This window comes from Chenopodium album, chromosome 19 (assembly GCF_948465745.1).
Source record: "Chenopodium album chromosome 19, dcCheAlbu1.1, whole genome shotgun sequence".
Taxonomy (NCBI): Eukaryota; Viridiplantae; Streptophyta; class Magnoliopsida; order Caryophyllales; family Amaranthaceae; genus Chenopodium; species Chenopodium album.
Window position 1 is genome coordinate 3,715,736 of NC_137852.1, and position 144,179 is coordinate 3,859,914.

General features: G+C 33.0%; 8 protein-coding genes, 2 long non-coding RNA genes and 2 pseudogenes across 18 annotated transcripts; 7 read left to right on the top strand and 5 right to left on the bottom strand.

Annotated features, from left to right (window-relative positions):
- Positions 1–5,880: 5,880 nt before the first annotated feature.
- On the top strand, positions 5,881–7,863 carry LOC145595512 (putative E3 ubiquitin-protein ligase RHC2A pseudogene; annotated as a pseudogene).
- An 18,176-nt stretch (positions 7,864–26,039) lies between these two features.
- LOC145594584 (aspartic proteinase PCS1 pseudogene) lies at positions 26,040–27,804 on the top strand (annotated as a pseudogene).
- A 4,059-nt stretch (positions 27,805–31,863) lies between these two features.
- LOC145595120 (E3 ubiquitin-protein ligase SDIR1-like) lies at positions 31,864–36,992 on the top strand. 2 transcript variants are annotated; one of them, XM_081651481.1, is made up of 9 exons: positions 31,864–32,118; positions 32,669–32,810; positions 32,973–33,027; positions 33,221–33,273; positions 33,366–33,594; positions 33,777–33,891; positions 34,522–34,567; positions 35,890–36,015; positions 36,417–36,992. In XM_081651481.1, exons 2-9 carry the CDS (start codon positions 32,736–32,738, stop codon positions 36,534–36,536), a joined length of 819 nt encoding a protein of 272 aa, XP_081507607.1. In that variant the 5' UTR covers positions 31,864–32,118; positions 32,669–32,735; the 3' UTR covers positions 36,537–36,992. The 2 variants fall into 2 exon arrangements, with proteins under 2 accessions (XP_081507607.1, XP_081507608.1); XM_081651482.1 differs by having other exon boundaries at positions 35,893–36,015.
- A 1,782-nt stretch (positions 36,993–38,774) lies between these two features.
- On the top strand, positions 38,775–41,249 carry LOC145595121 (laccase-17-like). The gene is made up of 6 exons (XM_081651483.1): positions 38,775–38,932; positions 39,055–39,206; positions 39,287–39,531; positions 39,628–39,756; positions 39,840–40,802; positions 40,902–41,249. Exons 1-6 carry the CDS (start codon positions 38,819–38,821, stop codon positions 41,030–41,032), a joined length of 1,734 nt encoding a protein of 577 aa, XP_081507609.1. The 5' UTR covers positions 38,775–38,818; the 3' UTR covers positions 41,033–41,249.
- An 8,468-nt stretch (positions 41,250–49,717) lies between these two features.
- On the top strand, positions 49,718–52,888 carry LOC145595122 (laccase-17-like). Of its 2 annotated transcripts, XM_081651486.1 has the most exons (6): positions 49,720–49,906; positions 50,023–50,174; positions 50,259–50,503; positions 50,614–50,742; positions 50,818–51,780; positions 51,907–52,888. In XM_081651486.1, the coding sequence occupies exons 1-6, from the start codon at positions 49,790–49,792 to the stop codon at positions 52,035–52,037; spliced, it is 1,737 nt and encodes a 578-aa protein (XP_081507612.1). In that variant the 5' UTR covers positions 49,720–49,789; the 3' UTR covers positions 52,038–52,888. The 2 variants fall into 2 exon arrangements, with proteins under 2 accessions (XP_081507611.1, XP_081507612.1); XM_081651485.1 differs by having other exon boundaries at positions 49,718–49,906; positions 50,614–51,780.
- Positions 52,889–54,032: 1,144 nt separating this feature from the next.
- On the bottom strand, positions 54,033–60,246 carry LOC145595124 (peptidyl-prolyl cis-trans isomerase FKBP20-1-like). Its single transcript, XM_081651488.1, has 7 exons — positions 60,002–60,246; positions 59,560–59,689; positions 58,271–58,404; positions 58,102–58,181; positions 57,719–57,811; positions 57,483–57,633; positions 54,033–54,267 (listed from the first exon to the last, which is right to left on the bottom strand). The coding sequence occupies exons 2-6, from the start codon at positions 59,666–59,668 to the stop codon at positions 57,483–57,485; spliced, it is 567 nt and encodes a 188-aa protein (XP_081507614.1). The 5' UTR covers positions 59,669–59,689; positions 60,002–60,246; the 3' UTR covers positions 54,033–54,267.
- LOC145595123 (laccase-17-like) lies at positions 54,741–57,484 on the top strand. The gene is made up of 6 exons (XM_081651487.1): positions 54,741–54,898; positions 55,017–55,168; positions 55,262–55,506; positions 55,606–55,734; positions 55,807–56,769; positions 56,873–57,484. The coding sequence occupies exons 1-6, from the start codon at positions 54,785–54,787 to the stop codon at positions 57,001–57,003; spliced, it is 1,734 nt and encodes a 577-aa protein (XP_081507613.1). The 5' UTR covers positions 54,741–54,784; the 3' UTR covers positions 57,004–57,484.
- Positions 60,247–61,740: 1,494 nt separating the features above from the next.
- On the bottom strand, positions 61,741–66,051 carry LOC145595126 (protein CHLOROPLAST IMPORT APPARATUS 2-like). 5 transcript variants are annotated; one of them, XM_081651491.1, is made up of 3 exons: positions 63,835–66,051; positions 63,021–63,197; positions 61,741–62,228 (listed from the first exon to the last, which is right to left on the bottom strand). In XM_081651491.1, exons 1-3 carry the CDS (start codon positions 64,909–64,911, stop codon positions 62,166–62,168), a joined length of 1,317 nt encoding a protein of 438 aa, XP_081507617.1. In that variant the 5' UTR covers positions 64,912–66,051; the 3' UTR covers positions 61,741–62,165. The 5 variants fall into 5 exon arrangements, with proteins under 5 accessions (XP_081507617.1, XP_081507620.1, XP_081507616.1 ...); XM_081651494.1 differs by having other exon boundaries at positions 61,741–62,247; positions 63,042–63,200; positions 63,835–66,050; XM_081651490.1 differs by having other exon boundaries at positions 63,021–63,200; positions 63,835–66,050.
- Positions 66,052–68,062: 2,011 nt separating this feature from the next.
- LOC145596060 (uncharacterized) lies at positions 68,063–73,667 on the bottom strand. Its single transcript, XR_014103069.1, has 3 exons — positions 73,502–73,667; positions 73,282–73,379; positions 68,063–69,124 (listed from the first exon to the last, which is right to left on the bottom strand). It is a non-coding gene; the product is annotated as an uncharacterized LOC145596060 (long non-coding RNA).
- Positions 73,668–95,651: 21,984 nt separating this feature from the next.
- Positions 95,652–98,738, top strand: LOC145595509 (thymidylate kinase-like). The gene is made up of 5 exons (XM_081651927.1): positions 95,652–96,146; positions 96,991–97,102; positions 97,539–97,598; positions 98,050–98,154; positions 98,411–98,738. Exons 1-5 carry the CDS (start codon positions 95,881–95,883, stop codon positions 98,525–98,527), a joined length of 660 nt encoding a protein of 219 aa, XP_081508053.1. The 5' UTR covers positions 95,652–95,880; the 3' UTR covers positions 98,528–98,738.
- A 22,733-nt stretch (positions 98,739–121,471) lies between these two features.
- LOC145595402 (uncharacterized) lies at positions 121,472–124,520 on the bottom strand. Of its 2 annotated transcripts, XR_014102945.1 has the most exons (4): positions 123,104–124,520; positions 122,854–122,991; positions 122,224–122,321; positions 121,472–121,517 (listed from the first exon to the last, which is right to left on the bottom strand). It is a non-coding gene; the product is annotated as an uncharacterized LOC145595402 (long non-coding RNA). The 2 variants fall into 2 exon arrangements; XR_014102944.1 differs by having other exon boundaries at positions 122,854–124,520.
- A 10,577-nt stretch (positions 124,521–135,097) lies between these two features.
- Positions 135,098–137,766, bottom strand: LOC145595244 (uncharacterized). Of its 2 annotated transcripts, XM_081651625.1 has the most exons (4): positions 137,309–137,766; positions 136,768–136,954; positions 136,558–136,674; positions 135,098–135,738 (listed from the first exon to the last, which is right to left on the bottom strand). In XM_081651625.1, exons 2-4 carry the CDS (start codon positions 136,915–136,917, stop codon positions 135,238–135,240), a joined length of 768 nt encoding a protein of 255 aa, XP_081507751.1. In that variant the 5' UTR covers positions 136,918–136,954; positions 137,309–137,766; the 3' UTR covers positions 135,098–135,237. The 2 variants fall into 2 exon arrangements, with proteins under 2 accessions (XP_081507751.1, XP_081507752.1); XM_081651626.1 differs by lacking the exon at positions 137,309–137,766 and having other exon boundaries at positions 136,768–137,200.
- Between the last annotated feature and the right edge of the window lie 6,413 nt (positions 137,767–144,179).

Here is a 144,179-nt window from a genome sequence, read left to right on the forward strand (position 1 = left end):
CACGTATAGCATGACATTAGCAATGTTATGACCTAATTAAGTGTAACAAATAAAGACAGCAATAATGTCACATAACTTCTATATAGAAAACATTACACGCTGCCAAAATACTGCCATTCTATTCTACTACTAGTATCGAGTACATAATATGGAGATATATAATCCGTATGTGGAATAGCTTAATTGACTTACACGATACGTAAATCTTTAATCTTCTTCTACAATTAGTTTTCGCTCACTCCTTAAATTACATTGCCACATATAAGGGTTTTTTTTAAAAAAAAAAAAATTATTTTTTATTTTTATATAATTTGTCTTGAGAAAAGACTTTTCAGTATAACTTGATGTATCTCTCTATTTAAAAAAAGAAAAAAAAATAAATAAAAAAATAAAAAAAGATAGTTAGTTTTTTTTTTTTCAATGTAAAGGTCGATACTCGATAACATTCTTTGTTAGATGTTGAAACCCATTGTTGCCCACTTGTGAGTGTCCCACATTGGAGAAAGAGGAGAGATGATTTTACTTTATAAGGTAGAGGAGTACCTCCTACTAATGCCAATCATAAAGTCTTATATGTGGCTGGCCACACCGTGTGGCCACCCACTATAAGGGTTACTTCGCTAGTGTAATGGGGGTTACTTGGTCGGGGGTTACTTTGTCATTGTTATAGAGTGACTCGGGCAATGTTATAAGGGTTACCCGGTCGGTATTACAAGGGTTACTTAATTAATGTTATAGGGGTTACTTTAAGTTATCACACGGTGTGGCTGGCCGCACACAAGACGAGCTGAATGCCAATTGATTTTAGTGTGGAAACTCCAAACCCTTGTTTGTGGACCAAACTCTCTTCCTCCTTGTTCGGGTTGTCCAGGCCCATTTCATATTGTTTCAAAATTTATCATTAGATTAATATGAACTTTCAATGTGAGGTTAAATTGGCACTCAAAGCCTTTAAAGTCTTACCTTCTTCAATTTTTCTCTTAATACTGTGTATAGAGAATTATAAAGGATCTTATTAACAAATGCCCCTGGGGTGTTAGATAATCATTTAAAATATTTCCTAAATAGTAAGAATACATGCTAAAATTACGAGTCGATCGGTGTAATTAATGTATATTTTATTTTAATTTTTCTACTTTTAGTTATCTTATCCAACGTCTCAGGGCATTCATTAACTTTTGCCAATTATAAATAATGACCTGAGATTCAATACTTTTGGATATCACTCGCAAATTCCTATGTATAAATTCCTTCAGATGTAAATTGGAAACTCAGTACGGAGTAAAAGATAATTTATATAAAATGTCCAGCAAGTACAGGCGCATCTTGTGCAAGCTAAGCCCAAGAGATAAGGTGGGGCGGACTGGGTAGTGTAAATAAATGTTGGCAGTTGATGGACTCTTGCCAAAGCAATTTATACCTGGGCCTTTTTAACTCGTATTGGCTAATTTTGGCTTATTCCAACACGGTGGAGGTGGAGTATTGTTGAAATGTTGGGAAAAAAAAAAAAAAAAAAGTTCATATACTCATAGTATTATGATTATACTCCCCTCAATCCTCATTCATAGTTGCAATAAGTTGAATTTTATAATATTAATATTAACTTTGTTTATACTATGATACATTCGGGTGTATATAACAATCTCTCCTATTTTTGATTTTATTATTTGTAATAAAATGTTTTTTTTTTTTTTTTTTTTTTTTTTTTTTTTGTCTCACCAATAATACCTCTTTATTGTAAATAATAATAAATAAAGGTAATAACTGAATAAAAAATACGAGTAAATATTATTATGCTACATATATGTAGATTAAAAATATGCACTACCTTAAGAATGTATGAGACTGAGTTTTCGTACTTTCATGTAAGCAACAAGTAATGATGTATAGATTATTATGATGCGTATAAATTAAGGGCCTGTTCACTTTAGCTTAATTTCAGTTCAGTTCAGTTTAGCTCCAAATCAGTTCAATTCAGTTCCTAATTTCCTTCTCTCATAAAATTTTCATTTCAGCTCTATTCAGTTAAGTTCAGTTCAGCTCCAATCAGTTCAGTTTAGCTCAATTTAGTAAATGTGAATAGGTCCTAAAGGTGGAAATATTCAAATGGTTCATATCGAAAACAAAAGGATTGCACCACTTATATGATTTTTTTTTTATTAGAGATTTACAACTTTTGTATAAGTGTTTTCCATATTTTTCATTTTTACAAGTTTTTCCTTGTTTAAGAAAACTAGAAAAACTTTTGTAACCTTTCACAATTGTGCACAGAATGCAATAAATTTGAATTTTGAAGTGTATCCAACTCCATTGGTATTTAGTGCATTAAATTAATATTAAACTACAAAAGTAATCACCAAAATTAAAAAAGCAAAAGCTGGAAAAAGTATGTTAATTGTCAAAAATAGTGTATATAAAAAGGAAGCATATTTTCCTAGATGCTCCCTCCCTCTTGCGCAGAGGGGACACATCACATTGTTAGAGTATCAACAAAAATCATATAAATATACACAAAAATCATAATTTTATTTTTTGTGTCAGCAACTTAAGATAATATAGTTAGAACTTTCTAAGAGGGTCATGCAAATTCATGAAATTCCAAAGAGAAAAGACACCAAAAATTGTTGGGAAAATGAAAGATTCATTCAAAAAAAATAAGGGTTGAATGATGATGTGTTAATGTGTTATGGACCACGGTCCTGTTCCCCCGTTAATGGGTGTGTGCTTCTTCTACGTTGTTGTCCGTTTGAAGAAGTATGATTATGATGATCCCTCAGCTCTATACACATCTCAACAAAGCAAACCCGAAAAAGAGGGGGTCGGACCACGTAAGGTTAAAAGCATCCTTACCTCTTTAGAAAAAGTTTATCGGAACAAATTATTTAAGGTGTGATTTGATATGCTATCATGTACGAAGTATAAATGAATATAAAAAAAAATGAGTTTGAATTATTAGTATGCTCCAATTATTTTCATATACTGTACATGAGCAAAGTTTAGTTTAGTTGGTTTAGAGATTTAATTAATAAACTAATGGCTAGTGATTTGTGCAAATTCTTTTATATATACTCGAAATGGACGAAATCTGATTTTACCTAATTATTCGTATTGGTTTGTGTTATTTGTAGTTTGGAATCATAAGAACAGCTCATTCTATCGATAGTAATCCTATTAGAGGTCAGAGTAATAATAATACATATCCTTTTTTGTTTCAAAATTCTAAGTAGTGTTTATGCTCTTGCTATTTTGTCCCTTTGTGTGCACAAGCTAAGGGCATATTGCAAGAAGCCAAGAATAATTTCTTTTGATGGCATATCGAAATATAAAAACATCTACTGTGCTAGCCTATGTTTTAAAATTAATTAAGGTTGAGGAGTGATGAAATTCGAAGGCGAAATCTACATATGTAGATAGGCAACATTAGAGATAGGCATAAGATAATGTGTAAATGTGTGTTCAATTCACTTAATTATCACTTATCTGAAACTTCCTGGCAAGGATCTTATCTTTCTAACTCCCAATTCTAGACACATTTCTTACATTCTATTTTTACAAATTTGATATATATTGTGCATTCACATGACACATCATCCACAATTTTCACCTAAACCCATCAAATCCCTGTCATCATACTAATAATTCTAGGCAATTTTTCTTATAAACATATATTTAAAGAAAAACCATCCTGAAAAAGAAACTTCTCGAACATCGTATTCATCCACGTTTATACAAAGAGAAATCAAAATAACATTAGATAACTTATTTTTTTTATGTCAACATTGTTCAGTTCATTAGCAGATACTCCGTATATCTTCTAGTTCAAAATCAAGGAAGTACTCATATACGGAGTAAATTATACTCCATACAAATTGCTGTATTACTACGTATTATTTATTTTTTTGTTAATGCAAAATTAATACCTAGTTCGTACATCCTAAGAATTGACTAAAGAAATACGGAGTAACTCCATTACACCAAAGTAGGCCCCAACATTAAACGCATGCAATATATGAAAAATTGAATATAATGACTTGCTTCCAGTATTCAAACTTTATTTAATTTCTCAAATTAAAGCATTTGCATTGTGCCAAAATTCAACAGTGACTACTTGACTAATACGGGCATATCTTCCCGGTTTTCTTTTCACACGCTTTGATTTTACCCGGTCCGACCGTTTTTCTACTTAATACAAAGTATTTTTTGTCTTTACTATCATGTTTTAGGGTTTAAATTCTCTTGTAAATTTCATGTAACTTTCGTCAAATCTTCCATAGTCTTTGTCATGTAGATTCCTAAAAGGCTAATATGGATTGTTTAACAAGAAACCGGATTAATTAATTAGTAAAACCTATAGAAAAAAATTAAGGATAAACTTAATACATAGGAATTTGACTCATCATGTATCATAACTTAGATTATTTTAATTAACCATTAATAGTCAAACTTTTAAAATAATAGTTGCATGATGGCCGTCTCTTCTATTTTTACCCACGCTAATTTGATGTCTTATTTTATGGTGCAATTATTTTTGGTTGAATTGGAATACCACAAGCAAAGAAAACATACTTCTTTGACAATCTCTTAAAATAGTCTTTTTATCACAAAAAAGATAGTTAAGGGCCGGCCTAGGTGAGATTCTACTAATCTTTATTACAAATCTTGTAATGACATTTAGCAATAGAGAGACAATCTTTTGATGAAATCATTCTCTGTTTCAAGTCCATTTTACATTCGAACATGTTTTTTTTTAAAAAAAAAAAAAATTTAAATTTTTTTTAATATATAGGTGGATAAGGCTAATCATTCTGTTATAGGTGTTTTAAATAATTTCATTTACTTTATATTTAGGTGTATTTATTCGGATATATATACATTCATGTCGATAAAAATTGAAGTTGACCATAAGTAACCTTCAACTCATATAGCTAATAACTACCCTCTTTCTATGAAGCAACTAATTATGTTCCATATCTTAGCTACCTTAGCTTGCTTTATGTAGTGTGTTATCCTTTGTTTAGTTTGTGTGATAGGCATCCTTCTAAAGGACAGTATAAGTGGATTAGTGAAACACTAAAACTTACAGTACATAGTTACATACCTAATCATTTGAACCTATAGAATGCTAGAAGGCCTAGAACGACCAAGGCACATGTATGTATGTATGTCTAGCTAGCCCAATTATTGATGATATGTCCTAAGGAAGATCAAACTAATTAGTTTGGCATGAATGGAATTAATTGATGATGTGCATATCTTTAGCAGCCACATATAAAAGATTGTTATTATTTAAATAAAAATTAATCTATAATTCGTATCAAGTTTTCTAAACGACAAAAATCAATACGACATACACATACTCAAAACAAAATAAGTACTATATTTTAAATTTTCAAGAATACACAAACCTCTTTCAATCCTCACTCAACTAAACACTCTCGTACCAATCCCGCAAACTTCTCTCAACCAAAGAAGCAAACACCCCATATAGATGAAGGTCGATGTTAGATTTATAAGTTTGTTGGGCAAATTTAGGTATTTGGGGTCCCATTGGAGCGCCAAACAGTCCTCATTCATAAAATCATAAACATACTCACATAATTACTACACTAAGCACACAAATACACAACTTATAATAATACACCCTTACCTCTACTACACGCGCCTTTTTCAAACTCTTTTTCCCTTCTTTCGGCTCACACTAATAATCACTAATCAGACTATTACTCACCCGTTAATTTAACCATTTCTCACTCCTCCAATCACACCTCACCACGTGTCCTTCACTGCGTGGTCCCACGCGCTTATTCCGTCAAACTCTCCTCCTCAACATCTTCTTCTTCCTCCTTTTTCTTCCTTTATTTTTTATTCTCACATTTCTCTATTTTCTCTCTCCTCCATTTTCCCCAACTTTCTCTCTCTTCATTTTCTCTCTCCTCCGCCGGGATCTTCTTCCTTTTCCCGGCGTCCCCCAATTTCTAGGGTTTTCCCCCAATTCAATTTTCCTCTTAATATTAGAGATTCATAATTTTATTGATTTAAATTAGGTTTTTCCTTGATTTACATTTTTCTGGATCTGCAGTTGTAGAAGAACAATTCAATTGGGAATTAAATTTGGTAGAAATTCAAAGTTAACTCCGATTTCGATGTCATCGGCAATAATTACATCATCATCACCTTCATCTCTTACATCATACTGGTGTTACAGATGCAATCGATTTGTTAGGGTTTCGCCGAATCCAATTTCTCTCACCTCCGCGATTTCTTGCCCTGATTGTCACGGCGGTTTTCTCGAAGAAATCGACTCGCCGCCTGCACCTCCGCCGCCGCTTCCGTCGCAGCTTTCCTCATCCCCCCTCGCCGACTCCCGACGACGTCGTTTTCCGGCAGCAGCGATGTACATGGTCGGAGGAAACCCTAATTCAAACTCGAACTCTGCTTCATCCCGTGAATCTCTCTCCTCTAGCCCTAGACTTCGCCGGAGTCGGAGAAATGGCGGTGACCGGTCACCATTTAATCCGGTAATTGTTTTGCGGGCCCCATCGGAATCAGACGCCGCTGCTGCTGTTGGTGGAGGGAGTTACGAGCTTTACTATGATGATGGTGGAGGATCTGGTCTTCGGCCTTTACCTGCTAGTGTATCGGAGTTTTTGCTGGGTTCGGGTTTTGATCGGTTGTTGGATCAGCTAGCTCAAATTGAGATCAATGGGATTGGTAGAGCAGAACAACCACCGGCTTCGAAAGCGGCTATCGAATCAATGCCTACGATTGAGATCGTTGATGAGCATATTGAAGGAGAGTGTTATTGCGCGGTTTGTAAGGATGCATTTGAGCTGGGTTCAGAAGCAAGAGAGATGCCCTGTAAGCATATCTATCACCATGATTGTATATTGCCATGGTTGTCTTTGAGAAATTCATGTCCTGTATGTAGGCACGAGTTGCCCTCTGATAATAGGGTTGATTCGCATTCGCACTCGCCCGAGTTGAACCCGGGCCAAACTGTGAGTAATAATACTGGTAATAATAACAATAACAGTAATGCTCAAGGTGGTTTGGTTGAGGGGAATGAGGATGAGACTGTTGGGCTAACGATTTGGAGGTTGCCCGGTGGCGGGTTCGCTGTGGGGAGGTTTGCAGGTGGGAGGAGAGGTGAGAGGGAGTTGCCTGTGGTTTATACAGAAATGGATGGTGGGTTTAATCAAGGAGGTGTGCCAAGGAGGATTTCTTGGGGTTCTAGAGGTGGGAGGTCAAGGGAAAGTGGTGGAATTCGAAGGGTTTTCAGGAATTTGTTCTCTTGTTTTGGTGGAGGGGACAGGAATCAATCACCATTGGAAGATTCTACTAGCTCGAGCTCTGATTCAAGGATTAATAGCCAGAGGAGTCGAGCAACTTCGTTTTTTAGCGCCTCTTCGAGGACACGAAGCAGGGGTTTCGATATGGGGAGCCGGATACGAAGATGGTGATGTCCAAAAGGTTGGAATTTGGCAAAGGAATGAAGATGGGATTAGATTGGGGGGTTGGATTTTGTACATAAAACATGGGAGGGATGAAGGAGAGTTGGAAGATTGATTAGTAGATAAAGTTTATATAGGAAAAGGGGGAAAAGAAATGAGAGGTTTAGAAGAAGAACAAGAAAGTGGAAACCTTGGAGAAGTGTATGCAATGGCAATATGAATTGCATACTTGGTTGAAATGTATTGTAGTGTAATCCAATATAATCTGTTTATTTTCATCAATTCTAAGGTACCCTTTTTTGATAATTTGTATTTAGTTGTTTGAAACTTATTAATCATTGTTTTATCTTGAATCAATTTTTTGTTTAGAAAGAATCAAAATTAGTTCAATAATATGTGTTCATTGTTGAGATACTACTATCTTCTCTCTATTTTTATCTGTTTGGTTCAATTGATCTTCAGGTTGCTAGGAGAGAAAGAATTGAATTATTGGTAATTTGGCTTTTCTGTTGGAACATGCCAGGAAGAAATTTTGACATTGTTAAGTTAGATCACTGTATTTGAAGATCAATTATAGCTTTTCTTGTTTTTATTTTGAAGTTGTTGTCAGATCATGTCTGTTTCATTGGCATTCCGTTGTAGAATTTTGAAATTTTGTAGTTTTTGACATTAGCCAACAACTGTCATAGTGTCATCTATCATATGCTATTATTGCTATATACTGACAATCTTGTACATGTGCAATGACCTTTTATAATCTACTTGAGCTTGATTATGATCCTTTCCCATGCAGTTTTTCTTTTCTTTTTATGGCTAGTTAATGTTTAGTAAATAGTTGCTTGAAGTATGTCTGATATGCTGGGAAGGTTCATTCAACTAAAAGCCATTTCCCTTGGTGATTACCATTGAATCTGTGACATAAGCTTGTTTTGGTATCTGTTTTGATGGTATTAGCTTGCTTATTTGAGCAGTCGGTCTTAGCTTTGCTGTATACTCATATGTGGATTAGCTTGCTAATTTCAATTGTCAATAGTAGCTCTACTACATGTGTGTTATACCGGTATTAGCTTGCTAATTTGAGCAGTCTATGGTAACACTGCTATGTGTGTAGTATTAGCTTGCTAATTTGAGCATTCGATAGCAGCTGTACTATATGTGTTTGTGTTCTGCTGTTGTTTCCAAGGTTGTTGAGTTTTGAAGAATTACTGTCGGAGATGCAGCTCATTGAGCTCTGTTTTTGCTGAGAATGTATGCTCATAATTCTGAATCACTAGGCAACCATACCTTTGTTCAATTATTCCTATCGTGATCCTTCTTGCCCAGATGGCCTGATGCATCGGGCAATTGAATCTTTCAGCAGCATGTTTCGTTTTTGGCCATTATATTGATGTGTGCTTTGTAGAATGAGTGGTTCTATGTTATTTGTTCATCAAATAATTGAACCTACATAAAATTTTGGCTGTCTTCAATTTGTTTTCTCATGTTATTAAAATGATAGTGATTTTGTGGTTAAGACAGTTATAGAGAGCTGGTTGGAACCAGATAAGCAGCTCCTTTTGTGATTTCTCTTTCGAGAGTGTTTAATTTGTCATTCCTTCGGTGTCTTAATTTTCTAATGACTTGTTCTTTATGTTTTTTTTTTGGTAAGAAAGAGCTAAGTGATTACCAGATCAGCCACCTTTCTTATCTTTAATTATCTTGTTGCATAAAAACCATTCTCCGTATAAACATTCTCTGTAATACGTTTTACTTTTCGAAATACGGAGTATCTCTATTTTAAGACGATGGTGAGACAGAGCTAGGTGAATGCTCTTCAAGCTAACTAGTTCATCTCAACTCCAGCATGGGAAGTGGAGCCCCTTTTCAAGTATGGGAAAGAATCATAAAAATGTGCATTGTTACATTCAAATTCGTAATACCCTTAATACGAGTCAATGTTTTGATCTAGGGAATAGTCGTTTAATGTTTTGAATACGTTTAATACGAGTAACTCGTAAAATCACAAATTCGCAGGGGAGGTGATTAAGAGTACAAGTACAAGTAGGTAAGTTGCAAGTTGAAATAAAAAATGAGTTTAGTTGCCGAACTAGTTGATTCAACCACAATTTAGGTGCGATACTATTGATAACTGAAAATGGCCTGGCTGATAAGGTACATTATCTTAGACCTGGCAAATGGTCTAGTTCATGTCGGGTCAAGTTTAGGTCGGGTCAATTTTCGGGTCTAACTTTCAATCTTTTTACGAATTTTTAATAACTTATAGAGATTTAAGGCCGAAGAAATCGAGAAAAGTAATGCTCAAAATATGTAAATTACTTACAATGTTACACATTACAAATTAATTAAAAAAAAAAAACTAGTTAAAGGTCGGGTCAGGTCTACATTATGAGGATCAAACCTTCATGAAATGCAAACATTTGCACAAAACTTAAGGCTGTGAATCTGTGATACTCCACATACATTTTCTATCGAATTGAAGAAATTTCCAACTTGAAATTCACGCTTTTATATGATGCATCATGTGTCGTCTTTTTTATGATGCATCATGTGTCTTTTAACGAGTTAATGAAATTGAATTAGGGTGCATGATCTTTTTTTTTTTTTGACAAGAGGGTGCATGATCAAAACAAAGTCAAGTTGGGATGATTTAATTTTATAATTCATATGAGACCAACCAAAACACAAGTACACAGCCATGCGCAATGTGCTCTAGCTAGCGGGAGTAATAATTTATATGAATTAATGGGATGATCCGAATTAATGAATATATTTAGCTATCTACACTTTTAATAAAACTTACTATTGAGGTGTTATGAGTAAAATTACACAATTACAAATTACCATCACAAGCTTTTGTCATTGCAAATTTTAATTCAAATTTAACATTTTATCACACTAACATTGTACCATCACTCCGATAAAATTGAGAAAATCAGTCATTATACATATCAAGCATTCTATAAACTTTTAGCCAAATCATGTTATTTAACCACCTAATAAATCGATCAATTAACATATAAAATCAAAGAAATAACGAACCAACCAACAAAATACGAAGAATATTGCAAATACGAGACAAAGTAATACATTCAATACGAGACAAAGTAATATAATACGAGACAAAGTAATACTAACTATACTAAAAGCAATTTTATTGACTTATTTTGTATATAACAATTGCAGACTCCCTAATACAATCTCAACTACATAAAATGTGAATTAATATTCAAAACATATTCAACTATATGTATGTATGTGCGTACGTATGCTATATGTATGTACGTATGAATGTATTATATACCAATATACCATCTATCTATCATTAACAGAACAAAATCATCTCAATTCTCCCTCTCTTCTCTTTAAATCAACTCAAAAATTCCTAAATCACACTCAATATACCATCTATCTATCATTAACAGAACAAAATCATCTCAATTCTTCCTCTCTTCTCTCTAAATCAATTCTAGGAGAACAATTTAATCAAGTTTAACAAATCGAAGGAATAATAAAGAAATTAAAGAAAGAAATCGGTTATAGAATTCCATTTGAAGAACTAATCAACATTCAAAGTTAAATAATCGATTAAGATTAAAGATTATCGTGATATTCAACAATTACCAAAAAACAGAGCAAATATCTTAAAATTGAATGAAATTAAACAAATCCAAGAAGTAAAAAGAAATTAAACAAATCACTCAAAGATTAGATTTAAAATAAAATTTATCTTATTAAAATTCAAAGCATCATATCTTACAATAAGCTTTCATAACTGCATTTTGTGCAATAAAATGTTTATATAGTAAATTTTAGTTGTAGCCAATTAAATACGAGATTATTAATTGTTTTTTTTAGAATTTAATAATTTAAATGACACGTAAGCAAAATTGGCGAATGAGATTTCTTAGTTTAAATTGGCGAATGAGATTTCTTAGTTTAAATTAATGAGTATAAAATATTATCTTTTGATATTAGGACTTTTATCTAAATATATAACAAATTTCAACACATAAATATATGTATAAAATGATTTTCTACCCCATGATATTGGTTCGACCAATGACAAAATTAATTTTTTGTTTTTTTGGAATTAAAAAATTCATTTGACACCTAACCAAAATTAACAAATGATATTCAACAATTTAAATTCAACTTATACGTATTTATACATTAAAAAAATTCATGGTAATAAATCTATTTTATTTAAAATCTAAAAAATAATGATTGATGCAAAAGTGCAATAAAATGTTATTAGAATTCTATTTAACTTATACATTAAAAAAAAAAGTATACATTTTTAATAAAAATTTAATCATAATAATAATATTAATAAAAAAGCAAAATAAAAATTACATTCAATAAAAATTATTAAATTGTAAAGTACGAAAATCAAGTTCTTTCAAATAGATCGAAAAAAGACAATAACATATAAAATAGTTATAATGAAGTATAAACATTAAAAATAAAATATTTATATAACATATTAAAAATCACGTTCAATTAAACTTAAACCATGTTTATGATAAAAAAAAAAATTAACGATGAAGTATGAAAAGCTAAGTTATTATAATAACATATATATATATATATATATATATATATATATATATATATATATATATATATATATATATATATATATATATATATATATATATATATACACACTATAAAAAAAATAAAAAAGAAAAAATAGAAAACTGATAATAAACTGCATTCAATCAAAACATAAAGAATTATATTTAAAAATTCAAAACAAAAATAAAAGTTAAATTTGGATTAGACAAAAAAAACATATAAATAAATCTTTAGAATAAAAAAACAAAATATTCTTTTTCATTATCTTGCACAAACAAAAAATCGTTCATCATTTATCATTTATTCGACTAAAAAGATTAAGTACTACGGTACAAAGTTTATCATATTCATGATAATAGTTTATCACCACTTTAAATTCAACAGTTTTTTTCATAATTAGGAGCCAAAATGTTAATTTTGGAAGAGGGGTGGATTAGAGTATGCGACTCAACGTCAAGCATAATCAACGATCCATGAGATAAATAGATATGTTAGATATAAGGAAGGTCATTAATTTTTCACCGTGTACACGATATGAATATTTAATGTTATATTTACTTCATTGGTGTTATAAGGGTTGTCAAAACAAAATAATCTTTATTTCTTTTATTTATCTAATAGAAATTAGAATAGAAAAAAAAAATATTATTTAAAAAAACCGTGCATCGCACGGGTTTACATCTAGTTTTATTCAAGTTACGGTTACAACAAACGATCTTGAACAATTTTTATTAGATTGTTTTTGTTCTCAATCTTCCGTATTTTTTTTCGACGGGTCGTGTCAGTCATATCGAAGGGAATGAATTTCTTCATCAATTAGATAAGTTGAGCAACAAGGTTTGAGCTTGTAAAACTATGTATTGTGATATTAATTCCTATTCACTACACCCCCCTTTAGCCTTTAATACCTACTCCCCCCCTGAAATTACCGTAAAACCCTTACCCCCACTAACCACACCCCACTAACCGCATCCCACTAACCGCACTAGTTAGAACTTGCATTTAATTCTCCATTTCTCTTCAACACCATATTCTCTGTTTTCAAATACTCAAAATCGCTACAATTCAAGAAAAAAATCTTCAAAATTACTGCAAATTGCATCAAAACATCTAAAAATGTCTTACATTCGAGATGAAGTTCGTCAATCGCAACTAAATTCCGAAAAAGAAGAGTAAGAATTTGTTCATTTAAGTAGAATTTTGAATGTAAAACCTAGATTTTATATTTTTTTGCGTTTTGATATTCTAAAACAAACTCTACTATAATTACACTTATTTTTGGGCATCATAGACTATAATCTACTATATTTGGTGGGATTTTTAATTAGTAGAAATGAAACAGAGAAGAACACTTCGAAGGTTCCGTCGGAGAAGACGATTGCTGAACAAATGTTCATTTTCAGTAAATGTTCATTTTCAATTTGATAGATGTTCATTATGATACCAGTATATGATCATTTACATTCTTACCTTACATCTACTAGGGTTCATTCTTGAGAGAATATTACCCTAATTTTGTTTATAATCCTTACATATTAATGAATGTTTACTAGTATTTAAACATATGATTATTTGAATGTAAATACGTACATGTTCATTCTCATATTGAAATGCTTAACTTCATATTAAATTATATGCTCATGAACATCATGTGAATATTATACTAGATACATATTCGCTCTAATATTGATAGATGCTTATTCGAATTTGATACATAGATGTTCATTTGGATACGTGTATATTATTCACACATATGTTAATGTATGTTCATTCACATGTCTAAAAATGTTCAAAAATAAATCACATATTGCTCATTCCTCATAAACCTTTGATGGTTCTATTTTAAAATATGATTCTATTTTAAAAAATGTTCAAAAATAAATCACATATTGTCACTTACATTATTTGTGATATATATATGCCTCATGTTATTTGTGATAATGTGTTCATTTATATAAAACATAATGTACGTTTTTGTATTGCCAACTGAACATTTATTAAATTTGTAATATCAATATAATGTTTATGCATATATATTGATTTACAAACACAATATATATTGTAGTTATGTTCTATATAGAGTGAAACACACATTGCAATAATTTAGAGATGGAAACTCTGAGCCTATATTTATAAGGGGATAATGCCATCAATTATATTGAAAGATAATAATGAACAACATAGTAATTGGTGGGAATCATATTTTGATAGAAGCATGTTGAACCACAAGTAAGTTAATTTGACATATAGCATAATGTTCATTTTCGTAACAATGAATACATACATTGACATTGTAATTTGTTTGACTTACAGATACACCAAATCTAGAAGCTGAGAATACAATACATTGCTCAATTGATGCTGTTTGGATTAAAAAGAAGCTAGAGACAATAGAAAAGGAGCAAGAAGATTTATGGAAGCTTATATTACTACAAATATTATTCTTTCGGTTATTTGATCATTTATGAACTTCTAAATGATCAAGTACATTAATATTCATATATTTTTTTTAATTCATTAGTGCTTGTTATATATATATATATATATATATATATATATATATATATATATATATATATATATATATATATATATATATATATATATATATTACTGGAATGGAAATTTTCATTATCAAGAAGTTATATGTTCAATTACGTAACAATTATAACGAAATACAATAAAATGTTCATAACAAAAAAGACAAATGTACAGTGTCAAAACAAAACATGTTCAATTACATATCACTTATCAGAAGAAAAAAAATTAGGCTGGAACAAATATATGTCGTTTCAATCCAAATTCTTACTTATTATTATTTGCCAACCTATTCGCTACATTAGTGTAAAAAAGAAAAGCTAACAACCTATCATACTTAGAAGAATAGCTACCACGTTGAACACTTTGAACATCTCTTGGAACACTTGGAGGAACTTGAAAATTTATTTACTAGAACACTTAGACGTAATTGAACCTTTTTTCTTGGCACACTTAAAGAAACTTGGACATCACTTGGAGCACTTGAAGGAACTTGGCCTTTTCTTGGAGCACGCACTTGGACAATACTAAATTCTTTCTTAAAAGCATATTCATTGTACCTTCCATAAGCTTCTTGTTCAGAATTAAAATCTATAAAAAATAACTCTGATTTAGTTGCTTCTTCATTTTATCATCACTAGCACCCACTGCACAAGTTTTTAAAAATGAACATAATCAATAATAGATATGTACAAATACAAAGCAGTTCTATATAAATGATCATTTAGCATCATCAATTTGATCAAAATAATAAAATAAAATAAAGTACTAAATATTTAAAATATAATTAAAACATCTATAACTGAACATTAGTTTGAATCATAATGATCATTTAGAATTATGAAATTGATCAAAATTGTAAAAATACTAAAAAAAACACGAAACGTATATAAAAAATATAATCAATCACAGAAAACAAATCACAATCAGCAATCATTAAACTAAAAACAACAAACAAACTTGAATCATAAAGCATACTGATCAAAATAAGAGACAAAATTTATTAAAATAAAACTTCAATTCACTTGAAGTATAATACCAAACCAAATTGAACTAAAACAAAGGCTAAATTGATTAAAAAAAACTTGATAAATCGAATAAAATCAGCAAACAATTTAAAGCAAAACAGCTAACAAAATTGAATCAAACAATTGACTAGCAAGCGTTAATCGAAATCAGAGACAAAATTGATCAAAATTGAACTTAAATTAAATTGAATAGTAACAACAAACATTAATCGAAATTATAAAACAACTCACACTAATCAACGGATGAATCAAACAATCGACTAGAAGTAGGAAAAATAAATTCACAATCACGATCAAATTCGGCAATCGAAGAATGCAACACTTCATTATCACAATCAACAACTTCAATCAATGATTCATCCATGAATAAGAGGGAAAAAACATGATCGAAAGAGAAATAATGTTGAAGAAGAGAGAGAAAATGCCAAAAAAAAAACCGACGTAAAATAGAAAAATTGGTTTTGAATCATATATATAAATGCCTTGAGAGATAAGAAAAGAAAAATAATAAGAAAAAGGAAACAGGAAAAAAAAAAGAAAAGAAAAAGTAACAAGAGTAAAACGATGTAGTATCATGGGGGAAGTAGGCAGAATTGGCTAAAGGGGGTTGTAGGTAAAAATTTTCATTGTGTTATTGGGCATGTCTATTCTGTTGGGCCAAGTAACACATTTATAATCCTCTTATCACTATGATAGTATTTAAACTAAAAAAGCCTTTTTATCACTCTTAGTAAATAGAAGAAGACAAATGTTTGTTCTATTGAGCTAAATCACATAATTCTATGTGCTATATAATCCTCTTATCACTATGATAGTAGTAAAACTAAAAAAAGGCTTTTAATTACTCGTAGTAAATACAAGTAAAAGAAGACAAATTATAGTTGTGAAGGTGGTTGTTAGTTGTGAAGGTAGCTGTTAGCTATAGAGCTGTCAATTCGGGTAAACGGGTCGGGTTTGGGTTGGGTAAGAGTAGGTTGGGTCAACTCAGGTCGGGTCAATTCGAGTTAATGCCGTAACCTAAGCGGTTCGGGTTGGGTCATACTTGAATCGGGTCACGTCGGGTCATACATCTTATCGGTTTAGGGTCGGGTTTAGATCGGGTTAATAACAGGTCAGGTTACATTTGAGTTGGGTGAACAATAGGTCGGGTTTAATTCGTGTTTTCACGGGTTAAAACGGGTAAGTGTAATTCTCGGGTTCTAGTCGGGTTCGGTTCAAGTCAATAATTTGCGGGTTAGAATCAGGTCGGGTCATTCTCGGGTTTGAGTCGGGTTCGGTTCAAGTTAATTTGCGGGTTATAATCAAGTCAGGTCATTTTCAGGTCGGGTCATTCTTGGGTTCAAGTCGGTTTCGGTTCAAGTCAATAATTTGCGGGTTATAATCAGGTTGGGTTATTTCCAAGTCGGGTCATTCTGGGTTCAAGTCGGGTTATGTCCAAGTCAATAATTTGCAGGTTACAATCAAGTCAGGTCATTTCCAAGTCGGGTCATATTCGGGTTCAACTAACTATAAATAGATAATTATCATTTTTATCAAGCTAATTATTTCCTTTGACTGCAATATATATGGCAACATACGAGAAAACAATAGTCTAAAATTAGGAATATAATTATCTCCTTTTACCATACAACAAATATAAACTATATTTAACTCTTAAATTTGGGGATGACGCTTCTTTCTTTTGCTGGCCTTGACCGCCTTGGTCTCCCTAGACAAAATTAAATGCTTTGATCAACAATAATAAGGTGGTTTAAATTGCATTTAAGGTGATTTGAAATCCGGTCAGGAACAATTTGGGTTGAATTTTGGTCGGGTCAATAACAAGTCGTGTTGATTTTGAGTCGGGTTAGTAACAGATTGGGTTAAATTTTTGGGTCGGGTTAGTAATAGGTCGGGTAAATTTAGGTCGGTTCAATAAAAAGTTGGGTTGAATTTGGGTCGGGTCAATAACAAGTCGGGTTGATTTCGGGTCGGGTTTGTAACAGGTAGGGTTAAATTCGGGTCAGGTTAGGAACGAGTCGGGTTGAATTCAGGTCGGGTTAGTAACAAGTCGGGTTAAATTCGGGTTTTGACGGGTTAAAACAGGTTTGGGTCAATTTCGATTCAAGTTGGGTTCGATTTAGGTCAATAATTTACGGGTTACATTCGGATCGAGTTATCTCCGGATCGGTCCATGTTCAGGTTCGGGGACAACCACGGCCCAAACCATATAAAACGGTAGTAGTACTCCTCGTAAGCTGATATTAATCACCATGGTATAAATGTAGGTCCATCGCAAATTACCGAATATAAAGAGGCTTTCGGCTTTCCGCGTTTTTTGGTTACTTGTATTGCCCACATACCTTGCTACTTTGAGACTTTGAGGTACTTACAAATTATATACATATACAACAATTTTAAAGCCTTATTCCTCATTTGATTAGAGAACGACTAATATGAAACGTCATTATACGGAACCAACGCTCCCCACAATAAAATGTAAAGAACAAAGATAATACTACCGTTGTTACCTTATATTTATAGTAAAGGAATTTTTTATAACTCACAAAAATACCCCTTCGTTGCATCTAAAAAGTAACGTAGGTAGTATTTAATAAAATGTCTATTACAACTCAGGTTTCAATGTTCCAGAGCTTCAAATGAGTGAATCGCTCTACAAAGTATAAACCAATAAATCAAAATCTTGACGGTGTAAAGTTATCCCAACTCTTACGAAAACCTACTAAACACGTAGAACCAATAAAAAGGGATGACAGCAAAAAGGTGAGAGTAATTAAGTAATCAAATCAAGCTAACCACCATCATTAATGTCCAAAGCTCTAAAACGCGGTTTTATCGAAGAAGATATTAACATACGTAATACTACTAATAAATCTTCGACTTTCGGCCACTTTTTTAGTGCAAAAATAGGGCTATTTCCTTCTTTCCTTTAGTAAGTTAGAACTACTACGTAGCACTTGGGCAAACCAACACTTTTTGTTTGCTTAAAACTTAGCATATTAACTTTTCAACTCATTGAATTGACTACTTTGGACTATGATTTACTGATTTCAACGGGATTAGCATTATTACTTATGCTACGTGTTGAAAATTAATACATAATGATTTATTGTATGTTAGTTAGTTGGAGGTCCATTATTAGCATTTAGCAAGACTATGTATAATATACTACTCAGTAGGTAATAAGATCATTAAGATTCAAGTAATCAGCTTTATGTTAGGCTTTTTATGCTCCAGTATGTCTTACTAAATGGAAAAGTAGGGGAATGATTCATTTTAATAATACTAGGATTCTATTTTATTCAAGCTACTGTATTTTCTATGAATTCACTTTTCTTGTAATTTGGTGAAATTGTAAGTATATCACAACTTAAAAAATTCACAAGTACTTACTATATTTTGTTTGTTTCTTTTTTATTTTTTATTTTTAAATTAAATGGATACATTTTGTGGCCTCCTCTATCGGTTATTATGAGTTCATTATAGCTAAATAGCTAATTAATTTAGATAGGTAAGTTTGATCTTATACGTACCGATTACAATGTACAAAAATTAATTGGTCAAGGAAATAAAGGTAGTCCATTAAACGTGTATAGAACGAGTAGTCATTTTCTTGTACTTGTTTCACTTAAGATGTGTGTATGGTTGTACAACCTATGTGTTTAGCCTTCTTAAACCGAGTAATTATTTTCATAAAGGTATGTAAATCCTAATACTTATAGACATCTAAATAATTGAACTATAACTTCAAACCTTAAAAAGATTACATGTTCAAATATGGACTTAATGATCCGAACTCTATCCTTAACAATCATCATAAAGACAGTACATAAACTATACATATTACATAACCATCAAATTAAATGTTGTCACATTGAATATAACCACACAACTAATCCACAAAACCTGAGTTTTTTTTTTTTAAAAAGTAATATTTAATTCACTGGAGATTCTGCAAGCATCAAATGTCAATATTGCGAAGAATGATGAGGAATCGCAATCATAGAGTGTGTGTAATGTTCAACTAACACAGACACAGATATAGACATGATCGAATTTGATAGACTAAATAAAAAAGCGTCAAAATACTATACTTAATTTGATCCACAATATTATATAGTACGTGTTAGGCAGGCCGCCATTTAGGAATTTAAACAATTTCTCTCCTTCTATGTGTTGTATGTTTGCCAATTTAGCTTTTGTTATTTTTTATAATTTGTTGATCGAAAGTAACTCTGATGTTGAGACCACAACCGACACCATTGTACTGTGTCCTTTTATTCTTGTTTGTCGCTTTACAAATTTACTCCCTCCGTCCCTTGTTAAGGGTCTTTTAAGATTATGCACAAATTTTTAGCGATGTTAAAAAAATATGTATTGTATGCTAAGTCACACGATTGCTTACAAGAACGAATAATAGATTAATGGTGCATCATACAAAGTTGATTACAGTATGGGATGAAATAAGTAAATTAATGGTCAAATTACCTGAATGGAACATGTATTAAGAAATGCACCCCGTGGTTCATATAACTACTTGAAATTATTGTGTTTAATTAATACTCGTTATTATATTATCTAAAGTATAATTATAGATATTTATGGTTAAAGTTGCGCATTGAACATTGTGAAAAATCAAACTTAAAAACTGTTGTAGAATGGAGGAAGCAACCTTAGCTTGTCGCCTTGTCATGATCTCTTGTATCATGGATACTTCTAGTGTAGAGTTGCTTTGGTGGTTTACTGGTTCTATGCATACGGCGGGGCCAACGATAAGGGGGTGATCGAGGGATGCTAGAAGGTTAAGCACTAGAAGCTTAGAAAGGCTGGCTAGGTCACCTAAATGTGGTAAATTATTAGGATAGTGAAGTCTTTAATTTGAAATTAGCTAGGTCACAACGGCCCACAAGGATGTTAACAGTGTGTGCAGATAAGCTTCAATACTTTCAATTCTTTCGCTCATTGTAATAATTGTGAATTCTTGCATGCTTAATTTGAAAATGAAGTCCTATAGTATAATAATGTGCTTTTTTGCTTCACTTATTTTTACTTATATTAGACCAAATAAGTATTAAGTTCATTCCAATAAGATAATACAATGAATAAAGTTCAAAAATTGAATTACATTTGATGATAAAGTTTGATGAACTAGATATGATATAATAAGCATTTATAAAGAGATCAAATTAGAACTTATAAGTTTAGACAAGATAAGATGATAAGTTCAGCTAATATGAGATACCTATGTAAGATATATATAAGTGATGAGAGCACTACATTAAAGTGAGATTTCGATTAGTACATCACTACATCCTCATGATAATTGGCCTTATCAAGTTGATTTGAGAGCACCTTAGTTAATACAATGGGACCTTTTTCTAATTCCCTAGTAACGTTTTAAAATTAGCATAGTTAGCCTATAGTCATAATCCAAAGTGCATAACCTAAACATGTTTACAAGTGTCAAAATTTAGATAAATAGGCAAGTCACTTTCTATAATTTTAATTAATGAATTATATAGATGACCAATGAAAAACAGGATAGGATAGTGATAAAATATGTAAGCTAAGCGTAAACATTACTTTGGATGATTAAGATGATATGATCATACAGTTGGTTGGCATAAAACACTTTGAAGACTTGGTAAGCTAAGACAAGAGAAATGTTTGCATCAACGTAATTAAAACTGGAAGTTTTTGTACTAAATTGACGGCTAAGACGGTTTCCTAAGTTCCCATCTTGATGCGTTACTAAATGGGTGGATTTTTGAGTAGTAGCACGTACTAGCAGACAGAAGTGTATGTCTGTAATGCATATCTCGTGGCCCAGCCTAAAGGTCATTACTGGATTCATCGCTTATTCGTTTAAAGTCTCAATTATCAACGTAATGGTTTGAAAGTGATACTAATTATTCTTTATTATATTTTAATTATAGAGTTAATTATGTTAAAATATGAAGATAGTACTATACCACTTTCAAATCGACTTCTCACTATGCACTTTGGTTTTTTATCATCTTTTTTTTTTTTTTTTTTTTTTTTTTTGAAACATGGTTTTTTATCATCTTGATACGAAGTATTTGACTTGTATTAGTTGTATAGTACTTCCTCCGTCCCAAAAAGAACGACCCATTTGGGTTGATTACGCGGGTATTAAGGAAGTTAAGTAAAAAGAAGTAAAAGTATATTGAAAAGATAAATTTACATGGGGTTTGTAAAAAAATAGAGAGAAAAAGTAATAAAATAACATGGAAAATCAAATTTTTATATGGGGAAGCTAATTTTGCACAAATATTGTAGCAAATTGGTGGGTGTTTTAATGCAAATAGGTCATTCTTTTTGGGACAAAGTTTTGGCCAAATGGGTCGTTGTTTTTGAGACGGAGAGAGTAGTAGTTCCATTGAAAAAAAATATAAGAGAGGAAAAAAAATAAATAAATAAAAAATAAAAAAGGCTTCCTCATCCTTCCAAGAGAACTTGATAGGTTTTCTTACTTTTCGACGAGGCAACCTTTAGAAAGCTTTAACTTTCCTAGCATAAAGCCTTGTTTGGCTGCTAAAAGTGATTAGTCCTCTGTTCACACCAATCAAATTATAATGTATAATTATGACTCAATAACAGTGTTTATACTTGTTTTAAACAACGAAGTAAAAGTAAAACCTATGCTAGCATTATTACCTTGAGTATCCAACATAATTAGTTTTTAAAAGTTTGTAAAGCTTGACCCATATTGATCAATCTTGATTCTTGATGATAAAAGACTAAAATTGAATTCAACATCGATCCAATATATTTGTTAGAACACCAAATCAAGAAATAACTAAAATGACAGGTAATAAGTAAAAGACGCTTGCATTGTTGAGTTTATTAGTTCTTGATGATACTTGTATAATTTTCAATTAAGTAATCAAGTATTCGAGTTTTTCCTCTTTCCTTTAATATGTCCCACATTCATTTTTTTTTTTCTTTTTTTATTCGAGTTTGATGATTACGTAGATTCACTAGAGTTTGATAACAAACAAGTTAGTACGGAGTAATAATTTTTTTTTTCTTTTTCTATTCGAGTTTGATGATTACGTAGATTCACTAGGGTTTGATAACAAACAAGTTAGTACGGAGTAATAATTTTATTTTTATTTTTTTTTTATTTTTTTTAAAAAAAATATATCATAGATCCCTCACTTCATCATGTTGAGTTTAACCAACTCTTGGTAAGAATAATAATAATGGTTCGAGAATAACGAAATGATTAAGGGTGGAGCAAAGAATTGATTCAAGAAAAGTCTTGTCAAGTAAAGATTGGCTTTCACTTTTCACTTTCAAAGAAGAATTGAATGTGTTTTAATTACTCATTGATATATTTGGCATATCCATGCATGAAAAAGACACTATAGACGATGATTTGGACTATTCATCATCTTTTGATTTGAGAGTTACACGTTTACACAAATCCTAAGGCAATTAACAAATTATCTTACAAAAAGCAACGATTAAGCTAGACAACATTCTAAGCTTTTCGATTATTAGTAAATCTTTTTGCGAGTAACGTTTTGACACCACTCTTCTTTACGCTTTGGCTAACTACTTTCCTTTTCTTAGCGATGAATCGATGATAAACAAACAATGTTTTTTCAAATTTAATTAAGAATGTGTAATATGTCAATTATGTATGTCGGTCTAAATAAAAAAAAAAAAAAAAGATGAGTAACTTCTTGTTAAATACATCGAAATTAAAGTGTATGTAATTTAAAATTACTACCATTTCAATTGTAAAGAGCAAAATGGAATAGAGAGGGTTGTAATACAAATTTTTCTTCAATGAAGTTATGTACTTAATTAATTTGATGGAAACTCAGCTCGCTACTAAAAACTAAAGATCACACACGCACTTTTTCTTGATGACTAAAAATACACGTATCTATATATAAGTAAAAAGATCAGCCACGAAATTCCTTTTCTAGTAATTCTAGAAAATAGATTAAATGCATAAAATTACATTGTCCTAATTCAGATCAACTTATATCGTAAACTACAAATTATATTGATACACGATGTGACATTATGCATGTACGCATGCAACACCTTCTCCAAACAATAAATATATTTGAGGTATAAAATCCCTAATCTCTCCTAGTAATTAACTCTAGTTGAATAAGTGTTGTTTCTAGGCTGTTAGTTGAACGGTTGAACCCCTCCCCTCTCAAAAGAAAACAATTCCAAGTAAAATTCCAAAAAGACTCTCAATTGCAATTTTGTCAAGCACAATAAATGGAGTTCTTAGCTAAATTCCTAAATCATTTTTTAGTCTCCTCAAATTTTATTAGGGCTCAATTATTGAGTTGCCTTTGTCAATTGCGATTTTTCTTGTGACAAGGAGAAGTATAAAATAAATGAGGCAAACTTCCAAAAATTAGGTAAAATAATGTCCGTAAACTATACACACCTCATGAAGAAAGTGCATAATTTGAAACATTTCCCAAAAATTAATAAAAGAAAAAATAATGCATTAATTATTAGGGCACAATTATTGAGTTGCCTTTTACTTTTAGAAATTAATTTGTATAATTAGGATATTATTAAGCTGACTAGTGTAGTATTGTAGCTATCTCATTTGTTCCTAGTCAACTAATTAAAATTAATTAATTAGGAATCATGATAGTTTAAGACAGGATATTGACAAGACTATTAGTATAAATGTATAATCCTTAGTTTGATCACTGCTCACTTAATTAATTAATTTCATTATTCAAATTAGGAGTGCCAATAAACAATAATTTCAACTTCTTGGCATCCAGGCATCCAGCCATATCATTTGTAGTCCATGGCCAAATTGGCAACTTCCATCTTACATTTATGTCACAATGACTTTGTGTAACATTTTGTGGAACTTTTGCGTTATAATATCTTCATTTCATGAAATTCTATAAACTAATAAAGCTCAAACTTCATATTTATGAAAATGTCATAATTTGCATGCTATATGCCTATAGTCGTGTTTTAATTTTTTTTTCAATATCTATTTTCGCATTGTATCAGTAATATGTAATTAGACATTTAGACATATCAATAATTAAAGTCGTGCCTAAAACCCTAGTTTGAGTATATTAAATATGTAAGTATACATGTAGGGCCTGTTATGATTTATTAAACTGAACTGGGAACAGAACTGAACTGAACTAATTGAAGCTGAACCGAACTGAGCTGAAATGAATTGTTTATGAAAGAAGGAAATTAAGAACTGAACTGATTGGAGTTGAATTGAACTAATCTGAAATTAAGCTGAAGATAACAGACCCGTAATCTTCGTTAGAAGAAATGTATGTTTAAAAGGTATATTTTAATTTTGTTTGATCTTGAAGCTCCTAAGTATATTATTAAATTAAACCAATCAAAGAAAAAAGATAACAAGTGTCAAATGTTGGTAGAGTAGAAAATACTTGTCAGGCAGCTTCTTTGACATACGATTGACGAGGTCGATCATTGCACACGGCTCAACAAAAAAACTTGCTACTAACATTACTATCATTATACTTGTACTATCTATCTAACTTCTAAATTATACTTAATTTACACGTTTGGAATGTTCTAATCAAATTAGGTGTTTTTTGCACTATACCAATTTTACTATCACTGTCACATAATCTTCACGTTTTCACCAAATTTACCTTACCTTAAATTGAGTTATTAGTTAAATACTAAAGTACTTAATTTATTCTCATGATCTCAAAGTATTTTTTATTTAAATATAAATAAATAATGCAAGTTACATTCTACTCCATACTTTGTACAATATATGTACATGATACAACCGTATAATTAATTTAATTATGCCATAAATACATTGAAAAGGATGTATCCGAAAATCCAGAATATTTCTCTCAATTTTTTTTTTAGAAAAATATGAGTAATAATTCCTCGACCGTGAGAACTTATACCGATATTTATCTTATAAGGACATAACGATTTTGGAATTTCTTACCAAAACCACCGATTTATAATTTGTCCTATTTATTCTCTATCTTTTCTTATCCTTTCCCCCACTATGAGTAACACAAAATCCTTCCCTAAATTTTTTACAGTCTCTAGCATTTGGAAACATCTGCATCATAGGAGGCAAATTCACCCACTTTCCAAGAACAAAACTTTGAAAAATCAAAATTAGACCCTTTTATTGTTTAATTATTGGTACCCAAAATTTTAAATTTAAACCCACAAAAATCAAATTGAATCAAAATTAAAAAAATCCCCTGTTTCTTTGCTTCCAGATCCCTAACTTTTCCTTTTTCCATCCTTGGGAAAACCAAGTTCTTTTTCATTCATCACCAGCTGTTTTGTACCTTTCTTTCCTCCCTGGACCATCCTATATATACCATCACCAAACCCAACCCCCTTCTTTCCTTTTCTATAAATAACTTCATTGCGTCATTTCATCAAACACCTTTCATACACTCTATAAAACCCAATCAATTTTCTAAATTTCTCCCTTTTTCCCCCAAATTACAACACGAAAATAACTTCAAATCCCTTAATTAATAATACCCTTTAATGGGTAATCCGAATTTTCATCAAAAATATTTAATTTCTATAATTTTTCATTTGTTTCAGATATGCTCTGTTTTCGTCCAATCAAAACAGAGCAATCACAGCTCAACTATTTCTAACACTGTTATGTTTGCGCTTAAAGCTGAGCAAATCCCACCTGGGTCAATCCGACGGTCAGCAAGTAAGCTTCCTTTTCATCACAACGTTAGTCTTACAGTCTCTCTCCTAGTTGGCACTCCGCCGCAACCTGTAACAATGGTGTTGGATACAGGGAGTGAGCTCTCTTGGCTTCACTGTAAAAAAAATCCGGGTTTAAATTCATTATTTGATCCTGTTCATTCGACTTCTTATTCTCGAATCCCGTGTAGTTCACCCACTTGTAGGGCCCGAACGCGGGATTTTACTATTCCCGCGTCGTGTGACCCGGAAAAATTGTGCCACGTGTCAGTCTCTTATGCGGACTTCTCCTCGATGGAGGGAACGCTTGCAATGGATAATTTTAAAATGGGCGAGTCGTCGATGCCGGGTGTTTTTTTCGGGTGTATGGATCAGGGTTTTAGTAGTAGTTCCGAGACGGATTCGAGGACTACCGGGTTATTGGGTATGAACCGTGGGTCGTTATCGTTTGTGACACAAATGAATTACCCAAAGTTTTCGTATTGTATTTCGGGTCAGGATGCTTCGGGTGTGTTGTTATTTGGAGAGGCTAATTTCGCTTGGCTTAAGCCAAGAAGTTACACTCCTATGGTAAAAGTTACTAGTCCTTTACCGTATTTTGACCGTGTGGCATACTCGGTACAATTTGAAGGGATTAAAGTTGGGGGTAAATTACTTACTTTACCCAAATCTATCCTTCAACCCGACCATACGGGTGCGGGTCAAACTATGGTTGACTCGGGTACTCAATTTACTTTCTTACTTGGACCGGTCTATACCGCGTTGAAGAATGAATTCTTGGCCCAAACTAGGACCACGTTAAAAGAGTTAGGTGACCCAAGTTATGTGTTTCAAGGCGCGATGGATCTATGTTATCGAGTACCCTTAACTCAAAAGGGTTATCCGGTTTTACCTACCGTGACACTAATGTTTCAAGGAGCCGAAATGAGTGTATCAGCAGAGCGATTATTATACCGAGTTCCGGGTGAGGTTAGAGGACCCGATGGGGTGCATTGCTTCACATTTGGTAATTCGGATCTACTTGGTGTAGAAGCTTATATAATTGGGCATCATCATCAACAAAATATGTGGATGGAATTTGATTTGGTACAATCTAGGGTAGGGTTAGCAGAGGTTAGGTGTGATTTGGCCAGTCAGAGACTAGGATTGGGCCTCTAAATACAGTGGATTTTTTGTCTTCTTTTTTTCTTTCCTCTGAAATATACTTTTATATGTAATTGTGAAAATAATGTGTTTAAAGCTTAAAGATATGGTGTTGGTAGGAGCTTGGTTAAGAGTTTGACCAAACAAGGGTAGCTAAATATCTAAAGATAGGTCCACTTCCTTGAAGGTGAGCCGTGTGAAGTGGTTTTTTGTTGGATGGTACATAACTCTCCCTAGGTTTGGCATTTGCCAACTACATGTACATGTGCTATTTTTATGTACATTTCAAGTTTTTACTTGTATATAACAGATTTGGATGGTTAAAATTTGCTCTTCATATCGTTATACTTTCTAAGTTTCTATGTAGCGATAGGCCGATAACTGCAATTGTGTAGATTATTGTGTTATAAACAAAAGGAAAGCTGAAAACAAGGACTTGGTAGCATTAAACTCAACTCTAAAGAAAGAAGGAAATAAAAACTTTAAGTCATAGATCATGTATACTTCCTTTAGGTATATATATTTACGTAAAAGAGAGTGTGTTTAATTGGTCAACCTACTTAACTAGTAAAGCCAGTCAATGCATATAAGTAATGTTAATGTCTACAATCTAGTTTAGGTTAGGGATGATAAAAGTAAAAACTTAAAAATAGTATCAAGTTGGTGTCTTGGTGATTCTAACGTTATTATAAACACATAGGTGTAATTAAACGTTCGTTATTATTCATATTCTACTTATAGAAAACATTAATTCCGTAATTGCTTATACAAACCCTCAATAGCCATTTACAAGCACCATTTTTTTACATTTCAATCCTACATACGAGTGCTTCTCCGTATTTAATCCCTAAACATTTTAAATCGTCAACATCTCATTAGCATGAAAAACATATTTATTGTGTAACTTGACAATAAACTAGAGATTTATTTGCAAAATCTGCATCCATAAACAGCGAGGTAATTTGCATAGCATCATCAATTTTTATCACTGAGAAAGATAAGAGCAATAATAAATTTAGAGCCAGATGTATGTTTTTGGTCCTTGTCACGTGTGCCCAACCATTAAATTTCTAGATTCATCATCACCTTTTTATGCACCTCCAATTTAATTAATTAATTGTCAGGTTCATTAGCAAAAAGATAGTGTTGCTTGTAATCGTGACATGTAAACAAAGCAACAGTACGTTTACTAATTATTCAAGTTGTTCATCACATATATCTTGTGATTTTCTGACTCAATAAAGTCCCTCTTTTTACTCAACAATCTCCTAAGATTAATGAACAAGTTAAATTCATTTATTTCATGTTGTTTCTTTTTTGTCCTATTTAATGTTGAGAGAATTGTTTGATCGTGAATTCGTGAGTTGTTGTTGCGGTAGTGAGTAGTGACCGTTGTGTGTATACAACGCCTATTTCAAGCAACGCACCGTTTTAAATTACTTTACCATGCCCCTATAAACATCGTGGCAATTAATGTTAATAGCTTCTAAGATGGAAATTGATCATACTTTATTAATCTCTAGGATTGGATAATTAAAATATATAGTTTAATTTTTACATTATTCGTACATTAATTTTTGACCTATATATATATGGTATTATTTACTAATATACAAATATTAAATGTTACTGTGTAATATATTGTTAGATTAATTTTAATTTATATTTTTAAATATTAATTTTTATTTTACTAATACAAAATAACATTGTCAAATTATACATTGACAAAATGAGCCAATACAATTTTGGCAAGTATTTGAAAACCATGGGAGTGCGCATTCTCGGTAGTTAGTCCACCATTATCAAGCTTTTAACAAATAGTGTAGCAACAAATTTGTTTTTTTAAACTACTTTGTATATGTTTTTCCAATAACATGCTATAAAACAAAAAAAATTACACGGACTAGATATATCTATAAGCAAATCCGTGCATTACACGGGCCAAAAAACTAATTTTATATTAAATGAAATTATTTTCTATTCTTCGTCTTTCCCTTTCTTAAGCTCTTTTTCTAATCCCTTAACGAACCAAGCGTCACCCTAAAAAAGAGTAGTGTGGTACTATGGTCTAGTTGTTGATGGGTTGAAGCTAGTCAACCATAAAGAGAAGTTGGTCAAGAATGGGTTGTACACTGTACAGTCAATACTAATAGACCTCGTGCTGCCCATCCTTGTTGACTGGGTTGGATCCACTTTGGTCGTGGGCCCGTGGATCCCCCATCCATTTTTTTCCTTCTTTTTGCTGGTTTTCGATTTTTGGCTAGTAAAGGAGGAGTATTTTTTTTTTTTTAAAGTTAAAAAAAAAAAAAAAAAAGAAAAGGCGTAAAATTGTACGAGGTGTATTTTGATAAAAAAATAATAAAAAAAACTTCGTATTAGTTTATAAGTAGTAGAATATTTGGTTAGAAATCATTTTTAGATTTTTTTTTTGAAATTAAATTTAAATGTTGACTTTATTGTTCTTTTGAATTTTATTGTTGAACAATATTCTTGCATCTTGATAAGGAGTAGTTATCCTCATGTAAAGAATTTTCAGATTGGAATGGAATCTTCTATTAAAGCTAAGTAATTTGTAGTAAGAGCAAGTAAAAAAAGACAAATATTAAAAGGCGAGACATGTAATGATTAGTCAAATATAATTTTGAGGTAAATTAAGATACTCTGTAGTCTGTATCAAAGGATATATAGTTGCCAATTTTATGACATCCTTAACACTCAATTTGTAGTCTAATTTTTTCAACAAAAAAAATAATATTGCAGTCCAATTTTTACTCAAACTTAAAAGTTTAATCTTTGCTGTAATTTCCTTATTAAAAATGAAGTAAAGAATAATCTTGAATGTATATAGATATATATATAGTTTCTCCAAAAAAAAAAAAAAAAAAAAAAGATGTATAGTTGTTTAACCTTTTCTTATTCTCTACTAACGCAAATCCGCAATCTCACTGCAATCATATCTTCGTTGCGACATCGCTTATTTCACAAAATCTATTACTAATCTAGCATAATACCTTGCATGAGGAAGACTATTTCAAATCAATCAATCATCAATCAATCAATAATCAATAACTATATACTAAAAGACACACCAGCAATGACACGTGTCATCTCCTGGTGTGTCCTTAGTATTTTTTTTTTAATTAATTAGAAAAAATTATTTAGGGAAGTTATTTAAAAGAAAAGTTTTTTTGTCAACCAAATAAACAAGTAATAATATTTACCTTTCTTATGTTATTACGCAATTAAGTACGGATTAATAAGGAAATAAATAATTTTTTTTTACTGAAGATGTAATTATGGTGGAATATAATTTATTCTACAAAGATATTAACTTTTGATTTTGTATGCCATAAATTAATTTATAAAAAGAAAATATGGAGTAATTAAAATAACCGTGCATGGCACGGGACCTAACCTAGTTAATTATATGTATGTAATGTTGACTATGGTTAATAAGGAATACTACTGCGTATTTTCAATAAATCTACCATTCATAAATTGGTATAAATGATATGGTACGAGCCTACCAGGTAACTTAACTTGAAGTTGTGGTGCACTGGTGCCACCATTTTATTTTCCATCCTTAAACCCTTGCTCCTTTAAGACACATCAAGGAAAAGTGGTTGTGTTGCTTCTATACCTGTATGTAGTGGTAGCCCCTTGTAGGCAGTCAAATCCCTTAAATACGAAGTATATGCATGCTGTATGCAATCAAGATAATTATTGTAAAGATAGATTTAACTTCGTGTAGGATAAAGATATTAAAGGGTGCTTCAATGCCCGTAATGAATGACTACTCTACAGTGATATGCAATTTCTTTTATTACTCACTTAATACGTACATAAATCTTACAAGTATATTGAAGGGAAATAATATAAAATTACACATAGTTCGGTGGATATATTATTTATAAACAATCTATCATCTCTACGAGTTTAAATTGTTAACTAATTTATTTTAGATCATTAAAGTTTTTTCTCCATTTTCATCATCTAAATATTAAAAGTTAAAAAAATTATTTAAAATGAATGTTTTTATATTCTTTATATATATTCAAATGTTAGTATAGTTTTGTATGATGATTAAAAACTTAAAATAAACTCGAATAAAGAATGTAACATCTAAATTAAAGTAGACATAGTTTAAGTAGCTTACGATGAATACAATGTTTTAAAAAATAACTACAAGAACTTGTACTTCATATGATATGATATGCATAGCCCAACTTCTAACAACTAATTAATTACATCGGGAGTATCATTATTATCTAAAAAAAAAAAAGAAAAACTAGTTGGATTGACAAAATAAATGTTAGGATTGACAATGTAATTCCGTAACTTCTGTTATTATCCAATTCTAAACGCTGCGTTTTAATAAAACTTCAACAAAATTAATTTTTTTTTGGAAAATTAAAGCTGACGAGAGACCTCCCGAGTCAAAACGTTGTGCGCAACTCGGTCTCCGACTATCAACGCGTCCGAGTCACAACGCCGGCTTTCGTTGTCTACAATTCTAAACTTCTGAAAATTCTTTCAATTTTTTACTCGCATTTGTAATTTAGGATTTCGTAAACTCAAGAAAAAATTTGATCATTTTGATTTTGATCAAATTTTGAGTTCATTTTGTTCGATTTTACCCACAATTTCTGACACAAATCATCGTAAGTTTCTTGTTTTTTTGGATTTTTCTTTATAATTTTGTTTGATTTGTCTTTTATTTTGATTTTTAGGGTTTGTTAGGTGAATTGGAGTTAAACTAGCTTTATGTTTTCTGTTTTTCTTCAATTGGGACATGTTTTAGTTGTTGAATCAAGAATTTGAGCTGTGTTTGGTAGTTTTATGGTTCCATTTCTAAATTGATGTGCTAATACGCTGAAATTTTGTGGCTGAATGATTTGTAGGTTATGAATTAGGCCCTAATTTCACGACATTACATTTTTTTTTACTCCTATAGCTTAATTAATTTAGGGATTTTTTTTTTTTTTGAGTAATTTAAGATCATTTGGTGTTTAATTAGTTTACTAGCATGTTTCCAAAAAAGGGTTTAAATGGTTTATAATGTGGGTTTAATTTGACAGTTAATGGATTTAAATTTTTATGTACTGCAGGCAGAATGCAAATGTTTATGAAATTGTGTATTGGGGCAACTTTATTGGATGTTTATAACTTTATATTGACATTTTTCTTGTTATTTGTTTTGAACCTTTGTAGGGAAGCTCTTCATACAACATACAGATTAATTTTTTTACTGGAGTTCGTTTTGTGAAATTATTCAATCATGAGTTTTGTGTTTCGAGGGTCTCGAGCTGATATTGAGAATGCTTTTCCAGGAATGATTCCTGAACGACGCGTGGTACATTTCTTATAGCTTGCTTTCAAGTTGGATATCCTCACTTATGGAAAATTTTAGGATTAGCAATTTAGCATGACAGTTAAAAGTCCCATACCCCTGACACTTCTTGTTTTATTGACACTAATAAGAACATTCATTTCATCTGTTGTTTTTGTTGATCAGCGTATTCATGCAGCACGGCCAGTGAATACCAATTCACTTGCTTTTCTTGTAACTGGTATATTTCTTGCTCCTATCTTTGTAATATTGCAGCTTTTGTTTTGTTTATGTATGTTTCTATTGATCAATTTTGGATTTGGTATATTTCTTGCTCCTATCTTTGTAATATTGCAGCTTTTGTTTTGTTTATATATGTTTCTACTGATCAATTTTGGATTTGGCTGATTCTTATACATTTATATTTGTTGCAGTACTTTTGATCTTCATGATACTAAATTCACATCAAATGTCACCGAATTTTTTGGTATATATGTTTGACATACGCAAGTTGATTTTCTGTTTAGTAAATCCAGTTATTTTAAGTGGTAACATGATGTGTTTTTACTCTACGTGAAGCTCTGGCTGGTATTTGGCTTCTTTTTGATGGCTACTAGCTTAAGAATGTATGCCACATGTCAACAACTTCAAGCACAGGCACAAGCACATGCTGTAGCAGCCAGTGGCCTACTTCGCCATACTGAGCTCCGTCTGCAGATGCCACCATCTATTGCATTTGCCACTAGAGGACGTCTTCATGGCCTTAGGCTGCAGCTTGCACTTCTTGATCGGGAGTTTGACGATCTAGGTATAGTGAATTGAGTTGCCTTTTGCGCTTGCCTATAATATAACTGGTGCAATGATGTTGATAATTCAAGAATGTTCAAATTTGTATTAGAATCCTGGCTACCACATTTTTGATTTTTTTGTCTGTCCATTTTCTTCTAAAATGAAATTATCATCTTATGTTGTATCAATGTATCATTGCAGACTATGAAACTTTAAGAGCGCTGGATGCGGACAATGCACCTGCCGTTCCTTCAATGAATGAGGATGAAATAAATGCTCTTCCTGTTCACAAATATAAAGTTACCGATGTGGATGGGTGAGATTTTGTTTGGTCTTGTTTTCATCAAGAAGGTTCCCTATATATACGTTTCTTTATTTAAATGTCTTCAACAAATGATATAGAAGTTTCACATCACTATCAGTTTGCGGCCTATATTTTGGATATGCAAGTATTCTTCCATGAAAAATGACATGAACGCACACACACACACATATCAACTACTAAACATGGCTATTAGGTTTCTGTGATGCGTGAACTGTGATAGGTAAGCAAAGTTATAACAAACATCATTTCATTGGAGAGATTGAAGCCCATATATGTCTTTATAATATGTCTTGGTGTACATGAATTGATAGTATTCTTAAACTTAATTTTCATGTTTGTGCATGCACTTGTCAATTTTCAGTTTGAAGCTTCTACTTAGCATTTTACTCTATTGTTTATGTAAATTTGTTTCTGTATTTTTCTTTGGAATAGGCTATCCTGCTTATCTTTTTCTTGATATCAATTGTCAATAATTAGGCCAATTTTGGCAGAGATAACCTATGTTAATGCTCAAGATGGTTTTTTTTAATGTTTTTTTGTAAATTTTGTTTTAATAAAAGCTTGTTGTTGTTAAATTTTGCTAGCATATCCATATTGACAACTTGTTTTCTTTTGAGACAGTGATATGGTATCAAAGAAGCAGGCATCATCTTCAGCGTCTTCTGAGGTATTCTACTTCTGTGTGCTTGATTTTTGCTGGCTTGAATTTCGTAAGATGGTGTATTGAAATGGGTGTTTCAGGGTTGCCAGTTGCCATATTCTGCTCATCTGTGAGCTAATTTAATTTGGTGTCCCATAGTACAAATAGTGGATCATAAGTTCAGCGAGTTTTGTAGTTTTATAGGCCATCTTATTAGTTTCTTAAGAAGGAAGAGAGACACAAGGTCAATTCTACCAAGTACTTAACTAGTTAACTAGTAATAACAGTCTCCCTTAGGCTTTATCCATCCGACAGAGCTGATAATTATATGTTTAATCAAGCATTCTGTTAGAATTAGCAAGATCCCGGTTCTCGTGCATATTCTGTGTAGTGGAACAAACAATATTTTATGCAACTCTGAATCAAATATTGCTTCTTGATTGTATTTTTAATTTTAAAATCTAGACACAGATAAGTAACTTTTTAGGTATACTAGGTTGAAATGATATTCGATGGTGTGGAGATGTGATAGATCAGTTTCTTCTCTGCTACTGAATTTACCATTTTATTTTTTCACACCATTATGAGCGAGCTATTGTAGTCCAACATTATGTGTATTTGTGGTTGCTGAGCAGTGAGCACTGAACATTCAACCTTTTCATCAGGCCTCTGTTTAGTCCTGGCTCTCTAGTTGTAATAGGATTTTTTCAAATTCATGATCCCATTGTTATGATGTGAAGCTCCCTGTGTGCTGTAGTTAAAATCAGTTTCAAAAGGGAGAAGCTGCAGTTAATATAATGTGCTACTGCCTAGGGGGATGGGCATATATCATCTGCTCAACTTGTCAAATTGTGAAGAAATTATTTCTAAAATGGGCTTTGATAGTTTTTTTTTTTAATCATCTGAAAGGTCTTCTTTGATGAATGGCCGATGAGTTGCTCTTCTCTATGAAGCAACTTGTCTTAGGGAGCATGATAATTTTGTCTGTGGTCTTGTTTTCTATTTAACGCCGGCACTTTTGTGCATTTTTCGTGATTTGTTCTTTGTTTAAGGGTGAAATCTTTCCCGTTTAGATTTAGAAACTGAATATACTCATGGTTCTTGTTTATCTGATTCATTCTGATTTATTTATATCTGCAGAGGAGGAGGTCAAATTTCTAGTTTTTGTTTTGTCCCTAGATTAGGCTCATACTAAATTTTCAGTTAATTGAATATATGGCTATTGAGCTTGAACCAATAATGGCTGATTTAGTTTTGAACTTTTTAAAAAATGTAATTGATGTCTCTCTTGTTTATTCACTACATTATATTGATATCTTTTGTTGGGTATCTTTCTCCTAAACTCAAAGCAGCAGGACATTTCTATCAATGTTGGCAGCTCAAAGGGAAGCTCAGAAGATGAACTAACTTGTACTGTATGTTTGGAGCAAGTAAATGTTGGAGAACTCATTCGCAGCTTGCCATGTTTGCACCAGGTGAGTGCTAGTGCTATTAGAGGTTTTCTTTGTTTTTCTTACTTGTGTTTGAGTGGGTTCTACGTTGATTATTTTCTTAGATGAAAAACAGAAATTTGTTTGTTGGTTTACATGACCGTGTTGTGAGAAAATGAGCTTTGATATATTGCTGCCTATTACTGATAAAACAGTTTTTCAAGGTTGGTAAGTTGATCTGTTTTTTTTTTTAGTCGGTGAAATTTGTTGTTCTATGCAACATTGGTTCAGTTTTTCCTCTTTCTGTATGGACTCACAATGGTTATGGTGCTTCAATCTATTCGAAAGCTTTTAATGATTGTGACTAAACTGATTACTGATTGCATGTTTAAAGTTTTGTCATCTCATTTAAGAATTCTTATGCTGTTATTTTCTTGCTCGCGCAGTACCATGCTAGTTGCATTGACCCATGGCTTAAACAGCAGGGAACGTGCCCTGTATGTAAGTATAAGGTTGGGACTGGCTGGCATGAAGATAGCCACGATCATGCTTCATACATGGTTTGAAAATAGCTCTGTAACAATTGCAATCAGCCTGTGTACAATTATATGTAGCTTTAGTCCTAAAGCTGGATGCCTCTACATTCTTGTGAACTTTAAGCTGATCCCGGAACATACCAGTAGTAGGAGTATTTGCTGATACCTTGTTAGAAAATTTATGAACGGCATGCTCGGTATGAGATAATAGAATAGACAGAATGGCAATGATGTTTCATGTGAACATGCACTACAGTATGGCCTATATGTGTGTACTGAAAAATACAACTGAAGATGTTCTTCGTTGGGCTATTGTATGAATATTACATGTAACATTGCCACTCTTTTTGTTTTATTATTGCTGTACCAACAAGTCGTCAAGTATAGTCTCTTGCTTTGCTTTGTAATTTTATTAGCATCATTAGGGTTAAGTCTTGGCGCATAGCGCCTATTGATTTCAACGCATATAGGATGACAATTTTGCAATTATAAAGTACTATTCAGATAACTTATACTTTAGTGGTACATTATACATGCATAATGGTACATTATAATGTACCATTAAATAGTCAACTTTTTCCAGAAGTTGAAACTTATAAGATGGTAAAAAGTACCACTACACTCGTAATAGTCCACAAAACGTACTATTCAGACAAATTATACTTTAGTGGTACATTATACATGTATAATAGTACATAATGATACATTATAATGTACCACTAGAGAGTCGACTTTTTCTAGAAGCAAAAATTGAATCAGTGGAAATTACTTCCTTACCCTCCTATACACATAACTCGCGCATAGGTGCTATGCGCCCAGATTCACTCCATTATTAGAGAACTTGCATTATTACATTTTTTTATTTTATGAGAATTCACTCTCATTTCCTCCAAAGTCTATGAAATTTGATTTAATTGCTAATACAGATTGAGATTTATTGACTTATTGTTTATGAGAGCTGGTAATATTAATATTATTGGTTTAAATGCGTGAATACCAAGTATTGTAGGAAGATTGACGCCATTACTAACTTCCAACATTAATGAACATGCAAGTATAATAGAAAAGACATTAATCAAGAGCATAATGTAAATCATGCTCTCGAGTATACAAAATATTGATCGTACTAAATTGAAATTGGTAGCTCTATAAAGCTAATTGGTATTGATATAGAGTAAAACTTATATTTTAGAGAAGAAAAAGTTGGTAAAAGAAGAATGCATGCTTAATCCATCTTTAATTATCTTTTTATTTCATATGTTCAAGTGAATCGTTGATTGCATACCAAGCTAAATAAGATGTCTAATCTCCTATCATCTGTAATTATCCAAATATATCTTCATTAATCTCTCTCAGAATATACTGTATTATTCATCGTATAATAAAATGGTTAGCAGAACTACGTATTTTGTAATGCACTCTTGTATACGGAATTGAAGTGGACTTTGCAACCATGCATGCATACGTTTATAAGGAAAGCCTATCAACATGAGTACCCTCTAAGTGACGCTTTTTTTTTTTTTTTTGCTACATGCATTTCACAACAGCTGTATATGCGTAATTTTATCGATTTCATGTCATTTACTAACGAGGCAGTCAATTAACATTTTATCACTACGAGTGTACGCTTACAATACCGATTATATTGGACTTACAAAGAGAGAGTTGGCTTGATAATTGACTTGACACTAACATAGTCGCGCTAAAATATCATGTCTTTTTTTTTGCTATTGTAGGTTGAAATCGTATTTACACTTACACATGCATTCGCTCTCAATTAGATAATGATTTGTACTACTAATACCAATACAAATTCTCATAAATGACCGTATTTGACACATGAATGTTGAATTGTTGATAAATAAGTACATCTTGCTACTGTGATGATCACCATTTTGTGATAAATATATTCACAAAATGAAGATTTAATTTAACTTTATCATCACAATAACAATAGCTAGGATCAACTAAGCAAGGCTTAGCTATTAGTAATAATCAAGAATAGAAAAAAGGAACAAGCAACAATTTACTTCAGTTAATTGTTCTTTTTGTATAATTACAATAAAAATACATAAGAGAATCTATATACTTTGGGATTACTCTAAAACCAACAATCTAACAAACATATTAGATTAGTCCATTAATACTTGCTGGAGCTTCGATTACCATAACTTTTCTTTTCCCTCCCACCTAATTTTTCAAAATACACTCTATATAAGCTCCTTAGTTTATTGCAAAATCCAAAATCATCTTCAACTTGATAATATCATTCTCTAATAATACACTCTCTTAAGCTTAATAGGTTGCAAAATATGGCAACTACCTACAGATTATTCTTTGTTCTTTTCAGCTTCGTGTGCTCGATTCTTTCCAACAATGTTGTTGATGCAGCTGACACTGGCATCACTAGGCACTACAAGTTCGATGTACATGAAACAACCTTTTTTATATTCGCCTTTAGTATTCATCATTAGTTTCGGTCTTATATTACATATATGCAACATTTTTTTTAACTCAATAAACTCTTGTTGCAATATTGTGTTTGTAGATCAAGATGCAAAATGTGACAAGACTATGTCACACTAAGAGCATTGTCACGGTTAATGGAGAGTTTCCAGGGCCTCGTATTGTTGCACGAGAGGGTGATCGACTTGTTATCAAAGTTGTTAATCATGTCCCAAACAATATAACCATTCATTGGTATCCCTTCTGCCTTCAAGTTTATTTACATTTGACAATTGACATCAAATAATGTACTGATTGTGTGACTATATATGCAGGCATGGGATTAGGCAGATACGAAGTGGATGGGCTGATGGACCGGCTTACATAGCGCAGTGCCCTATACAAACAGGACAGACTTATGTGTATAACTTCACCGTTGTTGGGCAGAGAGGCACACTTTGGTGGCATGCTCATATCTCGTGGCTCAGATCAACCCTTTACGGTCCTATGATTATACTTCCTAAGCGCGGTGTTCCATACCCTTTTCCCCAGCCTTACAAGGAAGTTCCTCTTGTATTTGGTAATGCTTCCACTTCTACTGTATGCTACACTTCAATTTCAAACAAAATTTAGAATGACTAAAAATAAACATATCAAATTGTATGTGGTCTTGCAGGGGAATGGTGGAACGCAGACACTGAGGCAGTCATTAACCAAGCTACAAAAACAGGAGGCGGTCCAAATGTATCGGATGCCTACACCATCAATGGTCTTCCTGGACTACTATACAACTGCTCAGCTAAAGGTATATGCAAACAAATTGAAAAATTATTTGAAATGAACATATAAATTATTAAATTGTGACTAATTGCGAAACTGTATGTGCAGACACATTCAGATTGAGTGTAAAACCGGCCAAAACTTATCTCCTAAGGATTGTTAATGCTGCACTCAACGACGATCTCTTCTTTAGCATTGCCAATCACACACTCACAACAGTGGATGTTGATGCTGTCTATGTTAAGCCCTTTGAGACCGATATAATCATCATAACTCCCGGTCAAACAACCAATGTCCTCCTCAAGACAAAGCCTAATTACCCTGGTGCTACCTTCCTTATGATGGCCCGGCCTTATGCTACAGGAAGTGGCACCTTCGACAACACTACAGTTGCTGGTATGCTTGAATATCAACACCCAAAACCGTCGATTTCAATCAAGAAGCTTCCTCTCTTCAAGCCCACCCTCCCAGCCCTTAATGATACTTCTTTTGTAGCCAACTTCACCAACAAACTTAGAAGCCTAGCAAATGTTAAATACCCGGCGAATGTACCAAAGAATGTTGACAAACACTTCTTCTTCACAGTGGGGTTAGGAACCAACCCATGTCCTAAAAATCATACATGTCAAGGCCCAACTAATACAACCATGTTCGCGGCTTCTATCAATAATGTCTCCTTTGTCATGCCTACAAAAGCTCTGTTGCAATCACACTACTCCCGTCAATCAAATGGTGTGTTCACCACCAATCTTCCTACCTCACCACTAATCCCCTTCAACTACACCGGTACACCACCTAACAACACGAATGTGATAGACGGGACTAAAGTGGTGTCAATTCCATTCAACACCAGCGTCGAGCTAATTATGCAGGGCACCAGTATTCTAGGAGCAGAGAGCCACCCACTTCATCTTCATGGGTTTAACTTCTTTGTGGTTGGACAAGGATTCGGAAACTTCGATTCCAAAAAAGACCCTGCTAAGTACAACCTTGTTGATCCTGTTGAGAGGAACACAGTTGGTGTGCCTGCAGGAGGTTGGGTTGCCATTCGATTTCTTGCAGACAATCCAGGTATGATAACAACCAATTTTGAGACTATATATCAATATTAACGCATTTTATTAAAGACTGTTCTAATTATTTATGAAAATTTGTATGCAATTTTTATAGGAGTATGGTTCATGCACTGTCATTTGGAAGTTCACACAAGTTGGGGCTTGAAGATGGCTTGGGTAGTCGAAGACGGGAAGTTGCCTAATCAGAAGCTGCCACCACCTCCAGCCGATTATCCCAAGTGTTGATCAAAGTGCTTCAGCTGAGAATTTTTTCCTGCAATGACTGACAGAAAATGACTGATTTTTTTTTTTCTAGGAAAGTTTTTTTCCTTAAGTTTGTTTTTGATGATTTTCAGAGCGGCTCAATTTCTAACTTGTTATTCCTTATGAAGGATAGGATGAGTGGCCAATTAGCCGTAGATATAGTTCTTCTTATAAAGTTTCTCATTTTGTGTTTTTTCGATGATCAAGTGTAAGTTGAACTTCTGTGTATGAATTTTTATACTACATACAGTAGTATATTTTCAAAATAAAAATTGCTCAAATTATACCATTACACTCACGTCGTTTTTCAATTTAGATACTTCAGTAGTTCAGTGTGCCTTTGCAATATTACTTAATTCAACTATAACAAAATAAAATATGTCAAATTCTTGGATGAACATTACAACCTGTTGTTGGAACCAGTAGGATATGAGCAACCGCGCCTCAAGCTGCAGACATCCTTCTAGGGGTATATGATGGTGTGACCGTGTGACAAAGTTACCTTCCCCTTACCAATACTTATTTTACTATATTGTATAGAATATAGGCAACCACGCTTTTAACACAATAGCAACTAACCAACAACACCGAGTCCATTAGGTATTAGGGCCTGTTCTGATTGACTGAACTAAGCTGAACTGAAATGAACTGAATTGAATATTTTATGAGAAGAGAATATTAGAAATTGAACTGAACTGAAAATAATCTAAAGAGAACAGACCCTGAGTGTATAACATGGCACTAAACTTGTCAAGGGCACGGGTAACAACATAGATATGATGACCGAGCTATGGGTATGCCACAATGGCTAACATCGAGCCAATTAGGCTACCAACCTCGTCGTGAATAATAAAACCGTTGCATACACCCTTACACAAGTACGAGTAAGAAGACCCTAAGGGCAGCTAGCCGGGAAAGTGTGAATCCTATGGCATTTCTGATTTTGTGCAACAGCAACTGTACGGCTGTACCACCTTCGCCATCACATTGATGGATACTATTAAGTATTAACACAGTTTTTAGTATCATTATAATATTTTTCAAGAGTACAAAAATGTCATAGTATTAATTAGGCTCCTAAACTGTTGCCATAGGATTTTAGACTGCAATTTAACTTGATGTGTGTGTTACTTTATTAACATAACATTAATATCCTTAACGATATCCTTAAGATATGTTAAGCAAAATCTTAACTGGAATCATTTACCTTTTGAATATTGATGTTGATGAATGAATCATTGTCATTTGGAGCTTTGAAGTTTGATAAAGTTACTCATTATTAATTAGATCATTGCTTTTTGTTTTGGTCACCTAATATATAAGGTTTGAAGTGTTTAATACTACTATATAATAATGGACTAACCTTTCTTTGACCCTAGCTAAGTAGCTATCGTGTATTCGTGTTGATCACCATTATTTTCTATTTTCTTTTAGGAAAATGAGCTAATGAATTAAAAAGTTAATAATGGTTATTCGACTTCTATTTACAACTAAAATAAATTAATTATTTTACAATAAATAGGTAAATAAGAAAAAAGAAAAAGAAAGATTAAAAATTACTAAGTACTTGTATTTATTTACCGATCAACCATGCTTTTGTAATAATAAAAACCCAAAATTTAACAGATGTCAATACTCAATATAGGCTAGCAGCAAATAGTAAAAACCTCCCTAAATCAGCATTAAAGTTGTAAATATTCCTAAAAATGGTAGAAACTTTATGGCTTAGAGATTTGAGTATATAAATGCGCGCGCACAAAACAAAACAAAACAACAACAAAAAAAAAAAAAAAAAAAAAAAAAAAAAGCGTAGTAAAATTTTAAAAAATCGAATTTTCATTCATTGTTAAATAATAACAATATTGCTAATTGAATCATAGCCTCAAAATTGAATCATAGTAAAACCTCAAAATTTCCTCAAAAAGCGTGGATTATAGCCTTCAATATTGTATTTTTTTTTGACCTTTTTTCGCCCGAAAATAAAAATTGCCGAAATGTTTACCATGATCTTTAATACCCTCTAAGATTCCAATTGGGTCGGTGGAACCATCCAATATGCCTTAAACGGTCATTTTACCCGTTCGCAACTTGCACCGATTTTTAAAACTCGAGCCTAGCACGGACGTTTATGAACATATATGATCATATATGGTTTCAAACGGCATTATATGACCCCGTGATGTATCCCTTAGGGTCTCAAGCCTTCCCCACTAGGCCCCAAAACCTCAAAATTTCAATTCCTCAAAAATCATGGATTATAGCCTAAATTTTGTAATTTTTTGACTTTTTTTGCCCGAAATTGAAAATTGTCGAGATGTTTACAATGATCCCTAATACCCTCCGAGAGTCAAATTGGGTCGGTGGAACCATCCAATACGAACTTAAACAGTCATTTTACCCGTTCACAACTTGTAGTAAATTCGTAAACTCAAACCTACCACGTACGTTTATGACAACATTTAATGATCATATATGGTTTCAAACGGCATTATATAACCCCGAGATGTATCCCTTAGGTTCTCAAAGCTTTTCGCCACCAGGCCCAAAAACCTCAAAAAGCGTAGATTATAGCCTTCAATTTTGTATATTTTTGACCATTTTCGCCCGAAAGATTGTCGAGATGTTAACCATGGTCCCTATTATCCTCTAGGAGTCCAATTGGGTCGGTGGAAGCATCCAATATGCCTTAAAACGGTCATTTTACTCGTTCACAAATTATAGTGATTTCGTAAACTCAAGCCTACCACGGACGTTTATGACAACATATAATGATCATATATGGTTTCAAACGGCATTATATGACCCCGTGATGTATCCCTTACGGTCCCAAGGATTTTCGCCACCGGGTCCCAAAACCACAAAATTTACTCAAAAAGCGTGGATTATAGCCTTCAGTTTTGTAATTTTTTAACGTTTTTCCGCCCGGAAATAAAAATTAACGAGATATTTACAACGGTCTTTAATACCCTCAAGGAGTTTAATTGGGTCGGTGGAACCATCCAATATGCCCTTAAACGGTCATTTTACCCATTCACAACTTAAAGTGATTTCGTAAACTCAAACCTACGACGGACGTTTATGACAACATATAATGATCATATATGGTTTCAAACGACATTATATGACCCCGAGATGTATCCCTTAAGGTCTCAAGGCCTTTTGCCACCGGGCTCCAAAACCTCAAAATTTCCTCAAAAAACGAGGATTATAGCCTTCAATATTGTAATCTGTTGACCTTTTTTTGCCCGAAAATAAAAATTGTTGAGATTTTTACCATGGTCCTTAATATCCACTAGGAGTCCAATTGGGTCCGTGGAATCATCCAATATGCCCTTAAACGGTCATTTTACCCGTTCGCAACTTGCACCGATTTTCCACGGACGTTTATGACAACATCTAATGCTCATATCTGGTTTCAAAAGGCATTATATGACATTAAGATATATCCCCTAGAGTCTTAACACTTTTCGCCACTAGGCCCAAAACCTCGAAATTTCCTCAAAAAACGTGGATTATAGTCTTCTATTTTGTAAATTCTTGACCTTTTTTCACCCAGAAATAAAAGTTGCCGAGATTTTTACCATGCTCTCTAACACCCATCGGGAGTCAAATTGGGTCGGTGGAACCATCCAATACGACCTTAAACAGTCATTTTACCAGTTTGCAACTTGCACCGATTCCGTAAACTCAAGCCTACCACAGACGTTTATGACAACATATAATGATCATATATGATTTCAAACGGCATTATATGACCCCGTGATATATCCCTTATGGTCCCAAGGCTTTTCGCCACGGGGCCCAAAAACCTCAAATATTTCTCAAAAAGTGTGGATTATAGCCTTCACTTTTGTAATTTTTTAACGTTTTTACACTCGGAAATAAAAATTAACGAGATTTTTACCACGGTCTTTAATACCCTCAAGGAGTCCAATTGGGTCGGTGGAACCATCCAATATGCCCTTAAACGGTCATCTTACCTGTTCACAACTTATAGTGTTTTCGTAAACTCAAGCCTACGACGGACGTTTATGACAACATATAATGATCATGTATGGTTTTAAACGACATTATATTACCCCGAGATGAAGCCCTTAAGGTCTCAAGGCCTTTTTCCACCTGGCCTCAAAACCTCTAAATTTCCTCAAAAAGCGTGGAGTATAGCCTTTAATATTGTAATTATTTGACCTTTTTTTGCCCGAAAATAAAAATTGCCGAGATATTTACCATGGTCCTTAATACCCTCTAGGAGTCCAATTGGGTCCGTAGAATCATCCAATATGCGTTTAAACTATCATTTTACCTGTTCAGAACTTGCACCGATTTTTTAAATTTAAGCCTTCCACGGACGTTTATGACAACATTTAATGATCATATATGGTTTCTAAAGGCATTATATGACATTAAGATATATCCCCTAAAGTCAAAACACTTTTCGCCACTAGGCCCAAAATCTTGAAATTTCCTCAAAAAACGTGGATTATAGTCTTCTATTTTGTAAATTTTTGACCTTTTTTTCGCCCGAAAATAAAAGTTGCCGAGATTTTTACCATGCTCGCTAATACCCATCGGGAGTCAAATTGCGTCGGTGGAACCATCCAATACGACCTTAAACGGTCATTTTACCAGTTTGCAACTTGTACCGATTTCGTAAACTCAAGCCTACTACATGACAACATTTAATGATCATATATGGATTCAAACGGCATTATATGACGTTAAGATGTATCCCCTAGAGTCTTAACACTTTTCGCCACTAGGCCCAAAACCTCGAAATTTCCTCAAAAACATGGATTATAGTCTTCTATTTTGTAAATTTTTGACCTTTTTTCGCCCAAAAATAAAAGTTGCCGAGATTTTTACCATGCTCTCTAATACTCTTCAGGAGTTAAATTGGGTCGGTAGAACCATCCAATACGACCTTAAACGGTCATTTTACCAGGTTGCAACTTGCACCGATTTCGTAAACTCAAGCTTACCACAGAAGTTTATGACAACATATGATGATCATATATGGTTTCAAACGGCATTATATGACCCCGAGATGTATCACTTAGGGTCTCAAGACTTTTCGCTAACAGGCCTCGAAACCTTAAGATTTCCTCAAAAAGCGTGGATTATAGCCTTCAATTTTGTTATTTTTTAACCTTTTTTCGCTCGGAAATAAAAATTAACGCGATTTTTACCATAGTCTTTAATACCCTCATGGAGTCCAATTGGGTCGGTGGAACCATCCAATATGCCCTTAAACGGTCATTTTACCCGTTCACAACTTATAGTGAATTCGTAAACTCAAGCCTACCACGGACATACATGACAGCATATAATGATCAGATATGATTTCAAATGGTATTATATGACCCTGAGACGTATCCCTTAGATTCTCAAGGCTTTTCGCTACCGGGCCCCAAAACCTCAAAATTTCCAAAAAAAGCGTGGATTATAGCCTTCAATTTTGTATTTTTTTTTTGATCTTTTTTGCCCGGAAATAAAAATTGTCGAGATGTTAACCATGGTCCCTAATACCCTCAGGGAGTCCAATTGGGTCGGTGGAACCATCCAATATGCCCTAAAACGGTCATTTTACCCGTTCACAACTTATAGTGATTTCGTAAACTCAAGCCTACAACGGGCGTTTACAACAACATATAATGATCATATATGGTTTCAAATAGCATTATATGACCCCGTGATATATCCCTTAGGGTCTCAAGGCTTTTCGCCACCGGGCCCCAAAACCTCAAAATTTCCTCAAAAAGCGTGGATTATAGCCTTCAATTTTGTAATTTTTTGACCTTTTTTCATACGGAATTAAAAATTGTCGAGATGTTTATCATGATCCCTAATACCCACTAAGAGTCAAATTTGGTTGATGCAACCATCCAATACGACCTTAAACATTCATTTACCCGTTCATAACTTGTAGTAATTTCGTAAACTCAAACCTACCACGGACGTTTATGACAACATATAAATATATAATGATCATATATGGTTTCAAACAGCATTATATGACCTCGTGATGTACCCTTAGGGTCTCAAGGCTTTTCTCCACCGGGCCACAAAACCTTAAAATTTTCTCTAAAAGCGTGGATTATAGCCTTCAATTTTGAAATTTTTTGACGTTTTTTCTCCCAGAATTAAAAATTGCCGAGATGTTTACCATGATCCTTAATACCCTCCGGGAGTCCAATTGGGTCAGTGGAACCATCCAATATGCCATTAAACTGTCATTTTACCTGTTCACAACTTGTAGTGATTTCGTAAACTCAAGCCTACCACGTACGTTTATGACAACATTTGATGATCATATATGGTTTCAAACGGCATTATATGACCCCGAGATATATCCCTAAGGATCTCAAGGCTTTTCGCCACCGAGCCCCATAACCTCAAAATTCCCACAAAAAGCGTGGTTATAGCTTTCAATTTTATATTTTTTTGACCTTTTTCGCCCCAAAATAAAAATTGCCGAGATGTTAACCATTGTCTCTAATATCCTTCGGGAGTCCAATTGGGTCGGTGGAACCATCCAATACGACCCTAAACAGTTAGTTTACCTGTTCACAACTTGAAGTGATTTTGTAGATTCAAGCCTACCACGTACTTTTATGACAACATATAATGATCATATATGGTTTCAAACGGCATTATATGATCCTGAGATATATATCCCCTAGAGTCTCAAAACTTTTTGTTTTTGGGCACCGAAACCTCAAATTTTCTCAAAAAGTGTGGATTATAGCTAGAGTTGTCAAAAATTGACCCCACCCGAAACCCGACCTTAACCGACAATGATATGAACTTAGCCTGTACTTGAACAATGGGTTAAACTAGTGACATGTATCCCGACCTGAATCTGACCTGATCTTAAGAGAAAACCGATTTGATTGAATACTTTATGACCTGAACCCGAACCTGCGCCCGACCCGATAGTAGCCGTCAACCAATTTAATCCGACCCGAAAACAATTCAAACTCGAAATAGTACCCGACCCAATTAAAACCTTAACCCGAGTCATGAAAGGTTTAATATAATTTTATATACCTTTTATTCAGCTTATATAATGGTATAATTTTGTAAACCCTCAATCCGAATAAATAAAATCTTTTGTTTAGCTTATATACCTTTAGTTTTATATTACTTGTATATAGGTTTAATAAAATCTTGATGATGCTTGATCAAATTATGGAAGGCGTAATTTTATAGTTCAACTTGGCCACATCAATATTTATTAGAATTGATCTTGAACCAAAACCCAACTCAACACTAACCCGAATTTGAATGTACCATCTTGTTAACCCATCCAAACCCGCCTCAACACAACCTGAATCTGAAATTAACCCTGATCTGATTTTAACTCGAATTGAAGCCGACCTATATCCGAATAGGTGAACGACCCATTAAAACTTGAACTGAAATTGACCCGACCTGAACCTGATTTGAAACTAGATTGACCCGACATAACCTGATCCTGATTTAACCCGAGACCTAATTTGACCCGATTCAAACCCGACTTGAATACTCGAATAGATAGCTCTAGTATAATGTAACTTTCATTCTTTAAAATATAATGGACATTGCAATAATCTTCATTGTAAGTGTCAATCAATATCAAGAACAATATATGTTCTTTATTGCACCAAACAACATCGTGTCAAGATTCTCAAGAACCTTTTAAGTATACATATCCTACACTTTATCACATAATATCCTAAAATTTATAATTAAATTCTTTCTAAAATGCCTTGCTCGAGAAGTAGCAGTATTTTGTAATGCACTCTTTACGGAGGTAGACCTTACAACCATGCATGCAGACGTTTACAAGAAAAGCCTTTCAACAGGAGTACCCTTTAAGTGACGCGTTTTATTTTTTAGGGTACATTTTCATAACTTAACAGTTTATGCTATGCTTATATTGTTCTATTTCCTCTAAATATTTACTTATCACTACTATGATAAAGTTGAGACATACATAACATCTATCGTATTCTCAACATCGAACCAAAACAACACTGCATTAACATTTCTATCGTATTCTTGAAATCGAACCAATTATACGTGTATTCACTGGTCGAACTTGTTAACGAAGAATAGTCTTATTGGTGTCCTTCCCTTACAGAATCAGAAAATTTATTAGAGAATTTAGTGTCAAATTTTTATTCAAATCAGAAAGTGCTTTGTTGTGCTAATCTTTGATTTTAATGCAGGAAATCAATTTTATTAATTAAGATTGAACTACATACATCTTTTAATCTTTACTACGACATTAGCTAATACCAATGTGCAACCTATTACTCAATTAAGCTAGCTAGAACTGATGAGTTTAAGCTTTTGAGATTAGCTTTGCATAGCTTGAGGCCTAATTGGCGATGGCTCTGCTAATCTTCTGATAGGTAACAAGATAAAACTTGCTTGTATTGACCAATAAGAACAATATTATAGCATAACACAGGAGAAATAGCATTACTTTCACTTAGCTTAGATAACATTAAATCTTAATTTTCATAACATCACTAATAATAAACAAAAATCTCAAAGATTATGCATTGACTTTAGGATCACTCTAAAACCAACAATGTAACAAACAATTTGGTCCATTGTGCTGGAACTTCAATATTCAATATTTGCACTACCTAATCATAGGAGATACACTCTATATAAGCTCAAATCTTGTAGACTCCAATCATCATTCTCATTCTCGTAATACTTTTTCTTAAGCTTCTTAGTTCGACAGATATGGCAACTTTCCACAGTTTGCTCATCATTGCCCTTTTTAGCATCACTTGCTCGATGCTTTCCTGCAATGTCTCGGCTGCAACTTCTACTGGCATCACCAGACACTACAAATTCGATGTACATGAAATAACTTATTAAGTTGCCTCTGATATTCAATATAGTTTTGACCTTATTACATGCAGGCTGCAGCATTATCTTATGCTAATCATTTTATTACAACATTTTGTTTGTAGATCAGGATGCAAAATGTGACAAGATTATGCCACACCAAGAGCATTGTGACAGTAAATGGGCAGTTTCCAGGGCCTCGTATTGTTGCCAGAGAGGGTGATCGACTTGTTATCAAAGTTGTCAACCATGTCCAAAACAACATTACACTCCATTGGTTATCTTCCGTCTTCAAGTTTCATTATTTAATTTGCTAATGACATCAAAACAATATCATACTGACTTATGTGACTATGAGCAGGCATGGGATCAGGCAAATACGAAGTGGATGGGCAGACGGACCAGCTTACATAACACAGTGCCCCATACAAACTGGACAGACTTATGTATACAACTTCACCATTGTTGGGCAGAGAGGAACACTTTGGTGGCATGCACACATTTCTTGGCTAAGAGCAACCCTTTACGGACCAATCATTATTCTCCCCAAGCGCGGTGTTCCATACCCATTTCCCCAGCCCTATAAGGATGTTCCCCTTATCTTTGGTAATGCTAACTTCCATCTCTACTGTATGCTACACTTCAATTTCAAAATTGTTTAGAATTCTAAAATTAAACATATTGTGAAATTAATCAAATCGTATATGGGCTTGCAGGAGAATGGTGGAATGCAGACACTGAGGCAGTCATAAACCAAGCAACAAAAACAGGAGGCGGTCCAAATGTATCAGATGCCTACACCATCAACGGCCTTCCCGGTCTATTATACAACTGCTCAGCTAAAGGTATATGCAAGAAATATTTAAAAAAAATCCGACTGAATATACAAACTGTGACTAATTGCAGAATTCTATGTGCAGACACCTTCAGACTGAGGGTAAAACCAGGCAAAACTTATCTCTTAAGGCTGATTAATGCTGCGCTTAATGATGATCTCTTCTTTAGCATTGCCAATCACACTCTCACAACAGTGGATGTTGATGCTGTCTATGTTAAGCCCTTTGAGACCGATACAATAATCATAACTCCCGGTCAAACTACCAACGTCCTCCTCAAGACAAAGCCTAGTTACCCTAGTGCTACCTTCCTCATGATGGCTCGGCCTTATGCTACAGGAAGCGGCACCTTTGACAACTCTACTGTTTCCGGTATGCTTGAATACCAACACCCAAAACCATCGACTTCAATCAAGAAGCTTCCTCGCTTCAAGCCCACCCTTCCAGCCCTTAATGACACTTCTTTTGTAGCCAACTTCACCAACAAACTCAGAAGCCTAGCCAATGTCAAATTTCCGGCCAATGTACCAAAGAATGTCGACAAACACTTCTTCTTCACAGTGGGGTTAGGAACCAATCCATGTCCCAAAAACCATACCTGTCAAGGCCCAATCAATACCACCATGTTCGCGGCTTCTATTAACAATGTCTCCTTTGTCATGCCTACAAAAGCCCTTTTGCAATCACACTTCCAACGTCAATCAAACGGGGTTTTCACCACCAATCTTCCTACCTCACCCCTAATCCCCTTCAACTACACCGGTACACCACCTAACAACACCAATGTGATAGATGGGACTAAAGTGGTGTCAATTCCATTCAACACCAGCGTCGAGCTGGTGATGCAGGGCACCAGCATTCTAGGGGCAGAGAGCCACCCACTTCACCTTCATGGATTTAACTTCTTTGTAGTTGGACAAGGATTCGGAAACTTCGATTCCAAAAAAGACCCTGCAAAATACAACCTTGTTGATCCTGTTGAGAGGAACACAGTCGGTGTTCCTGCAGGAGGGTGGGTTGCCATTCGATTCCTTGCAGACAATCCAGGTATGATAACTAAGAATTATAACATCCACTTTTGAGATTGTGCTTAATACTTTGCTTAAATATTGAAGGTAAATAAGACTATATATAAACATGTTTTTTTAATTATTTTGGATGTAATTTTTATAGGAGTATGGTTCATGCACTGCCATTTGGAAGTTCACACAAGTTGGGGGTTGAAGATGGCTTGGGTAGTCGAAGACGGAAAGCTGCCTAATCAGAAGCTGCCACCACCCCCAGCCGATTATCCTAAGTGTTAAAAGTGCTTCACTGAGAAAATTTTCTGCACTAACAGAGATTGATTCTAAGTTTTTCCTAGGAAATCTTTTGTTATATTTGCAAATATCTGTTTCATTAATTTCATAATATGTCACAATCTTCCTTAGTTTGTTAACCCTTATGAAGGAAGATCGGCCTGGTAGATGTAGAAGGATTTTATTGGAACATTTTTTTTCCACTTTAAATTGTATCTCGATCTTATAAATGTCTTTGTTTGACAACCAAGTGAAAAGAAAACTTCTGTATGTATTTCATACTTTGCTTACAACAACAAACTTCAAGTATGAAATGAATATTGAGTATTTCACACTCAGTTTACGATTATCTTTCTAATAGGTTTCAATCAATAAGAACATCGCATATTATCGTATCAAACACCCTCTTATAAAGTTAAAGGAGCCAAAACACTTCAGAATCCAACAGCTATATTGTGATGAAGACTTTGACACTTCGTTTCACACCTAGCTTAAAACCTTCTGAAGGAAGTTTATCTAGACATTTATGAACGATAAATGCAGTATAATGCTTACCAAACGTATGCAGAAACTTTGTCATTTTTAGGTGTGACTGAGCAATACAAAGATCAAACTCAAGGTAAAATTTTATATACTTTGCTCATACAATCAAAGCACTTAAATTACAAAATGATGAGAGCCAGATAATATGAAATTTGAATCGAATAATAATAATGGTACAAATGCCAATATATCAGCATCAACATCCTCTTCCTTTGAAGGTCTACAGATAATTAAAATAGTAGGTCAAAATTTTCTTAATTATGAATGCCCCTATTCAGTTATTTGATCATGTAGCCGTTAGTATAATTAGACTGGTTAAGATACAACGTACTCCATGCAGAGAGAATTAATATGAAGCCCGGTGTTCTTGCACTTTCTATTTAACCTCAATGAAAAGTCGAAAATATTGAAATATAGAATTCACACAATATTCCTTATTATCCCATTGCTAATGTTTACAGAACTACAGTACAAGCTTTTCGTGTCCTTAGATATGCAAGTCACAAGGCATTGAAATATGGCTAAGTCAATAAAAAAAAATAATCCCAACCTCTGTGTCACACAGTCAATCCTCAACAAATCAATAGTGATCTTTTAGGCCTAAGTGCCCCTATGCCCAGATGTTCTGATGACTCGACTCATGTCTCCTATTGCGTTTGGTGGTAGCTTATCTTAAACCCTCCCTACCAATCCCTTTCCTCTCTTCGCATTGCTGTAAGCCTGTAACCCAGTCCTTAATGCTTTCAGGGGGGGATGGGGGTTATTCAGGGTGGAGTTTTTATGGAGATGGTGGTGGTTGCGACAAGGATTAGAATTAACATGAGAATTAAATGAAAAATGGGGCTGCAAAGTAGTGGTCAGGGCAGTGTGTAGGCGGTCCGGGGGAAGGTAGTGGAAGGGGAGGGAAGAAGGGGTTTAAGATTTTTTTTTATATATATATATGATGTTAACATAATAATATGATAAGATCGCCATGTAGAATTTCCCCAAAAATGTGATGTGACGAGGGAGTATTGATTGATCAACTCGGTCTCAACATTAATTCCTATGAAACAAAATTAGAAGCCTATTGTCTTAACAGACAATATATTCTATACTTTTTGCCCTAAAAATACTTAAACTTATCCTGGCTTATTAAAAGGCCTTGCTCAAGAAGTATTAGTATTTTGTAATGCACTCTTTTGTGGAGATTGACCTTGCAACTGTGTATGCATACTTTTACAAGAAAGGCCTTTGAACAGGAGTACCCTTCAAGTGAAGCTTATTAGGGTACATTCAAATACAGCTACTATTTGCTTCTAATGTCAACTCATTTTACACCATATTTCCACTAACCATTTACTAACTCAGTGCTACTAATCAAACTGTTAAGTAATGACGCGACTACATTATCATGAATTTAAACTAATATTACCAACTAAACTTGTAGAAGAAGAGTAGGCTTGGTGTCATTTTCTTTCTTAAACAGGTCTCAGTCTCTCAGACAAATTATGAAACATTGATTTCAAACTTGGAAAAACCAATATATTAATTGGAAATGGGCTACATTATATTTTTGAAAATTACTAATAGATTTAAACTAATTTACCTATCAAAGCATTAATTTCAAGAACCATTTGCAGCATATTACCCTTCATCGCGCTCTGCAGCTCTGCTAAGACTTCGTTAAGCAAATGGAACTTCATCAGAGTGCCTACAGAAGTGTTAGTAGACTATAATCAGACTACAACCCAAGCTTACGAGATTATCAAAATATGCAGAATAGTCCTAAAACGAATTCAAATGTTGGTCTGAGCAACAAGTCCGAGTATAACTTTACTAACCTCTAATATATGAAGGCAAAATTAACCACATTTTTGCTAAAATCAATAATAAAGCTGTGATGAAACAAGGAAATAAACCAAAGCGCGTAATTATCCCTAGTCTTGTTGTAGTTTTACATTCAGAACCAAGACATAATTGTCACTTAATTTAACATTACAAACATTAGCCCTAGAGTTTAAAGAGTAACAATAGACTTCAGAATCACTCTAAAACCAACAATGTAACAACCAAATTGGTCACAATGCTAAAGTTTCAATATCCAATTTTCCTACCTAATCATCTGAGATGTACCCTATATAAGCTTATCTCTCAAAAGTTTCATCATCATTCTTAATTTGGTAGTATCACTCACAAATACAATCTCTTAGCTACCAAGTTTGCCAAAAATGGCAACTTTCAACAGATTGCTTATTGCCTTTTTTAGCATTTCCTGCTACATGCTTTCCAACAATGTCACCAATGCAGCTTACACGGGCATCACTAGGCACTACACGTTTGATGTACATGAATAAACTTTTTAAAGTCGCCTAGAAAATTCAATTCATAAGCAGTTTAGACATTATATTATATATACTTATTTTACTAACCATTATCATTTCATTATTATGTAAATTGTAGATCAAGTTGCAAAATGTGACAAGATTATGCCACACCAAAAGCATTGTCACAGTAAATGGGCAGTTTCCAGGGCCTCGTATTGTTGCTCGAGAGGGTAATCGACTCAATATTAAAGTTGTCAACCATGTCCAAAACAATATTACCATCCATTGGTATCCTTTCGTCAACAAGTTTTATATTATTATTTGAAATGACATCAAAACAATTTCAAACTGATATGTGCGAGTGTGCGACTGTGTACACAGGCATGGGATCAGGCAGCTCCGAAGTGGATGGGCAGATGGACCAGCATACATAACACAATGCCCCATACAAACAGGACAGACTTATGTATACAACTTCACCATTGTTGGGCAGAGGGGCACACTATGGTGGCATGCCCACATTTCTTGGCTAAGATCAACCCTTTATGGACCTATCATTATTCTCCCCAAGCGCGGTGTTCCATACCCATTTCCCCAGCCCTATAAGGAAGTTCCTCTTATGTTCGGTAATGCTTCCATCTCTACTGTAAGCTACATTTCAATATCAAACATTATATAGAATAATAGAATGACTAAAAATAATCAAACTGTATATGGGCTTGCAGGAGAATGGTGGAATGCAGACACTGAGGCAGTCATTAACCAAGCAACAAAAACAGGAGGCGGTCCAAATGTATCAGATGCCTACACCATCAATGGCCTTCCTGGACTATTATACAACTGCTCAGCTAAAGGTATATGCAAGAAAGATCAACATTGTCTGAACTAAATATATAAACTGACTTATCACAAAATTTTGAGTGCAGACACCTTCAAATTGGGTGTAAAACCTGGCAAAACTTATCTACTAAGGATTGTTAATGCTGCCCTCAATGACGATCTCTTCTTTAGCATTGCCAATCACACTCTCACAACAGTGGATGTCGATGCTGTCTATGTTAAGCCCTTTGAGTCGGATACAATCATCATAACTCCTGGGCAAACTACCAATGTCCTCCTCAAGACAAAGCCTCATTACCCTGGAGCTACCTTCCTCATGATGGCTCGGCCTTATGTAACAGGAAGCGGCACCTTTGACAACTCTACTGTTGCCGGAATCCTTGAATACCACCAACCAAAGCCAACAACTTCAATCAAAAAGCTTCCTCTCTTCAAGCCCACCCTTCCAGCCCTTAATGACACATCTTTTGTAGCCAACTTCACCAACAAACTTAAAAGCCTAGCAAATGTCAAATACCCGGCCAATGTACCAAAGATTGTCGACAAACACTTCTTCTTCACAGTAGGGTTAGGGACCAACCCATGTCCTAAAAACCATACATGTCAAGGCCCAACTAATACCACCATGTTCGCGGCTGCTATTAACAATGTCTCTTTTGTCATGCCTACGAAAGCTCTCCTGCAATCACACTTCCTCAGACAATCAAATGGGGTTTTCACCACTAATCTTCCCACCGCACCACTAATCCCCTTCAACTACACCGGTACACCACCAAATAACACGAATGTTATAGACGGGACAAAGGTGGTGTCGGTTCCATTCAACACCAGTGTTGAGCTGGTTATGCAAGGCACCAGCATTCTCGGGGCAGAGAGCCACCCACTTCACCTTCATGGGTATAACTTCTTTGTAGTAGGACAAGGCTTTGGAAACTTTGATTCTAAAAAAGACCCAGCGAAGTACAACCTTGTGGACCCCGTAGAGAGAAACACTGTTGGTGTGCCTGCAGGAGGGTGGGTTGCCATTCGTTTCCTTGCAGACAATCCAGGTATGCTACATCCTATTTAGGGATTATTATCAAACATAGTCTGCAAAAATTTGAAGGTAACTAAAACTAAAAGTATTTTTTGTGATTTGACTACTCTATATAGGAGTATGGTTCATGCATTGCCATTTGGAAGTTCACACAAGCTGGGGCTTGAAGATGGCCTGGGTAGTTGAAGATGGAAAGCTGCCAAACCAGAAGCTGCCACCACCCCCATCTGATCTCCCAAAATGCTGAAAGTGCTTCACCCGGAAATTTTTCTACAAACCAGAGAATGGTTTCCCAGCCCCCTCTTCAGATTCCAAACAACCCCCCTTCTCCAAGTTTCTATTAGATTTATTACACTGCCACTCATTTTCTACTTTGTCAAACCCTAAACAGGATAGAGTGGACAGTTAGCTGAAGAAAGTTTTCTTTTCAATTTCCCCATTCTGCATTGTTTTTTCATTTAATTTCCCTTGTTAATGATCATGTAAAGGACAAGAAACACAATGAAATGCATAATTTTTTTACGAGACACAAACATCCAATTTCAATAACGAAAATGATGTTTATTACATAATCTCATACTGAATTTGTATACTTGCCAACAGAAAATGGTCTTACTGGAGCATTCATATGCTACCCATTATTGTAGTAAAGTGACACAGAAAGGCAGAGATATGTTCTACTTTCTACATGTCTGAAGGATGGCTATGAAAGGCCAGAAACAGTACCTATTTTCCTTTGCCCTTTCCCTTCCCCTGGCCTTTCTTTGCCTCCATCTTGGCCTGGATACGAGCAGCAGCAGCTGCTTTAGCTTCCTCTCGCTTCTTCTTCTCTTCTTCTTTCATTGCAGCTGCCATCTCTCGCTGCTTTTTCAACTCCCTATTTTGTTATCATACAACAGAAAGTAATGAACAATAATACACTGGCCAAAAGACTAAGTCGAGAATAGGAATAAACAACTTACTCAAGCCTAGCCCTCTCATCTGCAGCACCACCAATACTCATACCCTTGCGTGGTCGGCAGGCTACCAACTCCACCTCAAATATTAAGGTTGCACTACATAATACAAGATCAGGTCGATGAAATCAACAAAAGGAGACAACAATTACGAACTTCAGAAGAAGCATTTTTGATCCCCCAAGCACCACGTCACCACCCCCTCTTTTTTTCTCAAAAAAAACATTGTGAAGCATTAATTAGAATTAAATAACAAAACGGCTTAGCAGTTAGCAATACAATCACTTGCTAAAAAAGAAACACACACAACAACCAAAAAAAAAAAATTAAGGATTTGACAGGAATCAGTAAAGTTGAAAAGGCAGTGAGCACTCTGAGCAGTGACATACCCTGGAGGAATATCTGGAGGTGAACCCGCACTACCATATGCATACTCGGGCTTGCAAGTAATCTTAGCTATTTCACCAACCTGTTAAAAGACTGATTGTCAAATTTTAACTAGATGATACGGATAATTGGGTGGCAGAGCTTATGAATAAGCAAATCAGTGATATTCACCTTCATAGTTTTGACTGCAATATCCCATGCCTTGATCACTGCACCCTGTCCTATCTCAAATGTAAAGATTGTATTGTCTTCATGTGTACTATCAAAGACTTCATCTGTTTCAGCCAGAATGCCTTCATAATGAACTGTCACACCCCAAAAATGAAAAAGTCAGACTAAAGTAACAGCTATAGAAAATCATCGCTGTAACAACATTATAATAGCACATACATCATACAAGGAAAATTCTTCATTGCCATTACCGTATTGATACAAACTACCCATCCTTCAATTTTATAACTATAACACAGTTCTATACTAAGAGTTTGAGTAATCCATATCAAGTATCGGAAAAAAGAATAAGCAAGAGGCTCTTAATACAAGTAAAATAAAGAAAAACCAACAGGTATCCTTTCTAAAAGGCAATGAAAAATAGAGCAGTGAATCAACCACCTTGGTTGTTGTAAGAACAATGCATATAATAATATTCCATTAAAAAAGAAGTCAAACTCAAAACTTCCATAATAAAGATGTACAGTTATTATCAAGCTATTGCTGAATTTGACATCTTAAATAAACAAGTGTATAATTGTTCCATAATAGTGATGTGCATTTATTATCAAGCTACCAGAATGGATTCATGAGACACTTTTCTCCTCTATCCTCTCAAGGTATTTCTTGTAATGGTTTAATGATAGTATATATACTTCCATTAGTTCCATAGGGAGGAAAAGGAAAGGAGTAGGAGATATATCATAATATCCAGTTTTCTGTGCGTTTTGTGTCTATCCCAAATAACAATACCATTAATTCACTGACAGCAGCCTAGTCATAAACAAAAGATCATCTTACTCAAGGAGCAATTTACGAGTCTCTCCACAATCTGTCGATACAACTTACATCCTTAAATCTCTGATTATCTTCCATGGCTCAAAAAACGGTTCACCACTAGAACTATACAAGCTCTAAATTCAGTAATCTCTAGTTATCTTCTTCATTCTATATCCCATAAAATGTTTTTTCACAACAGGCTGAAGCAGCAACTTAAATCATCTCTAGTTATCTTCTATAGCTCGTAAAATGTTTCGCCACTACAACTCTACAAGCTATGAAATCATTAATCTCTAGTTATCTTCATGTCTCATAAAATGTTTTGCCACAACAGGCTGCAAAATCATCTCTAGTTATCTTCTATAGCTCGTAAAATGTTTCGCCACGACAATGCGGCTCAAAGGATTATAAAGACACAAACAAATCAAAAAGACATCATAAGTACTGATAAGTATTCTCAGTGAATATACCATCTACAAGAGGAAGTTCATCAGTTGGACCAACAGCATTATCCTTAGGCCGCCTTACAAAAGTCTTCAGAACACCACCATCACCAGTTAAATCAATTACATCTCCCATAATTTCGATTGTTTTAAACACCTGACGAACCAAACAGTAATCACAAGATCGTCAATTTTCAATTTGTAATGCAAATACATAAAATGCCCAAATATAATTCAAAACATACTCATAATATACAAACTTGTTGATTCCAATCAATCAACACCAATAATACTCAAATTCATCACAATTCAACATACGTAAACTAAAAATCCAACAATAATCGAACATAGAAAAGCCAAATTTAGGTTTAAAAATTGCAATTTCACAAAAATTAGTTTAAAACAAATTAAAATCGACGCCATTTTTTTCACAAAATTGAGTATCAGAGGAGAGAGAAAGAGAGCTAACCGATACAGTAGTGAGGATTGCGACGGAAGGAGACGGCGGAGTTAGCGACGGCGACGGCGGCGGAGAAAAATAGGAGAGAGAAATTATATAAACCGAGAAATTTGAAGGCCATAGCAGTAGAAACAACACGATTTATGTGAGGATTGTTCAATACTCTGTTTTTAAAAGAGGGAATAAATTTTTTTTTAAAGAATTTTATCTTATCTCATCATGTTATTTTAAAGTCAAAGATTTTTCTTTTTTTTTTCTAAAAAAGGAGGTGAAGATTTTTTTTTTTTTTTTCTCTTTTTTCTCAATCTTAAAAAGTTGAAGAAAAAAGAGGGGTGAAGATTTTAATTCTTTTGTGAAAATCATTAAAAAGGAGGGGGAAAATATGGAATCTTTAGTTGGGAAATGGGCTATTTATTGAGTCAAGTGTGTAGTAGTGACATTACACAAAAGGTTTGGTATGCCCCCATATTAGTAAAGTTCATATGTCATCAATCATTACTTTTATCAGTTTATCATCCTCCAATTATACATGTGTCTTTCACTCTTTCGTAACTTTAAATAATTACTAGTATCCTTCAAATCATACGAGTAATAATTACTTCGTATAATCATAACGATAAAATTCTAGTTAATTAAAATGATAAGCAGGATAAAAATGTATTTGTATATAAGAAGGAAATCAAATGGAGTTTTGGGTGAAATCATCCAAGTTTGATTTGATGGAAGAATATTTTATCCAATACTTGGTCGTGAATTATTAAAAGAAAGTAGATAGGGAAGGGAAGGAGGCTCACCTGAGGAAGCTTTCTCTATTTAAACTGCCGAACAAAGAACTACTAGGCGTGATGATGGTGTAATTTCCGACAAGAATTGGAAGTTAATCTAGTGGGTTATTACATACAAGTACATATAGTCATGTATTTTTATGGTTTTGTATGCGGAATAGGCTAATGAGAAATGTGAATCAAGTTAAAAGAAACTCGGTCGATGACCCTATATACAAGCACTGTGAGAGACATCTTTGTACTCGTTTTTTTGGATTGTGCGCAACTAGGAGGCGTGGAGAAATGTAAGTGGACTAGATAAGGGCATTTATTTCATGTTTTCATCTAGTCGGAGACTCTACAACAATGTCTAATACAAAATCATCAACTACTTCAATCAAGGTAACCCCCCATACCAAATTTGGCTAATGCATATTTTAATGTTTTAAAAAAATTAAATAGTCATCCAAAATTATTGGCGCTAAGAAGTCACAATTCGATTTTGATTTATAAAAGAAGTTACAATTCCACAATCTAGAATACAAAATCAAATTGTGACTATAAAAAGCATAGTCATCAATTATGGAATTGTGACTTCTTAGCGCAAGGCATTAGAAAATTAAGCATAGTCTTTCAAAAAAGAATTGTGACTTGTAGACGCATCAATGTTTTAGAAAATTAAGCCCATCTCTTTGATTTAAAAACTTTCACTTTCATTTAACAATTTGATTTAGTAGTTGAAATGTTACTCTCTTTAATCAAAGAAAACTAAGTTAATCAAATTTAAAAGTCACCAAAATGGATTCATTCATAAATTTAAAAACAAGCTTCATACTACAGAACACTCCGTACTTGTCAAGTTTAGCTAACATGGTGGTTAAAATATTTGCAAACAATGAAAAGATTTGATATACTATTTAAAAAATAACAAAAATTTAAAGAGAGCATCATAATTATTTGCATGGTAAAATTATAAACTCATGTACGTACTTATTAACAACTTGTGCAATTTATTTTAGGACACATGAAAGCATGTCTTAGCAACCAATACGACGATAATTTAGATGCGGAGATAAAAGGAAAGGATCCTTTCTTTCTCATTTAAATTATTGTCATACCCATTGAAAGCGCAAACTCTCGTATGCACCTTAACAGTTCTCACCAACAAATCTTCTTATTGAAAGAAGCTGCTAAGTACAGGTACAAAATAATAGAAAAGGGGGTAACCGTTGATTTAAGACTACAAAAAATTGAGGGAATAATAACACTACAGCTCTTCAATCATCCCTATTACCTAGCCTTAGCTACAGTTTAGTGTGTGAAATTTGGCAAAATTCGTACAAAAAGTGTAATGTCCTATAAGGTACTCTCCGTAACAGCTAAAAGGACCTGAGAGGCCAAAGGCAAAACTACTCATTCGCTACTTCGTTTTCTTCACTCCCAGATGAATTCGCCCTTCTAACAAATCGCCCCTGCAACATGACATGAATCCTGATTTAAGTAAAAGATACAATTATGGAAAGAAAAGCAAGATATCAAACTTAGGTTGATCACAGCATACACTGCATACAGATGCAAAATATGCAACCTAAGGAAACTCGCTTACATGAACAAATGGACTGTCTGATTAAAAGAGAAAATTAGTGATAGTGCAGGAACATTACAATTACATTTCAAGAACTAGAAAATCTTCGCAGTTGCAGCCTTGCAGGAAATAACAGTTGTATTACAAAGAACATATTGACTGAAACTTTCTAAGAATTGAGAATAGAACATGAACATCAAATAATCAATCAGCAAAAGCTACAAGTATGCCTTCAGTACAAGTCGCACCATAGGTCTCAAACAACATACTCCCTTTGTCTTTGTAAGAAAAAAGTCGCAATTCTATTTTGAATCATCCAAAATATTTGGCCTCTTACGAGATTACAAGTGAAATATTGAGCTTTATCATCTGCCTTCATCAATATCCATAACCAGGAACATAAAGCAAAAGGCTTTGAAAATGCAAATATTTTATCAATAAAACATAATAATGGCCTACTATTAAAAGGATGGATGGAGCACATATGAGCTCAGAAAAACTAACCCGTCACATAGATGAAACTAACCCAAACAAGCACATATACATCTTAACAAACATAATGTTCATATTTAAATCCACGTAAGGTAGTAGAGCCAAAAAAGGCACAAAGCACCATGAACAAATGCACAATTGCACACCCACATATGTAACTTTGACATGACTGAGATTGAGCACTAACCGAATTGGCATAGTTGCATACCTTCATTCTTGGTCGTTGATCAGCATTAACTTTTCTAACTTGATATCTAATCTTCTTTGAGAAGAAACGTGTTCGCCTTTTCTCCTTGTACCGCTGAACACTTGCTTCCCTCAAGGCTCCAGGCTCACCAAATAGATCTATTTGCGCCAATCTTGCCTGCTATAAAAAACAGTTCAATCCTTGAGTTTCTATTGTTTTATTGTTGATTCCATCATAAGTGAATACAAGCATGCAAAACGCTTCTATCTAAAAGATTAACTGTGTTAGACAAACAATGTTAGCAACAAAAGCATCTATGCAAACCCTAATTTAGGGGCCTGCACAGATTAAATAAATATTTAAGTAGAAACGGAATAATATAATATGTACTCGTATTATAATACATAAACAAATATACTTCATTTTGTCTCACTTGATTAAATTAATCATTTTGCAACTGAGGTAATGCCCAAAGAAGAAACATCAAAACTGGAAAACTCCAAAACCGGTACTTTTTAATTAGGAAAGAAAAGTTTGGTGACCGTTTAATCCAAGCGTCAAGTATCATTAGGCGCCAAACACTGTCAAACTAATTTTCTCAATCCATACAAGAGAGTCTATTTCCACTTCACTATAGTCTATATGCCCTCCATAATTGTTAAGATTTTCACCATTTAGTCAGTCTAAAAGGAGCAGAAATAGAGTTTCAGACTCGGAATAAACACTTCGTTCATAAATCTCTAATTGAATAATTCTATATTAGCAATGAAACCTTGAAGAACTTAAATGAGGCAGAGATAAATCTAGAACTTACCAAGGCATCACTTCCAGAAAGCTCGGAGCCCAGAACGTCATCGGAGAAAGGCGAGCCTCGATCTGACCAGGCATCCAAAACCTCATCATAATTCAGTTTCAAGAGCACCCCAGGGTTGGATTTAGAATTTGATGTTGAATTTTCCTTGCCTGATGATGTTGAACTGGACTTAGGACTTGAAGACGAATTTCCTTTGCTCAAGCCTGAACTGGACTTGGCAACCGACACTGAATTTTCTTTCTTTAAGGTTGAAGGAGAGGATTTAGTGTTCACTTTTTCCAATTTTTTCTTCTTTTCAGCTGGCAAAGGCTTGCTCAACCTTGGTGAAATTTCACCAACATCAACAGCAGGAAATCTCCACCAATCTCCCTCGTCATTTTGTCTAAATGCCTTGGCCACTCCACCTCTCATCAATCCGAATCCAAAATCAAATCTCCCACCTAATCCTAATCCTAATCCTAACCCCACTGGATACCCATAACAGAAACTAACCGGGCCAACACTACCATCATTGGAGCAAGCAGTGGATTCCCCTTCAACACACACATTCACATCCCCCATTATGCTGTCTATGGCACCCTCCCCAATCTCTTCATCAAGGATTGATTCCGCATCGAAATCGTCATATCCATCACACAAATCAGAGGAATTCGTTTGGCAACCAATTTCTTCCATGTCATATGAGCATGACTTACCATAGGCAGTTGAATCTAACTGAAAAACAGGTTTCTCAACTGGGAAAGGTAGGAGCAATTCACCAGAGGTTTCTTCACAGGAAAAGGATGAATACTCACGTGGTTTGATAAATTTGCCAGGCTTACACATATCCTTGGCAGGGAAAATATTTGGATATGCTGTGGAAAGCAAAGCAGCTGCCTCATTGTAGGTCTGATTTGGGCGTTTCCGAGGAGTCCGTGGTTTACGAGTTGAGATGGCTAGTGGGGAATTGCTTGATTCTGATATAGTCGAAGAAGGCGATGAAGAATGAGAGGTACGGGTTGAAGTAGAGGGAGATTTAATAATATCAAGGTCAATTGCATAGGCAGCCCGTCCACCTCCACTTAAGCAGGAGCTCATTGTTAAAATGAATCTCCTGGCTGAACTCAATCAAACAGGCCTAATTCAATTAGAACTCAACGATGAGAGACAAAACAAGATTGAATTAATCCTCATTAGCTTCAAGAAGCTTAGGAAATTTAAAGGTACAAGAATCAGAAATGGAAGAAGAAGACTCAATTTCAAAACATCAGTTATCTGACAGTGGCACAGAACAAAAAAAATAAAAGTAGAGCTTTGGACTCAGCAAAGTTGGCAGATTTAGTAAGCTTTTAAGAGGCAAATAAGGAGAATTCAAAACTTTGCCAAAGGAATGGCAAAGCAAAGAGAGTAAAAATCAAGCTTCAAGCTTTGTACTAAACTAGGCAAAAGGCCAAAACCCTGAACCCTAGAAAAGCACTTACTATCAAGGTGAAAAGCAAAAAGATGTCTACAGTACACCAAACCCAGTTTGCAAAAACAAGGAAAGTTTCTGAGTCCTAAGCTTAAACCCTGAAAAACCCCATATCTGAATTGACCACAAGAAGCAATTCTAAAAATGTGGATTGCTAAATTGGTTTATGTAGGAAGACAATGGATTCTCTTTCTAATTTATACAGGAGAAAGGAAGGAAGGCACAAAGCTCAAAAATCAAAATCTGAACAGTGGATGGGTTTTGCAGTGAAGAATCAGAAGTCAGCAAGATGAAAATATACCCGCTGAGAGTTCAAAAGAGAAATCTAGCCCCACAATGAAAACTGGGGGGGTTGGAATGGAGGGGAATGGGGGAGGAGAGAGAGTTGATGGGCGATTAGTGTATATGAGCAGGTCACGGGGGATGAGATAAGAGGTAGTAAAAAAAATCCGTTAAAGAAGCTCTGAAGATAGCAAAAGCAGAAGAGTGGGACTCTCAGAAACAGAGAGGTGGGAGTATGTGTTCTTATGAGTAATGAACTGATGGTTAAGAAAACAGGGCAAGAGCCAACCTTTTCTTTCATATGCCAACAATAGTTACAGGACCACTATTATCTCTCCCCCTCTACTGTCTACACCAAAGTATTTACAATAATTTAACCCGCGGCATTGACTACAATGCCCCTGAATTTGAAGTACATTCTCACTTCTCAAAGGTACTATTTTACCATCACAGAATTCTTTTTTCACTGCAGGATAAATTATCATCCAGAAGGAGATTGATTGCCAAGTGCCAACACTCTGAGGGGTGTATTCTCAGCTCTCCCAAACTTATTCTCGATCATGATTCATGAATTAAACTCGGGTAATCTTTATAAAATTTTATCTGAGGAAAATACGGCTTATTAATCAAGCTGCCAAAAGTATCAGACATGTTCAAAGTGTATATAATCACATTTTGGCGATCAATCACTATAAGGAATATTGGATGCCTAACTCAATTCTTGATGATATTTTATATTTCAGAGAAATTTACAGAGATTTCTGAATTAGTTGGCCCCATCAACTTTCCAGAGAGCTTGCAGATTAGTAGTAACATATGTGATGCAGCCAAATTTTCTGCACACCGATTACTGAATTCTGAAAATTGTAAAAATTCTTAGATATTTTCAAAGTAAAATTAAAATTCCAAATATTCCAGTCCAAAAAATAAATAAAGATCGGTTCTTTTTTGTTGGCCTAACAATAATCCTTATTTATTACTCCATATGCTATATTCATGATATAATAATCAAACATGTGAATTAAAATACAATTCATGGAAAACAAACTCCCTAATAAAGATTGACTATGTAAAATTCTTCTTTTTTTTTTTTTTCTCTGATGTCAGAAGTTAAATAAGTCAATCCTTCCCATGGAATAATAAAATGTCTAGGGTGCATAACCCAAATAATTCATCTTCTCTCTAATAATAATAATAATCATAACAATAATAGTTTTTTTTTTTTTTCATATAATAGCAAGAATAATACAAAATAACATTTGTAGTTAAATGAGAAGGGCAATAAAAAAAATTCAAGATTGTGGCTCTATTTGAATCTATCCTAATCATGGGCAATATGGTGGGCTAGATAGGTTTTTGCTGAATTACTGAATTAGCTACCCAACGGATCTACTAAAGTAATCAATCCACAGTCATTTATTGCCCATTTATATTGGAAGTTCTCTTATCCGATGACATGGCAATATACTATTGGGTGTCCGGATTTTTTACGGCTGACCTGGAGGATACTTTTATAGGTTGGTGGCACTTTCACGTGTATCTAGAAAGGAGAGAGAGAAAAAACATGAAATAAAAAATTAAATAAAATAACTTTTGGGAAACTAAATAAATAAAAATTTCCCTCAACGCGGCAGCGAAATGATTTGCAACTTTTTGGTGTGTTGTGTCCAAATTTATGTGTGGCAGATGACCCCTTAACGTTGCACTAAAAAGCTCCTTCAGATTTCGGATTAGAATTTAGAAAAAAGCCAAGGTTTCGTGATATTGGAATACTACTACTTGCACATCATTTTGCAATCGTTATCCTTTTAAGCTTACAGCAAAGCCAAGAGTCGTATATTTTATGAAAATGTGAGGCTTTAGTCTATACAATTTAGCATGTAACAAAATTCCACCACTCTTACAATAAGATTGAATCTGGTATGATTGAGACTCAAGATTATTCTAACCCTACACTTTAACATTATCTAAGATATTAAACCATTTGATAAATTGAGGTTCCAAGTTACAAATACTCCACGTAGTGATTTAATTAGTGACTTATTAAGAGATAATCTTGAGCATAAGTTGCAATGTGAATATGTGATCAATTGGAGAGCAACCAAAAAAAATATGCCGAGTAGGTGAGTACATCAAAATCTTTGATGTAAAATCTGGAAGATTATGATATTATGACAAGGTGAATCCATTACTATAGAAAAGATAATGGACACTGACTATATAATTAGTGACGGAAAGAAGAGAAAGGAGAATCGGATTAGAGATACACTCCTCTATACGTAGTATATCTTTAAGTACCATGGGCATATCTACATAGGAAAAAGGGTAGACACTTGGCTACCCTTTTTAAAATTATTTTGTTGTGTCAAAAACCAAGCCGTAGGGTGGTAGGTTTTTATTTTTGCATTACACGCATGTTTTATATGTTTAGGCATCAATTTGCCAGAATTTCCTAATTTTTTTTTAGTACTTAAATGTCCTATATTTTGTAAATAAATAAAATTTTATATAATGACTCAAAAATTTACATAACACTGTAATACGTTTAAAAAAAAATAAAACAAAATAATAATAATAATAATAATAATAATAATAATAATAATAATAATAATAATAATAATAATAATAATAATAATAATAATAAAACAACATTAATATACCCTATTTGGAAGTTCTAAATACACCACAGCGTCTTTAACATATAGATGATAATGAAATAATCAAATATAACTGTTCCATAAAGAAGACATATTTGAATCCCTCCTCCATATTGGTAATACTTTTCAAATGGATTATGTGATGAGTTGATATTAGCATACACGGATAAGGATCCTCTTTTATTATCAATAATTATCCCAACATTTCTTATTTTGCTTGTCAACTTTAAACACTACTCCGTCATAATTAGCATTAAGTTGATAAGTGTCCAAATCTAAAGAGGTTGGCAAACTAGACGGGACATGAACATAACATATGAAATATGAGCATATGACATGTAACCCTTATAGGAAATATTCATACAACATTCAAACTCCAATGATTTGGAAAAATCTTGGACATCTTATAAGTTGTTAACTAATATGAATATATCTTTAATGCCGCACAGCAATTAAAGCTCAAAAAATGCTCCATATGTTTGAACCATCAATAGCTGGGTTGTTTAGTTGGGCAGGGAACGGGTAGACAGAAACATAAAGATTTTGATGAAGGGGCAGTTTAGCCAACTTATTTAAAGGTAAATGAAACTAGTTGCTGAAGTCATATAAGATGTAAATACAAAGTACCTTGGACATTAATTTTAGAAGTTAAGACACCACAAGGAAAACGCAGGGGCACCATAAAGGAAAACGCTTGAATCATGAGCTTCTTTCTATCCTACCCAGAAATATAACGAAAACCAAATAAAATATTTTGGGAAAAATGAGCAGGGGTGCACCAAAGTCTAGCTTACCTCGATAAAGAATTGTGAGTTGTTGAGGTCCTTTGCTTATGAGCTCATGCTGTTGTTCCTAGTAATGGAGACAGTCTTCAACAGTGACTTCCAAGTGCTACGTTATCCTGAGGAAAGTTGCGTTAGTATCTGAAGTCACATGCTGAACGATAGAAGTAGAAAGAGTTTATTTTTTTTGCATCGACTATAATAGAATCAGTAATCACAATCACACATTTCAACTGCCATTGTCTACAACAATCATCACAAAAGAAATGAAAAAGAATCCCATTCAATGAATACAGTGGTATGATGCAAATATACAGAACTCTTTGTTCTGACAATATGCTGAATGATAAGAGAAATTGTTGAATTTACATCAACCTGGACATTCATGAAAGTGTTCCACACTAGGAATGCAATAGTAACACTTTATCAGGCAAACCCTTTTTTCCCGAAAAAGGCAGATGATAAAAATGGGTCCTCTTACTGTCAGAAACCTGACTAATGCAAAGCATATCACAAAACAAACTGATATATGTTCTGATGACAGTTAATCAACTTACCATAAAACTAACAAAATCATTCTAGAATTCCTATAACCCAGAAGACCCCTAGGCATAAATTACTTTAAAAAATAAGACTAATTTAATCAAGGCTGTCCGCAAGGTCAGTCTTGTGAAAGAAAACCGTCTGAAGCCCCTTTCCCAACTGCTCCTCACAGATACACCCTGTGTCAAGACTAAAGAGGGAGGGTGGGAAGAGGACAAATGAGACTGTCCCACTGTGGTAAGATATCACTTCAATATTGCTTCATCATTATTTCGAGCAGCTTGACTTGAACTGAGGCTAATTGATCAGTCAAGCTCAGGTAAAAACGCGTCAGTTCACTTAGAAAATATTTGATTTAAACTAACATTAAGTAGGAATTGATCAATCTTGAACAAAAAAAACTTTGGCAGCGACAAATTCAAGTTTAATTTCAGTTGACAGCTAGCAAAACCTTATTCCCCAAGCTTTATCCATGAAGATCCTCATCTTCCGTGTTTTCTGCATGTCATTCTTCAATCCTTTATCCAAATCATATTTAGACTCCCTCAGCTTATTACGAAATCTCCATTATCCTAACCTTCCACCTTCCTTACCAACAGTCCAGCACATACTTTGGTCGACATCTTACATGCCAAAACCAACGTAGCTGATTTTCCATTATCTTAAACTCCAACTACCCTTTAAATATCTAAACTTCTAATCTTATCCATCAAGGTGTTCCCATGCAAACATCTCAATGTACACAACTCTGCTACACTTATCTTCTTCATATACTCCTTCCTAAATGCCCAGCATTCTCACCTGTATAGTAACGCCAGTCAAATTATTGTCCTACAGAATTATTCTTTCAACCTTAGCACACTAAAATCATGCAATAACCAGGCATTGTTCTCCATTATTTGCCACCTACATGTAATTCGACTGAGTTACATCCTGATCGAAATCACCATTTCATTGTCATGTACCTCCTTAAGTCTATAGGACTCAATACATCCTTACTTCTCCTCCTCTTAATACTAAAATGACACTCAGTATTACTCCTCCTTAACCTCAAGATTCTAACTTTTGTCTTTATTGATCCAGCTTAGCACTCACCCTAATTTGTGTTTTCACTAACCAACATGATACCTTTCCACTGCTAATCCTCTATCGATGTATACACTGTTCATAAAGTTCAGTAACATTTTTCTTATCCCCTAACAAAAGAAAGAGAAAGGACAAAAGACAACATATAAGAGAAGGAAGGTATATATTAAATGGATGCAGGGCAAGCATCTATAAGTATCAATAAGGCAACGATATGTACCCTATTGAACAAAAATTAAGCATTTACAGCCCCAAGGGTTCAGATTCTGTGTGCTTAGATGAAATCTGAATGCTTAGAAGTTAGAAGTTAGAAAACACATGAGCTATTTAGGCAATTTAGCCTATTTTCTTTCATTCAAAAATGACACAAGTTAACAAGCTAAGAAATGCCTAGTAAACCAACAGAATCCAATAATAAAGACCACTAGTAGGCAGGATATCAATAAAGTGAAGAGTAGGGCAAGGACTTCTTGGAGGAAGTAACATAGGGCCGATAGGAGTATTGAATCCATATTCCTAAAAATCACCTGAAAATCAGAAACAGAAAATTCTTGACTTCAGAAATCTGAAGGTGTACCATAAACATATATCCCAACCGTAAGAATCATATTAACGATGTGAACACATTGCTATAGTCAGTCATATATAGCATTAATGGTAGCTAGCTGACTCTTCAAAAGACAAAGTCTTCCGATATCAAGACACATCGTGAACATAACAGCAAATTCTTAATCTTACATTTCTTAAATATATCATTAAACATAACAGAAAATTTTTATTAGCATCACAAATACCTTCTCTTCCTCTATTCATACAATTATTACATGCATGTTAACGCCTCTATCCAGGGAAATAGTATGCTAGGATCATTGATGCTAGATAAAAACATAATGTTACAGAAAAACAAAGTAAGTTTCAGGGCCGTTATACACTCTCCCTGTTACAACAAAACGAAGTTAGCTTCAAATCCAATAGAAATATAAATAAAGTCACCTTCGGTAGACCAAAACACTTCATCATCGTGCTCAATTAACATTGTGAACAATTCCTAAAGGAAAAGGGAAGCTTAGCAAATTAAACTAACAGTCCAGCAGCTAGCAGAACTAATCTAGAATGAAATATTAATTTTCTTAACTAACCAGCATATATCAGTTCATAAGCAAAAGCTTTTCCTGAATCCTGAGTTTATTCTCCGAAGTCCAAAACTTAATCAGCTAGCCAGAGCACTGCACAAAGCCACAAACACAACCTCTGTTGCTCGTGCTCCTTTAAACACCAAGCCCTTCCATGATTCACCAAATACAAGCCCAAATATAATCTCATTCATAGAGCTGAATTGATCCAATGCTCCTTACCTAATAATCTAGCCAGCCCCAAGCACTAAAAGAGTTATATAAAATAAAAAAAATAAAAAATAAAGAAAGAAAATTAGCTAAGTGGTTAAATGGATGCTCCTGCATCAACTCTCTACTAGTACTGAATGATTAGTGGATAACTACAAACTCAACTTTCTATATCCTCAAGTTGTTAGAGACAGAAATAGGACATATGTTGTAAGCATAATGTTAGCTGCTTTTACCATTGTAATGAAGCCAGTATAAATGACATATAAAACCATGAAAAAGGGCAGGGCTATTGAGAGTTAAAATTGTCATAAGATGCTTTTTCCTACAGAGATTTAGACGATTATCAAGTCATGTATGTGATTCACCGTGTCCTTTCCCTTGATCACTCCCAATTGTCCAACAACTAGTTGTTACGAGATCAAGAGGCTCCATCTATGTATGAATCTGGGGAGAAATGTCAGTTTCCCCAGTAAAAGGGCTTCCATGACTTCCGTACTCCAATTTGGAAAGTTCACTGAAAATCGAATGCTCACTTCCTTACCAAAAAAAAAAAAACAAGTACAAGCCATAAAGTAATAATTACATTACTAACATTTATCATAAATTTTCCACTATCTTCTTAAGCGCCTGTTATGACTCTTGACATTTGACCCACTCACCCCCACCCCCCAGGTCCCTCCCATGTTGTATCCCATCTCAAATCCTTATTCTTATCAAAGCATTGCCCTGGAATATCCTAGGAACAAGATCAAGGGCATGGTAAATGCCAGAATGCCAAGTGATAGATGGAAAGTCTACTTCAAACGACGTGACACAATAGAGTCTAATCTTTATGATTAGCACCAAAAGTAACAATGAAAAGTTCACCTTGGCATCAAATAATGAATAACTATAACCTTTTTTTTTTTTGGAATAACTATAACTTTGACCAATGCTTTTCATCACTAAATTTTGGTAAAAATACCCAAGTACTTGGTATATAATAATTCTAGTACTTAATATACAATCTACAAAGCTTAACCTCAAAAGGCCATCGGGAAAAGGCATATCGAAAGAAGAGGATACATTTGAACAGATTAACCACTATGTACCAAGAACTACCAACACATTTCACAGTCAAACAAGAAGAATTCTGCAACAACTATTCATCAGCATAATGAGAAGATAAATGATCGACAAACTCTCACTGCATACAACTAATTAGTAATTTCAATCGATTTCAACTTTCCAGAACTTGTTCATAAACGAAAATTTAAAAAATAAAAATTAACTAAAATTAGCGCAATAATTCAAACCATTACCAAAGTGAAATCTCAAAATAGGGCCAAATTCTGCACTCTTCTAGCTGATTTGGCAAAACAACAAGGCGTGATCGTTCAAAACCGCGAGTAAATTTGCCCTAGAAATCAAAATTTCGAATTAGTAAGCCCTAATTGCCGAAAAACAGCGTAAATTGAGATTAAAACATTATAAATAAAACAGACTTAGGAATGAGAGCGAAAAACAGTAAGTATGAGATACCTGAGAATCCGCCATTAAAGGTGAGAGAGAAAGCTCGGATCAAAATTGGTTGTTTACAGAAGGTGTATGGAGGAGAGAGAGTGGAGATTGCGGGAAATGAGAAATCCGTTGGAAGAAAGGAGGGAAGGAGGGAAAGAGATCAGGAAGAGAAATAAAAGGTAGTTGGGGTTTGCCATCTTTGCCCAATTGGATTGAGCAAAAAGATCCTACAATCTCTTATGTGGCACTAGCCAATGTGAATTTGACCTCCTAATTCACACGTGTCGTTCATTGAACAAGAGGACTCGGATCATATTCAGGTGATTGGTTAATTAGGGCCTGTTCTCATTGACTGAACTGAACATGACTTATTAGAGCTGAACTGAACTCAATTGAACTGAACTGGAATGAATATTTTATAAGAGAAGGAAATTAAAAACTGAACTAAACTGAACTAAATTGAAAATAATTGTATGAGAACAGGCCCTTAATTGAGTTAGGTCATGTACGGTTGTATTGTCAAATAGATAGTTGTGAAAGACTAAGCAACTTTAAACTTTCATACATAGCGTAATCATCTTTGGCTAGGGTCACATAAGATTGGTCATCTAATTTTAAGTGTTGAAGTGCAGTTCAGGTTTTTTTTGTTTTTTTTTTGTTTTTTTTTTTACGGGTTAATTTGTCTACTCATGCTATTGTGGGGATGTTCAATATATTCAAAGACAACCAAGCACTAGATTATTTCAAATTTAGTTTACCAAAGCCTTGCTCAATTAAAATTTGTCATGTACTCATGTCTTGTAGGTTGTGCTAACCATTAACATTGCTTTAATTCAAGCATATCCAAGTTAAATTGAATTTTCAGTGAATTATTTTAAAAATGAATTTAAACATAATGAGACTAATAAAAATGCATTTTACAAGGTCAATTGTAAGTATATTAGATGTTTTAGGCGGTTTTTGGCTCATTTTGAAAGAGTTCCCAATGAACAAAAACCGAGTGTGTGAGTATGGCCCTAGTGATGCTGGTGCAAAATGTTTACCCCATACTTAGTTGTCCATGCTCGTGACCTTACCTAGCTCTATTTAGCCTAGACTCAACAAATTTGTAGCCACACTATACAAAAAATTAGTGATTGTAGTAATGGATCAAATTGTTTTACTAGTAGTTATTGTTCTATATACTGCCAACAATTGGGCACTTCAAAATTCACAATTCACTAGTAGGCTAGTACCCTAGTAGCTATCCCCTTTGACCTTTTAGAGCCTCAATGCAAAATTTAACCATTGCAATTGATGATTGAATACCTCTTTTTGAAAGTATTAAGCTAAAGTATTACAGATTTACAGGATACTTTATAACTTTATAAGAGCAAGTTTGGAGCACTGTTGTTTGGAGTGGGTGCATTAACTAAGGCATAGTCCCATAGTACAAAGTTTTATTACCTCTCGCATCTAAATAGTGTGTTAGTTAGAGTTCACGAACACATAAGAATATAAGAGTACATGGGATTGATGTGAAATGGTGTTATGGTCCATATTCTTTAAACAACCTGTGGTTTATGGGGGTTGGAATATAACCTCAAAGAAATGTTAGAATTCAATGCACAACATAATACATGCGATGGATTAGGCACGGTACGTTGTTGTTACCCGTTTTTTTTTTTTTTTTTTTTTTTTTATCCCTTGTGCTTTGAAAGCCATAGGACTTGTAATGAGAATCGATTCCAATCCCAAAAACTCCTACAATCAGAATAGAAACTCTAACCACTTGAGTTATCCCTCACTCTCACATTGTTGTTATCGTTGGATCATGGCCACAATTTTTTAATTGCACAATATGACTCAACACGATAGATTGATATAACACATTGATAGGATATCGTGTCAGGTCAGCATGAGTGATCATTTTATAATTCTTAATACGATACTTAGGCATCAAGCCATGCGCAGGACCTAGCCATCCCCATAGCACACGAGCTCATCACGGGGACCGGCCCCATAACCATTTTCAAAGATTTAGACTACACCTGCCGTCACTTATACTAGGATAGTAGAATATGTGTGTTAGAGACTAATTAAAGAGAGAAATTGGTGATTAGTAGCTATCAAAAACAACCTATGTTTGTGTTAAGTGGGCCTACAAAACGCCTTTTTTTTGGGTCAAGGGCCTCAAGGCCATGTTGGAGAGTTGACCTGGACTTCACGTGAACAATGAGTTCATGGCAAACAAGAAAGGTAAAAAGCCCAGATCGTGGGCCTTCTTCTTAATTTTATCTTTTTGCAATTTTTTAGATCTGGCCAGTAATCAGAAACATAAGTGTAATTACGTATTTACGTATTAATGTATTTAGCTGGAGCTTTGCTGTTTAGAGAGCTGGCCCTGCTTCGGTGCTTCCCTTGAACTTTCTCTTTAGTGTCAACCTAATCAATAATACGGAGTACTACTTCATGGCTTGTCTACACTTTTACTTTTGACACTCGTTATAAACTTTATTTTGATCATCCTTGTAACTTATACATTGAAAAATAAAACATAATCTTATGAGAATATATATGAGATCATATCAGATTCGTCTAAATATGTATTTTTAAAGTATCGACCACTTATTTATTTTTACAATTACATAATCAGTGATATCAATAGCTACGAAGTTAGATTTTACATTGACAATCATGGAAAAGTAAAGTGTAGAACTTTCATAATACGAAAATAGTACTATGCTCATATATATTTACCACTTAAAAGAAATTCATTCTAAGATTTATTTCTATTATTTATTACGGAGTATAATCTTCATAAAACAAATCTACCAAATAAAAATAATGTACTCTAACACCAACCTTAGTTTTATTTTTCTTTGGCAGCACCGTGTTGAGTATGTTGAAAACAATAGTTTATAGAATGATTAAAATCGTAGCAATAATAATATAACGTTGGTTAGGTTATGACTTACCAGTTCCATGCAAATCTGATTTGTATTATTCGCATACCAATCCTCGTGCCTCATTGTGGACATGTCACATTTGTTGTATATGCTACATTTGCAACCATGGCGTGGTTGCTGCATGTGGGCCTTTTATAATTATCAACTCTCTTAAGTTTATGGGGCCCTTCATTTGGTAGCCTATCTTGTCTAACTTATGATTCTCCCTGTTTAAATAAACCTTGATTTGATCATTATAATGTATACTTATAAATGCATTAACACGGAATTTTTATAGAATTAAATCTAGAACTTTGCATCATCTATAATTATAAGAACTAAAAATTAACAATAACACCACAAAATTTTATCATAGTAATACCGAGTATGACGTACATGGTCATTGTGGAAGCCACTAAGATGTAATTGTAACCCTAATACGGATTTCTATTACAAAAAATATTGGTATGGAAACCGTGGATTAATTTATAGCCTTTAATATCTCGTCAGATCGTGAACATAATGTCGACATCCTATCTTTAAAATCTTAATTCCGCCGATATAATACATGATTGGAGAAAGTAAATAAAGTTTAAGAATGACAATAAAATAAAAGATAATCAAAATAGAATTTCCTAGAGAAAGAGATAACTTGTCTCGTAAAATAGATGTCATTATAAGAGTTTGAAAGTTATGAAACTAAGGTAGGCAGAGAGAAAATAGAATACTATATATAGTAATCAAATGAAAAAGTTTAGTATCATAACTCATAAGCTAATCACATGTCCTTTTCTATGACATGCTTTTTTCCACATAATTTTTTGGAGACTAATCTTGTATCAATGGATTGCACCATAAAGTGTCAAGCTTCACCCAAGATGAAAATAAACTTCAAATAAAAATGAGACCCACCTTTAACCATGTTTTGCCTTGCCCTGCCTCACCTTGGTTCTTGCTTGTATTGTCTTGCATTTGCGAAAATGCCCCTAATACGAGCAAATATGTTACCCTTTATTACCATAATGTTCTCGTTTTCTCTACACCCTGTCCTTTTTTACCAATGTGATCAATTAAACTATTTTTATGACAATGCAGGATTAATATTTCTCTCTCACAAACACCACAAATATAGATGGAATATGATCACAAATTCACACCACCAATACGGTAAACCATGCGGTAAAAAAGTAACGGGCGGTGGTAGGGAGTGGAGAGTGGTGGTAGGGCCAAGAATGGGGTTAGGTGGGAGCACAAATGATGTGACCGTTGACCAAACAAGGAAGGCCATGTTGATGGTGTTTGGGCTATTCGTATATCATATAGAAAAAGCTTTGATTGATTCCCTCGTGTCTATTGTTACAAGCTTTGGGGCTACACATTTGGCCCACCAACAGTTAGTAAATACGTCTTGGATAAGGATTTTGGATTCTCCTTGATTATGTTTCTTCCACTTTTCAAATTCCTTCCTTTATTTTTTGAGTATTAGGCCATATTCACTCCATCTTAAAAAAAATGTTAAATAAAAATAATTTTAATTCAGTAAAAATAAGTTTAATTCAGTAATAAGTTCAATTCAGTAAAATTAAGTTTAATTTTATTTCAAAAAAAAAAAAAAAGTTTATTTCAATAAAATTCAGTATCCCTAAAGAAGAAATATAATAGAAAATCAGTAAAAAATAATTCAGTTCAACAAAAATAATTTAAGTTCTATATAATTAATTTAAGTTCAGTAAAAATAATTTAAGTTCAGCAAAAAAAAAATTAATTCAACAAAAATAAGGTGAAATGAACGAAGGCGTACTTATTAAGTAGGGGTAAAAAACTAAAAATAATGATCTCTTCATCTATATGTTTAGTACTCCGTAATACTAAAACTTAAGATAAATAACTTGGAAGCATAATTATATTGCGGTTAGCAAATTAGTAAAACAATATCTTTAACTAGTAAGAATAATTTAAAATTAACACTAATAATTTAGTTTATTAATTATCAAGTAAGTAGAAAATTGTTCTTATAATGCATATTTAAATAACCCTCTTTTTGTGCACCAAAAAAAAATAACCCTCTTTTTATTTGGGTTACAGAGTAACTCCAATGACATGTTAATTGTCAAAATAGCTTGTCATGTCACATAAGTTTTTAAGTTAATTGTCATTTTAGTTGTTTTGAGCTCCCAGCCTCCAATACAGTTCATATAAACACAAATAAGGTGATTGGTAATATTTTCTTTCTCTATCTTACGTACCTTTCCCTATTATTATAACAAAGGAATCATAAAATACAAAGTGATGGGGATTATATAGTTCTCATTTTAGAGAAAACAACAGAAATTAAAGTGAGTGAGATTAGGGCATGTTCACTTCAGCTTAATTTCAGTTCATTTCAGTTCAGTTCAACTCAGTTCCTAATTTTCTTCTCTCATTATATATTAATTTCAGCTTTTCAGTTCAGCTCTAATAAGTTCACTTTAATTTATCTCTAATCAGTTTGGTTCAATAAATGTGAACAGACCCTTAATGAGAGGATAAAGGATGACATTAATTCCTTGTCAAGTTTATTTCTACAAAAAAAAAAATTCCTTGTCAATATTTAATTAATAAGAACAAATTAAGAAATTGCATAAAAAAAATAAGAAAAATAAAAAAAATTTGGTTGGCGAGTGTGAAATGCCTTGACTAAGCAAAACCATGTGGAATTCTCATGCTGCCTTGTCAGCATACCCCAATTTGCCATTCCCAAGAAATTCATTACTCTAATGTAATCTCCCAATTAAGTTACGTACTTTTTTTATTATTCTGTATTCAATTTTCAAAAAAAATAAATAAAGAGCAAAGCTGATGAATGTTTTAGGAGCCGACGTTAATAAGAAGGGAGTAACTAGAAGTAGAAATATTAGATTGAAAATAAACATTAATTACACTTATTATCATCGCATGCATTCTTTATGCATTTCAAACTTATTATTTTTAGATTCTCTAAAATATTTTAAGTTGTTATCTAATGTCCCGATTATTATACAATCTCCTCCATATCTCTATATGGAAAAAAGGAAAATTATCTGAGAAAGATACTGTATTTCTGGGTTTTTAATTGGAGGGTTCTGTTTAGCTGCATTATTACTTTTAGGTAACACAGAATTTATTTTATTTAAAAAAAAAAAAAAAAAAAAAAAAAAAAAAAAAAAAAAAAAAGGTAAGGGACAAAAAGTTAGCTGTAAATTCAAGAGACGATTTTAGCCCATGACTTATCTCATAATTACACCACCAACCTACCTTCAAGAACTCAGAAACGCATCTTGCAATTACTTATGTGTTGTTTGCTTGTGTGTTTCCAATTCATAAAGTAGTGATCAATTATGGATAAAATAATTCATGTTCAATCACATTTTCATAATAATTTTGTAGTTTATTCACTCTATCTTATAATCATTGGTTTTTATTTTTATTTATATTTGAACATTTTAATTGATGATGCTCTAAAAAAATACTCCGTATAACAGTTCATGCTGCAACACACTATAAATTTTATTCATTTTTACACTATATAGTAAGGGCTTGTTCTCTTACGTTGAAATTCAGTTCAGTTCAGCTCCTAAGGGCCTGTTCACATTTACTGAATTGATTGGAGCTGAACTGTATTGATTGGAGCTGTACTGAATTGATTGGAGCTGTACTAAACTGAATTGAGCTGAAATAAATATTTTATGAGAGAGGGAAATTAAGAGCTAAACTTATTGGAGCTGAACTGAACTGAACTGAAATTAAGTAAATATGAACAGTTCCTAATTTTCTTCTCTTATAAAATATTCATTTCAGTTCAGTTCAGTTCAGCTGAGTTCAGCTGCGTTCAGTTTTGAGTTCAGTCAATGAGAACAGACCCTAAGTGAGATATAACCCTTTTTATTTTTCTGAAAGTCAAACATATTTTGATTATTTTCTAATACTCACTTTAGTTATCATTTGTATTATTAATAGTTAATCAATTTCCGCTATTAACACTGAACTAGCTACTCTGCATTGATTGATACACATTTATGGCTATGGTTCATTGGTTTGTAATCCTCAATACTTGTAAAAAGTCAACTAACATGCATAATTTTCTTGACACTAATAAGGGAGTATGTCAATAAGTAAGATTTTTTTAATACCACATCAAGTTTACCAAAAATGCCATGGAATTGGAAACAGCACATATTTTGATGTCAAACTTGATATACCTCCCTGTTCTTTTGGGAGACGGAAAGAAATGGAGAAAAAACGATTGGACGATTGAAGTTTAACTGAAATGAAAAAGTAGAGAGAAAAAAAAGAGTACGGGAAGAAATAGTCAGTGAAAATATTGAGAGTACATAGCAAATCAGTAACATCCTCCCCCTAATATGTGATTAATTACCTTGTTTCGTACGAATACATAACAATGCTTGACCTTTTTTATGCCCTGTAAATCCTTTTCTTTTATGTGTGACCTAAAAGAATAGGCAATTAAGGAAGTCAATTAATTCAGCATACTGGTCAAATTTGTTAAATGATGATCATCTTTTAGCCGAAAGTTACATTTCAATTTTCAATCGATCCATTGAGAAGTGAACATTAGTAGTACATTACTAGAATTAATGTTTGACTAGGATCAGTACTTTAAAATGTTATTTGTTCATATCAAGGTGTTGATTTGACAAGTAATGTCACACAACATTGTTACTCTGAATACTTTAGGCTAGGTCTTCAAACAATTCACTCTAGTAATTTAATTTTCATGTCAATTAACCATAACTCAAAATTATTTTGTGTGATATATGAAGTTCAAATCCAAGGTTAATGATAACATTTACTGTGTTTTCGTACAAGGGCTCTCTTAATGTCTTTTTGTAAAATTGCTAGTAGGAGTCTTGTTACAGATAGCCATGTTAAAGACGAACGAAAGCTTATTGAACCATAAAAACAATTAAAATCGAAATCGTTCTATGAATGACCTATATAACCTACTCGTATAAAATAATTTAGTTAGCATTCGTAGCATACCAACTAAACATGAATTGTAATCCAAGTAGCAAGATCAACATGGTCTTTGGCGTGGAGCTAATCATTCCATGACATCCAAATTTTACATCCACAATCTAGTAATATGGCTGCCCTACTTTCCCCTAAGGCAAGGCACCATGTTTACTTGATCCACTTGGCTAAAAACCCAAAAGCCACAAAGCCAAGTTGAGCCTAGGATAAGTCAAAGTGGTCCATTAGGTGGTCAAATAACCCATAGTATGAGCCCCCAAGCTATCTTGAGTTCATTGCTCAAGCTAGGTTCTTATCTACTACGTAGATACATATACATTGCCAAATGACAAATCATTATGTGTCAAAACACATTTTCTTTTTGCTGATAATGACTTGATTAAATTATCGATCACCCCACAATGTATCATTGTATCTCTCGTTTTTTTAAATCACAAGACAAGCCTCACTTTTCAATCACAAATATGACTCAAACCTTAACTACTTTAATCCTATACAAAACTTATTTCTATCTTAAAATGCTAGATATCTGTATCTTGAATATCTTGTATTCATGACTATTAATCACGAACAAATTGAGTACTCTAAATTGACCCATAACCAATTACTTGACCCGAAAGGTACAGAATACTTGTGCTAAAACCCAAATCACTTGACTCGACCCAACCTAATTTGACACGATCATGAATGTGTCTAAGGCATAACACCAACATAAACGAAAATAACTAGAACCGATTCCAAACCCAAAATCAACCCGAACAAGCATGCATCGAACACGATTTGACCGGCCCGATAAACACATCTACTATGATCACCCAACCTAAATCCTAGCCGGGCAACCCGAGTCAACCAGGGTGAAGATCCAATTTCCTAAAAATTCACATACCACCATAATTAAAAACAAAGTTTCCTTGATTATCAAAATAATGCTCCTAGGGAGTTGGAATTAGTAACTTTTAGCAACAAAATTAAGGGCATCTCTGCCACCCTTTTAGGCATCCCTATAACTTTTCTCTCTCACTCCCACGTTGATCCATATGCTCAACCGCAAATTTCTTAATCACCATCTCATATGTATCTCTAATTTCATCCTAATTAAACTTATATCAATTAATCAACCATTAATTAAACTACTTAATCAACTGTATAGTCAGTTGTACTTGATCATCAACCAGATTTGCGGCTTCAAATAAGCTGAAAAATTATAAATCAACAAATTAATACACATTCATTCAAATATGCAAATTGCAAAACCCAGAAACAGAATTATAAACAGAGCAAAACTAATCAAGAAACAGAAGATCACAAATTGCTTAGTATAGATTATAGAAGGTTTTTTCCTTCAATCTTTAATTTTCTTGGATTTTTTTTTCCTTTTTTTGGGAAATTACATTACAAACTTGCTACTGAACCATAAAAGTCCTAATTTCTGGAAAACAAAAATAAAAAAAAATTAGATCTGTACAGTATATGATCTTAGAACCCTAATAATTCCTCTTCTTCCTCGGACGCCAACAAAAGTGTGATTAAAGTGGGAAATCAAAATCTTGAATTGGGTATTTTTAATCATCTAAAAATCTATCTCGAAGAAAGAAAGAGAAAGAAAAAAGAACCTAATTTTAAAAAGAGAGAAAAAAGATGAAAAAAAGAAAAAGTCCTTTTTGGATTCTCTTTCTAAAAAAAAGATTGATTTTTTTATGCAAAAATTCCCTAATCTTTCTCCTTAATCAAGAATCAGCATAATCTCTCCAACAAAGGAGCATAACAACACACCTCCGCATGATATAAAACCTTGCTCTCTGTTCTTTAACAAGAGTTGCACATTTTCTTGAGAACGCACACCTTCTGTTCGACGAATTGCCTGAAAGAAAAGACGATGAATTTGAAGATTTGGAACTTCCGACGCTTCTTCTACTGCCGTCTTTCTTCGATAACTTCCATTTTTCGTCGAAATATAAAGCCGGTGTTGTTGTTGTTGATGATGTCGATGTTGTATTTGTTGAAGAAAACGCGGTTTCTGATGCCATCATTATTGTCATAAGAAATTGAAGATTTTTAATGGGGGTTTTGATTAATTTGAAGATTTGGGTTTTTGATTGCAGAGTGAAAAAGAGGAGAGAGAAAGAGAGATTGAAGAAGAAGATGATTATGATGAGAGAGATTGAGGGAGGATTTTGGAGAAGAAGATGGGGTCTGCTATTTATTTACAGGTTGGGAGAGAGAGAAGGGGTGACAGATGAGTGTGGCAGTGGGTATCACCTGGGCCTCCGTTTTGCTTCGATAAGCCCACTTTCCTTTTTTACAAATATACTTGTAAAAATAATCACAATAATTTGACTTTTATTAGTACTCGTAGTAGTTTGTAACTTTGTAATTTTGTATACTAACTTAAACTATTTGTATAATTGTATTTATTTAAATTCTAGTTATTTGATGATCTATATGAGTATCTAATGTGGAGTAGGAAATATAGTTGTAGTCTTGTAGAAAATCAAATATCAAATACAGAGTATATCCTTATATTTTAAGGCATGGTTCTTAACTTTATGTTTACATAACATGGATAATTTTATAATTTGTTCTCTTCAGCTTATTTTTAGTTCAGCTCTAGTTAGTTTAGTACTTCAGTTCTTATCTTAATTTTCTTCTCTCATAAAATATTCAGCTCAGTTCAAATCCAGTCAATCAGAACAGGCCCGAAGTACACCGTATTATTTGTTTGCTTGTTACATTTGATGATTTGTACAAATATTTGATACATTGTCATGCAAAATTTTGTTAAATTCATCTTAAAATACACTTAATTATTAAATTTATGAAAAGTACGAAGTACTCCTTGTATAAGATTGATTAAATTTTTGTTACTGTTACAATTTTGGTAACCTAGCGTAGCAAGTGTCGCCACGCCCAAATTGTTAATTTTGGATTTTGTTGAGATTATTATATGAAAATGAATATTGTAATGGTATAGTGAATTCCCAAGGCACACGTCATGTTTGGATGGAAGTGAGGTGATACATTGAAAATAGGAGAGGAATGGAGGAAATAAGAGTTCCGCATTTTATGATGAAAATTCTTAGGTGGTTTGGATTTACTGCCTTAATTTTCGTATTTACTTGGTTAAAGATAATTTTAAGATTGATTGTCCCCTATATTTATCTTTTTTCACGAGAGTTTTATTGAGTTTTGTTAAACATGCACTCATAGTTGGACTTGTTCTCTAATTATTGGTGGTCTGGTGGATAAAAGAGGGAGAAATTATAGGAAATAACAAAATTTATTAAGAGTTTTTGAATTTTGTTAAACATGTACTCATAAGATAGTTGGACTTGTTCTCTAATTATTTGTGGATAAAGTGGGAGAAATTATAGGAAATAAGAAAAGTTATCGTTATTAAGAGTTTTATTAGGTGAGTAGATTTAATTCATTCTATTTTTTGTTAAGATAAGTAGTTAGACTTATTCTCTATTTTGCGGATAAAAGTAGGAGAAATTATAGGAAGTACTCTTTAGTAAATTTCATGTTATTATTAGTGTTATTAAGAGTTCAAACAAAAGTGAGTAGATTTGATCTAGAATTTTGTTAAGATATAAGTAGTTAGACGTATTCTCTAATTTGCGGATAAAATGGGAAAACAATAAAAAAAAATAGGAATTTTCACATTAATTAAGAGTGCTATTCATTGAGTTGAGAGATTCGTCCTTGAGCTTTGTTAAGCAAATAGTTAGACTCGTTCTCTTATTTGCGGATAAAGTAGGCGAAATTATAGGAAGTAGGAAAAGAGTTCGTTTTATTAACCAAATACTACGTACATAGTTAGACTAGCTTGTTTTCTAATATGCGGATAAAGTAGGAGAAATTATAGGAAGTAGGAATGAGACAGTCTAGTAAAATGATAAATGTGGCAATTTTTAAAGAAGGCGATTATCATTGTTAACAAAGTCGTAAAATATTATAAACTTTAATACGGCATAACATGTGAAGTGTTACTACGTGTATGAAAGTATACATAATCTTTTGAGAAATTTTGAAAGTTTGCGATTATTAACAAGCGCAACTATTCAAACTGTGACAATTATTCTAAAATGGTTGAAACTCATAATTTGGTGGTGGGTAGAGTGAGTAGTATGTATATATATATAGATATAATAGCTGTAAAATGAAAGAATGCAGTCCCTGAAGTGGGGGAGAGGTATGCAGATGGCAGACTGGAAAACTGAAACAGAAGCAGCAAATAAATATAAGTGAATGTGTTATGTGTATGTAAATGGTAATGAAAAAAGAGGGACTTCATTCATAAAGGCTATTTGTATTTCCCTGTTTGGCATCACATGATCTAATGCAGTATCACAATATGGAGAATAACGTGATTCTTTCTAACGTTTTTTTTTTCCAATCAAATCTTCATGTCAATCCTAATTATTATTCTCATTATTTTTTGGCATTTTAAATACTGTGTTGTATATGAATTATTATTTTGTATGGTATGATTGAAATTTTTAGCACTCCTTCACGCCAAAAAAAAAAAAGGGGTTAAAAATTAGTTAAGAAGAAACTTGTCTTTTATGATAGGGGTATAAATAATTAACATGTGTTTTTTTAAGCCTTATTTCATTGTTTACTTTTAATAATAGGGCACATTGAGAGTGAGGGATAGCTCAAGTGGTTAGAGCTCCCCTCCCGGTTCCAAGAGATCTTGGGATCGATTCTCATCATCCGCCCTTGTGGCTCTCTAAACACCAAAAAAAATAAAATAATAGGGCACACTTTATAAGTTGACAATATATTATTACTGTATTATTTTTTAACTTTATCACATTTACCTTTACTTGATTAATTTCATAGTAAATTAGTAATATTGCTTATTGAGCTTATGTCCTCACTAAATCAACTCAAATAAATAGAGCTGTCAGTTTCTGACCCGAATCGTTAAACCCGACTGTTTCGAACTGATCCGAAAGGGAACTGAACTGTTAAAAATCCGTTTTTTGAAAATCGAAAACCAGTCCGATCCGATTGTTTCAAACCCATAACTGAACTGAACTGAATAGTTGCAAACCGTTAATGCCCAAACCTGTTATCAAATCGAACTGTTATAACTCGAAACCGAGAGCAACCTGAACCGATTACGTCCGAACCCGATAATAACCCAACCAAATTTAAACCGAAACTGGCTAAACCCGACTAAAATCCGTTGTGACCGAACCGCTTATAACCCGTTACTCGTTGTGACCGAACTGTTTACAACCCGAAACCCGTTGTGACCGAACTGTTTACAACCCGAAACCCGTTGTAACCGAATTGTTTACAACTCGTAACCCGTTCTGACCGAACCGCTCACAACCTAGTATCCGTAATAACCGAACCGTTATAATCTACAACCCGTTATGATTGAACCGTTTACAACCTGTTATGACCGAATTGTTTACAGCCTGTTATGACCAAATCAAAGATAGTGTACTTGGGTTATTATTTATTAATGAAATGTATAAAATATCAACTAAAACATTTTTGGGGTTAGAAGGCCATTAAAGTTGCTATGTGAAACAATCTATGTAATGGCCATTAAAAGGATTTTACTATATATATTTAAATATGTTGACAATAACAAGTTTAATAAAATAGACACAAAACTAAGTATTTACGGACTACAACAATTTTTCGAAATTAAAATTATTGCGTGGGATAATTAAAGCAATGGATAATACATTAATACCTAAAAACACTTATATCATAACTAGGAGAAAATCAGATCATTTCATACAAGTATACGACCAAAAGCATCTCTTATGATGCATAATTAAGTTTAAAATGCAACCATAGAGGAAATAGCTCAATATCAATTACAAAAGCCACCAGTAGGGGTAGACACTAGACAGAAAGTCCAAAAACCAAAGATAAATTAGTTATTTACTATTTAGTTAGTCACCATTCAAAATGCTCTATGTACTTTTGAGCTCAACAACAAAGCCTAAGCCTAAAACATACGGCTTTTTAATAGATACAAAATGTGATCACAATCCCATGTTGAAGTAGCAGCAACGAACAACGAATGCGCCCCCTGTACTTGTAAAAATGTCCTATAAATATGAAAAAACAGCAATTAAATATTAATAAGAACTGAAAGCAAGAACATAATAACAATAAGAAATGAAAAAACAGCAAGTAACTATTAATAAGAAATTTGGAAAGAAAAAAAAAGAGAGAAAAATTGTCTAAAAGACTACCTCAAGTAGATGATGTACAACTTTCAGTTACTTCTTCCTTACCGATTAAAAGAACATCTTCATCAATTTCGGTATCATAACCGAGACACCAGTTCTGGGTGGTAACTAACATCTCAACATTTTTAGGAAGAAGAGCACCCCTATACTTGGTCAAAATACGACCACCCATGCTAAATGATGATTCAGAGGCAACAGATGTTATAGGAATAGCCAAAACATCCCTAGCAACTCGAGCTAATGTGGGATACCTCTCAACTTCAGATTTCCAATACTGGAGAACATCGAACTTTTCTCCCACAACCAATTTTTTCCGAGGTGTAGCCAAATAAGCATCAAGATCAACCGTTGGATTTAAAACCGAACCATCATCATCATCAATAGCACCACATAACTAACATAATGATTAAAAAGAAACAAAAAAAATAACAAGTTTAATATAAACAGATCAAATTAAACACGCAAAATTAATGATAAATAATAGCAAAAGTATTCACTTAACAAATAATCAAACTTGAAAAATCATTAAATTGTAAACTAAATAACTACTATAGCGTATTTATGATCTGACCAATTATAACTTTACTGATTCAAATTGATTAACTGATCAACTTAACATGTATAGTCATTTCTCGATTTAATTTTGACCCGATATGATACATATTGTATGACAGTGTGACACAACTCGATTATGACTTGAGTTAGTTCAAATGACTAAAAACTACTAGCTTGTTATATCTTTTTTAAGAAACTAACTTACTATAATTAGTAAATCGCTAATTAAAACAACATATAAGTACAACTGGACTATTACCTATTACTATAAGCCTATAACTTTATAGTGTATTTATGATCCAACCAATTATAACCTTACTGATTCAAATTGATTAACTGAATAACTTAACATGTATAGTCATTTCTCGATTTTGACCCGATATGATACATATTGTGTGACAGTGTGACACAACTCGATTATGACTTGAGTTGGTTCAAATGACTCACTTTTGCACATTATTAGATCAATCCATTTTATTAATGAATCGTATAGTCAAATAGTTAACCTAATTCAATGTGTTTATGACTCGACTTGTTCTAATTTGATACCTATCCATTCAAACTTGTTTAAGTCTCTAGTTGATTTCGATCCGATTTGAATTCATGAATGACCTAATAAACCCAATACTTTATAACTTGACTCGATTATATCATTAGTGAACTTATTTGTTTAATTTACTATGGCACTATTCAATCAACCCAATTTGCTTTGTGACCCCTATTAATTGTGAGTTTATGACTAAACCCCTCCTAACTTGCTACCCAGTTAACCTAACGTGTTTATGATTAGACCAATTACAACCTACCCCATTCTTGCCCATTATCTAATTAACCAAACTCGATAACGATAAGAACGGATTTTAAGCCGATATGATTTATGACCATATTTTCAATTTAACCCAAATCGATTATGACTAGAATCAATAATGACCCGACCCGATTTTAGCCCAACTGTTTTGAACTGAAAATCGTTTTCAAACTGACACAATTCAACCCGAACCGATTATGACCTTAACCGATACAGACACGTCCTGATTCACCTAATCAGTTTTGAACCGAAACCTGTTTTCAAACCGATTAATTTCAACCCAGACCGATTATGAACAGAACCGATAATATAATGACCCAAACCAATTTCACCCGATCTGTTTTCAAACTAAAACCCGTATTCTAACCGATCCAGTTCAACCCAAACAAATTATGACCCGAATCGATAACAACCCGATCCGATTAAGACTCAATCTATTTTGAACCGAAACCCGCTATAAACTGGAAAAACCTGATTTCAAACCGACCCAGTTCAACCCAAACTGATTATGACCCGAATCGATAACAACCCGATCCGATTAAGACTCGATCTATTTTGAACCGAAACCCGCTATAAACTGGCAAAACCTGATTTCAAACCGACCCAGTTCAACCCAAACTGATTATGACTCGAACCGATTACTATCCGATCTAATTAAGACCCGATCCGAATAAAAACCACAATAAATATAACCAAACCAAACCGACCCGATAATTTTCAAAACCAATCCGAACTGACCCGTTGTTAATTTTAAACCGTTAAAACCCGACCCATTATAACCCGAAACCGATAAACCCAACCCATAACTGAACCGTTTACCCGAATTGACACCCCTACAAATAAATATACAAAATATATATGAGAAGAACATAAAATAATGTAGTTTAGAGTTTTATCACTTGAATACTTGACCTGTTTTGGCCTTCAAAACATCACCAAACATATAAGTAAGATGGTCTCCATTATATAGGACCCATTTGGTGAATAAAAAGAAAATTTTGAGCAAATCTCATGAGATTCAATCACCCATCATTGAAGATTGAAAGTGGTATGGCTCTCGATGGTTAGTACATTTAAAATAATGGTCACCTTTTATGATTTCTTAGACCATATATCATCGTAGAACCCGCTGACAAATATTTAAAACAAGAATATTATCCAAAAACTCATGGATAAAAACTACTATTAGTCTGCAATGTAGCTCAAAATAGAGGAAATGTAAAACTAAAATGAAAGATGGAGTTTCTAGTGAAGCGAAAATGCGAATGTGAATCATACTCGTGTTTCGTAAAGTATCTAATGAATATGATTCCCAATCAAATGTTTTTAGAATTATAAATGTTACTCATAAAATAATAATATTGGTCAATAATATCATATCTTATGTAATTAGTGCTTTAGACATTAAAAATCCACGAGTTGGCCCACGAGTTGCTTTCATTAAGTCAAGATATGCTATTATAGTCTATAAATTATATGCACCACCCTATCCATTATCTTCTTAATGCAATGTTATTATTGATCAGTAATGCTCAAGAATTCAAGAAAGTATATAAAATGACTTAAATATTTGATATGCTTCGTACATTACTTGCGCAATTGTGGTCCTTTACATTTGATGATGAAGTGTTAACTTAAGAATGTGTCATACCTAAAGACTTTTAGTAGGAACAAACAAAATTCTTGTTACAAATTCTCCACTTTGCAATGATTCGAACTAATTAATTAATCAACCATAATTCTCATCTCTTTTGACTTCCACCTTGTCCTAACTCCACAACATAAACAAGAAGTTTTCGATTCTATTATCAATTTTTCTTTTACGTAACACTAATAATTTTTTAATCGTAACATATTAAATCAGGTAATTTTTTACGCCAACCAAGCAAACATTTAACGTTATATTTTTACTTGTTACCCAAGTTGGGACCTTGAGAAGAGTTGATGAAAATGGTAGCTACAAAAAATAAATGCATTTGTCTTGGAAAAATGAATTGACTAACCATAACATACATGACATATCTATCACACGCTTTTTACATCATTTCATCCATAATAAAGGTAGACTAGACATTTTGATCAGTTAGCATATTTAATTGATATGTGTTGCAAATCTGTTGGGTTTAAATTGAGGAAGTCTCCTACAATAATCTTTCTCATTGGCCATACAAATAAAAAGTCGAATGAATGAAGGATCATATTCATATATATTAATAATTTAATATATAATATAACTATATAAGTATATCAAAAATCATACGCTACACTACTGGATTGGTAATTCTGTTTCTTTTCATTCTGCGTGTTGTTAATTAATAATAATATAACGTATGTAACGTGATGACATGATATGTTATTATCATCAAAATATCAGATAGTTATATCATAGGGATCATAAAATCAAGTAACCATGATTTATAGGTTTCACTGTTTACAAGAAGATTTTTAAGCAGTGCTTTTATCAGGAGATTTTATTTTTATCCTTTTTAAGTACGTAGAATTTGTTGATTTATATCAATATTGATGACATCTTCCATCATTATACGTAGATGTGCATTGTCCAAGCTCATGAACATGTGGTTTTGAGTATGTGTAAAGTGAGTGATCTTATTAGATTTTTAAATAAAAGATCCCAAATTAAAGTTAGATATTTCATGATAACAAAAATGAAGTATTGAGATAATAGGTTTTATTTTTCCCCCATTATATTAAGAGAAATTATATGATCAATAATATAATCTTCTTTTTTTCTCAATTAAATAGATAAGTTGTCTATATATATATATATATATATATATATATATGAATTAGGAATAATTTAGGAAGTCTTATAGAATTGCATAGTTACAAGTTGTTATTGATAGCATTTAATTTGTAGTCGTCTCTTTTCTTGAACCAAACTATTGTTTGCAATTCCAATTATTACTCACTAAATCAAGATTAGTGACTTAGAAATTTATAGAGTACATATCGCATTAGCTAGTTTTTACTCTGTACATGTCAATGAAAAATGATAATCTATAATGACTGCATATTACTCGTAGTGGGTAAAAGAGATAATTAAATCACAAACCAATGTACATTAGTAATATTATTCACAAATCCGGTATCTATTTACAAAGTAATATTTACCCGATTTATAAACATTATAATTTATCATACATTAGTTTGTATACAATTGTTTTTCAAATTTAGCCATGCAATTACAATCAACTGTTTTTCAAATAAAATGAAAATGGTTGATTCTTTATCGATACTTTAGGTGGTAATACAGGTAGTTTATTTATTGCCCATAAAAGGTGTAACAGTGATGAATTGATATTGATCTTGTGGGATGTGATAGTACCCTTACTAAAGCTCACTTTTTTTCCAACCTGAGCTCTCATGAGTCATAACTTGGATGATACGCACCTTTTTTTTTTTTTTTTTTTTTTCTTCCTTCTGATTTTATCCACGAAAATATCTTACGTTATTGTATGGGATATTTTACAATGAGAAATTTGTGGATAATATCTTTTTAAAATTCAAATGCCTATGATTGGCTGATCTCGTTAATTTGTTTGGGTCACAAGCAGCATGCATGATGCATTGGCTAATCCTAGCTTATACGAGTATTACAATTTCGAATCACATCCCAAATTTATCATGCTTGATAGTATTCTTTTGACGAACATCCTACGTACAGTAGTGTAGTATATACTTTATTTGTTTTTTTATACTTGCAATACATATTTTTGCATGATATTAAAAAAGTGGAGCTCATATGATTTAATCAATTAAAATGAGGGTGAGAGATGGTTAGGTATACACCCTCCGTCTCATAAAATAATTCTTGTTTGTGTTTTGTCATGGTAATTAGGAAATAGGAGGAGAAAGTAGATGAAATACATCAATAAAAGTGAAAAGTATAATTGTAAACAAAAGTTAGAGAGAAAAAAAGTGGAAAAAAGTACTAAGCATGTGCAAAATTCAAGGGTAACTGAAGTACAATGAATAAAGTAAATTAATGAGGGTATAATGGTCTTTACAGTTTACATACTATTCAAAAATAAAAACGGGAACAACGTTTTGGGTCTCCAAATAAGAAAACATGAACTATATTATGAGCCGGAGGGAGTATAATTAATTGGGCTGTGAGATTTTTTTTTTAGGAATAGTGGTCCATGAGATTACAATAAAGGTAATAGTACAATTTTTAACAAAAAGAAAAAAAACTTTCTAATTTTAGGTCTTGTTTGGTTGGTTGTAGGAAGTATAAATTCCCATGAAATCTTAATTCCTATGAATAAGTAATTCCTTGGAATTTCCAAAAATTGTTTGGTTGGATGTAAGAATTTTCACCCCAAAGGAAGTTCCACTTTTCCGAGGAAATCAAAATTCTCATGAATTTGTATGTCAACCAAACAAGGCCACTATGTTGCAGGTATTTTGATATCACAAGTATCATTTTAGGGAAGTGTTACAAGTTTAAGAAACAGGTGATGTATATGCTTAATTTACATTAAGGTCATTATAATAAAATAAAATAAGTATAATTTATAATTTAAGGTGGACAAAGAATTGAAAAAGTAATTATTAATTATTTTTGTTGTGTACTAAACAGTGCTAAGAAAATATTCATTTAATACAATTAACTAACTAAAATCAATCTACAATCCACGTATTAGTAAATAATGTCAACCAAAAATTAATTCATCTACTCATCGAAGCTAATGTAATGTTCATAGTAAGCAATATGTATGAATCGGAATATAATCTACAAATGTTGATTAAATATTGTAGGAAAAGCGTGTCAAAATACAATACCATACGTGTCTAAGATAGGTTTCCATGTACATATAATTAAACAAATATATTTTGTATGTTATACAATGTACTTCAAATTGTGGGCTGATTTATTAATTAATTTATTTGCCAAAGTTTGACATGTGAACAATTTATTTGACCAGTTTATTTATTTGGATGGTATAAATTTGGATCTAATGTGAAACAAAATTCTAGTCGCATTATTTGGTCTTAAAGACCACTAGTATTTTTATTTAAAAAAAAAAAACTTTTATTGTACTGACATTTTAATATTTTTAACTTGTAAGACTACTATAAACAAATAATAGGCTTGTTTTAACGAGTATTCCTTACCAAGAAGCAAGAGCAGGATTCCTACCACTATACCAATAAGTAACTCAACAATGATCCTTTTACTTCATTTTTAAAACATGAACATATGATATGCCACATACAAGTACGGAAATTTAAATTGACTTAATCTCACAATAAATTATTATGAAGCAGTGTTGTCTACGACTCGTAGTACTTGATACTATCATCATATTAATAACGCAAAATCGTACTAAACAATGTCATAATCAAATAAATGAAATTTACATAAAAAATAAGATATGAAGGCTATATTTATGAACAACATGAATGGTAAGATGGCAACGTTAGGAGGTGGTGGAGTGAGGAGGAAAGAGAGTTTATGGTAAATCTGAAAGCTGGACCAGAAAACTGGAGTCCTCAAAACTTAGATAATTGTGGGCCTGTTAACTTTAGTGGGCCTAAGATTGGGTTTTCATCCTCTGAGCATTTGCGTCGATATATTACTAGTCGCTTTCGTTGTTCTTGACTCACACGTGCCGGTTGCCTTCATGTTTGAACTTCGGGAAATTGGTGGGTCCTTTTTCATTTGTTCGTGTGTGTGACCATGTGTGATACTATTCATGAGCCATGTTTAATGGAGTACTTCCTTTCATTACTTTTTCCTTCTAAATGAACCACATGGGTATATATTTACAAGGGGAGGGGATTTATTGTAAGCAAACCCTAACTTTATGCCATCAGACTGAAAACTTCATTCATCTTCCTTTCAACTATTATAATTAATAAAACATGATTATTAGTCGTTTCTAGCGCTTGAAATTAGAACCTTCATTAAGACTTTGGCAGTTAACCAAATATCAACTTGGTGAAGTTGATGGAGAACTCACCTTATAACTTTGAGGTCACGAGTTTGAGCCACACTAATTACATTTACTTGGGATTGAGGGGATTCCCTTATCTCATCCTCTATTCTCAAATGTTGACCTGTAAAACTAGGCTGGTTAAATCTATAACAATTGTCGGTTTAATAGAATCTTTAATCTGCGCGTTAATCCCTGAAACATCATTAAGAGGGGATTGAAACCTAACCATTTATTACGAGTATAAATGAACCCAAATCCGTTTTAGCCTAAAAAAAAAAATGGCGGTTAGATTGAAAAATAATATTTCGCGCCACAAATATTTGACAGACCCCGCCAATTTCATCCTCCAAGCTTCCGCGCTACTCGAAGAGAGATAAATCAGAAAAGAGAATAAATAACCGCCGTCGACGAGCTGATCGCTGCTTCCGAGACGGCGAATTACAATCTTCCGGCACCTTTCGTCGGAAACCCTAATTTTCAACATTGATCTCCGGCCACTCGTGTCGCAACCATCTCCATGTTTGATTTTCTCTCTTTATTCCTCTGTTCATCTATGATTAAATTGATTGATTCGTGATTGGCGCATTTTGATTTTTCTTCTGCAATTCAATTCAAATTGGATTATTTGTTAATTAATTTCAGTTTTGTTCTTCGATTTTTTTGTAAAGAATTTTCAATATTGTCTCTGAATTACAGCAGATGCTGCGAGGTTTTTCGTATTTGAAGCCTCTCTTACTGTCAGTCTTTATTTCTTCATCTTAATTTTCTATCTCCTCCCCAAATCAATTTCTCAATTTCTTCATGAATTGAGATTTTCTCAAACCCTAACCCTAATTTTAATTTTGCAAGGCGGCCTTCAGTTCGTCATAACAGTGTCAACTTTCAGCGGAATTGTTCAATTATTGCTAGAAAAATGGAGAATGGTACTTCCAAGAAAATAGCGACCCAATCAAGAGGTGCATTGGTGGTATTAGAAGGGTTAGATCGAAGTGGAAAGAGCTCTCAGTGTATTGAGCTTCTATCTCACTTGAAATGTCTTGGGCATCCTGCTGAGTTATGGCGGTTTCCGGATCGAAATACCGCCGTTGGGCAGATGATTTCTGCTTATCTTTCCAATCAGTCTAATTTGGATGATCATACCATTCATCTCTTATTCAGTGCTAATCGATGGGAGAAAAGGTTGTTCTTTTTTTTTTTCCTCAGTTTGATTTAAATTTTACTTTGGCATTATTTGTGGGGTGTAGCATTCCAATTGTTTGATGTTATGTCTGGCATAAATTGATTTCTTTCCATGTTGATTTGGGTTAGGCATGTTCCGATTGGGCTATTGTTCTTATTATTGTTATGTTTACTTCTCTTTGCTATGATATTACTATTATATGCATAACTGGTTTTGATAATATTCCTTTGGGATTGTGGAAATAATAATAATGTGAACTATACAATTCTACTAGATAGAGTTTTCCTTGAATTTACATCTATTAGGTTGTCTTAAAGGTGGCATGCCTTTTGTAGCCCTCAAAGACTATCCTCACAAAAATTGAATTGAAATTGTTAATGATACTTTGCCACTATGTTATTTTGTATGGATTATTGTTACTATGAATATTTTGTATGGACTAATGTTACTATGCTATTTATCACTGGCAGATTTTTTATAATTCAATTCGCAGTTCTCTTAGTACATGCTCGTGTTCAGGTATTCCCTTGGAATATAGAGACTTTAGCTTATACTAGTAGAATGTTTACTTTGTTTGTAGCTGATGTATGAGGTGTAAATGTGTGATGGTATTGTGGACTAATGAATCCCATTTACTGAAAATGGAAAAAAATTGAAGAAAGTTCCTATCCTTATTGAGGCTTTTCTGATGCTATCAAAATAGGTTTTAAGTATTGTTTTTGTGTTTTGGGATCATAAGACAATAGGGACAGTAGTTCAAAATGTTATTTGATTTTGATTGCTGCATGCATCTTGTTCATGGAGCTTTGGCTTGTTTGCTGACTTTGCCTTTTTCAATTGCAGATCATTGATGGAAGATAAGCTGAAAGCTGGGATCACTCTCATTGTTGATCGTTATTCCTACTCTGGGGTGGCTTTCTCGTCTTCCAAAGGCCTTGATTTTGATTGGTGTAAGGTGATTTTGTTTTAATGCTGTTACCATTGTCTGTGACTCTCTGTTTAGTGACAGAATAGTTTTCTATAAAACTAGTGATATTAAACTGAAATATGAAACTGCAAGCACAATAAAATATCCGAGGTGATCTGAGGTGGAAAAATGGCGGGGGATGTAAGAATCTTTGTAGCAAACAAGGCTTAGTTACTGTGCACATTATGTAGCTTTTTTATTGTATTTTTTAAAATGTAATTTTTGTAAAGAACTTCATAAAGAGAAAGCATGACCTATACGAGGAAGAGATATAATTGCAACAGAAAACCTGTCCTTGGTTGAGAGTGATAAGTGTTGACTACTTGCTTTGAATGTTCCAAGTCTTCCAACTCTTACCAATTAGCCAAACCACTCAAGTATGTCTAAATTTACTTGCAATGAGATTGTTTTGCTCTTTTCGCAGGCACCAGAGATGGGATTGCTGGCTCCTGACATGGTCTTATACCTTGATATGTCACCAGAGGTAAATATTCACAAAGAGAACTTTTGAATTTGGAACTTATTTGCAACAAAATGGTTTGTTAGCTAGGCCTGACAATGTCTTTTGATCTTAGTACAATGGATGTACAACATGTATCCCTTTTCATATTGATTTACGGCATGCACCATTTGTTTGGTGAGCATTAGGACACAGGGCTAATAAGTAAGATCTTAGCTCTTTCATATAGCCAATCTTTATACCCTAAATTGAAAGACTTATGCCAGGTACAGCTATAAGTATATTACTCTCCGTCCTATCACTCTTCCAACTAGAGGGTGATACAAGTTACAACTAATCTAGTACCTGAACAATATTAAGGCCTATTTCTTTGTTCTATTTGTAAATACTACTAGTTCCATTCCACCAAATCTTGTAATGTCAGGTCAAAGTGAAAGTATATGCTAATATAGTAAAATCTATTTTCAATTTGCAGAAAGCTGCTGAAAGAGGTGGCTATGGTGATGAAAGATACGAGCGTCTTGACTTCCAGGGGAAGGTTAGAGAAAAATATCAGGCTCTTTATGATGCTTCATGGAAGGTATTTTTCTTTCATATATTTGGAAGCGGGGGGATATTTTTTTTTCAAAAAACAATTTTCAGTCTCTTCAGATTTCAGTTTTTGAACTCGGATCTTTTTATTTAGTTATATATAATCTTGACGTGTCTTTCGACTATGGAGTACTCCGTAGTTTCTATGAGTTTGTTGCTTTCCCATTCTATTTCTGCCCTTTACATTAAAATCTGAATACAGAGTAAATGTCATCAAGAATTTTAAACATTGCAAATGGTAATAGGTTGTTGATGCCTGCTTGCCAATGGAAGAAGTTCAGAAGATGCTCAGAGAATATGTGCTTGAGTGTGTCGCAGCATGCCAAAATGGAAAGGCTTTCTCTCACCTTTGGTTACAATAGCCCTGATTGCTCAGTTGGATTTTGTCCAGGCCCTATGCTTTCTGCTTGCTTCTTGTAGTCGATTAATATGCTGCCTCAATCCCGTAAAAAATGGTCATTGTAAAATTTTAGTGGTCAATTTTTAATAACTTTGACCACAAATTTCACTAATGTATAAGAAATCATAGTTTGGGATCGTGTTAAATTCATTTTAATATCCGGTTTTTGAATACCACAAATTTTATAATTTTATGCATGTTAGGTGTATTTGTGGTTCAAAAGTGTCTTTGAGACTTTAAAAAGTCAAATGAGACAATCTTTAAGAGACGGAGGGAATAGTCAATATTTATTTACTAATTTAGAATAGTTTTGGTTATACCATCATATTCTAAACTCCCAAGTTGAGGTGTTTTTGCCTTCTTTTAGAGCTCTTTGAGAAATTTATGTTAAGTAGATTGACCAAGTGCTGATGTTCGAAGACGGATTATAACACTGTTGCACTCCATTATTTGTATGCAATTCATCCAAATTTATGAGTAAATGATCAGACCAAGTGCGGATGTTCGAGGGTGGATTCTAATACTGTGTTTTATTCTGTATACAAGACTTTAAATTCATTCAAATATTTACTCAACTTACAGATTATTTGAAGACAACTTTTCTGGATGTTGATGAAGGGGACAGAGCATGAGCTCAAATGGGGCAAGCCTTTTTCTAGGTATGGCTTCCCCCTTGGATACAATAACATTGATGTGGACTTGCTCCAAAAATGTTTAGCGGTTTACGCACATTTAGATCAAGTTGTTTAGGTGACAATTGGGTCATTCAAATCGGGTCAATTTAGATGGGTTATTTCCATGTAAACTCGTTTTGGTCAGGTCGAGTTGCAATAGGTCATCTTCGCTTCAATTCTTTTGCCAATAGATTGACAATATTAGAAACATTGATTAACAGGTCAGTTTAGATTAGGTCAAATGATTTCGAATTGGATAATTGGTATGAGTCATTTTACATACTAGGTATATAACAAGGTCGTTGTAAATTTATTAAGGTAATGTTTTGTTCACTATATTTCCACTTATTTTGGAAAAATCCAAAATAAGATCAAAATAATTCAGATAATGTTAATGTTTTTCAATGAGATAGTTTTTTATTCCTGTATTATTATTATTATTATTATTTGACAAGTAGTTTAATACTTTGTAAGTTAAAGCAAAATACATTATGTGCATGAATCAATCGTCAGCAATAAAAATAAAAATAAAAAGCAATCTGGAAACACAAATTGGGGCAACGGGCGGTTGTCACGACTTTGCTGCCTCTAATGTAAAATCATAAACTCCTTGAAGCATGGGAAAGTTTAATTTATGTACATAGTAGTCATATCCGCAATGACACACTCATCCCATTCAAACTAGTCACATTTCACGATCATATTCTTAAACAATGAAACAAATACTCTGATTCTTTCTCTACTAATCATATATCAGTTGTTCATAAACTAATTTGACGGGTCAAAAGTTATAATTTAAGTTATTTAACTCCTAAATGACTAAATGTCTAAATTCATAGCAAAGTCTAGTAAGCCACATGACATAGTAATGACCCTAAAAGCATATATTCTTGGTGATTGTCTTTCTATTGCAAGTCATATTTTTTCTTATGCATTTATCATTAGTATTCTCCAAATGTACTCCATTCGATTCTTTTTTTTTTTTTTAAAAAAAAAATGTCCTATTCATATTTGAGTATGATAATTATTCTACATACGAAGTACATTTATAAAAGATACTAATCAAAATGCTATTCAAAAATTATTTAATGTCGAGAGGAATCAACATGATTTATTTACCACAAATAATTGTAATTAAAGTTTTTTTTTCCTCCTTGAATTAAAAATTTTAAATGGGACAAAAACTAAATAAATAGAGAAAGTAATTAATTAATTAATTGTCAGAAACAACAAATCAAACAAAAATTTGGGTTATGACACTAATTAGATGATCAAGTGGATGTTCTTAATAATATTCTTTTCTATTGATGATTATATCATTTTGTGTGGTGTAAGTTGACTAAGATCTTCACTAATCAACTACACCATCATCTACGTTTCTTCTATCACCGTATAATAGTAACTTAAAATATACAAGTACAAGTAGTAAATTAAAAAAAACAAATAGGTAATAAAATATAAATTCTGTCGTTTTTTAGTCGAGGTTTTATACTGTTTTGACCGTTAACTCCGGTACTAAATTATTACGGTGTCTCATACTCTCATGTATGTGGCACTACATCACTAGATTCTCTACTAGTTAAGTACTCCGTATATCTTAGGAGAACTTTTAGGTAGTGTTACATTAATCTATGAGGCCTAGAATATAGGCTGATAAAATGTGGCCCATGTTATAGGGTTAGTTACATTCACTCTTTATACTACGAAGTAAAATTATGATGATTTCAAGAAAAATGTTTGATAAATATCCTATGCAATGTACAAAGTAGCAAAAATCACCAAACACGATCGAACTCTCATAAACTACTTGAATTGTTTTAGTAGATGATGAGTTTGATTTGTGGTGGGAGGCATTGAATTATGTAATGGGCAATAGTGCCGATAGTCTTGTCGATTTGGTTTTAATGGGGTTGAATGATTGAATTAATCAAGAAAGAGGTTGAATGATTGAATTAGTCAGATCAAGAAAGAGGTCGAGTGATCGAATTAGTCAGAGAGGTCGAATGATTGGATTAATTATTAATCGAAAATGTCAAAATCATACGCCATAATCCGAATTATAAACACTATTTCGGATTATCGATGGAGGCCTTAATTAAGGTCAATGATAGTAGGACAGATAATCAACTTGTACACAAGTCAAGTCTTGTTCCATACAAAAAGCATACAACGATAGAATTAGCCCATAAACTTTATATACTACATACCTCCGTATATATATTATTAGTTGCAATTTTGGATCCAAAGTTGCAACTAATAATTTACGGAGGTAATATTAGTTATAGTATCTTTTTACAAATTATTCGACACCAGACAATATTTCTCGCAAATTTTTCCAACATTGATTACTTGATTTTCAACGATCAAATCACATATTACTGCCTCAAAACCATTGACCGTCTTCCCAACGGTATAGATACTTAAGATAGTTTAAACAATAATATAAATATTAACTTGTCGTGTAATGTATGTTCTCAAGGAAAACAATTAATCTAATTCTACGTACTTATTAAGAGCTAAAACAGTTACTACATGTCTACATGTGCTTTCATGTGAAAAGATGACGCGATTTTAGTTCAAAGCTACCATTTCCTACCAAACCGGTCAACAATAAACGGTCCAAGCCGCAAACACTACTCCCTCCGTCCCTAAATTACATTCCTCTTCTAGCATTTATTCCTCACATAATAGAGAGAAAGAGGAATGTAATTTAGGGACGGAGGGAGTACCATTTTTCACTTAATTGATTCGTATTTGTTATTGTGTGCAGAAATACAACCAACTTTGGTCAAAACTCGTGAATGAGTGAAGAATCTTCGACTTAAATTAAATAGAGTAGCATCATAATCATCAAAAGCATCACACTCGTACTTATATACGCTAAATGTTATGTAATGTACTCCGTAATCCATATTATATACGTAAGGTGAATTCGTAGAATGGTAGATGATACTAAAAATTCGAGGTTGTATTTTATTTACATCATTGTTAATTTTTACAACCGTTATGAACTAAAGAATTATTAGGTTCATTGTTTTTATCGGCAAAAACCAAGGGTGACAAAAAATGCTGTTGTATTTGAAATATTTTAATTGACTCCTAGTTTCTGAGCGACAGGATTTAGGAGGTAGTAAGGTATAGTACCTCCGTGTTTTTTTAAGTAATACACTTTGACCGGCACATAGTTTTAGGCAATTTAATTGATTTAAATAAAATAAGAGGTAAGTGGGGTAGTGGAGTATTAGAAAATTGTTAAAGAAAGATAGTGGGTTAATAGTTTATTGAAAAGTAATGAATGTGAGAGGAAAGATATAATAAAAAAGTAGTAGTGGGTTTGGGTGGGGACCATGAGAGGAGAGAGATATAATATTTTAATGTATTTTTTTGCCAAAAAAGAAAGTGTATCACTTAAAAAAACACGGCCGGAAATGAAAAGTGTATCATTTAAAAAAACACGGAGGGAGTATATTGATACCGGAGAACACCTTGTAATTTCATAGTTTTGATAAACATCATTATATACTTTTGAATGATCCTTGCCTCTAGTTATTAAGAATTGAAGTAATGATACTTACCATTTTACATTTCTCTAAATAACCTTAATCAAATTAATAAAAACAAAGTAGATGAATAATTGAATACTGATAAAATTTTAAAATGATACGTGAAAGGAAATTATTATTATTATTATTATTATTATTATTATTATTATTATTATTATTATTATTATTATTATTATTATATCTCAAAAACAAAAGTCATACAACCTACAATAAATTAGTGGGAAGCCGAGATACAATCTGGGCCCCCACTCCTCTAGCTATAGCAAATCCTACCCTAGTGAAGATATGAGCTGCAGCACGAGCCCCAATGTCTTGCGTCGTCGAAAACCTCTGAATCCGCTTCTTTAACGCAATAGCCTCCTTCTCTAATTCCCCAAGCGAAGAAAAGGAGAAGGGAATGAAACCATATCCAATCGCCCGACATCGAGCTTCATACTTAACCCGCTTCCGATGAGCAGCATCAGCCACAACCCGCCCAGGAATAAAGTCAGATAGCCCTGACTGTGTCAAAGGAGAAGACCCTGTCAAATCAACACAGACATCGCGACCACGATCCCATGAATAAAGTAATACATCCGCAGGTCTGAGGGCCTCGTCGTTCCCTCCAGCCAACCCAATGTCAACCTCTTTTCTCGCTGAAATCCCAGAACGATAGCAAACATCAACAAGGGTATCCCGAACAACATTATGCCGATGTTTATTATTATTATTATTATTATTATTATTATTTTTGACAGCAAAGGAAATCATGTCTTAATAACTAATCAATTATTTTTTTTTTTGAAGTAAAACTAATCACTCACTTTTCTACATGCTTTTTTTTTTTTTTTTTTTTTTTTGTAAAACTAAATACTCACTTTTCTACATGCAAAATATACAATTTATTAACTAATACTAAAACAAAACATTGCTAACATCATTTCTTTTCAAAATTGTATATGTGTCGCTTTCTTATGAAATTTTTTCCCGCCTAAAACCACTAATGATGTCATTTTTTTTGTGATACTTTTTTTTTTTTTTTTTTTTTGTGTGATACTTCGTAAAGAAGCTAAGAAAATCCTTTCAACAACTTTTATCTAGAAATCGGAGTATAGTAAATTGAATAACAATTGTATTCCTTTCTTTTGATTTAAAAATCTATCATTCCCTCTCTTCAATTCCTTAACGTTAATATTCAAACGTCCAAAAATTTTCTGAAATATTCAAACTGTATTCCTTTCAAGAAATCTTTATTCAATGAATTTAGAACAAAATTGAATAGATTCATTGTATATACAAGTTCTACACTATATTATTTTTGTTTAAACCGTGCATCGCACAGGGGATAATCTAGTTTAGAAATAAATAAACTCTTCTATAATTCCATGTAAATGCAAGTAATGCATTAAAAAAAAAAAAAAAAAAGAAAAAAAAAAGTGAGTATCAAATAAAAAACATTTGTTTTCCTAAAAAAAAAATAATAAAAAAAAAAAAAAAAAAACACACATTTGTTACCGAGTACTGTGTAGACTTTAGGCCACGAATCTTTAGTGCAGTTGCCCAAAATCATAATGAACTAAACTGTGGGCCATCTCAACAACTGAAGGCAAAGAATATCCACTAGCCAAAGTAGCCTCCAAGTCATAAGGCTCTTTATTTACTGCTAAATTGGGCCTACTTCTATATCTTGGTTCCTTCTCGGCCCATATAACTAGCCGTTGTACAGTTATACTAACTAAGGAATGATTAATTGATTAGAGACTAACTGGTTCACGAAATCACGAGCTATTTCAAATTACAGTGGCTTGTGAATAACTAGTACGGATAAGGAGTAGACTTGTATATAAACTCAAAACTTCAAAAGTAATCCCTCCGTTTCGTATTAATGTTTTTTTTTTTTTTTTTTTTATTAAATAAGACACTTAAGAAAAACAAATGTTTTCGCAACTATGATCTTTGTCCCTTTGGACAAATTTAATTCCCCAAATTATTCCCGTCCATTTATATTTTCCACTCTATCCCATATGTCCTATTCTTGGGACTACTACCAATCTTTTTTTTTTTATTTTTGGAGGGCAGCAAGTTAGGTTGCTACATTAGATTACTTTCTAAAATTCTAAAGAAAGAGGTAAAGAATTTAGGAAAAAGAGAGAAACACTAACACAGTAACACATGAGGGTTGCGTTGGTTTCTCTCCCGATTACAACCTAAACTCTAATATTACATATAAAGTATAACTGTTATAACTTAGTAGAATATTACTCGTACGTCTTAATAGCTTAACTTGGTTAGAAGTCTTAGACAGGTTATACATTGGAGTTGGAGTTTAAAATAAATCCAGCTGAGATTTTGAGTTTAACAAAATCGAGCTTAACGTTGGATTAAGGTGAATTGGGATGAACTTCAAACAACTAATGCTTTGCCCATTGCCCTAATTATGCTCAACTCTTTTTTTTATTGTGATCTTTTTGCACGCCCTTTGACACATGTATTAGTGTTAATAGTGTACTAGGTACGTAAGTTAATTTTATTTTAATTTATTTTGATTATCCGTGTTTGTAAGTTGCATCAAATTGATGCTAGAAAACATGGTGATACAGATTTTATTACGAGTTTATGACAAAAGGCATGGGATTGGAGAGAGGAATTAAATGAGACTAGACCAAGTTGGTCAGGTCACTCAATCGTCGTAGGGCGGCCTAGATTGGGTCATGGAATCATGGTTACTATCGACAAAGACCTGATTTGGTTCGGTCCTAGACAAGTTATTCCAGTATTGATCTACAACGACTACAAGTATGTTTCACCATACAATGCATAGAGTTCGGATATACAAAGAATTTTTTTTTTTTAAAAAAAATAATTTTCATTATCATTACTTGTATTATTAATCTTAAGCTCCACTATTGTAAAGAGGCAAAGAGAATCGTAAAATTGTTTGCAAAATGGCTACAACTTGATTAATGGGCCAGGTCTAGTTTGTTTTGTGGTCTAATGTGTATTGCTTTGCCCTTGAAAAATAGTGCATGTACATACATATTTATTACCAAGTTAAAAATGTTATATAAAGTTTTGGGGGTCTAATAATGGTTATTTTATCTTATCATCACCTTTTAATACTTTCATCAATAAATCAAAATTTGCCTATTTATAAGCCAACATAGATGGGCTAAGATATATGACTAGATGAACCGTGCCATAAAACATTATAAAGAGATTGCATGAATGTTTGCATTATTAAGTTGATTATAAATGAATGTTGGTGTTAAATCATCTTTCTTGGCAATATAAAGTGTCACTCTTTTCTTTCTTTCTTTTTTTTTTTCCTAATATTATTTATTATTATTATTTTTTTTTTATTAAAGTGTACTGTACTGTCATTGTGAAGTTACTAAAAAAAGATTGAGGTAACATATGTAGTAACAATTCACTAATATTCTCTTTTTACCATAGTTTCTTAAAGCATTATTAGATTTCAATTCTATGATACTATGATTTGTTTACTCCTTTTTGTTTTATTATGTCTGTTAATTTTTAGTGTATGGTTTTCTTACAAGTGTTCGTCATTCTGTGGGCAAGATAAAAAAACTTTTAGAAAATCATGATGCTTTGAAGAAAAATACACTTAAGGCTTGAATTGAGCTGAACTGAGTGAAGCTGAGCTGAATAGAGCTGAAATGAATTGCTTATGAGAAAAGGAAATTAGGAACTGAACTAAATTGATAGGAGCTGAACTCAACTGAACTTAAATTAAGGGTCTGTTCTCTTCAGCTTAATTTCAGTTCTAATCAGTTCCGTTTAGTTCAGCTCTAATCAGTTCAGTTCAGTTCAGATCAGCTCCAATCTGTTCAATTTAGTTTAGTTCAGTAAATCATAACAAACCCTTAGTATCATTTTTTTTTGAAGCAATTAGATATCTTGATATGCATGATAATTACAAAAATACCAAATCACACACTGTGGATGTCAATTAGTTTAGTTGATCAAAGTTTTATATTATCTAATGCCAAGATTAAATCTTGAATTGTCAACAAAAACGCATGCTTCTCTTTGTGAACATAGTTCATTACAATGTTTTGCGTTGATGGGAACATTGCTGCTTTCATTAAAATTATCAGCAACGCTTCTAAACATAAGAGATAGAGTCTTCCTCGCTATAAATAATTTGCTTCCTTGATTGCTAGGTAGATCATCATTTCAAATTGTAATTAATTTCTCGTAATGTCAATTACCACTAACTCAATTATCTGGGAACATATCTACATTTGGAGTCAGATCAAATAATTACATCCTAATCAAACATTAATAAACTGTTTATTAGTTGGTGAGACATTGGTATATGATGAGTGTTTTAAGTGTTAACATAAATTTGCCAAATTATGTTAGACAAAATAAATAATTGCATGCGCATGATCGAATATATCAACATAAATAACAAGAGGTTGCATCAATGTCAATTCTAGCTATAATCTACAGTGATTGCCCCTCAAAAGAAAAAGGAGATGAAATAATGGAATCGATGGAACCATTGCATGCATTCAAACTAATTAAAGTGTAATTATTAAAAGTTTCTTTGATATATGCATTTTAACATGTAAATTTTTAAAGCAAGATTCTATAATCAAAATTAGAAACATGGTAAGTTTGGGTCTCTATTCAATTATAGATGTAAAATTTCGAGACAATATGAAATGGGCCTGGCAACCCGAAAAAGGAAGAGAAGAGTTTGGTCCACAAACAAGACTTTGGAGCTTCCATACTGTAGACACCTAAAAATGTCTCCCCAAAACCAAACCCGATGATGAACACCTTTCACCGCCATTATTGGTCGGGTTGAGTATTTAATCTTTGGAGTGCTTAAATCCATGTTTTTTCCCAATACATTTCATAAAACAACCCAATTCCTAACCCATTTCACCAAACCATAACTTATTTTCCTCATTTCGTGCCTTTAAACCCAAAATAATTCATTTCGTGTCCATTAAAATCATTCATTTCGTGTCCTTTTTATAAAACGTTTAGATCAGTTTATTTTGGTCCATAATCTAGGTCCAATTGTTAAATGGTTGGATGGGGCTTGAAAAGAGCTTTCCAACGATATATTATAAGCCCAAATCCGAGTTATAACGAATAAGTTATGGCTAAAATACTAAACTGAGTCCAAACCGAACCTAAGCCCACCTTACCTACGACCCAATGATCATGTGGAGGGTCCAAAGGATTTAATCTCATTCCTAATCCAATTAGGATTAATTGGAAGCTTCTATAAACTTCTAAAAGATTTTAATTATCTTTTTTGAAAAGATAAGACTAAAGAGTTTGAAATAGAATAAAACTCCTCTAGTAATTTAATTCGAATTGAAAGAAGTTCAAAGATTGACAGATATTATTTTCGTTCCTCACTGTTTTTATCTGATTCTTATATGGTTGGATAGCTCTTGAAATTATCTTTCCAATGATATATTATAATATTAATTCCGAGCTATAACGAAAAAGATATAAAAGAAATACGAAACTCTATCCAAAACTGACACCGTCTCACTATTTCGGCCATATATTTTATTTAACAATATATTTTAATCTGATTTTAATTGGGTTAGAAAGTAGACTTCAAGAGCTTTTCAACGATATCTTATTCATCTTATTCCTGGATCAAAAGATATGATAAAAACAAAAGCTGCTGTCTATCGCAAAGTTTTATCCGATTCGAATTCTTATCTTTTCTTGATTCGACCCCTCCTTTTTCCCTATAAATAGAGGTCATATCTCCCTTTTTTGAATCATCAACAAGCTTGATCATCAAATCATTCTCTCTTCCTCTCTTCCACATCAAAAATTATTCTCTCTCCCTACACCAAAAATCATTCTCTTGCTCTTGCCTAAATTCTAGCCACCCTATTCTCTCATTTTATATCCCTTAAGCACTAAGGAGTCCATGCAATACCCGAAGTTCTATATTTAAACCAAGGCGTGAAAGGTATAATTAACTGAGGGTTTGGACCAAATCAACTTTACCTTTTATTTAATTTAATTTCAATTTGATTTATTTTTATTGAAGTTACTAACAATTTATTCATGATGTAGCAATTCAAGGGAACGCGGAAAGTGAGTAATTAATCACTTAATTACTCTTATTTTTATTTTCTTATTGCTAATATCATGATGATTATTATTATTATTTGATTTGATTAACGCTATTATTGTTGAATTGCTTCCGATATTAATGTTGATTTTATGATTTTATTCTATTGTTATTATGATCACCATATTGCATGTTAAAGGGAATATGTAATTGAAAATCACGACTAATAAGATAATTTGGACAACCGGTTTAGGTTCCTTTTTAATCTTGTTGTTTAATTAAGTGATCACGATATTTTAGAATAATGTGTGCATTAATATTCAACCAATTTAGCATAATAATAGTTTGGAGCAAATTGAATTTTGTTTGTATGCCTTTGAGATCACAAGAATACTTTTCATAATAAGAATCGAGTAGAGGCCAATACGGGCGAATGTGACTCCATGACTCACTTCGTACCATCATCCCTGATCCTCCTTTCGTGGTTCCGAACCATATGGAGTTAGTAATCTCATGGATTATGAATGGGGTGTAACCTTCACGGGTCAATCGTTGTTGCCTTTCGTTGTCCCTTTTCGTGGTTGCTTTTTATGATCCGTGAACGGTTTAAAAGTTCCTTAAAAACTTGTTGGCGGCTCCCTACTTTCCTTATCCCTAATCGTGTCCCTAATCGTATATGTCAATTCCCACTTTCTATGAGTGCCAAGCATATTCGCAACATGCTTTAACGTAGGCGCACTTCGAGCGACGCCTACACATACTAAAACCAATTGGCAATAGTAGGAGGTACTCTACTATCTTATAAAGTGAAACCATCTCTCATCTTTCTCCAATGTGGGACACTCATAAGTGGGCTACAATGGGTTTCAACAATAGACGTGACAAGTAGTTACGTGTTCAGATCCCACTCAACCTAACCTCATTTTCACTTAAAACAAACCTTATATGTTCCAAAACCAAATACGGTGATTGATTTGATTAAGCAAGAGGCAAAGTGTAGAATTCATCGATAAACTACTACTCTAATCGATCAGCTAGCTAATTTAAGCTATTAGTGATGCAAATTTCGGTTTGCTAGACTGTAATTGTTCTTTTATTTTATGGTCTTTTCATTAAAGAGTTTTATGTAAAACAAGTGCTCTTTTTCTTTCTAGTGAATATATGATGCTAGTTGTTCTATAGATATGATTAATTATGAATGTGTTCGGAAAATTGGAATCATTATATAGTCTATCTTATAATGTGTAGGATGCATTGATTGATCTTTGCTGGGTTGACGGCTATGAGGAATGGGGCTACCCATGTCAAGCTCTAATTTTTCAGACGGACCAAATGAACTCAACCTAAGGTTAGGGCTTTTAAACCCCTTAATTAACAAACATTATTAGGTAGTTCAAGACCACCACGTCATATGTGATCAAAGTGGCACACATAATTCTTATTCAAGGTACCAATTTCTTTTTATTGCTATGAATCTTGGATTTAGTTGAAAATTCGATCTTGAGATGACCCTTTTCGAGCAAAAATGGATAGTTGTACAGCTAAAGAGTAAGCAAAAATAGAGTATGTATAGCTAATTAAAGATTTACTTTAGTTATAAAAAAAAAGTAACCTAAAGTCTAACTAAAGTAAGCTATGTTAATAATACTACTATCATCTACGAAATATGTACTCAGGTTAAATATGCAAAAATTAGCCTAACGGAGTAGCTTGGATTAGTCGAAATGCAAAAATTTCTTAACTACTGTATACCTTTCTCATAAAAAATAAAATAAAAAATAAAATAAAATTATTATCATTAAAAGCATATAAAGAAGAATTCTTATAATTTTTTGACGAGCATATAAAAAAGAATTCATAATTATTTTATGGGTGCAACTTCATAATCTATTGTAATAGACGTACGCATCTAATTATTATTATTTTTTTTTCAATTCTTTGTAGGCAATGCAATGATTATAGGAAGGGATGAAAAAATAGTAACACACTTGGTAATTGGTGTAACTCCTTTAAATAGACGGAAAAAAGGCCTTTTCCATAGTAATCATAATAATTAGACTATAAAGTTTAATCTGATTTCACAACTTTTTTTTTAATAAGAAAAAAAAAAAAAAAGTGGGGTATGATATTTGATAGAATATATAACATATTCCTGGGCCTCAACCATCACAGTGAAAGATAAATTAGAAAATTATTTAGTTGCATTTTCATACATGGAGTTTTTTACATACATTGTTCGAGAAATTTTTCATTGTTCATTACACAAATTTAACAGGTTGAGGATCAGGTTGAGGATTTGGGTTTCAAAATAACCAAAGCCAAGCTACGATTTTTGTAACATCGGTATATAAACGTCGGTATATAAGAGAGCGAGAAATTGCTCAGATGGTTAAAGCTTCCCTCTAAATTTCAGAGGATCCTGAGATCGATTCTCATTACTCTCCCTTGCGGCTCGCTAAAAAAAAAAAAAAACAAAAAAAAACTGTATATAAGATGCACTTCTTATACATAAAATTATAAAACACAAATTAAAGTAGGTACGTTGTACACATAATTACTGTGTATAGCAAATGCATGGTGTTGAAACTTCATTCACATATAAGCAATTGATTATATAATAGGGGCTACGACAATGATCAAATGAGGTTACATTGATGGATGAGAGGCGTGGGAAATAGTGTTATTCTTATAAATAAATGGAGTTATAAGTTTAATATCCAAAATATGAAAAAAAAAGAGGGGTACTTGAATGAATAGATTGAGTTATTTCATAATATGTAAATTTGCTCAATTGCATAATAAATTGAGGTTACCCTTATGGCAAAATAAGATTACTCGTATAAATACTTAAAGTTACTTATAAAATAACAAATACGGGTACTTTTTTATAAATAAATCTGGCCACACCATGTGCCAAGTGGTAGCTTAGGCCAAAAATTTACTGATTATTTAATACGATGACGTCTATATTATTTCATGAAAACAAGATTATTATTATTATTATTATATAAAAATAACATATAACTTAAAAATATAGTACTTTAAAAAAAATTGCAGATATCTAATCATTATTACAATTTCAGTGTGACAATAAATATAATCAGGAAAAAAAACAGTACAATCGCGGACTAGTGATGTAACCGGAGATATCTGTTCATTAGCTGTCATCCACTAACTCCTTAGTCCTTTTACCCTATCTCTCAGATGTCTTTCGCTTTCTCTCTACCAGTATCATCCCATCAAAGTAAGCACAATGATATGTATGTACGATGGGAAATCGTCTAATTCCCATGATGAATATGAAGAACAATCGACCAACCTAAAATAAATAAACCAACATCCTTGATAGTTGAAACGTAGTTTTTGAATTAAAGGAATCGCCTAAAAAGTTTCAATAATAGTATTTATATTATATATTAAATGGACTTAATGTATATAGGATACGACTTATAAGGTATAACATTTTATTGACCAATTAGGGTTAATATACTCTTAGATTCTCATTCAAGAATTCAAATTGAACTAAAACTTGGAATAACTAACTTAAAATCACATTGTTCCAAATGTAAAATTGTGATTTTAATTTGCAAGTTTTCAACTTGAAGAATTCTAACTTCTAAGTATAGAACTATTAACTATAGATTAGGTTAAGGAGTGTCAAGGATTCAAGTGCACGCATCTATGTACACTCTTTATTTGAGTTTATTCATACATGTAAAATCTTGAGAGTTTCTTACCATGACACTATCTGTTTCATTATACTTAAAATGGTTGCCAATTTGCCACTCTTTACTTAAGAATGATAACCATTTGATGAGTTGAAATTAAAGTTAATACCACAAACTCTACTCAATTAATTTCAAACTATGGAGCACATAATATAAATCAGTTGACACGACTATTGCTCGATCTATTGTCCATCTCTTGTGCTTCATTTGGACATAAAGAAAAAACATAATCATATATATTCTGAAGTACTGATTAATTGTAGAAACAAAGAAAATAATTAAAGAGAAATATATATTTTCCCATGATTTTTATAAAGAAAACATGAGAAAATTATTATACAGAAGATAAAATATGTTAGGATACAGAAGAGAAAATAAGCTGATTTTCATACATTCTTCACCTCATTCCAACTTAAACTTAAGTCAGTTGTACCTTACATCTTCGGATTATCTTTCCCATTTGTTATGTATGTTTCCTCCAACTGTAGTCACTTTGTGCTTCGAGGGAACGATGACTACTGATATCATTCAGTACTTTTTTTTTTTTTTTTTTTTTTTTTTTTTTAAAGCATATCATTCAGTAGTAAATGAACTTGACATTCATTGTTTTGGAAAGATCAAACAAAGTAAACTATACAGAAGCCTGCAAAAACAGCTACCTCGTGAAAGGTGATGAACGAAAACAAGCTGAAATAAAGTTCAGATATGTTTTAGTAGGCTGCCAAGTTCAACTAAAACTAAATACAAGTAATAAGAATGAAAATAACTGATAATAAGTGGAAATCAGATGAACAGAACTCATACACAAACCGAGCAGAGTTAATTCAACTTGCACATGAGAACACTTATGGTGTAACATATATAAGCTCAAAGTCTCAAACCTATTCATGATGACAAATTTTTTAAAGGTTCACTTGGAGTATGTATTAGTGTAACTAGTCCCAAGTAAAATAGCAAAACTAAGTTGAAGGAAAGGTCCTCATTTTGTCCCTTAGCTAAATTATTTCCGCATCATCTGCAAGCACAAACTGTTAAGTGATCTAAAACTCTCACAAGTCTTATACATATAAGCGCGTGTGATCGACACACTCTCCACAATATCATATGGAATAATTGATAAAATAGTTGTATTACTATAACACATTCAAATTTCCTCAAATTTGCAAACTGAAATGTAAGAAATACAATTTCAAACATGAACAAAGTCCACTACTACCACCTCCAAATTGTAAGATTATTACACACTGCGAAAGCAACTTTTTTTTGGTGGGGGAAAGAAGGGGACAAAACTGAAAAACACAATAGATTATAAATTGTGATACGGAAAATATTCCTACACCAAATTAATTTTGCATTATTTTCCAAAAAAACAAAAAATGTAAAAGTATATGTTTCCATCATCCTCAAATAATATACTCCGTAATACTGTACAATTATAAGCTTTACAACGCACAATTTCAAGTGTTAACATATTTTTAATTTTCGATGATTATAATTTTTTTTTTTTAAATAAAATCTTAAAAGTACATATCTAGAGTCTAGACAGAACGGAACAATTATTTGGGAGCGGAAAAAATATTTGAGATCAAAGTGACAAAATTATTGGATATCTGACCTCTAAAATTGTGCCTTCACTTCAGAAATCACATCACATCAGATAAAATCAACAGAGCAAAGTTTTTCACCTGCCAAATAAAAACATTTCTACAAACTTATCCAAAGGACCAAATAAAAGCAAGCAGTAAGAGAAAGAACCTGAAAAAGTTAAGTATATCAGCCATTAACAAGATCTTATTTATGATCTGAAATTTAGTATATTTTGTATCCTGCAAAAGTACAGACATAATCATATAATTCTTCCTGCAACTTGCTAATTAAAAATTAATTTAATTAATTAATCAATTTTAGGTCAGCAATCTCAGATCCATCCACTCAGTTCAACCACCCCTCGCTCAAAGGGAAGAAAAAATCCCTGTAATTATAAAAATAATAAAAATGTAACAAAATCGAGTCGGCTTCCTTATGAATTAACAACCTAAATCATCCTTTCGAATGATACATAAACTAACAAAATGAAAACCTAAGCCGATATAAAAATTTAATATACATCTATATCTATATCCATATCAATATATAATAAACAACATTAAACAAACATAACAAATTAAACGAAAATTAACAGGATAAATGATTACCTACATTTGAAAAAAAAAATTAATTATGTAATTAAAAAAAACAGTAATAAGCCATTTATTGCCGCTGCAGCATCATCAAGATTCTCACATCCTTTACTTCTTTCTTAACCTCCTCCAACAAAAATTCTTATACTTATTTTTTTCTATTTTTGGGATTTAGTGACCACATTTTTTTTTGTATACAAATAAAACCCCAAAAATCAAGAAAATTAGTGAAGGAAGTTAAGGAAGCTAGGCATGTGAATCTTGATGGTGCTGCATCGGCAAACAACGGCTGTTATATCCGTCTTCGCAACATTTTCATCTTTTATCGGAAAAAGAAAAAAAAAAAAAACCCTAACCCTAAATGACAAACCTTGGAAATTCAAATATATAAAAAAGAGTTTTGAGTTAACTCATTTATATATATTTGTCTAATTTGCGGGTTTGATTATCGGAAAATAAATCAAACCCGCAAATTAAAATAACCAAAAAGAAAAAAAAAAAAAAAGAGAAGGGTGAAGAAGAGAGGTGAGGAGTGTATTTCCAATGAAGAAGTGAAGTAAAGAAGAGGGGATATAAATAAGAGAAGAGAATACAAATGAATAGGAGAGAGATTAGGGATTGGTTGGTTATAAAGAATTTGTCAGGTTTTTTTTTTTTAATTTTAAGATAGAGAAAAAATATAGTACAAGTTATTTTAGAGAGAGATTTACTTTTTTTTTTTTAAAAAAAAAAAAATTAGAGATTAAAAATAAATAAAAAAAAATAAAAGAGAGAGAAAGAAACACCCCACAACAGTTACACATCGCGATCCAAGGTACCAGATTTTAAGTCACAGAGGCAAGTAAAGGGGGGCTTTTTATTGTTCACTGACCAAGTCCTTTTACCCCAAATATCTTCCAATAATAATACAAGTAAGAGTAATACCAATAGTAATTTTAGAAACTAAATAATTATTTTTTCTTTTTAAGGGAGATTTTAATTTGGGATATTTTGGGGTACCTACTATAGTATTAAACTTAGGTGTATGAGGTCCCCTAGGTTGTTTACTCGTAGTATGTACGTACAGTGATATTGCTATATCAAAGGCCTGTGTTTATTGGAATCGTTTTTGGGTCGTCATCTTGTAACAGCTAATAACCTAGCTACGTTTCTTTGGATGGATTTTATTGTTTTGCGTCTTGCTCAAGCATTCGATCATTATCGTTTTGACTCAATTTTCAATCTTTCATCATTCATCTTAACCTCCCCGTCCTCTTCTACTCTGTTTGTCTAAGATTAATTTTCTCGTGTGTTTAATAATTAGTGAGGATAGTACAACTAAAAAACAATGTAGTTGTTCTCTCTTTTTTTTCTAATAAGAGAAAAGGTTGTGACTTTTAAGTCAGATCAGATGTCCTATAACTATAAAGAAAAAAAATTCACCACCTTGGTTTAAACATATTTCATGGCTAAGCATGTTTGGAGATTCGATAAGCCAATATTACATGTATTATGTATAGAAGTTATATATGCATTGTAAAGCAAGCTTTTGATTAACCCATATATACTAGTATAAATGTATAATCATTGTTTTAATATTTTAGGGCTTTTAAGTCGTTAAATGTTATAATTTTACATTAAAAAACAACTTTGAGAGTATAGCTCTTGTTCTTTTATCATATTGTCATGGCCTTTAAATCTAGTGTACTGAATGAAAGCATAGAGGCATAAGCACATCCACATTCTATTGATACAATTATACAACCAACTAAAATGGATATTGAGTTATCTGCTTATCTCTATCATCCAAAAGTCCAAAACCCATGCATTCCCCTCATTCTTTTTGGCCTTGTTTATGTATCCCCCATTACCCAAATAACATCACTACATAAGATTACTAGCTACAAATAGTTCTTAAACATAAAATCATTATTAATTATAACTTTTATAATCAAATTCCATATTAAAAATTACTAGAAGTCTTCCTACATATATCAATTCCTAGCTGGTAATTAAACTTGTACTCTCTCCATTTCTTTTACTATTTGCCTATTTGGAATCTATAATTAAGAATTTAAATGCAAAGGGAATCGATAAGGATTCCAAAGCAAATGGTATATTCCCTCAATTAATTATACATCAGGAAAAAAATATTGATTTGGGGATCTTATTTAAATCATTTCATGGTGCATTTTCATAATGTTAATTTTTTTTTTATCTAATTATATTTAGATATGTGCATCAAAATTATGCAAAAAGTTAAAGTAGTATAATCTTACTAGTGTGAAGCTGTGAACTAACCACAATAATGGACTTACGTCACTTACCTAGTGATAAACCAATTTCTAAGCAGAATCAACACATGCAATTCAACATGGTGGTTAGCTTAATTCTGAATCAAACTAATTAATTACAACAAACAAAATGACATACGACAAAGTTAACAAAAATCATACATAAAATTTTGTTAAAAAAATTAACAAATAATTAGTAAAACCTTAATCCTCGGAAACACTCTAAAAGGTAAGATTAATAAAATAATAAAATCACATGGGCATAACTTTAAAGAAATTTCCTATGTTTTAAGGAGCAGAATCTATCAGTCCACGCAATGTGTATCTTCTTAAATCTGATCAACCACGCAATTCTCCAATAAACTCTGCTGGATACCCACTAATTTCTGTACTTTAATTCAGATGAAGCTCACAGGATCAAAGCAAGTTAGTTTAAGTGGAAGAGTTCTAAGGAAGTTTTATGTGATCCTGCCATGCCTTATAGATTGAAGGGTATATTCTACTGAAGGATAATTAGGTATGTATCGTTATATGGTACCGAATGTTGGGCTGTGAAGAATTATCACGTGCATAAGATAAAATGTGATAGAGATGCGTAAATCACGGTAGGTGTGTTGCCATACAAGAAAATGATCAATTGAGGAATGTTTTATGCTTTATAAAACTATTTTATGATAATTTTAGCAATTTATTACATTAAAAAGTACAATTTTATTTAATGAAAAAGATTAAGTTGCATTGAGCACGGCGTAGTGGAAAGGGTCCACGCATCGGCCATCCTCGTACGGGATTTTTTTTAGGTCCCTAGTCTTTTATTGTGCAACATTATCAAGTTTTATTATTACTAGTTGAGCCATCGCGCACGATGCGCGCGATAGCCCAATAAACACGGAATGAGTGAAGTTAATGGTACCTTTAAATATTTGTACTGTATAAATCTAATAAAGCTATGTGTTAAAAACGGGTTTAGATGTAGTTAGGCATTCAATGGTAGGCCGTAGAATTTATAAAAATTTGGCTTTTAACACTTAAGCTTTTACAACTTTTGATATTAAAAACAACATTAAACTGGAATTGGCTAGACATGATGCAGATGAGAACTTCCTTATAGAAACATAATACACACCATAAAGAGAGTAGCGGAGAGATTCGAAATTGTTTGACCATGGCTTGCATTTCCTTACCTGGCGAGATCAACTCATCGCTAAGTAAGGTCTTCAAACAGGTCACTTGATCTTATGACCTTTCCTTCAATAGCTTTCCTTGTTGGTAAGAAAGCTTTGACAACGTCGAGCCTCGTAAAACCCCAAAACAATGTTTGGGCGCCTGCTTAAGATAGTAATTTTCAAGAATAATGACTATAAGAATCATTACAAAGAAGGGAAAAGAAAGACACCTAATATCACCTCAACAAAATACACACATCACCCTAGCCAAGGCCAACTTCTTGTTCAACCCCCCAACAAGGCAACAACATAACCTGTAAACTCTCTAAACATTATAGCAAAATCAAGTTGATTTGGTACAATCGTTTTATTTAATTATTATTATTGTTGTATTATTTAATTTCCTATTTAAAACTCTATGATAAAATACGATGAACGCTTATTTTTTGTATAAATTAAATGATACTATCACGTTACCTAATTTTTTATTAAAACGTGATACGATTGTATGAAATATAATTAACTTATATTCATTTTAAATGATTTAAAGCTAATCCGATTTAAAATGGTGGATAAACCAAAAGGCGATTGATGTCCCAACACACGTGTGTCTAGATATCATGCAAATATAGGAAACATAGGCAAAGTGACCTTTCAAATTTGGTTTTTTAAAAATGTTTGCACTCTACGAAACATAGCCCAATAATGTACGATTTCGTGGAATTTATTAGTGTTATTATCAAATATGTTGTATATGTTTGTAATAACTATGGTATAAAATTAAATAGAGATGTCACTTAAAAATCAAATACGGAGTATTTTTCCAACAAAACGAATACTTTGGAGTAAATATTGATACATAATACATGACTAAAGAAAAAAAAGTATATACTACTTGTTCACTCATCTCTCATCCTCTCTCACTTGTATATGATGGTTTTTGTGCAATTCATGCTCTGCATCATCTCTCATCTATCCTTCATTGTCGACTACTTAATTGATCATTTTTAACTGTTTTGCAAATTTTAATGAGTCTTTTAAGTTTGATTCTTTTTCTTCCCCTCACTCTCTTTTTTACTCATCCTTTATAGTTTTACATATTTCATACAACATTCTATTGCCTTTTTGCTTGAGACATTGTTTAATTAGAAACAAACCATACTCTAATAACGCCCTTTTTTTTTGTTTTTAAAAAAATGCTAAATATCTTTTTAGTCAAATATACTTTAAATTTGGTTTCAAATGCCTTTTTTTTTTTTTTCTCAATTCCAACTTGACTACTTGATCACCCTATCGTCTTCTCCTTTTATTACATCACTTTTCTTAAAGCTCTCTTACCATCAATTTCAAAATGACATTAAACAGGAATTTTGTACTTCTTTATTTTTTTTTTTTTTTTTTTTTTTTGGCTTCTATACTTCCACCATCTCCTTTCTTTCCCTTATCCCTCTTTCAAAAAACTCTTTTCCCACTTAACCCCTTCCCCTTTGATAACTTAAAAGTGCTCTCGTGTTTTCCTACAATCCTACCCTCCCCGTACATCAACTCTCGCTCAACTTCTCATTTGTCTTCTATGATCTTTCAAGGTTTTTAAAAGACTTTTTAAATTTATTGATTCCCTTCCTTCTCCTCGCTCCTTCTCTTACCCGTTCTTCATGATTTTGTATATCTCATAAAATATTCAATTGCTTATTGTTTTAATGACAATATTTTTTTTAAGAAATAATTCTCAAATATATTTTAAAAATGGTGTTTAAAATATTTTTCTTTTTATCGTCATGTCTGTTTTTTTGGGGGGGGGGGGATTTTATTAACATTATTAAATGAAATCCTACTTGATCATCTCCCCCCCCCCCCTTATTTTTTTAATCACTTCTATTTATGTTCTCTTCATCTCTTCCTTTCTCCTTATCGTATGTATCACCTCTCCATATCACCCCGACTCCCATTCTCTATCACATTTCTCCTTCCTATCCCTCCTTGTTCTTTCTTCTTCCCTTCCTCTCAACTTTTTGTATGGTATGAACAGTTTAGTAATCCTAATCATAATTCATAAATGCTCTCATCCCCATTTTACCTTAATTACATATGACTTCTTAAAAGTGACCTTTATCTCTATCTATCTATCTTTCTACTTCTCCTTTTATAGATTTGCAAAGTTTATAACCAATTTCCACTTGATATACCCTCTTCATATGACTTTACAATCATGATTGTCTATCTTATTATTCTTGTATTATTACAAATCGACTACGATATTTTACCCCCACCCTTCGGATAATTTTCTCCTTAAATTGCTTAACAACACTCTTACTACCTAAGGAATTTTCCTTTTCATTAGGTTTTCGAAATTACCTCACTTTTACCATCAATTTCCTTTAGGTTTACTTTCCTAATTCTACTTTTAATAAAATTATTAATTATATGTGAAGACATAATAGGTCCAATTATAATAAGCAATTACCAAATCACATCATAAACAATCTTTATCTAGGCTATGTAGGTGTTGAACCCACATCTTATGCACGATAGCATAATGCTTTACCAATTAAGCTAATAGCCTTCATATACACACAAATTGCTATGATACAATCTTATACACCCAATTGCCTCAAATTAAACTACACACATCTGACATCTTAAAGCATGTTAATTGTAAAGGTTAAATAATAAAGCAAATCACTCCATAATCTCTTTTTAGTCAAAATGTTATGAACTAAAAGACTCATAACTTCAACGTAAAGCACAAGATGAACAAAGGACAAAATTTGATTCATGAGTACCACTTCCAAGGTTTGGTCGTTTGGACGACTATAATGGAGGCATTCACATTAAAAAAAAAAATAGTAGTAGTAATTAAGTATTAGTTCTTTAAATTACACCAAGTATTCACTTTCTTTTGTTATAGTAGTTAATACATTTACATTAAAAAGACTTAATAGGCAACATAGACACATTACAGCAAGGCCCTAAGAAATAGAAGCAAGCAATATTATTATTGTAATTAACTATGGGATTTTCATGTCATGTGTAATTTTAAAAAGCAACTTATTGCTTGTAACAACTAAGCAATCAATATAGAAAGAAACAAAAGAAGGAACACATATTAGAGTAGTTGCATAAGTTCAATTGATTAAGAAATATTTACAAACAAAAGGTAGCATACCTCTTTTGACAAACTCGATAGGACGATGTTGACATCGCATATCACACCTATGAAGAGCTTCCAAAGAGTGTTTGTCGAGCCACCATAGCAAGGGGAAGTACTTACTTGGTCACAGGCTAGATCAGATGAACAAAGTCCATCCTGCAAAATTTCAGCCCAAAATAATCACTAATTAGAAGCATGTAACTTCTTACACCTCCCTTTCAGTATATAGACCATAGTCAGATTTTGGAGCAAGTAAAGACCATTAATTTGAACAAAACCAAACAGAAGCAATTGTCAACTAAAATTAGAGAATAGAGCTTATCAGAGTGCCACTTTGTTAAATAATTTAGCAGGAACATTGCAAATTAAGCAAATTAACCTGACACTTACTTGGATTAACGGAAAAGACTGGACATGAAGCATGCTAGTTTCAAACTCCAAGAGAGCAATAGCGAAAATAGATAATCAGCGCAATACAGCTAAACTAACTTTCTAACCCAATAATAAAAGGAGTAAATAAATGACATAGCCCCCAAATTAATTACAAATTATAGGGACGGAGATAGAATCAAAGAGGGTAAAAACTCAGAATTTCAAATCAAAAACCCATATACGAAAACCCTAAAGCTAGAAAGAAAAGAAAATTAGGAAACAAGCCTTTCAATTTCGAGAGTACACTGAAATACTGATTCCGAAAAAGATGATGAAAAAAAACAGAAAAAATTATAACAATCTTCTTAAAAAAAAAAATTCATACAAACATAAATTACTCACATATTTCAATTATTCATTTTATTTAATTTTTCATAGGCTGAATCTCTTGTCAATGTTTGATCAAGGAAATCAAATAGGCGTGATCTACCTGAGTGCTCAAAATGAAGGGCCAGGACAAATTGCAGAAGATACCAATGTAGTCCATCATCATCAACTCTTTCAAAAACTCAACGCATTAGCAAAAACCTGTAAAAAGACATCAAGTCACTTGATGTAGCTAAAAAAAAACAGTAAAGAATATGAACCACAATTGATGGTGATATGATAATATGTAGTTTAAATACCTCTGTTTTACCCTAACAAAAGATGTTGATGATCAACTTTGTCATTCTAAAAGTGGCTTCAATGTTAAAGACAGGTTATATTTTAAATCCGTTGCAATATACAACTTTGAATTCTGGACAACTAAGTTGCCACGTTCGAAACTTCAAATAATCGGATTCCTTGCCTACTTCATAAGTTCAAGTGACATATCTAGCATCATTAGGTCTTTATCATACATTTATAGCTTTGAAAGTCACTAAATTTGTCATGAATAGATATATTTTATCAGAGGAGTTTTCTCTCACCCCTTAATCTTAATTCACATTTATCAACAACAAAGTCCATTGTAGGTCAACTATCAAATTTAACACCTTGTCACAATTAATTAAATAACAACAACATAATTGAAAGTTACCCAACATAAAAGAAATTAAACGAAACTTGACAAACTCACCATACCGCCTTCAGCATCCTGTTCCCTAGCAAGTTCTTGTAGGAACCAAACAGCACTACCTTCATCAGCAACCTCTTGCTTCAACTCTAACAATTCTATAATGAGACTTTCATCTCGATTAGGGTTAGCAAACGCTTCCTATACACACAAAAACAAAAACCACATTGACCCTTCCATTAATTAGTAATTACCCACAAAACCCATCACTACAAATAATTTAGAACCTCTAAAAAAAAAATCAAAATTCAACCCGATGATCAGGGACTTCCCGTACAATGCTCAAATCCTATAAATATAATTCAAATTTGCACATAAAAAAAAATCCAAAATATTGTTAATTTCCCACAAATATAACTTAAATAAAAAGCAAGAAATTGGGAAATTTGGCATGTAAAATCTGGAATCTATCAGGAAAGGTCATTGATATTGCCCCACAAAATAATGGGTGCTCAGTACATGCATTATCCACCATATTTTAAGAAAAAAAAAACTGCATTTCAAGCAAAAAGAAAACACAAAAATCAACCAATTTAAAGAGAAGACGATGAATTAAACCACAAATATAGTAATGAGAAATTGACAAAACCCAAAACATTCATACCTATCATACCAGAAAGTTGTTTTGCCACTTTTCATAGCGCCGCAAATGAATACAACAGGAGACATCATTCTGGTAAAACTTTTTGCTATGGTGTCTGCAGCGTATAAGAGGCAAATAGCAGCAGGTAAGTCCGACCTTAGACAGAGTGAAGAACAACAGTCTTTTTTGACATGGCACGTGCAAATTTGAAATCACAAAGCTAAAAAAAATAGAAGCAAGAATAAGCTTTTTATACTGAATAAATTTAACCTTAATAACGCATAAATTTAAAATTACACATTTGTATAAAAGAGGTGCAGACAATAATGTAACAAAAACTGCAGCTAGAAAGGTGCAAGCCAGATTGCCAATTCACGAGTCATTATGCTCTTCAAAAGATGAACCCAGATTGCAAACATTGATGTTGGTCTTATTAGTTACGAGTACCCTGTAATGCTAACATAAATATCTAGATAATAAAACATCAACATAAATATCAAGATAATCAAACAACACAGCGCACTTGAGCTATAAGAGAGTAATTTCATAGCACCGATATGTCATTGAGATTCTAGCTATGGCATCACAAGGCAAATGCATAAGCAGGACAATTGATGTGCCCTGTGCACACTTGCCTAATTATATCAATCCTATTCACTTTATAATACTCCTTATTTATCAGAACATATCAAACATCCAATCATATCTACTATGGAGTATAATTCAGCAGATCACACTACTAACTTGCAGTCTCGCACCACATTACACCATTGAAACAAAAGTTATCGACTTCCTTGTCAATCAACTGCAGTAAGCACAAGATAAAAAACACCAACGCATACAAACTCAGAAAAACATATTACAGATAACACAGATTTGCCAATGTCGATGATTATACATCGAAATTTTCCGAACCAAACACTAAAACTACATAATTGGAAAATTTTACAGAACAGAAAATACCTCAAAATTCTCAAACAACCCAACAACATACATACTGTATTTCGTAGCAAATGCCTCAGCTTCAGCAACTGAATTCAATCTAACAACAAGCTCACCCGTCTTCTTCCTTGCCCAAATCAGTATCTCCTCCCTAATCCAAAACCACATCTCAAAAATTTCAGAAAAAAATCCAAATTAAATATAACCTTCAAATTCAAATTTAACAAAACATAAAATTAAAATCTTACGCAGCAAATCCACCAGTATATATACGGCTGAGAAGTGCCATTGATGAAAAGAAGCAGAGTAGGGTAACCGTTAATACCCAAAGACGACGCCGTTTTAGAGTACCTTTCAGCATCAAGCTTAGCCATCAAAAGGGGGAACCCAAATCATTCAAAAAATTAGCAGATTCAGCAAACTGGGCATTAATTCAGCACTTCTAGGGCACCAAGGGGTATAACCCAGAAGAAGAACAAACTCATTTTGGTCAATAATTTTCTGGGTATTATCACTATTCAATTCTACCACAATTCTCTAAGCTTCGCTCAATACTCTAGCTTCTGATGATGAACCATGGTCGATTTCATCTTGTTCATCGAGAAGCTCAGAGTTCGAAATGGAAGAACCATGGAAGTAAGAAAGGAGAGATGGAGTGAGAGTGGAAAAGACCGGTTCAAAGGAGAGAGAAAGCAAAGGGAACAAATGAATGGTAGAGCATGAAAAGGGGAAAAAGCAAGAATGAGGGATTCAGGGTTGAAGACTGAAGTCAATCAACAAGGAAAATAAGGAGAAAATAAAAAATTAAAAAAAAAAAACCAAGGGCATAACCGTCACTACACTATAGATTTGAAACAGTAACACATGTTCTGGGACTTAAAAGGGTAAGGATTATTATATTTTTATTTTATTTTTATTTTTTATTTACTTTTTTTTTTAATGTAAAAAAAAAAAGGTTTGTTTTGTAAGTCTAAAAAAATAAAAAATTTAGGGTTGATATAGGTCGATAAGATCCAATTTCTGAAAGAAAAAAAAAAATCCAATCAGATGTGATATGAGGATGATTAATTAGGTACAATCAAATTTAAACCTCATCAAGTTCAAGTGAAATTAACATACTTTGTATGATTAATTGGTTGATTCTTTTTGTTTCTTGAAAAATTCTATATACTCCGTAGTTACAAGTACATACGTAGGGTCTGTTCTCTTCCACTTAATTTCAATTCAGTTCAGTTAAGCTCCATTTAGTTCAGCTCTTAATTTCCTTCTCTCATAACCAATATAATTCATTTCATTTCAGTTCAGTTCAGCTCCAATCAGTTCAGTTCAGTAAATCAGAACATGCCCGTAGTATAAGATGTCAACAGTTAAATATTACAAAGTCACATCAAGCATTAATTACTACTTTCAATGAGTAAAGACTGTATATATCATTATCATATTGATGTAATTTAAAGTTCAATCTTACAATATATTATTACAACATACATATTGTTACCTATTAGCAGCATCTAAACCCATTAATGATTGAGAGTATGTATATGATATGTCATAGGTTAAAATTTCCCTGCTCCATTTATTATATGTAATTTTGTATTTTCCTTCTGACTTATCTAGACAAAAAAAAAAAAAAAAAAAAAAAAAAAAAAAAGCATCTTCTTCATGTTCATAAAACATATTCCCATCTCCCTCCACGTTTCCTGTTGCAAGTTGCAAATTTAATTAAGAGTATCATTATTAGCATAAGTATCTGTCAATTCAATAATTCTTATTTGCTTGCAAGTCCACTTTTTGTAGGATAACCTAGTACCATAGTTTAATATAAAATTTAATAATATCTTATTACTATGATTACCTATTGGTACATTTCATCATATATACTCAAGTACACTCGAATATTTCTTTTTTTTTTTTTTTTTTTTTTTTTTTGCCCCTGCTCATAAGAGCAAATTTCTTTCCAAAATGAAAAAAGGGTGAGCAGAAAATGGTTTATGGATACTCATTCATCAAATAGCTAGCTAGTATTCCGTATAATATTTGATAATGTATCCAAAATTAACTTCAATTCAACTTTTAAAACTTAATCAAAACCAAAAATAACAAATTCATCACACAAGCCTTCAATAATGAGTAATTATCTAAACTTACTATTTTTATCGATAATTCATTTGTTACCTGAATACGAGTTATTAATATGGTGAAAAAAAACGCTTATAGAGCTTGAAGTTGTAAGTAACCAAACTCACTAGAACCTTGTTAGGTTTCTCGAGTCCATTTCATCTTTGCTAAATAATTGAAAATTTTATGAGTAATCTAAGCCATCACTATTAAGTTTGCACAACTGCATCCAAGAAGGGGAAAGGACGGCTGTGTTGGACGGTTTCCACTTTCCAATTAACATCATCTCAGCCTTTTGTTTTACTATTTTTTATGTGTGATTAAGTCCAAAAGAAGTGACTGCTTGAAAGTAACAAATATAAGGTCATCCTCTTATACTATGAATAGTTGAATACTTAAAAGAGACTCAATCATGACCAATTAAATAAGAGCATCTTGACTCTATAAAAATATACCAATCATCAAAGATGCACCTCCTCTCTTAGTCATTTGTCACGTTAACACTATTTTATAGATAGATATCGAATGAGTTGAATGATCTAATATTTGAATCTGAACCATCGCAATCTCTTAATCCAGTCTTAACTCGTAGACTCAACTTATTGTAGGAGTTATGTAGACTCTATTTATTTTAGGAGTGAAAGATGGAATTATTAAGATCGATATCCTACTCCAAAGTGACTTAGGAGTAGTACTGTTTTGATCCCATGATTATAATCATTCAACTAAACCATTTACTGCTTGATACGTTGACCATAATCATCATGAACCAAGCAATAACGTGATAATAAAACATGAACGAAAATCATATCAATAAATTTTCTTCAAGTTTAGCAATGTTACAATCAGAAGATCGGTGTGATAAGAACACACTGCACATCCATATAAACTTGCACTTGTACCTGTTTCTCCATCTTTATCTCTTCCTTCCAACATGTCAAATCAAACCCCCTTCATCATTTTTGTTTGTGCATATCGTTTGAGTGTCGTACGTTCTCTTTTAATATATCATCATTATTACATTTACCTGACCCAAATATACCATATTCATGTCACTTGAATATTATTTTTATTGAACTAAATTTTTAATTTTTTATATATATTAATTAGAACTATTTGTTGTCTATAATTAATTATCTCTAAGTAAAATCAATTTTTACTTATATATTACTAGTGTTTTTATACAAATTTACCGATTAAAATTACTTTTACTACTCGCCATAAGTTAAATTAAACAAGTATGATGTAGTCTACCAAAGCTAACAACAACAATACTCTCTCCCCCTATATAAAAGGTTCATTTCACCTAGAAACCCTATCTCTCAATACAATTTTAAGTTTACTTTTTTCTAGTTTATTCATTTTCAATCAACAAATCCCATTATTATACAATATTAATAATTATAATTATTATTATTACTATTATTATTATCATTGTTTATTATTATTCTTATTATTATTACTACTACAATTATTAATAATAAAAAACAAACAAAGTCATACAACTTACTAAAAAAAATGTGAAGCTAAGAAAAAATCAAAGTCATACAGCTACAACAAATCTTATATATCCTGTTGAAAATATAGGCAGCAGTAAGTGCCCCAATATCTTGAATTTTCGAGAATTTCTAAACCTGTTTCAATAATGAATGATTACTACAAGACATGTTAAACTTTTATTTAAGAACAAAGCTACTATTAGAGTTTATTTATTTTATTTTATTTTTTTTAAAAAAAAGCGACTATTAGAGTTGGTATATTTGGCCACTTTGGGGTCCTTAGCTTAACTCATTCTAGCATCACAAGCCAAGTTAGCAATAAGTGTTGTGTTGGTGTGGGCCGTGGTTTATTATTATTCTTATTATTATTACTACTACAATTATTAATAATAAAAAACAAACAAAGTCATACAACTTACTAAAAAAAATGTGAAGCTAAGAAAAAATCAAAGTCATACAGCTACAACAAATCTTATATATCCTGTTGAAAATATAGGCAGCAGTAAGTGCCCCAATATCTTGAATTTTCGAGAATTTCTAAACCTGTTTCAATAATGAATGATTACTACAAGACATGTTAAACTTTTATTTAAGAACAAAGCTACTATTAGAGTTTATTTATTTTATTTTATTTTTTTTAAAAAAAAGCGACTATTAGAGTTGGTATATTTGGCCACTTTGGGGTCCTTAGCTTAACTCATTCTAGCATCACAAGCCAAGTTAGCAATAAGTGTTGTGTTGGTGTGGGCCGTGGTGTGGATGCCATCTTCTTCTTCTTATTATTGTTATTATTATTGTTATTATTACTGCTACTAATACTACTAGACAAAGCCATACAACTTACTAGTAAAAAAAATAATTGGAAGCCAAGAAAAAATCAAAGTCATACAGCTATAGTAAATCTTATCCTGTTGAAGATATAGGCAGCAGTACGTGTCCTAATATCTAGAATTTTTTAGTTCTGAACCCGTTTCGAAAATGCATAATTACTTGTATAAGACATGTTAAACTTTTATTTTAAAACAAAGCGACTATTAGAGTTTATTTGAAAGAGAGAGGGAAAAAAAAAAACCGACTATTAGAGTTGGTATATTTGGCCAATTTGGGGTCCTTAGCTTAACTCATTCTAGCATCACTAGCCAAGTTAGCAATAAGTGCTGTGTTGGTGTGGGCCGTTGTGTGGATGCCATCTTCTTTTCCGTATCTTCACTTTGCTTAGTTGTGGGGACTTTTGGCCGACTTTTATATACGCTTACTTTTTACACTTGCAAATTTTACAATGATCTAATTTTGTCCTTTCTTATTGCATGTCTAAGTTGCTACATATATATATATATATAGTTCATTAATGTTAATCAACACAATTAGTCAAATCTAATCAATCATCTTTTATCTCTTAAGAAAGATTAAACAAGGATTATGCGTTTGATTAGACCTTTCATCACTAAAGCTATTTCCCACTAAAAATTTCGGCAAGATAATCATTGGTGCACAATGTAATCAGGATAAGTTACACGTCTCGTATGCATCATCACTTTGCTATAAGTCATAAAAATATACAATATGACTAGAATGCTACGGAGTAATCAATAATTCTCGACAAAATAACACTTCTGTGCCAACAATCTAATCTTGATTATTGTTAAAAATTTCATTATCTTGTGATTATTATAAAATAAGGGGAAAAGGAGAAGATTGGAGAGAGATATGTAGATGGTAATTGTGTTGTCTATATTCATCCATTTCATGACCATCTATATATATACAAGATGTGAACATTGTAACTTATATGGACAATGAAGAGTCTATTCATGAGAGGGTTAATGTGGATTAATGACAAAGGAGGGTTACAAGGATGCTATTAAAACCATGCTTAAGGTAGTCATAAAAGAGATAATTATAAGCTTAATGACCATCCATAATAACATATTTTATAACAGTGATTATAGAATTTTTTTTTTTTAAAAAAAAAAAAAAAAAAAAAACTTTTTTTTATTTGAAATCTATATATATCCCTTCGCTTATATAAGCGGCCCATAAAAATGTCACTATCTTTCATATCATTGGTGATAAATATTACTATGGAAATTACAATATATACAAATACAATAGAGAACCTGTCACACCTTCACTGAGTTCTATAATCACAGAATCACTGATCGATTATTGGTTACTTTAATTTTATTTATTTTTCTATAGTACACTATAACATTGTACATATTTATAGCCAATGTGAGATAAATATATGATCATACAAGTAGTAAATGAAGATTCTATCATTAGGACAACTACTTTTTCCTTTTGCTGGTTTTTCTCAAACATCTATGTTACTATACATTGAACATGAACAACAAATCAACAATAGTTGTTGCATATAGGGATCAAGCATGTAACGTATGTCCAAGTTCAAAAAGAACCTTAATTGTAGAGATTAGATGCTATGGTAACATTTTATCCTTATATAGGCTATAAAAAAAATTAGGCATCATCTGTATCAAAGGTTAGAAAAGGAAACAACAATAATGAATTGTCTTGAAATTTTTAGTTAGGTGAGAATTCTACCTTTGTCATTTCATCTGTGGGGGTAAATTGAACATGCACCTTCATTGGCTATCCTGATTGCACCATTGTTCCGGTGATAAAAAAAAAGTTTTACAAATAAGACAATGAATTTATCACGTAACAACATTGAATATTTTTTACTAGTATAGCCTATAAGCATTGCACTTCTCAAATCCTCATACGAGTAATATGAAACAAGATAAATGAGGCACTACCCAAAAAAACAAGCAAAATACTACCTAGAGGAGTACCACCTAAACATAATTGTACATTAACTTTAGTAGGTTAGGTTAGAGCCATTTTAGAGTGTAGGGTACGTACAAATGTCTGAAAAACAATATGTCAAAAATACTAGTACAAGTACTTTATGCTAACTCCGTATACAAGTTTTACAGCCCGGAAATTTCGCTGAATTTTTATCAGAGAAAGACTAGAGAACTGAAAGAGGGATATATAAGAAAACACCTGCAGAAATAGCTTCAATATAAGTTCAGTAGTTTGTCTTCAAAGGTCTCAAGTTTTACCTCAAATGGGAAATTTTATAGACCTTCTATTACCCTCCTTTTTCTATGATATATCTACCTTGACTTAATCGATTTCCTTCTCGTGTCACAAAGGTGTCAATTTGAGTAACTAGGTTGAGTTCGGTTAAGTCTAATCAGGTTGGGTCTGAGTCATTCTAAACTGTTATGCACATACACATTGAACTCTAAGGGCTTGTACTCATACGTTGAAATTCAGTTCAGTTCAGCTCAGCTCCTAATTCCTTCTCTTATAAAATATTTATTACAGTTCAGTTCAGTTCAATTCTGTTCACCTGAGTTCAGTCAATGAGAACAGGCCCTAAGTTGGATAACTTTAGAGTTAGATCGGATTTAGTCAAGTTGGATCAGGTTTCGAAACCTTAGACGTATCATCATATGTTTATGTACGTACTCTAACACTCTTGTCCGTCCTTTGGAAATTGCTTCATTATACGTTCTTGGCCACGTCTGCTCTTAAAATTCTAAAGATACATTTGACTTTGCAATTATAATAGATCCCGTAAGTATAATACTACAAATGGACTTTGGATGCATGTAAACACCAAACTTATACTTGTACAAAGTATGATAGAAATAGATTTGAAAGAGATGTTGATCGTGTATGTAAACTTGTATGTTTGAGAATATATTCTCAATTTCTCATAGTATATATTTTCAATTGCATAGTCGTACACGTATATTATGCGAAACACGAAGCATATATATATCATTTGGGTGATAAAGATGTGTAACAACGCATTAACATTTGTATTTTTCATTATTATCTCTATCAAATTTCAAAAACTAGTAAAAATCATTCAATCAAAACACCTTCAACTTTATTCTTCATTGATTCAAATTGGTACTAGGAGATTGAGATTCCTCTTTGCATGCTGTCCAATTCCACTTGGTATTAAATTTTTAGAAAATCAACAAAGTTTTGCTTTCTTCTATGCTTTTGTTTCTTCTATTTCAATTCGATCTTGAACCCATCATATATGGCTTTTTAGTCCGTATGAATTGGGTCTCTCATCTTGACACATTTGTGTTTAACGCGCGTGTGGTACGAATTTTCTTTTTAAATTCATCACACAAGCTCTTAGGAAACCAATCTATCAAAAAAAAAAAAAAAAAATATTTGTGAAATTTCTTTTAATTTGATAATGCAATAACTAGATAGTGTGTGTTAGTGGACCAACTCAACCAAAATCTTAAACTGATAGTTGAGGCCCAGGAATATGTTTTATACTCTATCACGCCCCCTCACACGAGAGCCCGTTTAGGCTAGAAGTGTGGATGCAGCATGGGCCTCCCTCATGGGGGGTGGATGAGATTCGAACCTGTGACCTTTGTGTCACGCTGGCTCTGATACCATGTTAGTGGACCATCTCAACCAAAAGCTTAAACTAATGGTTAAGGCCCAGGAATATGTTTTATAGTGTGTGTCCTTTACAAATTACAATGTCGTCCAAAATTGTTACTCCATATAATTATTGGAGTATATTATAGTATTTACACATGTTATAAGATCGAGCTGAGATAAAAGGTTTATTATTTGTTCTTTTTATGTAATAATTTCAAAAACTTATCTAGACCTTTATTTTACTATTTATTAAATTACATCATAGGAATGTACATTTTTTCTTCCAAAAAATAATATAGGAATGTACACATTAATAATAGATGGCGAGAATCTTAAGATGGTAATAATTCAAAGCATGTTCTAATTAGTCTCAAGTTAATTACTTCAAATCCACAAACAAGGCTTTGGAGTTTCCATACTAAAATCGATTAGCAATAGTAGGAGTTACTCCTCTACCTTATAAAGTGAAACTACATCTCCTCTTTCTTCAATGTGGGACACTCACAAGTGATACACATTGGATTCCAACAATAACTACATACGCGGAATGTTTTCAAAGTCAGGGTTCATAAATTAAGATAGCATAGGTATATGGTGGTTAATGCAAAGACACACTTCCTCCTTTTTTTTTTTTTTTTTTTTTTTTGGGTATGTTCCAAAATAAACTTCATTTTCTTTCATTATCCAAGTTGAAGCTACATTTTCTTTACATCACATCATGACTTTTTTTTTCCTTTCTAATTTCTAGAACTTTGTCACTACTTTTCTCATAATTACTTTTGACAATTTTTCCTAATTGAATGTTTGTGTCAAATGGAAGTGTGAATTAAGGTTATATCCTCGGCCTCCTCATCACATCAATAAAATCACAAAGCCGAAGTTATGTCCTCCATATATACTCATTCATAGCAGAAATATACAATTGACAGATTGCAAGTTCACATAAGAGTCAATAAATCCATATACTTTATTTTTAATTACATGCAAGGAAAATAATAATCAAAGGCGGTACAACAAGAATTGGTTTCAACACTCATCCATGAAGCAAAGAATTTAGGGTTTCGGACCCTATAATTTGAAAATTGAAGAATATGTTGGTGATTGTGCTCAAATGTTCATAGCATTATAAATCACGCATATATCACATCATCATCATCATATAAAAGAAATCAGAATAATTCTTGGATTTTCTTATATATCTTTGATTCTTGGATCTTCCAGTTTCTTCAATGGAAGTTTGACACTAATTAACTTGAAAGTCTTATACAATTATATTTTCCAATGGTACTTCTCTATCTACTTAGCTAGCTAGTCTACAAGTGAACTTAATGTGTTAGCAGAGAAACTTTCTATTTTAGGAAGCTCTTTCCTAATATTGACACTGTTCTACACTTGAGAGCATGCCACTATATACTAAATCTACTGGGTCAACCTCTGCATTAATGCTCACTGCATGCATCAACTTGTAGTAAACGTTATTATTACTCCTTTTATCTTTTTGTTGTGTGATATGATATATACTCCGTATATACCATATGAAATTATATGAAATTATGCAAATTTAATTAAAATTTTACGGTACATGATAATCGTATGATAGAGTATAAAGTATATAGTATAGAAAAGGTCATATATAATTTAATTTATTTGTTACATACTTGATCTCAATTTCGGTTCTGTTAAATTTCGAAACAATGTGAAATGGGTCTGGGCAACCCAAACAAGGAGAAGGAGAGTTAGGTCCACACACAAGGCTTTGGAGCTTCCATACTAAAACCAATTGGCAATAGTAGGAGGTACTCCTCTACCTTATAAAGTGAAACCATCTCTCCTCTTTCTCCAATGTGGGACACTCATAAGTGGGCTACAATGGGATTCAACACTCCCCCTCACTTATGAGTGTCCTTAGAACTAGAGCACACCAGAAGGTACAATATAAATCCTCTTTGGGAATGAACATCCAATAGAGGCCCCTTAACCAGTGGCTTGACAAATACCCAGTTATAAACGGCCTAACAAACCTGGGCTCTGATACCATGTTAAATTTCGAAATAATGTGAAATGGGCACTACAAGAAAAGGGCCGTTTTGCGACGGAAATAATTCGTCGCAAAATGGCAAAATTCCGTCGCAAAGTGACTTTGCGACGGATTTCCGTCACAGGCATGGCGTCGCTCGAACTTTCGTAGCAAACAGTCCTTTTGTGACGGAATATCCGTCGCAAAACGAATTGCGACGGATTTTGCGACGGAAAGGTAGTTGTAGCTGAAAACAACATTTGCGACGAAAATTCCGTAGCAAGAGGAATCATTTTGCGACGGAATATTCCGTCACAAATTTTGCGACGGAATGTATTTCCGTCGCAAAATGGATTCTTTTGCGACGGAATAGTCCGTCACAAATTTTGCGACGGAATTTAATTCCGTCGCAAAATGAAGTTTTTTGCGACGGATTATTTTCCGTCGCAAAATACTCCATTTTGCGACGGAATTTCCGTCGCAAAGTTATTGTAATTTTAATTTTTTTTTTTTTTGTATTTTGTTTTTTTTTCCTGGAACCTGTATTCCTGCAATCCTGTTTAATTTTTTTGTATTTTGTTTTGTTTTCCTGGAACCTGTATTCATGCAATCCTGTTTAATAAAATACGTGCATTTAAAATAATTTCAGTCAAAAAGTCCACGCCCTAACATAATTCAAATATATACAACACGTAGCCGTAACTACCAAGTACGGTACATGATATAATTTTTAAAACTACAATGTCATCCATATACAAAAATCGAAAAATGACACCTAACTAAACACAAGCTGGCTGTCCTTGGCCTGCACCACCACCACCACCACCACCACCCGGGTCGTTACTGGGGTCTCGAATCTGAGGCTGAATCGTAGAACAAGTGAAAGGAGTGGTCAATCCTGTAAATCTACTGGCTAACTCCTCTAAGAACTCCTTGTTCTTCCTCTCGATTTCAGCCATCCGTTCTGCCACTCGAGCCTCCACTCGAGCATCGAGCTGTTCCGCCACACGGCTATCGATCTGGCTCTCAATTGCTTCCACCCTCTCATTCAACTCCTTGTGGAAGTTTTCCTGCATTTGAGTTATGACCGACGGTACGTATTGGCTGGAAGAACCCGATCCTCGTCCCCTAGATGTGCCGTAGTACAAGTCAGCACCAACACCAAGACCTCTAACACGACCCTTCTTATTACGACCACCAGCCGCCTCAAAGAAAATTTCATTTTCAGACAGTTGGGAACCCTGGGTTCTTGATTCCTCCTGTCTGTGTTGGTACGCCTCCTGTAACAAACAAAGGATATACAATGCAGAAATAAAAATAAAGAATGAGAACCAATAGTTTGAGGCTTGATATAGTTCATAAGTGGCAATATAGGTTCACTAGGTCCTAAAACTAGGAAAATTGGGTGAAAATGGGGCGTTTTTGGTTCTAACTTGTCTATTTCTCACATTTGTTATCTAATGAACCTATTTTTGACCTTAATACACCTAACTAACATAGTTACTTGAGTTTGAGGCTTGAAATTGTTTATAAGTGGCAATATAGGTTCACTAGGTCCTAAAACTAGAAAAAATGGGCGAAAATGGGGCGTTTTTGGTTCTAACTTGCCTATTTCTCACATTTGTTATCAAATGAGCTTATTTTTGACCATAATACACCTAAATAACATAGTTACTTGAGTTCGAGGCTTGAAATAGTTCATAAGTGGCAATATAGGTTCACTAGGTCCTAAAACTAGGAAAATTGGGTGAAAATGGGGCGTTTTTGGTTCTAACTTGCCTATTTCTCACATTTGTTATCTAATGAACCTATTTTTGACCTTAATACACCTAACTAACATAGTTACTTGAGTTTGAGGCTTGAAATTGTTTATAAGTGGCAATATAGGTTCACTAGGTCCTAAAACTAGAAAAAAATGGGCGAAAATGGGGCGTTTTTGGTTCTAACTTGCCTATTTCTCACATTTGTTATCAAATGAGCTTATTTTTGACCATAATACACCTACCTAACATAGTTACTTGAGTTCGAGGCTTGAAATAGTTCATAAGTGGCAATATAGGAAACAAGTGGCTTGAAAATGGGCGAAAACTAGTTATTACCGCAATTTCCTTCGCTCTTTTGTTCGCAGGAACCTTCCCTTTCCCGGGCACCTCCTTGAAGTGTGTATGCAAGAAGAGATCAGGTGCTGATGGAAGCTTCCCTTGATTCTTTGCCGCCTTGCAATGTGAACAAGTGAACAGTATTATTAGATACAAATGTAATTAAGCACATATAAATACGTACATTCAATTTTTTATACAACAACTTACCAGCTTTTTTGCATGTTGTACCGCAGAGATGGAACCTTGAAAATGGGTCGGTTCTATTTCATTATCCATAGAGCCAGATCGTCGGTTCAATCTGTTCTGTGCTGACCTCTTCTTGTAAACGTCATCCACTTGGGGAATATCCATCATCATCTTGTGGATGTCTTTTGAGATCCAGTCTGGCTTTAAACTAATCTAACATATATTTTAAACTAATCTAACATATATTTTAAACTAAACTAACATACATTATAAACTAACTAACATATATTTTAAACTAAAATAACATACATTATAAACTAATCTAACATATATTTTAAACTAAACTAACATACATTAAACTAATTCTAACATTGCAATATATCTTAAAAATTAAACTAATTCTAACATTGCAATATAAATTAAACTACACTACACTAAACACAAGTAATTAAATAATAAAATTTAGTTACAAATTAAATTAAAAAACATAATTAGAAAAAGTTAGGGTTTACATTAAAATTAAATTGAAAACAAAAACAAAGGGGGATAGTGGAATACTCACCGGGATTTGAGGGTGTTGTGGCGGAAATCCGGCTGCCGGAAGGAGGGTGGTGTGGTGGCTGCACACCGCCGGCGAACGGAGGGGCGTGAGTGGGCTTGAACGGAGGGGGTGGCGTGGGTGGGCGTGAGTGCGCGTGAGTGGGAGTGAACGGAGGGGGTGGGCGTTAGTAGGTGTGAGTGGCCGGATTCCGGTCGTTCCGGTGGCGACAGCGGCGGTGAAGTGGCCGGATTTTCTTTCTCTCTCTACGCTTTCCTCTATCTCTCTCTACGCTTTCCTCTTTCTGTTCTTCGTTTTCTTTTTCTCTCTCCTTCAGCGAAACTTCAGTTTTTTTTAAAAAAATTTAAAAACTTTTTGCGACGGAATTTCCGTCGCAGAATCCGTCGCAAAATGTTTTTTTATATATATTTTTTTTAATATTGTTTTGCGACGATTATTTCCGTCGCAAACAAACTTTTGCGAGGGAATAAATTCCGTCGCAAACTTTGCGACGGAATTTCCGTCGCAAAAGTTTGTTTCCGTCGCAAAGTTGCGACGGAATTTATTCCCTCGCAAATTAACCCTTTTTGCGACGGAATTGTAGTCCGTTGCAAGGTTTCCGTCGCAAAATGACCTATTTCTTGTAGTGGGGCCTGGACAACCTGAACAAGGAGGAGGAGAGTTAGGTCCACACACAAGGCTTTGGAGCTTCCATACTAAAACCAATTGGCAATAGTAGGAGGTACTCCTCTACCTTATAAAGTGAAACCATCTCTCCTCTTTCTCCAATGTGGAACACTCATAAGTGGACTACAATGGGATTCAACAGGTTCTTTAAGAAGTACGTGTTGTTACCCGTACCCTTATAAAAAAAATTATATATATAGATCTTAATCTAAACAACAACAATCAATACTACCATGAGTCCATGATCTCTAATACAATAATAGTCTAGTACGAGTTATCGCACTAATTCTAGTAATTTTTCAATTTTTTTTAAGAAATCAACTTCTCTTTTAGCTCTCACGGGTAATGATAGTATAGTTCAAGTTACAATATAAGCATACCCTTATATTAATTCATAAATCCCCACTTAAGCTTAGCCAAGTACGAGTACTAATTTAAATACGAGAAAATACAAGTTCATCTTGATGATAAACAAAATTTGTTTATCTAATGGCATTTTCGTAAATAAGTTAACATTTGTGGGACCCGCATATTAATAAAAGTTGTTAACTTATTTACAAAAATGTCATGCTAACTGGAGTGAATTGTTAATATATTTACGAAAATACCATTAGATAAACAAATTTTGTTTATCATGAAGATGAATGGGGGCTCCCTCAATAAATACTGTCCCAAAAAAAAAAAAAAAGATCAAGTTCAAAATAGCAGTAAACTATTGATCAATTATTCTCAGCTTTTTTGTTAAGATCAATGAAATTAAACTTATACAATAATTAATACTCCAAGGCGATGCTTATGACCGTCGAATGGTAGATAAGGTGTTATTACATACTTCGACACTTCGTATATTACTTATATAAGTGATGATATGCTAAGAGCCTAAGAGTAGAACATAAAGCTTATGTTCTAACACAACTACCACGCGTTAAATAGTTCAAAATACATAAATGGCCTGGCCATAAATAATTTTGTTACAAGTATATGTAGAAGAGTAGAAGACCAAGTTTTATACACACTGAATATATTACATATACGTACTACATGCAATATTGAATGTACTAGAATACCTAATGTTTATTTTTGATAGAGAATATCCATAGAATATTCTCATCTTAGGTTTAGGATATATTTTGTATAAGATTATCTTTATATCTGTACATATCTTATAGTTACCTAATATGATTAGGTTTCTCATTGTAACCCTATAAATATTGATCAATGGAAATCACTCTGATCAAGGAGTTTATATTATCTGACATGGTATCACAGCTTAGGTGAGATCTTGGGATCATATATAAAAATTCTCACCCTGCCGGTGGGTTGGAAAATTAAACCCACCGGTGGGATATACACAAACTTTTTATGCTTCCGCAAACACACACATATAGATTTTTTTTTTTTCCTTTTCTCAAAGTTTTTTTTTATAATCTTTATGTAACCTTGCGCCTCCCACCGATAGTAGCAACCGCGAAAGCCGCCTCCATCATTGGTGGCAATCGCATACACTACCGCCTCCCACTACTGGCAGTAACCAAATCTGCCAACCTTCTCCATGTGCCGCACTCTATTTCCACCTCCTCATGACCAACACATTGTTCCATTGGTTTTTCTACACATAATCACATAGATTTTGTTTTGGTGGTCGTATATCAAAAGAAGGTCAACTACTTTTGCACATCTCTTTTGCTATCAAGTTGGCTCCTCTTATTGTTGCAGCACTTGGAATCTTTGTGGAGTATTGATTCTTGCTACCTGGGTTTCTCTTTTGAGATTAATTTCAAGCGGTGGAATTTAATCTTTTCTTGCGCTATTTTATTTGTTTTTATTCAACTGTGATTTCACGTAGTAGTGTAGTGTCTTCTCCCCGATGATGGTTTGATCCCTTAGCTTCTTCTTCTCTGGATCTGCAACTTAGCCCAAGTCTGTGTGCGGCTCTTCTCCTTCTCCTCCGGCCTAGCAGTGCTTTTCTCTACTCTATGTAGGTCGTGGCTGTTGCTTCTCATCGTCATCACCGGCACATGTCTACTACTTCTCTTTTGATCATGGGTTACCACACTATCCTTACCGCTCGATGCGTGATTCAGATCCAGTCTGAGCATCCGATTTTCTCCCGCTCTGACTGCGGGGGTGTGATAGAGAATATCCATAGAATATTCTCATCTTAGGTTTAGGATATATTTTGTATAAGATTATCTTTATATCTGTACATATCTTATAGTTACCTAATATGATTAGGTTTCTCATTGTAACCCTATAAATATTGATCAATGGAAATCACTCTGATCAAGGAGTTTATATTATCTGACAATTTTTATCTAATCTGGTTTAGAAATAGGAGGCTAGAGTAGTTGGCTAGTTCTCCGACTTTCAAACGTAAGGTCAGGGGTCAATTCTCACCAAGCATATTCTAGAAGAGATTTTCCTTAGACAATGATAAAATTCAGAATAAATGAAGTGGTGAAGAAAGAAAGAAAGAAAATGATGAAGATGGATGGATTTGATCTGTGAAATTGATGGGCATGATGGAAAGTAGATCGGAAAAATAAAGCAGTAATGAAGACAAGGATGTCTCTATAATAGCCTTTAATCTCAATCTTAAGGAGATCACATACCTAGAGAACTCTCTTCTCATTCCCTCCCACCGCCCATCACCAATCATAAGAATGCATGATTTTTTTATTTTTTTATTTTTATTTTTATTTAAAAAAATTCATAAAATGACAAAAAAAAAATCGTCTTTTTTATTGGAAAAAAATATATGCAGCCCTAAGAAGTTAAAAATGGAAATAATAGACATAAAATTAACATTTATTACACCAATTTACTCGTAAATGGTTCATAAATTTCTTATGATTATAAAATGAACCTTTATAATTACAACATTTTTTCTTAGCGTATGTAATGCTAGCATTTGTTCGTTATCATTACATTCATTAGGATCTTTATTTTATGGTGTGTTTGGATTGAAGAAAGTGGAGGGAAAGGAAGAGAAGGGAAATGGAGAGAGATGAGGTATCTTTCATTTGGATAACAAATGTGGAAAGAAGGGAATTGGAGGGGGGAAGAAATGGAGGGATTAAATTGTAGGAAATTGATCCTTCCAACAATAATGCAGAGATTTGGATGGAAAACTTACTATTCTTCCCTCCCCTCCTCTTCTCCTCTCTCCCTTTTTTTCCTTCCCCTTTCTCTATCCAAACACACCGTTAATGTCGTATGAAGTACATATTCCTTATGTCCCTTTTTTTTTTGCGTCATTTGACTTTTCACGGTCTCCACACACGTGTCTTCAACTGTATATATCTCCATTTTTATACACGTTAAAATTACAAAAACTTGATATTAATAAAATATACAATGAGGCGATTCTAACAAGATTCCACTTGAATAAATATTATAACTTAAGGTTAATGAGATACGTGATCAAAGTTTTATTAGTTTGACCCATATATTTGCAATGGGGCAAAAATATAAGGGGCGGAGGGAGAAAACAGTAATAAGTAAAATTTAATAATAATAATATAATAACAAACTCTCATCAAATAAATTTACTAAATACCCTATATTTTTTTCCTACTTTATTATAAATTACAGAGTGAAAGGGATTCATTCAAATATGAAATAATACTTAATACAGTTGAATTGATAAATAATATTTCTTCCATTTATATTTACTTGCAACACATTCTTGCGACACATACTTTAAAGCCGAGATTACATAATGAAATTAAAATAGACAAATTAATAAAAATAATTTTTACATGTGGTACCTAACTCAAATATTTTTACATGTGGTACCTAACTCAAATAGTTTTTTGTGTTGACAAAATTTTTATTTATGGTTACTAATCAACTCCTAAAATTGCGTAATTAGAGACATGTGTTGCAAGGAAATAAAAACGGAGGAAGTACGAGCGAATTAGTGTAAGGTGACTAGGTGAATATGTACAAAGTGATTTTTAGGTACGTGTGTGATGGTAATTGATAGTTCAAGCAAGGCTATATTTCAAGCACATCTTTACAATGTCTCAAATAAACTAACATTCATAAAGTGATAAGTTTTTTTTTCTCTTTTTTTTTTTTTGAAGATAAGAACTTGCTTTTTTTAAAATGTACAAGTACTTGTTTTATTTATAGGAGTCATTATAAAAATTGAATATAGCTGGTAATCGATGCATACAAGTAGATTCTACAGAGTAACATAAGAGCATAATCTCTTTTCAGGGCTTTTAATAACAAAGCTAGTTATATTGTTGCTAATTAATTCAGTTGGTTAAAATGTTGGAGTTGGTACTTATGATTAGGAATCAAGTTTCGTTCAATTTTTTTTTTTTTTTTTTTTTTTTTTTTTTTTTTTTTTTTTTTTTGGTTTTTTGGTGGTTCTATTTACATAAAACAATGTTTAATCCCAAAAAATGTACTCAAATATTAAATATGGTGGTTAATTCTTTTTTTGGGTGGGGGAGTAAACTCTTTAATATGCACCATTTGAAAAGAAGTCTATGATAAATAGAGAAGATTAGAAATTTTGGTGGATTTTTGTTATATATTGTGATTTGTGAAGCTAATTGAGCTTTCTAACTTACTAACGTTGGAGTTCGAACAGATCAGATAAATGTTTAGCTCTCTTAAATGCTGTCTCATTGGATCGTTGAACTATTTTATTGAGGATTTTAGAAGGATAAGTGAATAAGTAATGGGAGGGTACTAGATATTGAACTACAAATCACAAATAAAGGTGAGTTTACCTATGAGTTTTCGTACATAAACTCTCAAACTTTATTACCAGAGCATCATTAACTAGGTTACTAGTACATTAATATTGTACGATTTACAATTATTTTTCTTAGCATGTTACACTAGGCGAAAAAACAAGTTGGCCACTGGTTCAAAACCCCCCTATGCCACCAGTTTTGAACCGGTGGTCATTTGGGGGGTGGCAATTCTCAGAATAAAGGCCACCGGTTCAAAACCGGTGGCAAAACAGCTTATTGCCACCGGTTAACCGGTGGTAATTATTAGTATGGCCACCGGTTAACCGGTGGCAATTATATTTGGCGGTTTTTTTTTTTGGGGGGGATGGCAAACATTTGCCACCGGTTAACCGGTGGCAATTATAGGAATATATTTTTTTTATTTTTTTTGTCTTTTTCACTTTAAATATAATTGACCAATTAACTCAAAAAAAAAAATTAACATCAAATTTAAATATAATCTACCAATTTCATTCATTATAATCGAAAAAATTACAACATATAATCAAAAAAAAAATTACAACATGAAAATGACAAATTACAACTTATAAATCAAAAAAAAAAAATTACAATATAATACAAAAAAATAAATTACAACATTAAAATGAAAAACCCCAATACAACATCTTGATTCTTCAACTTATATTCGATCTTCTTGATTCTTCGAGTTATTAAGATCTAAATCAATTAACCTGCATCAATTAAAACAAAAAAAATTACTTGACAAAAAAAAAAAAAAACAAGAAAAATTAATAAAAGTCACGAACCAGAAATTCCAAAAACCCAGAAAACCCAAAATAAAAAAAGTAAAAAAAAGAAAACCCAAAAAACCAAGAAACCCGAAAAAACCAAAAAACCTCAAAAAACAACCCAGAAAACCCGAAAACACCCAGAAATCCGCATGCATGTAAACTTGAGAAAAATCGAATTAAAATCCCAAATCGATTAAAATTGCACAATTAAACCCAGAAAAATCGAATTAACATCAAAAAATCGATTAAAATCCAGATTTACGAAAAACCCAGACAAACCAGATTTACGAAACCCAAAAAAGCCCGGAAAAATTTCGAAATCAATTAAACACAGAAAATTTTCGAAAATTAATTAAACCCAGAAAAATTTCGAAATCAATTAAACTCATAAACCCAGAAAAATCCATTTCGAATTTGTACAAAAATAACAAAAACCAACCCACCTTAAACCGTCATAAACACAACCACCACCAAATACCACCACATCCCTCGAATTCCACCAAAAAAAACAAAATAAAAATAAGAAATAAGAGAGATTACCTCGAATTTCAACAAAAACCCTCGAAATTATATTGAATTTGGGAATAGTCAATGTTGCTCTTGCTCATGCATGTCCTCGAAATGAAAGAAAAGGAGATGAGAAAGAGAAGGAGACGGAGTTGTCGGTGTTGCTCTAGAGGAGGAGAGATGAGTGAGATGAGA

Coding starts and splice junctions, on each gene's coding strand:
- LOC145595120 (XM_081651481.1), top strand. CDS start 32,736: ATGAGTTTTGTGTTTCGAGGGTCTCGAGCTGATATTGAGAATGCTTTT. Junction 33,595..33,776: donor TCGGGAGTTTGACGATCTAG/GTATAGTGAATT, acceptor GTATCATTGCAG/ACTATGAAACTTTAAGAGCG. Junction 34,568..35,889: donor CATCTTCAGCGTCTTCTGAG/GTATTCTACTTC, acceptor CTAAACTCAAAG/CAGCAGGACATTTCTATCAA.
- LOC145595121 (XM_081651483.1), top strand. CDS start 38,819: ATGGCAACTACCTACAGATTATTCTTTGTTCTTTTCAGCTTCGTGTGC. Junction 39,207..39,286: donor AACAATATAACCATTCATTG/GTATCCCTTCTG, acceptor CTATATATGCAG/GCATGGGATTAGGCAGATAC. Junction 39,757..39,839: donor ATACAACTGCTCAGCTAAAG/GTATATGCAAAC, acceptor CTGTATGTGCAG/ACACATTCAGATTGAGTGTA.
- LOC145595122 (XM_081651485.1), top strand. CDS start 49,790: ATGGCAACTTTCCACAGTTTGCTCATCATTGCCCTTTTTAGCATCACT. Junction 49,907..50,022: donor CCAGACACTACAAATTCGAT/GTACATGAAATA, acceptor TTTTGTTTGTAG/ATCAGGATGCAAAATGTGAC. Junction 50,175..50,258: donor AACAACATTACACTCCATTG/GTTATCTTCCGT, acceptor GACTATGAGCAG/GCATGGGATCAGGCAAATAC.
- LOC145595123 (XM_081651487.1), top strand. CDS start 54,785: ATGGCAACTTTCAACAGATTGCTTATTGCCTTTTTTAGCATTTCCTGC. Junction 55,169..55,261: donor AACAATATTACCATCCATTG/GTATCCTTTCGT, acceptor CTGTGTACACAG/GCATGGGATCAGGCAGCTCC. Junction 55,735..55,806: donor ATACAACTGCTCAGCTAAAG/GTATATGCAAGA, acceptor TTTTGAGTGCAG/ACACCTTCAAATTGGGTGTA.
- LOC145595124 (XM_081651488.1), bottom strand. CDS start 59,668: ATGGGAGATGTAATTGATTTAACTGGTGATGGTGGTGTTCTGAAGACT. Junction 58,405..59,559: donor TGAACTTCCTCTTGTAGATG/GTATATTCACTG, acceptor GGGGTGTGACAG/TTCATTATGAAGGCATTCTG. Junction 57,634..57,718: donor GATGAGAGGGCTAGGCTTGA/GTAAGTTGTTTA, acceptor ATAACAAAATAG/GGAGTTGAAAAAGCAGCGAG.
- LOC145595126 (XM_081651490.1), bottom strand. CDS start 64,911: ATGAGCTCCTGCTTAAGTGGAGGTGGACGGGCTGCCTATGCAATTGAC. Junction 63,201..63,834: donor TTTCTGGAAGTGATGCCTTG/GTAAGTTCTAGA, acceptor TGTTTTTTATAG/CAGGCAAGATTGGCGCAAAT. Junction 62,229..63,020: donor TATGCAACTATGCCAATTCG/GTTAGTGCTCAA, acceptor GTCATGTTGCAG/GGGCGATTTGTTAGAAGGGC.
- LOC145595509 (XM_081651927.1), top strand. CDS start 95,881: ATGGAGAATGGTACTTCCAAGAAAATAGCGACCCAATCAAGAGGTGCA. Junction 96,147..96,990: donor GCTAATCGATGGGAGAAAAG/GTTGTTCTTTTT, acceptor TTTCAATTGCAG/ATCATTGATGGAAGATAAGC. Junction 97,103..97,538: donor TTGATTTTGATTGGTGTAAG/GTGATTTTGTTT, acceptor CTCTTTTCGCAG/GCACCAGAGATGGGATTGCT.
- LOC145595244 (XM_081651625.1), bottom strand. CDS start 136,917: ATGATGATGGATATTCCCCAAGTGGATGACGTTTACAAGAAGAGGTCA. Junction 136,675..136,767: donor TACAACATGCAAAAAAGCTG/GTAAGTTGTTGT, acceptor TCACATTGCAAG/GCGGCAAAGAATCAAGGGAA. Junction 135,739..136,557: donor AAAGAGCGAAGGAAATTGCG/GTAATAACTAGT, acceptor TGTTTGTTACAG/GAGGCGTACCAACACAGACA.